Consider the following 144,179-nt stretch of genomic DNA (forward strand, 5'->3'; position numbering starts at 1 on the left):
TCTTGGAAATTGGGTAACCTGTGTGCACTCGTTATTTTACCTATTTACTCTAGAAATTTAGAACATGTGTTTTTAACTTCACAATAGCAACAATTGGTCAATATGATGCAAGGAAACGAATACTTCTGCTTCATTCATCTACTAGTCTGCAAAATTACCATCCTGTATTTATCTACATATGGGGACATGTATCCTGGTTTGGTTTCTGTGTAAAACACTGACCAAAACCAACTCAGGGAGGAAAGGGTTCATTTGGTTTACAGTCCATCATCAAGGGAAGCGGAGACAGGGATTGAAGCAGAGACCATGCTGCTTATCGACTTGTTCCCTTCTGATCCAGGCCAGGACCACCTGCCCAGGCGTGGCACTGCCCACAGTGGGTTAGGTTCTCTGGCGTCAATTAGCAGTCAAGAAAATTCCCTGTGGGGGTATTGTGTTCCCCAAAATATTGTGTACCTTAATAAACTTACCTGGGGTCAGAGAACAGACAAGCCACTAGTTAGTCAGTGATAGCACACGCCTTTAATCCTAGCATTCCAGAGATAGAAATCCCTCTGGATCTGTGTGAGTTCAAGGCCACATTGGAAACAGCCAAGCATGGTGACATGCCTTTAATCCCAGAAAGCCAGCCTTTAATCCCAGGGAGTGGTGGTAGAAAGTAGAAAGATATATAAGGCGTGAGGACCAGAAACTAGAGGATTTTGGCTGGTTAAGATTTTGGCTGGTTAAGATTTTGGCTGGTTAAGCATTCAGCCTTTGGAGCAACATAGTTCAGCTGAGACCCATTCCGGATGAGGACTCAGAGGCTTCCAGTCTGAGGAAACAGGACCAGCTGAGGAACTGGCAAGGTGAGATAGCTGTGGTTTGTTCTGTCTCTCTGATCTACCAGCATGGACCCCAATAACTCGCCTCAGGTTTGATTTTATTAATAAGAACTTTTAAGATTCATGCTACATCTGGCGCCCAACGTTCGTGTTACGAATTCATGAAAAAGCTGTTTGCCTGTGGCCTTGTGAGCCCCAGCTCAGGCCCACGTTACACTCAGCCGGTTGATTTGCTGAAGGAGACAGAGGCAGGAAGATCCCGAGTTTGAGGCCGGCCTAGGAGGCTTGGGAGAAGTTTTGGCCCGGACGGAGTCACAAACAGTGGTGGGACCATGGAAGCAGTGGCTACTGCTCCACGTTGCCAGCTCCTTCTCATCATGTTGGTGACTGCGGTGATGCTGCTACCTGGGACGAAGGTTTTACTGCTGCTGGTTCAGAGAAGAATTGCCAGGACCATCGTGTTACGAGAAAGCATCGGCAAAGGTCAGTTTGGAAAAGTTTGGCAAGACAAATGGTGGGGAGAAATTGTTGTGAAGATTTTCTGTTCTAGGGAAGAATGTTCATGGTTCCGAGAGACAGACATTTATCAGACTGTGATTGCTCCAAACCAGAGAGGAAGCAAAAAAAAAAAAAAAAAAAAAAAAAAAAGTCTGCAGGAAACCATGACCATGCCTAACAGTGACTTTGAAATCTTCAAAAAGATGACATGATCCTACAACGATGATTCCACATGGACTATGATAAAGCCATTAAGCCAATTAACACCATGGAAAAATCGACTTTGGACTACAAACTGGTCAGGACAATTTCGAGAGGACTAGCTGAGATGATCCAGCCTGACAGACTACTTGAACAAGGACTTCAAACAAGCCCTGAACTTTCCTATTATCCAGAGACTGGACAAACGATACAGGACTTGATGATTAACCCCAAAATTTTCTTTTCAAGATTCCCTAAAGATATCTTCACCCCTAGAAAGCAAAAAGAAAAAGAGAATATAGATATGAGATAGATCATTGAATCTACTCTGAGAAAAAAAGATAAAGAAATAATAGGATAAATAGGTGGATCATTGAATCTACACTGAAGAAAAAGGGGAAGATATAAAAATGACAAAAGGTAGACTACTGAATGTATTATGAAAAGGAAAAAGAGAATATAGATATAATAAGATAAGAAGGGATATTATGGAATCTACTTTTAAAAAGGAACTGCTTGTTTTAAATAAGATAAGTAATGAAAATTTTTTGGTCTGAGTTTATCAGATGTTACTGGACTGGACATTGTTAATATATATAATGGAGTTTTTATCTGAATCTGTCAAATGTTAATGGACTAGACATCATTAATGTAATTTTGGCTGTATATATTGCATATACTTATTGAAGATAGTTTTTCTTGTATTAGTTATAAGCTTTTTTAATTTTAGACAAAAAGAGAGGAGATGTGGGGGTATTGTGTTCCCCAAAATATTGTGTACCTTAATAAACTTACCTGGGGTCAGAGAACAGACAAGCCACTAGTTAGTCAGTGATAGCACACGCCTTTAATCCTAGCATTCCAGAGATAGAAATCCCTCTGGATCTGTGTGAGTTCAAGGCCACATTGGAAACAGCCAAGCATGGTGACATGCCTTTAATCCCAGAAAGCCAGCCTTTAATCCCAGGGAGTGGTGGTAGAAAGTAGAAAGATATATAAGGCGTGAGGACCAGAAACTAGAGGATTTTGGCTGGTTAAGATTTTGGCTGGTTAAGATTTTGGCTGGTTAAGCATTCAGCCTTTGGAGCAACATAGTTCAGCTGAGACCCATTCCGGATGAGGACTCAGAGGCTTCCAGTCTGAGGAAACAGGACCAGCTGAGGAACTGGCAAGGTGAGATAGCTGTGGTTTGTTCTGTCTCTCTGATCTACCAGCATGGACCCCAATAACTCGCCTCAGGTTTGATTTTATTAATAAGAACTTTTAAGATTCATGCTACAATTCCCCCATGGGCATGCCCACAGGCCAATGTGATGAAGAAATTTTTCAACTGAGGTTCCTTCTTCCTGGGTGTGTCAAGTTGACAACCAAGATTAACCATCACAACATGTATGTATAATAATTTTGTTTTACCCACATATTATTTTCACATTTGCTGGTTTACAATTGGAAAAGTGGAGGCTGGCAAGATGGCTTAGAGGGTAAAAGCACACATGCATGTGCACACACACACACACACATTCATACACCAAAAAAAATTAAAATGTAGTAAGAATTTTAAATTGGAAAAGCAGTATTTTGGCTATATCAACAGATCCTAGGAGAAAAACACAGAAGAAAATTGATGAAACTCAATATTCTTTCATGATGAAAACTCCTACGAAGCTGAGATCAAGACCTGTCCCCATCACATCGTTATCACTGGGCTGAGTAAGGTCTAACCTATTTCTGTCACAGAAGATAAGATACACTGTTCCACACAGAACCAACCAAGACAGAGTGATAAAAATGAAAAACATCTTAAACGCAAACATATTCAGTGAGGAGAAGAATCAATACTGTTACAATGTTAACAAATTGATTCTTAGGATAAATGTAATCACAATAAAATATCAATAGGATTGTTTAACAGTCTGAAAGCTAATTATAAAAAGATATGGATGTCTGGAAAGCCTAGAAGAATCCATCACTCTGAAGAAGAAGAAAAGTAAGAGGTCCTGTTTGATGTAATATGAACATTTATTTAAGAGCTACAGTTAAGACAAGACACATATATAGACCAATGGCAGACGATATTGTCCAGAAATAGACCATATAGACATCATGTTGTGCAGTGGAGAATGAGTAAATGTTGTGGGAATCACATGTATGCACGGGGAAAAGTAAAATGGCCCCCAGTCATATATCATGAGCAAAATTAATTTATATGTGTTAAAGATTTAACCATGTAGCCGGGTGGCAATGGTGCACATCATTAATCCCAGCACCCAGGCAGATCTCTATGAGTTCGAGGCCAGCCTGGTCTACAGAGTGAGATCCAGGACAGGCACCAAAACTACACAGAGAAACCCAGTCTTGAAAAACAAAAACAAAAACAAAAACAAAAAAAACAAAACAACAACAACAAAAAGATTTAACCATGTAAGCCAAACAATGAAGCTGTTAGAAATTACAGAGAAATATAACTACTCTTAGAGTAGGGAAAGTCTGCTGGAAGGAGTATGAGTTGTCAGTTAAAACTGGACAATTTTAGGCCAGTCAAGTGGCCGCTCTCCACCAGCTCTGTCTGCCCTTTAGAAGAGCTTTTCTTTGCAGCAGGAGGCTCTGCTGGGCACACTTAACTTCGTGGTCTGTGGGCTGAGCAGGTCTCTCACACTCCTGAGTTCATACAGCCTGGATGACCAAGAATCTAGTCGAGGAGTGTCTTCCAGATGTGCTGGGACTACAGGGAGCAAACACAGCCCCAAGAGCATTCAAAACCCACCTAGCATTAAACGTTCTCTGCTGGAGGAACGAGGCCGTGGAAGTCAAGTACTTACTTGGAGTCTGAAGCTTTTTAAAAGGTGCCTGTAATGCCACAAATGTGCACCAGGGGACCCATGTGGGATTCAACAGAGCAGCGTCATTTGCAATAACCTAACTGGAAAGAGCCTAAATATTTGCTAACTTTAGAATGTGTACATTTTTGTGTAGTCACGTGATAAAATAGCGTACAGTGACAGTAATGACCAGAGGCGTCGAGCATCTTAAATCTCCTAAGAGTTAAGGGACACCAAGTGCAAAGCCAAAATGTCTAATGCCACTTCTATTAAGTTCAAAACCAGTAAAATGAAAGAACACTATGGTAATTAGAATGTACAAGAGATCATAAAGTAGTATTTAAGAAATATGTAACTGTGAGGATGGTGATCATCTCTGGTTGGTAAGGAAAGCGAGGGTGAAGACGGCGTTCCAGGTCAGGTAGAGAACCACTAGGCTGTTCTTATTTTAGAACCTAATTTTTTCCCATGGATATTCACTTTATAAAAGCTACATGGCTACACATGGTTTAGATCCTTCTACACATACGTTATTTGCCATAGAAAAGGTTTAATCAGGAAAGATTATTGGGTGCGTGCTGGAAGATGGCTCAGGAGTTGAGAGCACTGTCTGCTCTTCCAGAGGACTCACGTTTGATTCCCAACACCCACACATGGTGGCTCACAACTTGTCTGTAACTCCAGTCCCAGGGGATCCAACACCCTCTTCTTACCTTCACAGGCACTGCATGTATGTGATACACAAGCATACAGGCAGGGAAAACATCCATACACATAAATGTTAAAAAAAAAAAAAAAACACTAAAAAGGAGCTTGGCATGGTGGCACATACCTTTAATCCCAGCACTTGGGACACACAGATGAGATGATCTCTGTGAGTTCTAGGCCAGCCTTGTCTACACCAGCCTGTTATACATAGTGATTTCCAGGACAGCCAGAGCTACATAGTGAGACCTTGTCACCATTAAAGCAAAATCTAAAAAAGAAAGACATATAGGAACAAAGTCCCCCTTAATCATACTGTTTAAGATTAGTATGCTTTCCCAGTGAGAAATTCCTCCTCCACAAATTTAAGAATTCACAAAAGAAAAGCTCTTTATTATAGTGCTTGTCCAGCTCTGGCTAATGCTCAAAGAGGAGGTGGACTCCGATTTACTAACTTATATGTCTTAGGCTTATGCATTCCACATACGCTGTCATTTTTATATCTCTTTCATGTTCCGGCTCCGGATTACATTTTAAACAGAGAAAGGAGACTGCAAGTTTGCTCACTTTCAGCGGATAGGAGATCTATACAGCAAAGACATTGCCAGGATTACTTAAGTCTATCAGTATTGTTTTTGAATGCTTGTTACCTGGGGTCATCTTGCCCGCCTGGTAGATTCTTCTTCCCTATACCCTTATGCCTCTTCCTCCTTAGCACTGGTCTACAAGGGTGCATGTGGCACTGTGATGCCTGGCTTTTACTTTAGTAACAGATCACTTGAACAATTAGGAGTTGGTTGTTCATAGGGCACTGCCTCAGACTGTTTAAAAAGGTCCCGAAGGGCGATCTAAATGTGAAAGGTGTGGTGAGTGATGGCTTGTCTTCCAACATTAAGCGGCTGTCCATTTTTTAATGCATATTAATAGATATTCCAGGTATGTGCACCAGTGCTGTGCACATTCTAAGAACAGGCAGATATATACATACAATTAAAGATGCCTGGCTACCGTTAACACCATCCCAGAGAACACAGTATAAATGTAGCATTGGGAATGTCTGTTTAGCATAGTAAAATGTCAGTGTTTTTCACTGAAATAACAAGAATGTGTATTTACTCAGAATGTGTATTTATACTGGCCACAGGGAAACAATCCACTATGGCTTTCTGTTCTGTATTCTAAAACTCTCAAATGAAAGCCCACCATACCCCTGGGCTTTTCCTATTTCAAGTATAAAATCAAGCTGACACCTTTCTGAAGATTTATGCAATATGTCCACCACTATTTAGACTCCTTATTAAGACAGTGAGGAATTTTCATTAAGCCCCAATTTGTAGCTGCCACTCCGGAAAAAGAAACCATGAACAACCATCCACTCACTGGTCTGTGCTGCGTTATATAACCACACCACCTTACATAAGCCTGACCCTCAACAGAGAGGCATTAACAAACGGGGTGGGTTTGCTCTGGGGAGGGTCTGCTTTTCACTGGACGAGCGTGCTCACTCGTTCTACACATTTGCCCAATGAAGAGCATTACCATAGTCTTTTATTTGCGGACCTGTTTCAGGGTTCCCCCAAGCCCACCGCTTTGCCCCATTCAAGCCCCATGCTCGGTTCTGCCAAGGGCAGTCGTTTGTTTTCTACTTACTGCTCCTTCAAATGATCATCACTAATGGCCCACTTCTTGCCTATTATTAAGATTAGAGCAACATGAAACAAAGTGACTCGACCAAACTGTACTTAGGGATAGCTAAAGTAATTTTCACTTCATGAGCTCTTACTGTCAGCCGCACGAAACTTTGGGATTCGGTGAGAACAGACAGCTGTCACCAAACTACAAAGGAAGACGGAACCTACTGGGGTACTCTAATTTCAAGGACCGTGGCTCCTGGCACTCTGGAGATTGGACACACGACAGTGCGTTGTCAGTTTGTAGGTCAGGACCCTCAAATAGTATTAATCCAGTTGATGACCACTTTCCTTCCACACCTCCCATCTGGAGCTCCTCTCTATGCAGAGACCATTTATGATGTGGCTATAAACGGGCCCATTTTAAAATACAAACAGAAAACAGAGGTGTCAAGAATGTTTATACCTTCTGGTTTCATTATCTCCTTTGCAGAAAGACCAGAAATTACTTTATGTGGAATTAACTGAAAGCCTGCACTCAGCAGTAGCAAAGCAACGTTTTGACACCCACAAAGAATGGGGTAGTGCAGTGACAGACTGCGAACCAGTTAAGGCAGTAAGTCAAGAAAGGGATCCAACCATCTGGAGATGACAGACCCGTCATGTTTCATTTCAATAGCACGAGGCTTAGACCCAGTGTCCACTATGATCCACGTATGCTTCCTTAATTGCTAACTTGATGTGCCAGGCCCTATGAAGCTGGTGATCACTTAAACCCACTCCCACCTCATCCCTCTACCACAGGAGAGTAAGGCCAACTTCCCAAGCTAAGTCTCGTTTTCTGGACTGTTTTATGTACACAATTCTAAGTGGGAAAAGGTTAAGTATAGTAACTCAGAACACACACAGGAGGAGAAGGGCAGCTCTTTCTAGATCACAACCCAGGAACACAAGAGATAATGCCTTCCTTTCAAAGTCCTGAGTATATTGGTGGTTCCCAGATTTTATGCACCTAAAATCCTGCATGCATACAGGACATAGAAGTAGACACTGTCTATGGCAACAAGGAGTGACAGAATGGAAGAGGTGAGGAAGGGGAGGTGAGGAAGAGGGAGGGGATATGTTAATATACAATATATACTTGGATGAAAATTTAAAAAGCTAACACAGCAGCAGTGTACTGGAATGGAGTGGATCCGGTCCTCAGAGAAACTCACTTTAAACTTAAAAAGAGACTGAATTAAGTATTTGGCTGTTTCTAAGATGAATTTTTTATGATAAATAATAAATCATAAGGAAAAAGTAATTATAAAATAACTTACACAAAATTGCATAGGTAACTGTTATTACAGCTGTGTTTCGTTTTGTGTGAGGATAAATTATGACCCCTTTAGGTTTTCAAATATTTTTCTCCAGAAAATTCAAAGTCAAGTTACTATATTTTCTTTAGAAAAAGGGAAAATAAAAATCCAACACCCCTTTGAGGTAGAAGCAGGCAGATTTGTTCGAGGCCACCTTGGTCTATAGCAAGTTCTAGGTCAGCTAGGCCTACAATAGTGAGACCCTGCCTAAAAACAATCCCCACCCCACAGCTTTGCTGGTATTTGAACATTTACATAAGTGGACATTATAATTTCAAAGCAAAAGACACGAGTAGGAAAAAGGTTAATACGCACAAGTCTCTGTGTGTGACAAGAATCCCGGAGAGTCTGCAACGTCTGGGAGAAAAATTCCACATGCAAGACAGACATCCAAAATGGCTCAACATAATTTATTTTTTTATGTTAAAATGTACAGAGTTTTTTTGAAAGTACTTGCTAGAAAGGGGGAAAAAGATATTACATACAAGGAGAGGAAGGGAGGCTACCTGGCCAGGAGCGCATGACATGGAGAAATACAAAAGCATCTAGGCATCCCTCCCTCGCTTACAGTCACCAGGAACAAAGTACAAAGAGGTTACAAAACAGGAAAAGCAAATATAAACAGACAGGAATAGACTGAGTTTGTACATGCGGCTTTTAGAGGCATCTGGAGCTCTATTCACACTCTCTAGAGATCTCTTTAAAGAGAATTTTTATCTTTCTTAAAATAGTTTTTAATATTCTACAACAAAGATAAAAAATTTTAAAGATGGAATGAAATGAAAAAGCTCTTATTTTAAAAGGCATCAAAGTCACTAACAAGTGAGTTTTTAAATTTCTTTTTTTAGAAGATTACCCAAGTTATCTTGCTAAAAATACATTTTTTTTAAAACAGAAGTGAAAAAATGACAGGTACCAATATTACCGTGTTGGATAATTTCTTTTATAATATAGAAAAGAACATATTTTTTCTACAATAGTTCTACAGTCACAAAGAGGTTTGTGGAAAAGGGAGCTGCCTGATTGAATTTAGAAAGAAAGAAAGAGAAAAACCAAACACATCTGCAAACCAACAGAAACTGAATTCACGGCCCTCATTTCAACAGCTTCTCCTTCTGCCTTGACCCCCCCTCCTCCCGAACAGACCTCCCTTCCCCCCTCCCGTCCCTGCCCCATCCCATCAGGAAGCAATGACACAGCTGGAGATGTCGGAGGGCAGCACAGTGCACATTCTACAGAGATGACTGGGAACTGGAACAGTATATACAGAGAAACCGGGTCCTACGCAGCCTTGCACATGCTCAGAGCTGACAGCGTACAGTGTGGAATTCTGCTTTTCTATCTAACACACTTAATTGAGAAAGCCAATTAAGGTATATAAAAAAGCCCAACAAACCTGTGCATTTGAAAAAAATGTAATGCCTAATCAGTACTTTAAAAATTTATCTATATAAAATGTACAAATAAAGGAGAGAATTTATGCTTACAGGTATTTCTTTAAGCATTATGTTCTCCTTTTGGATATTTGACTGCACATACCAAGTGGTATAATAGTTTCCATCTTCTAATGATGGAATATATAATGTATATATATAATTATAATTATATATATAATTTTTTTCTTTTTTTTTCCTTTTTCTTTTTTTTCTTTTTTTCTTTTTCTTTTTTTTTTCTTTTTTTTTTTTTACCTATCCCTGGAGCAAGTGAGAAGAGAATGGGCAAAGTAGTTAAACGACACGTGAGCATCCTGAAGCCCTGCTGCCCAGATGTGCCCTACTATGCTGGTGGTGAGGCTCTCCTTGCTCGGAACTCACAGGAGAGCGGCTAGTGCACACTGGTTCATGGGGATGGGCTCAGGATCTCAAGACAAAACAAAAACGAGAGGTATGCATCATTTCTGCAGCTATAAAAGTCACACCATCATCTCCCTTTGGACTCATTCTGCACCAGGTATTTTCCTAAATCACTGATACTACAGTCATTCCTGGAAACTGTATGGATAAAATGTGATAGGCAAATCACAGGGGCTTGCTCTGAGGGTTACCAGAGTCAAAGGCGCAAGCACAAGACCCTTAGTCCATATTTCCAAGTACATACTAAACACAGGAGGTGCGTGGAGTGTGCAGGTTATGGCTGATTCCCCAGGTGGTAAACCCAAGAGGCTCTTGATTGACAGCTCTCTTTTGATTGGCAGCTCTCTTTGATTGGTAACTGACCACCTGTGTCCTCCACAGGCTGGGGTAGGACTGCAGACAGCTCTCCTCTGAGATTCTGCTGTCAAGTGAGACTTACAGTATTTTTGTGTCTCTGAGTGCTGAGTGGGAATATTAAAAAAAAAAAAAAAGAATTATATTACACTTGATTCAAGAAAAACAGGTATTCCAATGAAGTCTACCTAGAAACACTCTTGGGGAAAGGTTTCCAGAGGTGTGTGTTTGTATAGGGAGGGGAGGGAATTTTACAAGGAGAAGCACTTCCTGCCTCACTTTATTATTAATAATAATAACAATAACATTAAGTTTAAGGAGCTTGGGCTGTTCTCCCTGTCCCCACCCCAGACTCCCCTAAGTGCCTCCTGCTGGAATGAAGTGGGAAATGAAAGGGTGGGTTGAGGAAAAGGGTCTGGGTGACCCTTGAGATGTATCTATAACATTTAAAAACGACAACATCGGGGGCTGCAGACAGTGAGGGGACACACACTGTAAAATAAAATAAACTCACGCTTACATAAATTCTGTCCATGTGGTATATAAACAAAGTAAGGCTCCTTTTAATTATGAAAAGATTTTGTGCATGTTTCCCCTACCCAAATCCATTTTTAGATGAGTTCTACTGTAAAACGCTCAAGACTGTGAAGAAAACAAAAACCTAAAACAATGTTGAACCCCCAAAAAGAGATCAGGTTTTCTAAAAACAAAACAGTAATAATAATAATAAACCAAAGAAAAATTCCTCTAACTCTACAGTAATATTTTAACTGGAAAAAAGGTCCATTTTTTCTCTGGTTTGTCAGTATAAAAAGTTCCTTTATTTATATGTATTTAAGCTTTTGACTGCAAGTCCACCTCGCTCATCTCCTCATGTAAGGTCCATTAAGTGACTGCTTGGGCACACCGGCAGCATTCATGTAGCTATGATGGGAGGGGCCAGTGTACATCATGTTCCCATGAGGGTTTGGCTGCATAGGCTGCTGGGTATAGGCCTGGCTCCCCATCATTCCCATCTGCATCTGCATAGGATACTGTGCTGTCTGGTTCATGTAGGCAGAGTTACTATGGTAACTGCTGTTCATCATGGGCTGTGTCATTCGATAGCTGTTCATGGCATTCAAGGTGTTCATATTCATGGAATTGACATTATAGGCTGGAGTGGGCATTAAATTAACCCCCATATTCATGCCACGCTGAACAGCCAATGCACGAGGGCCAGCCTGCATGGCAACTGCTGGCGGGCTGCGGCCATATAGCTGTTGTTGGTGTGCAGTTGCAGAGGGTAAAGGTGCAGACTTGGAGCGGATAGAAATGTGCCCCTTGACTGGCATCTGCCCTTGCAACCTCTGAGTGTGAGGAATGCCAATGTTAGTGGCAGACATGTTGCACTGTAGCAGAGGTGATGTGAGGTTCATAGTAGTAGATGCCAAGTTTGGGGGTGGAGTCATAGTGGCTTGTGCTTGAGGGGTCCCAGCTAAGGGATGAGATGGAGCTAACTGAGCCAGTCCAGTATTAGACAGAGAAACACTGGTTGCATAGGAAGTCACAGCCGGAGAGTGACTGTAAGGCATGGCATGAGGGTCCATAATGGTGTTAGTCAGCTGCTGCAACTTGGCTAGACTGAAGGTGGCTGATGGTTGAGAGTAGCTGCCAGCACCAAAATCCCCTGGAATCCTCTCGTAGATACTGATGTTCCCAGTGCTTCCCGACTCTGGTATCTCCATAATCATTGGAGCTGCAGTGAAGCTGTTGTTCATACTGCACTGTGACAGAGGAGGCTGTTGCTGGGGTGGGGGTGGGGGCTGGGGCTGCTGCTGGGGTGGTGGGGGCTGCTGTTGCTGCTGCGGCTGTGGTGGGGGAGGCTGCGGTGCTGGTTGTTGTTGTTGCTGCTGCTGCTGCTGCTGTGGTGGCGGTGGCGGCGGCGGTGGTGGCGGGGGCTGCTGGTTACTGGGAGGCCTTTCCACCACACAAGTCTGAGGTGACTTGATATTGCAGTTGGCAGCAGCAGGCTGGACACTGTTCTGTTGCAGCATGCTACAGCTGTTGCCCATGTTTGCCATCTGCTGAGTAACAACACAACTGTTCTGGGTGAGGCTGCTTGAAGACGACAACCCACCATAGGAGCAGCTGCTCTGAGAGGAGCTATTCCCACAGATGCTGCTGCCCATGGTGGAATCGTAACTGCTTGGGTTCTCATAGTTCTCTGTGGTGCTCTCGATGCTGCCCAGGTCACTGAAGCCACTGTCCACCACCTGCTGAGAGTGGTCAGATACGGAAGGCACATCCATCATGGGGCTGGTCTCCATGTTCTGCATAGAGGGTGCGGACAGCGACCCTTGCTCTGGGCTGATCTGTGTGTAGCCACTCTCCAGGGCAGGCACGCTGGGGCTGCTGACTGACCGAACTGACTGACTAGGATGAGACGGAATGGAGGACATTGGGCTATTATGCTCGGAAACGTGGCAGTCTTCGACCATTGACATCTGAGGGTCCTCGTCAGTGTGAGTGTAACTCTGTAGAGTCTGGCAGGCGGCAAGAGTCTCCTCACAGTCCTGGTAGGCTCCTTCATGCTCACTGCTTTCTTCTTGAGTCAAAGACTGCACTGCTTGTACAGTCTCCAGGTCCAGTTCACTGTGTGGGATCTCTTCCTCCTCTTTTAGCTCAATTAATTCTTCTTTAGTGTTTGAGTCTTCCTCGTGGTCCTCCTCAGACCCTGGCATGGTCTCTGATACCACAGATGCCTCATGGGAAGGCTGTTCCTCTTCAGAATCCGGTTCAGTTTCATCCTTCTCCTTTATATTCTCCCTACTGTCCTGCATGTTTGCATCTAAAAAAGACTCCTGAATGCCAGGCTCCTCCTTGTGCTCCTCTCTGGCTGGCTGCTCCTCTGGCTCTTTTGTCTTTAGAGAGTCTAGATGGCCATCATCCTCATCATCAGCATCGTGGTCTTCATTCTCGTTCGCCTCTGCAGTCACTTCATCGTCTTCCTCTTGCTCCTGTTCTTCCAACTCCTGAGGCTCCTCCTCCGATTGCCTCTGCTCTTCCAAGGGCTTCTCATCTTCCTCATCGGCCTCGGGTTCTTTGGGTTCAGCCTCGGGGCTGTTGCTGCTGTCCAATGGGGACATGGCTCTAACGTCGCTGCTAGTCGTATCCTCTTCCTCCTCGGCCTCCTCGTCGGCTTCTGTATGCATCTCCTCCTTCCTTTCTTCCAACAAGGGCAAGTCCTCCTTTACCTCAACGGTTTCTTCATTTTCTTGAGTTCTGGGTTTACGTCCCGGTTTAATGGGAACTATGGGCTCAATTATGCACTCTTGCGTAGAAACTGCTATGATTTCCTGATTCAATTTAAAGCCCGGTTTTCGTCCAGGTCTTTTCTTCCAGTGGACAGGTTTTCGGCTCTTGCCTTTGGGCCATCCCTTTTTCTTTTTCATGGGTGTAGAGGTATCTGGCTCAAGTGAAGAAGCACTGTTCACGTCACATTTTCTCAAAAGAGAGACTGGCTTCAGGATAGGAGTGTCTGTACAGAGAAGATAAGAGAGTAAAGACGGGTTACAAGACAAGTATTTCTGAGACCAACATGTACAAGAGAAGAATCTAAGGAATAAAGCTAATTCATGATCCATAAAGTTGCACAATCAACTGGCAAAACAATGGAACGATTGTGGGCAACATGATTCTACCACCTACAAGTTAACAGCAGTTTGAGGCCAAACTCTATGAAGATACATGTAACTAACAGCAGGAGTGTCACCACTAAGGGAGAAATCAGCTTCTTTTGTTTGCTTTTCTGTTACCTCTTTGTTTTTTTTGTTTCATTTTGTTTTGTTTTAGTTTCTACGAATTCATTACTTGAAGTGGGATCATAAGTCAATTCCTGTAGAGCACAACTGAGCCGTCCCCTGTAAACAATTGTTAGTCAATGTGTTTATATGGGAACATGTAGTGCTAAACAAGTAAGGAAAAGTCAAAGTGCCAATAATATTCAGAGGGAATAAATTCAGCATTGGCATTACTTTTTCCAAATTGTGGCAAAATATATGTAAGATAGAATTTTCATCCTTTTAGAGTGGAGTCCAGTGGCATTAAATACATTCTCAATTACTACTAATGTTTAAAGACATCAGCGTTGAGGGCAAGTCAAAGGTGTGTGTTTGTGGTATAACTGGGAAGTCAACAAAGGCAATAGCTTTTGAGAGGAAACTGTCAAGGTCACAGGAGCTTACACGTGGGATGCCATTACTGTGACGCACAGTGATCAAGACAGAGCATCAGGTGCCAGTCCACACCAAAACAAGACAAAAAAAGGTGAGTCTCCTAGATCTACATCAATATGTAAGAGTAAAACTCTGGATTATGATTATAACAAGCAAAGACTTTAATGATGACTACGTTAAAAGCACCTATCATATCATAAGCCTTAAAATAAAAAAAATGTACTGGGTATGGTGTGGATTTCAACACTTAGGAGGCTAAGGCAAGTGGGTCACAAATTTGAGGGCAGCATGGTCTTCCTATCTAGACTGTGTCACACACACTCCTAACTCTTTCATCTCTCCTGCCACATGCACATTCACATGCATGCACATGCATACACATACACACCATATATACATACGCCCACACAAGTATACATACACACATATACATACACACATACACATATATACACATGCATACACATATACATTCATACCACACACAAAGGACTTTTTTCTTTGGCGTGGTTTTGGTTCTAGGGACTGAATTCAGGGCCCATCACCACCAAGCTATATCTCCTGTCAGAAAAATCCAAGTTCTATCTACTAGGTTTCAAGTCAAGATTTCAAGAAAATAAAATAAAAAGTTCCACTAACTAAAGCAAAAGATAAATTAAAAGCAACATTGAGCACCTAGATTTCTTCAAATTCACCTGTGAAAATAAAAAGCTCAGATGGAGGCCGTTCACAGCAGGTAACAATGCAGTGTAGGCAACACAATCCTTCATAAAACTAGGTTAGGATGCCAAAGTCTAGTTTCTTCCTGCCTCGTATCACGTGAGCCTCAGCTGCTGTCTATCTGAATGTGAAGTAAAGTATTTTAAGAGTAAATGACTGGAAGCTGAGCTACAGCATGTAACTTAGCCTGTTCTGATGTTGTTGCCACTTAGGAGAGATGCACAGCTGGTTGCTGGGTTGTGCACCTGTGACCCCAGAACTGAACAGGCCGAGGCAGGCCAGACCTCTGTACAGCAAGTGTCTTAAATAACAAACAACAAAAAGAAATGGACTACTGACTGAGTAAGACACATCAGAGGCTGGATTCGGAAGGTTCCTGAACAGAGGACAGAAGTTCCCACTGATGTTCAGAGTACCTCCTTAGCATTCCTTCTTTAGCAGAGGTGACTCAGCACCTGTCTTAAGCACTCAGCATGCAGAATGAGCAAAGCAGACTAACAACAGAGACCACACAGCCTAGTAATCACCTTGAACTGAAGAGTCAGATAAAATCCTAGACAATATTGGACAAAAAGAACTTCGGACAGTAGGACTTCCTGCAGAGCCAAGAACAGGTCCAGATTAAAGAAACAAATGCAGAAGTGGATATGGCTCTATCCCATGCAACCCGCAGGGGTCACTAGCCCTTCCCCCCTTCCTGCCTAGTGAGTCATCTTCATTTCCCCCCTCTGTAGAGGGCTGTAGCTGTCCTGCTGTCTACTGAAAGACACAGGAAACCCTGTGAGTGAGTTCTATAAACATACCGTCCACATCATCTGACTCCTCTTCTTCTTCCTCATCTTTAGATGGCCTCTTAGAGGACTGACACCTAAGGACGTCCTGTGAGGACAAGCGATGGAAGTACCCTCTGGGGAAGAGCTCGTTCTCATCCTCATCCTCCTCGTCTTCATCAATCTCAAATGTAGGCTCCAGTCTCGGCATTGGTCTCTCAGAGTCAGAGTCTTCAAACGGTTCATCTAAAACCTCAGTGGTCTCAGAAATAGTTTCTGTGACTACACTGCTATTGTGGTGTTTCCGCTTGCGGACTCTTCTTCTTCGGTGAAGAATTGGTTTCTATTTAGTAAAGAAAGCAGGTATTTTACTTAAAATAATACACACTTTCTTCTGCTATAACATATTTAAAATAAAGATGAAGTTTGCCGGAAGGTATTTTCCTAAAGATAAAATAAAGCATTAAGGACACAAAGATGTGGGTCAAGAAGACGGCTCCAGAGCCAAAGGTGCTTGCTGGCAAACTGGGCAACCTAACCACCTGGGTTCAACCCTCAGATCCCATGGTCAAGGGGGAACTACATCCTCAGGGTTGTCCTCTGACCTCTCCACCTCTGCTATGGCACAAGCCCACACTCACATCCACACACACACTCACAAAGAGATCTCAGATGTTAAATACAATTTTATGATATAAAAAGCAAGTGTGTCCAAAGAGTAGATGTTGTTAGTGCACTGTTACTAGTTCAGTTACACTGCATACTCTAAGGAGTCATCTGCTTCAACAATGAAGTACTTCAGATGCGACTCCCTTAACTTTTGTTCAGGAGCAAAAGGAAGAGAAACACTGCATCTCAAATGCCCCATGCAGTCAGCAGATCAATAAATCTGCATGCCCTGTGAGGAAACCAGTTCAAGTGGAGCACAGAAATGCAGAGCAGAAATGTGTTCCCTGGTGTCAAAGGAAACAAAGACACTGTATGGAACATGGCGCATCTTTATACCGGGCTGATCTAATAGCTGACACTACTCAGTGATGTCACCGAGTAATAGACAATAATCCAGGGATGACTGAATCAAATCCTCATTCCACAGAGACTAGAAAAGCTAGTGCTTACTCAGGTTCATACATCTAAGCATTGTTGTAAAACAACCTATTGGGTCTCCTTTAAGTGAATTTCGAGAATGTCTAAGTACTCTGCATACAATTTCACTGGCTGTTAAAATATTTATTATGTTTTCCACATAAGAAAATAGCATATTTGTTTTACGACATAAATAGTAAAGATAAGCCCTAGGCTGGCAAAGATATATTCTTTATAATCATGCAATCAACAGTAGAGATAATCAGTTTAGTTTTTCTCTACTTCAAAATCTGAGACTTTTCAAGTTACATTAAAAATGGCTCTGCTCCTTAGAGAAGGGCTCATTCTACAGCTGAGGCACGAGCTATCCAAGATGAATTTGGAATGTCTTGTGGTGTCAGAGAGGGCTATACAAAGCAAACCCCCGTGACAATGATACTAGGAGTATACACAAAACTAAGGAACCTCCAAACGGCCAGTGCTGGTGGGAGGAGCTAAGAAGTAAGTTTCAAACAGTGTTTTAAACTGGAGTATCAGGTCCTTCTGATAAAGACAGCAGAAAAGACACACCTCTAATCTATGCAGACGCTCTGCTCGTAGAGTAACCACACACATCTTAAGTAGGATTTGCATACAATGTCTCCACTACAGTATGAAAAGGAGGGAAAAAAATAACAACAGCAGAGAAACCCAATAGGGTTGACATCAACAAAATGTCTGATATTTTAACTGATTCATTGCATATACTATATTGTATAATACCTGTTATATATTGTGATGAGAATAGTGCTTCTTTGCCTTCCTCTAAATACATTACCTCATTCTAACTAATGAGGGAAAATGTATAAAATACTTGACCTCACAACCTTCAAGGCTGTATCAAACAAGCGAAGTCTGAGAAACTCACAACCCAGAAGAACCTGGAGAGAACACTAACTGTGACATGGAATGCTGGATGGGATCCTAACCAGAAAAAGGCCATTCAGACAAACTAGAAATCTGAAAAGAGCACGGTCTTTACTAACTAATATACGTGTCGTAGATCACGAACTCTGACAAATGTGCATGGCAGAGGGACTGGGTTTGGGGCATATGAGAACTCTGCGTATTGTCTTTGCAATAATAGTGTAAATCTAAAAAACACAGTCCCTAAAGGTATTCCTTAAAAGAGCGTTGCTACAGAAAAGAACGATTTCATGGCATTGGGTGAGAATGTAGCCGCCTGCATTCTGACTGGCTTGGGCAATGTGGAGGTGTACACCGCATTCTGGGATATGTCTGGCAAAGAGTGGCCAGTGCCCTCCTACCAGAAACTTGACTTTCCATGACTTCAGTTATTTGCTTTCCAGAGTCTCAAGTTTCAAGCTTATAAACTACCGCACATGAACCTGGGTATGCTCCATTTCAGAACTACAGGACAGAGCAGACCTACATAACTCGTCACCGCTACAGGAGGACAAGACAGAGAGAGGAATCACCTTTCTTTTCAGTGTGGGCTTTGTGAGAACTGGTGGTGAGCTGGAGCGGGGGCTTTCTGGCTCCTCTTCCTCCTCCTCCTCCTCCTCACTGCTCTCACTGAAGCCTCTGAAGACAGTCCTGTCCCCACCCCTGTAGCAGCACGGCAGTCTATCACTTCCTTCCGGCACTCTGCACTTGACGGTCTCGGGGCTTTTCTTCAGCTGTCCTCGCCACAGCTCAACACTCTCACTCAATCTCCCCTTGGTGACGTCAGCTTTTCCGTCTGCTTGCACTTGAGACGCTGCCGACGGTTCTTCAATTTCAGGGTATTGCTCTTGGGAGGTTTCTGATTTTTCCTCACATTCTCCATATTGTTCCTGAGGAGTTGATAACGTCTCATCCACAAGCACCTTGGAATCTTTATCACCAAAACGTTCCTGGGTCTTTCTGTTCTTCCTCCCACAGCGGCCCCTCCGAAGGGGTTGGCTATTGGCAGGAAGACTGTCCCGGGGAAGGGCCTGTTTGCTCAAACGTGAAGTACTGGCCAGCTCCTTCACTTCTGGTTTCTTTTCACTTTCTATTAAAGAGGAAGAATCTTGATCTTTGTTCTCCCGAGACACAGACTTCCCCACCTAATTAAGGAAAACAAAACAAAACAAATAAAACCAGCGCTGGTTAATTTTTCAGTCTGTTTGTTTGAGATAAGAAAACAGAACTTTAGGAAGAAAATTATTAAATATTGAATAGTTGCCATGAATGTGTTCTCCTTGCTGGGTACTTTTTAAAATGTATTTCTGTGTGTGATTAGTTTAATTCTCACAATAAACAATGAAGTATTATGATACTATTCTGTAAATGAAGTAACTGAGGCACAAATCCAAACATCTGACTCTAGGTCTTGTGCTCAGAACCACTATGAAATATCACCTTTGATATCAAAGTCGGTGTTTGTGGTCTATGGATAGAAGATGAAATTAAACGTTTTCTAAAAATGAAAATTGATGCACAAGGAAGAACAGGCTAGCACAGTGGTTCCCACCCTTCCTGATGCTGTGACCCTTTAATACAGCTCCTCATGCTGTGGTGACCCCCAACCACAAAGCTATTTTCATTGCTACTTCACAACTGTCATTTTGCTACTGTTAAAATAGCAAGGTAAAGATCTGTGTTTTCTGACGGTCTTAGGCAACTCCTGTGAAATGGTCTTTCAACACCTCAGGGGTCATGCATGACTACTGGACTGTAAGAACATAGGCAAGAATTAGACATTTGAGAAATATGGAATTTTTACAATTTTTTCTGGAATATTTAATTTAAATTAAAATGCAATAAAGTAGATGAAATCTCTCTCTCTCTCTCTCTCTCGCTCTCATTAAAGGAGGACATAAGGGATAAAAGCACTACTTAAAAAACAGAGTGGGCCGGGCGGTGGTGGCGCACGCCTTTAATCCCAGCACTTGGGAGGCAGAGCCAGGCGGATCTCTGTGAGTTCGAGGCCAGCCTGGGCTACCAAGTGAGTTCCAGGAAAGGCGCAAAGCTACACAGAGAAACCCTGTCTCGAAAAACCAAAAAAAAAAAAAAAAACAGAGTGGAAGGAGAACCCAAACAAGTTACATGTCCCCTGAAGAAGAGGACTGCAGCCACACACCACATCCATCACTAATGCTCTGAAGCCATCCACACAGTCAGTGAGACTCTAGTGTTCTACTGAGAACACGGGCAGGCTTACACTATCCCTTAGTGTTCTACTTGAAGGAAAAGTGTTTTTATTTTATTTTATTTTAACAGCTGTCATATTCAGACTCAATTCAGATCCTTCAGTTATTATATAGCTTGAAATGTACCTCTTACTGGTACTCGGGTAAATGTTAGTCATAATTAACACATTGCGAGAAACCTAATAGTTTTCTAATGCTCTAAGCCTTATTAAAAAAATGTAAATAAGAGCAAATATTCCAGAAATTTCTACTATGAAAATAAAACACTAATGTGTTGGTGTGACTATTTGTGTCCATGTTTGCATGTGTGTATGTATGTACAAGCTCACACTCACTTGTGGATGTGCATACGGAGAGGAGAGGACAACTTTGGATACCCTCCCTAAGGAATGCCATCTTCTTATTTTTTAAAAAGATTTATTTCTATGTGAATGAGTGTATGCTTGTGCACCACATGCTTGCGTGTCTGAGGAGGCCAGAAGAGGGTGTTGGCACCCCTATACTGGAATTACAGATGGCTGTGAGCTGCCAGGCATCTCACAGGAATTGAACCTGGGTCCTCTAAATCACTGAGCCATCTCTCCAGCCCTTCTACCTTATTCTATGAGACAGGGTCTCTCTGAGACTTGAGACCTGCCAAGGCTGGCCAGTTAGCTTGAGGGTCCCCCTCTCCACCTCCCCAGCACTGGGATTACAAGTGGGCACCACTGTGGCCAGGTTCTTAAGATGGGTTCCAGGGTCCAACCAAGTCCCCTAGTTTGATTAATCTTAACAACTAAGCATCTATCTCCCCAGTCCTCTAGTAAGGACATCTGTTGGAAAGGCATCATAATACATACTACAAATATTCATAAAAGCTGTAACAAACCAGACCATACCCTTCCAGTGGTCTCTAATTCTCTTTCTTGGTCTTGGGGTTCTTCTTTGTCTCCTTCATCAGCCTCCTCCTCTTCTTCCTCTGAGACAACAGAGTTGGAGACGATGACTGGAGTCCAGCGTAAGCATTCTGGATCTACATCTACAGGTCGAAGATTTAGCTGAAGCTTTGCCATATGATCCTGGATAAGTTTTTCCCGGCGGATAATCACAAATCTACAACCAGAGAAAAGTTTATAGCAATCAACAATGTAACATGATAAGATAATGAACAGTGAGACACAACTCATCAAAGACCCTAGAGGTGACAGCTTCAAAAATAGCTGTTGGAATCGGGTGGTGGTGTCACACGCCTTTAATCCCAGCACTCGGGAGACAGAGACAGGCAGATCTCTGTGAGTTTGAGGCCAGCCTGGTCTACAGAGCAAGATCCAGGACAGGCTCCAAAGCTACACAAAGAAACCCTGTCTCAAAAAACCAAAAAAAAAAAAGTCTATTGGAAAGATAAAACACTGCCGAGCAGTAGCAGCACATGCCTTTAATCCCAGCACTTGGGAGGCAGTGAGTTTGAGGCTAGTCTGGTCTACAGAGTGAGTTCCAGGACATCCAGGGCTGTTACAGAGAAATCCTGTCTCAAAAAACCAGAAAAAAGAAAGAAAGAAAGAAAGAGAGAGAGGGGGGAGGAAGGGAGGGAGGGAGGGAGGGAGGGAGAGAGAGAGAGAGAGAGAGAGAGAGAGAGAGAGAGAGAGAGAGAGAGAGAGAGAAAGAAAGAAAGAAAGAAAGAAAGAAAGAAAGAAAGAAAGAAAGAAAGAAAGAAAGAAAGAAAGAAAGAAAGAAAGAAAGAAAGAAAAGATGAAACATGAACTGTGTCAGCCTGTGAGGAGTTAGGTAAGAAAGGTAAGTGGGGCACACTCCACACTACAGGCTGACTCACACTGGCCTGCTCACTAACTCAGACCTCACCACCCTTTTCCCTTGCTCATCTGACACTTTTCCTAGTTTCCATTTATTCAGCTCAAATATTTTTTCCCCAGTAACCTGACCATTTTAAGCAAAAGTAAATTCTGTCCTTCCCTTTAATATATATTTCACTTAGTGGCATTTACATGGGCAGTTAATGAAGTAAAATGAACATATTCTACTTAATGACATTATTTTTAGAGCTGTTATTTCACATTGGGGGAGAGGAAGCTCTCAATACTAGCAGATAAACAATACAGTGGCTTAGGTGCCGACTTTATAGGCTAGAAAAAGTCTGTGTGTTCATCAGACCCAATCACCACACAAAGTGGTGATTCAGCAGCACATGTACTATTGAAGCCGAATTACATCAGTATTCGGCTGTCTGATCCCAAACTTACATCATCACCTTTTCCTTAACCAGCAGCTCCTTCGTCAACCTAATCCCATTTCCAAGGTATACAAAGGGGTGTGACAGACACTCACTGGTCACTGCGGAAGTCCAGCATTCGCAGGTGGTGGAGTGTGGAAGTAATGTCTTGAGGACAGACCCCAGTCAACTTGCTTAGCTTCTTAATGCTGATTTGTTTATCGTTTTGGTGATAAAGGCACTCCAATATTACACTTTTCCAGTAAGCCATGTAGGAAAGACGACCTAGATCTGACAGTGGTTTCTCAGGGGACCCTGCTTGGCCTTCACGCTTAGATAACAAATAACCTGGGGAGCCCGAATTACAAACATGTCAGAGACCTTAAAAACATCAATGTTCCTGTATACAATCAACCAACCCAAGTACTATCATCAACGTTAATTTCAAAGACAAATACCTTCAAAAAATAGAGAATAGACCTTTAAAACTGCTTTAAAACAATTTGCAGGGAAGGTTATATGTTTAATATACTGAACACTGAATTATATTTTCTCTACAGTCAATATGTCACCTTGTTAAAATACGAAAACTGCTAAAAAACAAAAGTTTCTCTACAAGCTGCACTAGTAAGATTAAAGCAACAATGCTGTTTAATTTCCATGTATTACTAGGGGAGATGGGGGGGAAATCTTTGTTTTGTTTGGACCACTAGAGAACAAGACTCTGTGACCTGAGAAGGACACAGGGGTGCCTTGGTTTTGTGCAATCCTGTTAAGACTGTGGCTCCTTCTGTGAAGGTACTGTTGGTCATTTCTCCCCTCCCCTCCCCTTGGGAAGGAAGCATGAGTGTACCCCTGGGAGCATGCTATGACATTACTCTTTCCTCTAGTTTAGTGCATAGCATTCAAGAACTGGAATAAAGAGAAGGGGCAAAAGTTCTCAGAAAAAAATCATTGAAAACAGAAACAGTAGAAAAGTTGCTTTTGTCATTATGGAATGAGTATTTAATATCAGTCTAAGAACAGTAATCTGGAAAAATATATTACACTAGAAAAAGTTAAAATACACAGTCATCATACTTGTTTACATGCCTCAAAATATGAGTTAATCTAAGTATATTTCCCTAACCTTGTTCATTTGAGATAAGGTCTTTCTTATGCAGGCAGGTGTGAAATTTGGGAGTCAGCCTCCTCATTGTTGTGACTACATGGATGCAACACCCATGCCCACCTCCACACACACAAATTAGTCAATATGGTCAAAAGCCAAGTAAACCAAGCTTAAATGGCCCAGATAAGAATTAGTTTGTCAGCCTGGCGGTGGTGTCGCATGCTTTTAATCCCAGCACTCAGGAGGCTGAGGCAAGCGGATCTCTGTGAGTTTGAGGCCAGCCTGAGCTACAAAGTGAGTTCCAGGAAAAGCTCCAAAGCTACACAAGGGAAACCGTGTCTTGAAAAACCAAAAAAAGAATTAGTTTCTCAGGACTAGAATCAAAACCCTAAGTTTGGCCAGGCACATGCCTTTAATTCCAGTATTTGGGAGGAGCCAGAGGTAGGCAGATCTTTGTATGTTCCAGGCCAGCCAGGGAGTCATAGTGGGACCCTGACTCAAAATAACAAAATAAACACTCAATATCCTTAATCTGATCCATTATTTCCACATAGGCTCTTTTCAATATTTTCTAAAATTATCACTGTGAAACATAATGTACATTTCACCATTATCTCTTTAGGACTATTGGCTTTGACTTTTTAACTCAGATGAAATTATTTCCTGTAAGATTCACTTTTAGGGCATTTAAAGCTGGGCCATGTACTTTTTAACATTAGGTAGAGCCGTAACTAAACACACACGCATTTCCTCAGATGACGGGGATAATGGAAAGAGGCAGTGCTGCACTTCCTTCTGAACATCTGTTTAGTAGTTATGCAATGTTTCCAACACGGCTGTGGATTAGTGCTACTGCATATAACTAAGTCCTACTGGAAATCAACAGCTGCACATTAAAGACATTTACTGCTGATCTCATAAAAACTGCATCAAACAAATCTTGTTTAAACTTGTATATGCATGTGTTCGTGTGTGTGGAGCAGATGCATGTGCCATAGCATGCATGCGGAGGTCAGAGAGCAACAGGCAGAGGGTGGCTCTCTTTTCCACCATGTGTGATACAGGGATGAAGCTCAAGTCATTTGGTCTGGCAGCAGGTGCTTTTACTCACTGAGCCATTTCGCTGGCCCCAACAAAACTGTATCTGGTATTAGTTATTAAAAAAATGATTTTGTGTTAAGCCAAAGGAAAAAAGACCGTGGCTTTAAGTTTAAGAAGCACACACAACAATAAATATGACGAGAAATGGCAAGATGGCTCAGCAGGTAAAGGTGTTACTGCTAAGGTGATGACTTGAGTTCAATCTTCAGGACACACAGGAGGAAAGGAAAAACCAAGTCCTGCAAGCTGTCCTCTGAGTTCCACATGCATCCTGGGGGACATAACAAATGTTTAAAACAGAGAAACAAAGAAATATAAGAAACTTACAAATCTTTAAATATATATACCCAACAACTCCACAGGAAGAAAGAATGAGAAAATATGTTAATGCAATCCTTACTGAAATCGATGAGAAATCTGCCGTAGCCCTTACGTTGGTATTGGGGAAGAATCATTATGCAAGAGACATTGTATTTCTGTTGGCAATGCTTTTCCTGGTAGAGAAAACAGAAGCCAAGTTTTATAATAATAGATGGGTAAAGCTGAATAGTAGTGCTAATCATTAATAATCAAACACTACCAGCCAAAACCAGTCATGGTCCTTAGGGAATAGCAATGCACAGCAAGAAAATGCCTCTGGGAGAAGGCAGGGCAATGTTCATCACTACCACAGATGCAAAGCAACCACCTCAGGACAGTAGTAACAAAAAACACAATGATGCCATCCAATACTACCAGCCACTAAAAACCAAAGTACTGATGCCCAAGGTCAGCAAAGGAACCTGAGCTCCCAGGAATCGGCAGCACCTTGTCGGCAGCTCCACCCCAGTGAAATATTCCAGGCAGCTCCTGCACTGCTAGAAAGGCCAGGCTACCATGGATTGTATACTTAACTGTATGTAAAATATTCCTAAATGTGGGGCACAAATAGAGTTTCATAAAATAGCTGATATATTTCCAATCTTATTTAACTAAGAAGGTAGCCCTAAAGACCTCTTATAAACTAGGATATTCCAGTAATCTGTTTTGTACACTTAAAACAGAGACTTGCTTCGGAATATATCTGTCATACAGTCTGACGAGAAACTGTATTTCCATGCCTAAAAATCCACTTAGAGTATTTCTGTTGCTAATGAGCTTCAAGAGGTAATGATGGTGTTTACTTCACAAGCTCTGTCTCTTAGCATCATGGGATTAGAGCTCAGGTTAGAGATTTTCCTCTTGAGTATACCAGTAGTTCTTTTTTCCTAGGAGAATAGTCTGCTGAATGTTACCAGGCATCTTCTAGCAGTTGATAAGTTTCTCAATGCTCCTTCTAAAGCTAAAAGGTACCCCAAGATTTTATATTGTTGTCCCTTCCTGAGAATCAGCAGAGATTGTCCCAAATTTCTAGGTGAATTCAAACTTTTTAAAATGACATACTTACTTTAGAAAAGTAGCCAACAAGGTGGCAGCCCTTGACATCATTCTGTGTTAGAACATAGAAAAGGAATGGCTCCACGTCATAATAGAGTGTTTTGTGGTCAAGAAACAACTTTGCCAAGAGACACAGATTTTGACAATAAATGGTACTCACATTCCCATCAACCTAAAGGAAAAAAACAAACAAAACAAAAAAGTGGTCAGGAAAATGTCCTTTGGTTTTAGAGTTACACACATCAGCAACACGCATCACTCAGTACCCTTGGTCTAGCCTAAGTGATCAGAATACATGGCCTAAATGCTACCCTCTGAAATGGCAGTATGACAATATTTGCTGTTCAAAGATGACCAAACACATAAGATCTTAAACCTCAACAAAACATGAATAGGTAAGGAGGTGAGAACCTAGATTTGAAATGGCATTTTTGCTTTTCTAAAAAGTTAACTTCAGGGATACTTCAGATGGCAAGCTTCATTTTCAAAAGTATTTAACAAACAGTCTAAATGTAATCTCTTCTAAAATGTACTTACTAGGGAAAATATAATGAGACTGAGATCCCGGCAGCAGCCTGATACAGTACTGTCTGCCCACCATGATCTGGCACAGCCCCAGACAGAATTACAGAGGGAGTGCTAATTACTGCCACTCAGAAGTGCCAGGCAGTGTGTCTTAGGTGAGCATCTGGCAAAGGAGCCTCAAGGGGGCTGAGATCAGCACACATTCTGTCCATCCCGATATCTCCGCGCTTGTCTATGAAAATGCTGATGGACCCCATACTAGCTATCTCAAGACAGTGCCACACTAACTGCACTCTAGGTGAGCTGCCTTACTATGAGTTTCTATAGAACACATACCTATTATATGGAAAGGTCAAGAAGCAATTGGCTGCTGAGTACTCTCAAGCAATACTGTATAGTACACTTGACACTTCTGATGCCCAGGTGACATGCTCCCCTCTACTGATGAACTAAATGGGTCATAAAGTGAGAGAGACAGTAGAGATGCAGAGCATCTGAAAATCTATCACTACATTAATTAACAGGACCCAACATACAAGTACTCAATACTTAGCTCTCAGCCATACAACTGTGGACCAAGAACTTAAAGACCACTGTTAATGATAACACAGAATCACAGACACAGTGTAACTCATACCGTCATCCTATCAACCCACTACGATTTACTAATGCTACTAAACACACTTCCAGAAGATGGTCTTTTTGAATAACAGAAACACTTTAGTAACTGTTGTTTTTGTTTTGCTTCCCTCCTCCCCCCCCCCCCCCCCGAGACTGTAGCTCAGGTTGGCCTGGAACTCACTGTGTAGCCCAGGCTGGCCTCAAATTCATGGCAACCCTCCTGCCTCAGCCTTCTGAGATTATAGGCATAAGCCAATATTCCTGGTTTACAAATCCTTTCTAAATGCTCTATTTTACAGATCTATTTTTATCACATCCGTAGCACAATGTAAAATTGGCTGGCATTTTGTCAAATGGAATCTTAAAAATTTCAATTAGCAGTATTGTTCCCTTTTAGTGATACATAACATACTAAGCTACATTATGCCTGGCCTGACATTTTTGAGTCAATGAAATTAGAGTAATTTATTGTAAGGTCAAGCTGGTGGACTTGGTGCCATCTGAACTGGCCTAGTTCTGCTTCTCACATTCATGAATCGTCTGACTTCGGAGTGAATGAACAACAGGTCACAGAGAGCACTGGTTTTGAAATGGTCAGGAAGACAGGTACTAGACAGCTACCTTACCTCAAAGACAGAAATATTATTCTTTCGGTAAATCTCATTGGCAGGAGGATGGAACCAACCACATTTCTTCATGTGCTGCTGTAGAATAGTTCTACTTTTCATATATTTTAGACAGAACTCACAAAGATACAATTTAGGCAGCCTGCAAATGATAATTAAAATAGGGCTTTATATGGTATAGATCTTCAATCTCCATGACTCTCAGCTCTGCTCTGTCTCACTACCACCGTGTTAAAGAGTGGGAAGAAGAGGCGCTGGTGAGACCAGTCGGTCCCTGGTCAAAGGCACCTGCTGCTAAGCCTGACAATCGGAGGGATTCCCCTGACAGACATGGTGGAAGGAAGAAATGACTCCCACAAGTTGTCCTCTGATTTCTGTGTGCCACCCCCAAAATAAAAAAGAATTAACTTTAAAAAAAGTGGTAAGAATGGAGCATTATCTCTAGGGGAGGGGGGGCACCCCGAACTTTAGATAGCAGCGTGGCACGAGGGTGAACGTGAGAATCAAGACACCTAGTTCAGTGAGCTTCCGAGTAGATTACTAATTCCCTAGCTTTTTACGTCAATCAACAGACCTGAAAAAACTCACATTAGTTATCCCTGAACAATCTCCAATAAGCAGAATAAATATATAGATTCGTAATTCCTTATTTACTTCTTCATTCATGTTGTAGATTTCAGTAAATAAGCTCTTGAATACTTACCAGGTATCAGACTCTGTACTAGAGACATATAAGTGTATATGTAGTACTGGGCAAATGGACATGAAGTGTACAATGTAAAAACATACTTTGTGAGTGCTTTTAACTATGAAACTGTAACACTGAGTATGTTTCGGGAAGTAAAGCTCTACTATATACATGTCCTTTCTGCCCCTAAAGCTCTATTTCTTTCCTTCCATAGTTTAAACAACAACAAAAACAAATAACATTGTATGAAACTCTGTCAATCAAAAGTTTATTATTCTGGGCAGGGCATGGTGACATATGTATTTAATCCAAGCACTCCAGAGGCAGAGGTAGGCAGATCTCTTGAGTTCAAGGCCAGCGAGGACTATATAGTGAGACCCTGTCTATTCAAAAATAAACGAATAAATGAAATGAATGAATGAATGAATGAAAAAAAATCACTCTGGGCTGTTAAGATATATAGATAGCCGTACAATCCTGATGACCTGAGTCAGTCTCTGGAAAACAAAAATTGGGGTGCTGTGTGAAGGGTGTTGGATAGTTAGCTCAGTGGCAGAGCACTCCCAAGTGCAAGGTGGCCTTGGGTTATGTTTCTAGCTTCAAAAATAAATAAAAAGACAAAAGCCAGGTGTGGTGGTGCACACCTTTAATCCCAGCACTTGGGAGGCAGAGGCAGATGCATCTCTGCCTCTGAGTTTTAGGCCAGACAAGGCTACACAGTGAGAACCTGTCTGAAACAAAACAAAAAACAAAGACAAAAAAAAAAAAATCACAACATCAGGATGTGGTAGCTTGCATTGGTAATCCCAGCATTCCTATGGCAAGACAGGAGAATTGCCCAGGAACTTTTGGGTTGGCTAGCCCGAAGTACAGAGCCAGCAGCAGAAATGAGACCCAACCTCAACAAGGTGGAAGCAGAGACCAAAAAGTTGTCTCCAGATCTCCACATCTGTGCCATGGCCCACACATGTGTGTGTATACACACACACACACACACACACACACACACACACACACACACACAAATTTTAAAAAGGCTGTAAAAGTATTACTCAGCAAGTAACATTAAGGCTTAAAATTATTTTTTCAGGTATTTTCATCTCAGTTGCTAATTTACATTAACTGACTAGCCTTGCAGCTATAATAGTAGTTTATGTTTTAAAAGAAGTCTAATAGTCTTTGGCCCATTCATAATGTATACAAGGGGCCAAGCAGGAGCATCACAAATTAGCAAAATGTAAAAAAAGGGCCAGAGATACGCCACATCAAATATTTCTTAAATTAAAGAGGAAGGCAGGTCACACATGCTACATGGAGTATGACTCAACAGTCGGTTTACAGCTATGTGATTCAGAGTGTGCTCACATCCTATTTCAGCCATCTATATATAAACTACATTGCCCGAATATGCTTGCTGGACCACTTCTGCAAAAGAAGATAGAAATCTTCACCCCACAGAGTTACACCAGAGATGCTTAGTTAGTTATCAAGCTCAAAAGATGACAGTTACCCAAGCTATAATTTATAGCAGTAATTTTTTACTTTCTTTTCTTCCATTTTATCTCATCATTTAGTAGCCAAGGCCCTAAAGACTGTGTTTGGCTTCTTTTTCAGTAATGGAGATTATGCAAATCTGGTTCAAGCAGTAATCTCATAGTCTACGCCTCAAATCAAAACAGGAAGAGAATCAAAAGGCAGCGGAATTTCTTAAGCTACTTTCTTACATGGGAATTGGCCTTATTAAGACCTCAAGGTGACCTCACAGCAAAAAGAGTATCATGAAACTAATCTCTAAGTGGAGGCCACCCAGGTGTCAGGTTTTTCCCTGGGCCCCATTCAGGTTATATACTATGGCTTCCCTGGTGTTCTTTTACTTTGGTTTACCTGTTTGCATGAACCAGGAAAAGATGACTTAACACACAAGGCATATATAAGTACTTGGATCTTATGCAGCATACCCTAAAGTTCTTTCCTATCACCCCTGTTAAATTTTTTCTTTCAGGATCCTTTCTTGTTTGCTACAAAGTTTTTGCGTGCTATGGTACTTTGTTTTAAAAGTATTTACTAAGAAATTAATCTAGAAGTAACAGTATAAACCAGTAAGTAGGGACCACCAAAATTAAGAATAGAGGTTTATTATGTGAAAAAGGGCCCAGAAGTGAAAAGACTTACCATGCAAGCAATAGGACTGAAGTGCAGACCCAGAACCCACCAAGATACCTGGTGGGACTGGTTGCCCACCTGCTACTTCAGCAGAGACAGGGGATCCCTGAGCAAGATAGCTAGTGAAATTAGCTATATGAGTGAGCTGGGTTCTATTGAGAGGTCCTGCCTCAAATGAGTAAGGAGAAGAATCATACAGGAAGATTTCCTACTTCAACCTTGGGCCTCTACATGCTCGCATACACAGGTGCTTGTATATGCATCCACACACACACGTGAACATGCATACACAAAGGCACATATACCACAAACACATTAAAAAGAAAAAACTAAGATCTCTAAGCATTTTTCTCAACTCAAAAAGAATTTACAACTAAATCTATTGAATTCAACTGAGTAGAAAAATTTAGTTTTTAAATAAGTATCTGTAAGAATAAAAACAAGGACAGAAAAAAAATCTGAAATTACTAAAGACACTATTATGTTGCTGGATATTTCTCATGGAGAACTAAAGGAATTACAATGAATATGGAAATATATGGGAAATATCTAAAATTCTGCTCTAAGAGGATATCACAGCATAGTTCCTATCCTGTTTCTTTCTGTCTTTAATCATGATTCTCATTATACTTTTTGGTTATTTTCTGCTGGCAATATTTACTCCTTCACTGAACCAGCCTCTTTACAAATGGTTCTAATTACAATTGTATCAGAATACACCGCAACAACTTCATGAATACTTTTGCCTTATAAGACAAAAGTCCATGGCTGTATTCGCATCATCTTTCCCAAGTACAAAAGCTGGCTCTCTATATCCACTCCTCCCTTAAGTAGAAGAGTCACGGTGCTTGTAGTTTCAATTTTACTGTATTGTAATCTCTGGACAGCTGACATATTAATACTTGTGATAGAGAAAGCTTGTAAAGAACTTGCTTTAAAATAATGGTAACAGGGACCAATGAGATGGCTCAGCAGGTAAAATAATATTGAGTTTAATCCCCACGACCCACATGGTGGAAGGAGAGAACTGACTCCCATGGTTTGTCCACTGACTCCTACATGTATGCTACAGCACACATATGCACATACAAATGTAATAAAATTACTTTTTAAAATAACTTTTTTAAAACATCATGAAGAAAATAAAGGTTTAGCCTTTTTCTTTTTGATCATACATGATCATAGCTATTCAAAACTCCAAAGGAATAAATCACTGAATAACAGGGTACTATAGGAGTTAATGAATTTCTTGCCTTCCTTTTATATGTACACATAACACACACACACACACACACACACACACACACACACACACACACACACACACACACAAAATGGATCATACCTGCATATAATTTAATCTTTTCTTAATAAGTTCAGCTTAAGTGTTACTATTCATAATATTACCTTAAAGATAATCTCACAGTATATTAAGTCAGTCAATTTAGTATGGTTTATGGTTTTAAACAATAGCTTCAGATGGGTGTCAGTCAGTGATGTCTAAAGCTAGCTAGAATGAAGCAGCTGTTTGAAGCACACTACTATTACAGACATTTGAAAGCTCTTCAAATGTGAAAAGATGAACTGGATGAACCACCACTGGATACCTTCTAGTTCTAAAGTCTTAAGGGATTTTAAAAAAAAAAAAGGCAAAGGACTCTCAAAACATACCTTGAGTATTCTTGAGGATATGGAGAGGAGTACCAGGTGTGAATTTCATACTTCCCAAACTCAATGATAGAGGGACAGCGGACTTGTGGGTCAGGGGGCCCAGTTACTCCGACTTTCTGTGCAATCAAGAAAAATACTGTACAAGTTAGCTAAATCAAATACACTAACCTAACAACAACTAAATAATAATAATAATAATAATAATAATAATAATAATAATAATAATGCCCTAAATATACACGTTGTCTTTTCAGGACCCATAAGTGAACAAGAAATCAAGAGCAAGCTAACAAGTCTTGAAGTAAGTTGTATCTTTAAATGGCAGGCTCAAATAAATAGAATGCTAACAAACCTCCTAAAACCATATGTAGTTCTGTTATACTGACTTTTGTCACTGACCTTTCTGCTTAGTGACACTGGGCACTTACTTCCTCAAATAAGCCTACTCCCTTAACAATTTAATTATTAAAAGACACTGCAGTGCAGGATGTTGACTACTCCCCGAGCTAGCAACAAAACAAACGACCTACACTGATCACATAAGCACACACAGAAAAGAAGGATTTCCTGTCTTGGGAAAGTAAATAGTTAAGAACAATACAAAAATAATACGACCAAGCAAGTACCAGAAAGGTCTTCAATTCGCACCACATGTGAGATTTTCTTCACTAGCAGCTGCGCACAGTTAGACTGAACAAAATCACACTTGGTTTTACACAGGCAATCTTGTCCTACTGTCTTTAAATGCAGTCTCGATGTTCCCCTCACTCCTGTAATAACCTAAAGTGTACTACTGTCAAGAAAGGAGTAGGGTTTATAGCCCTGATGACCTGCCTGTCTTCTATACCAGAGGTTCAAATACAAGCTGCTTCTAAAGGTCAGGTATAAAACAGTAACTGCAAAGGCAATCTGACTTACTCTGCATACTATCTAACAACAAATTCACATATACATGAATGAGTTCATCACAGACATTTTACAAGTATCAAGCCACCCAAGAAAATGACGGAACTACAATTCAGGCTGACCAGATATAAGTATTAATAACTCTTCATCAAAAGAAAATCAAAATTATCCTTCAACATTGAGATTAAAAGCCCCCTGTTGGAACCCACAGATACACATATAACAAAACTACAAAGATGAAGACTCTATTCTATGGTCTGAATGAAATTCATTAATAAGAAAGAAACCTCTTAAGCACATCGGATTTGATAATTCCCTCCTTCCCCTTTCCTAATCATCCCTTTCCTCAAAGGCCAAGGGACTTAGCTCAGGTTTCACCCTGGAATACAGCCAAGAGAGACCAAGCTCTTCCTGAGACCTCAAAACAAAAGACGATCATCTTCTACTAGCTGGATAAAATGCACTGTACCATCAGGAGTACCAGTGTCCTCCAACCGTAAACAATACAGAAACCCACCACACAAGATGAAAATACAAGTTAGTAAATGGACTTTAAAAGGCTCTTCTTTAAACTGCACTCTGGATTCTGAGTCTTCTAATTTCCACAGTAAGATCTTTTCATCTACCTTTGCAGATCACAACAACAGAAGGAGTATAGGAAAATAGAATGACCAAACACCAACCCCAAAGCTAAGCTTCCTGAGGTCTGCATTAACTAGAAAGTATGAAAGCTGAAGCATGCACCTGCTGGGATGCAGCCTGCCATGGCAGAGTCCTCCCATCAGCCGCCCGGTGCTCCTCTAGTCGGATACCCGATGAGAATGTGGAGATCCAGTTCCAGTACAGCTGTTTACACATTACCACAGCCACGAGCCAGAACCCCCTCTTCCTACACACACCTTCACTTCTGGCGCTGTGCAATGCTCTGGCACATGCGCTCAGGCACTTATGTACTCCACCACCTCAATTCCCCTGTGTAGTCTGACTTCAGAGGAAGGGTTTTCCACTCACTCAGGTTTAAAGACAACAAGGCTCTGCAGGAAAAGGTAGCATCTATACATGTACTCACTCATTCACTTGCACTGGGCCCAATCAATTACTGAATTACTACAAGATCATCTTAAACATTTCTGATCCTTCTGCGTCCACCTTCTGAGTTCTGGGATTACAGGTATGTACCATCACCATTTGATTTCATGTGTTACAGGGGACCAAACCCTAAAATTCTGTGCATTCTAGGCAAGCAGTCTTACCAACTGAGGTACACATTCAGCCTAAGAAAAAAACAATCCTTAATGCAAATATGATCTTGCTATTCCATCTGAGGGCCTCCCAAAACATTAGATTCAAGACTAAGAAGCCCAAATCCTAACTTCTGGCTTGTTTCTCCAGTTTCCTCTGTGTGATCTTTACGCATCCCCTAGTCACACTGAACCGAGTTCCTCAACTCCTTTTGCTGACCCTGGCACTGTCTAGGCAATGCCCTTGTAGCACTCTTCTCACAGCTTTTTGCCTGCCTTGCTGACTGTCTTTTCAATCTTGAGATCACTACTTTCAAAACATCTTCTTTTTCTACACATCTTCTGAACACAGCCACCAGCAATGTGGGTCAGGAAGCCCTATGAAAATCTCTCATTGCATTCCTCCTGTCTTTCTACTATCACTTTATATTTCGTGTTTATGATTATTTGCCATTGTGTCCCTTATGACTGACACAAATGAAAGTTTCCGATACAAACTGAAAGTTCCCGAGTCTGTATCTTTACCTGCATATTTAGTACAAAGCCAGACATATTCCAAATCCATCAATATCATGGGGAAAGATCATTACATCAGAATTCCTATACATTCCTACTTCAATTGCTAGATTTAGACATACAATATCTACCTGTTTATGTCCTTAATGCAAGACACAAGCTTAATAAATTGCTGTGGAAATAAACCCCTTTCTTGGAGTGCCTGCCGGTCTTCAGAGTTCATTCTCACTCTTACCTAGTGTACACCACATAAACAGTAAAGTGCTGGATGTGATGGTTAATCTTGGTCACCCTCTTGGCAGGATTTGGAACCACCTAGGAAACATACAACTCTGGGTGTGTCCATTGGGCATTTCCAGAGGAGTTTAACTGAAGGAGGAGACCTTTCACACTCAGATTGGGCAGGACTTCCCAATAGGTGGTCTAACGCTAAAGAAACCAGAGAAATAAAGCAATGCTGCCTGCCTGTCTTTGCTCATCTAGGTGGTGGCTGCTACAGTCCTCCCGGACAGGAGACTCCAGGTTCTTCAGTTTTCCAATGTGGACTGAATATGAGGCAATCAGGAATCTTCTAGACCTTTAATACCAGACTAGAACTGCTAATGCATCCATATTTAAGAACTAAACAGCTACCAGCCTGCACATGATCACTATTGGACTTTCCAACCCCTAATGTGTAAGATAATCTACTAAATCTCTTTACACAAGTGAGTGTGTGAGCGCGCGCGCGCGCACACACACACACACACACACACACACACACACACACACACCCTTTGTTTCCCCTGGATCTTTCCCTGTAGGCACATGCCAATTCCCTGGCTCCTCAGACACACTGTGCCAGATAGAAAAGCTTGTCTGTAGACTGGCACCTACTCTCCTGGAAACAATACACACACACACACACACACACACACACACACACACACACACACACACACACACACACAGTTAGTCTATTCTTTTGTAGAAGTTTACCTATTACCCCAGGAGAAGCAAACATACTACTAACCAGTTTACTATTACCTGCTGTCCTGGGAGGCTCAGTAGCCCCTTTTAACACTCTCTCTAGTCATCTTTTTCTTCACATACCCATTACTCTTATTCTCATCCTATTTCTCCCAGCAGAAACATTCATTCAAATGTCCATCCATTAAATAAAGCCTTGACTTCAGTCTAATCAATCAGTTTACAGCAGTAAATAAAGACAAAAGTATCTGCTCTTAAGATACTTAATCAGTTTACAGCAGTAAATAAAGACAAAAGTATCTGCTCTTAAGATACTTAAATCCTAGAAATAAATAAATTCAAGCTGGGTGTGGTGGCACAAGTCTTTTTATCCCAGCACTTAGAAGGCTGAGGCAGGCTTTGAATTCAAGGCCAGCCTGGTCTACACAGTAAGCTTCAGGCCAGCCAGGGCTGTATGGTGAGACCCTGCCTCCACATAGATAAGTAAAATGAAATCAACTCCAGAGATGAGGAGCAGCACTAGGTAGGACAAACAAGCAGGAAATGGGAAGGCAGCGACACAATGGGCGGGCTAACAGTGTCATCTTTAGTTTGAGTTGGGGATGGCCTCTCTGGAACCATGGGGCCTAGAGGAGGTAAACAGTCAATCCACTAGGCCTGTGGACATCAGAAAGGACAATCCAGATGAGGACCATCGAGTCCTAAGGGAAGACTACATCTGCTGTACCTCAGGAAGCAGGTGCCTGGGGCTGGAGAACACTGGCAAGGGTGAAAGGAAAGCAGGCAGCGGCAAGCATGCACAAGACCCCTAAACCTTCAAGTTAAGGATACAGATTTGGGTTGTTGTGGTTGTTTGTTAATTCCAAGTAGGGCTAAAAGACACTGGAGGTTTCTGAGCAGAGAAGTGGCACAATCCAACTTAGGTCACACAATAATTACTCTCTGTGTAAAGAACAGACTAGAGACTTAAGGCAGGAGGCCAAGGAAAAGTGGAGGCCAGAGGGTCTGTCTGGAGGCTATTGTAATACCCAAGCCAAATACGGTGGTTTTGAAGCGATTAGCAACAGTCATATCCTGGACACGTTCTGGATCCACTGCTAATGGATCTAATTTGGAGCACAGGCAAGAATGCAAAAGAACTATCTGTCTAAGCAAACGTACAGGCAGGATTACTGCTATGGTCTGGATCTCAAATGTCTCCCCAAAGCCACACGTTAAAAGACTTGGCTGCCGATTTATAACACTGCTGGAAGGTCAAAGAATCCTTACTACACGAGGCTTCAAAGAAGGAAGTTGGGTCACTGGGCATACCTTTAAGGGATTACTAGGACCCCTGTTCTGCCATTCTCTCTCTTCTTCTTGATGTACCTAATATCTCTTAACCTAAAGCGTTTTCACTCACACAGCTACCAGTACAAAGCAACAGAACCAAAGGACCATGGATTACAATCTCTGAAACGAGTTGAAACTAATCTTTTCTCTGAGGGCTGGATGGCTCAGTAGCTAAGAGCAATGGTTTTTGCAGAGGACCTGGGTTTGATTCCCAACACCCACATGGCGGCTCACAACTGTTTGTAACTCCAGCTCTAGGGAACATGAGTATGAGGCACAGGCTTACAAGCAGGTAAAATACTCATACACACAAAAAACAGTAATAGTGAAATAACCAACTCTACTTCATACAGTAAGAAAATATACATCGTATGCTCCATTAACAGTGGCAATCAAAGCAATGTAATCTTTGGCAAAACCGAAGTAGCTGCAGTGTGCCAAGAGCCTGTAATGGGAAGAGCTACACACCTGCAGAGCCACATCTAGTCTCACTAAGCTGCTCTTTTGGTTTCCCCACCACATCATCAGTCCTGCTTCCTGTGCTCTGCGGCTCCCTGACTGCTCAGCCTCAATGTGCAACTTTACCTGCAGCGCTTGCTCCTGGATGTCACGAAATAATTCCATATCTCTCTCCGTCATGATTTCCTGGCTCCCAAAAAGGCGTTCCTCATTTTCTTGTTTGCTATCCCAGCCATCCTGATTGTCTACACATAAAGAAAGGACTCACATGTTATTTGCACTGTCTTCAATTTAATATGAGCTTTCAGTCTGAAGACCTTAATATTACTTATGTACTACCCAAGAAAAGGACAGCAATAAACTGACTCTCAGAAACATTACTCAAGTATTAAGAAATCTGTCCTTCTGATGAAAATCCCAAATTGTCTTAAATCTTACAAAAAATACGACATAACCAAATTTAAATTCATTAAAAGATTAATTTCAATAGACAGAACAAGAAAAGGGTATAAGAATAGAAATTTTATTTCAAAACAGTGTGACTATTGACACGTCTAGCAGGAATTTACTGTGTCAACAAGCAGCACACAGTCTTAAAAGAGCTACCTTGACTGATATCAGGAAATACTAACTCCCTTCACATTCTGGGTGCCCTGTTAAAGCACAAACTCCACAAACCTGAGGACCACAGATGATAATCCTCTGGGTAAGTATGAAAAATTATGATAATCATCCACTAAATGATGGCTCTTCCTCAACTGGGCAAAATAATTAGTGAAGGGAGTATGGGGATTATGCAGCTCATTATCCTTTGCATTTGAAGATGACACTGCTGGTGACCTCCTCTTTGAGTATGGCTGAAAAGACCAATCAGTGACAGTTCTTTTCAGATTGACTGTATACACTGGCTCTGTTATTCATTCAGTACAAGAAGAAAAGAGACAAAAACTCAAGGATGACAACATTCTCAAACCGAAAAGACAGTACAATCTAATGTAACCAAGTAGTAGTCTTAATGCCCCCTAGTGCACAATACGGATGGATGCAGGCATAGACCTAGTATTACATTCTGTGACACTGTATAAAATGATGCACAAACTGTTCCTTAATATTTACAATGCAGAAATAAAAATCATAGAGCCTATTAAAGCAAATGCAGCAATAATTAAAGCTTATTGTTAGTTCTCTATGTATTGTTACATATTTGTTAGAACAGTTTCTATTTCTAAGTTTCCAGGAGGTTCTTCTAATAATCCATTTCCAACGCAAATTTTAGGAGTCTTTTTTTGTAAGTCTAACCTAAACGAATTGTGCATCTTCTTGGATAAACATGTTCCAACTGAAGCTCATCTATAATCTAACATGGAGAGTCTTGAATGTAAACAGTAACTGATTGCCACTCTGGTGAAAAGCCAAGTCACTAAGCCAGAAAAGGGAGGATCAGAGAGCGATGAGGACTTCTCTCCTGGACCAGTCAACCATTCACATATGCAGGAACGAAGAAGCAGATAATACAACCATTTGTTCATGGGACATTTTGAGAGAGGAAACAAAAATTAAGAAATTTTCATATAGTAGGTAAGCTCTTAAAACTTCAAAATAAAAAAGTAAACAAAACAATAACAAACAAACAAAAAGCACCCTCTCCTATAGTAAGACCCTAGAACTTTGGTCCCCATGATCCAGTTTGTTTTTATTTTTCAAACAGAAATTTTCTCAGAGCCCTTTCAACTCCATGACAGGGTTATTTTCTCTAAACTCAAGCCTCACTACAGAGACCACTATTTGCTTAAAGCTTTAAGTATCAGGGCAGCTAATCAAATTCCTCTGACTTGAAGTTGGAAGTCAGTCTAAACATCAGGCTGAAGCTACCTAGGAACCTCCTTCCTTCCCTGTTGAACATGTGAAAACTTACACATATACTTCCCAAGATCTAAAGTAGAAAATCATATATAAACGAACAGCAGTTTAACCACAACTGTCCTTTCTAATTTCCTTCCAGGAATAAAGCAAAAGCCATGGTGCTTCCAGTGTTACACCTTGCAGCTTCCCCCTGGCTCCAATTTCTGCCACAGCATTATGTAAGTATGTACCTTTAATACATTCATATATACCCAATTTTTGTTTTGACACAGAGTCTCCCTATGTAGCCCAGGCTGGTCTTGAACATGTAGTCCTCTTGCCTCAGACTCTCCAGTGCTACCATTACAGGTTCATGCCACCAGGCTTGTCCATAAATTTTACAATGAAATGTAAATGACTAGTGTTAATGCAAATAATACACTTTTGGAATATTTTTGTTTCTAAGCTTGGTTCAAACTTTTACCTGTGGGCCAATCTGAAGTGCTTGATTTTCTGTTGCCCTTTTTCCTGATTCTGTATTGCTCAGAGTAGTCTACCACCTCCCCACGGGCTTTCCGCCCATCAGGAGAAGGGGTGAAGAATTTGGTAAGGCCATCAATGAGCCCTTTGGTTTTCTTGTTGAACTTCAAGGGGACATTGCTATCTCTGCAGAAGTCCAAGTCATCTATTCGCTCTAAATATCCTTCTTCTGATGATGATGCTGATTGACTGGAGATAGGGATTTTACGTTTCCGACCCCTTCCAGGACCAGTTCGCACTTTGCTAAAGGGACTTTTTGATCTAAAGAATCAAACAGGGAAAAAAATAGAACTATTAAAAAGACATTATTATAAGCTTTGTATCTAATATAAAATATAAACAGAAAATAACAGATTCATTTTTTAAGTATATATTTATATTAAACTAGCACTCAGGAGGCAGAGGCAGGTGGATCTCTGTGATGAGTTCAGGAAAGCCTGGTCTATATAGCAGATTCCAGGACAGCTGGGACTGCACATTGAGAGCCTGTCAAAAAGAAAGAAATGAAAGAGAGAGAAAGTGGGGGAGAGAGGAGGAGCAGAGGAGAGAGGAAGGGAGAGAGGGAGGGAAGGAGGGAAAAAGAAAATTTATAAACTATAATCAGTAATATTGTCTTAGAACCATCCATCTCCAGGAAGCCTAGCTTATAGGGCTAAGAACCCTACAACAGAGGTTAGAAGACATGTTTGCATTCTTTTGTTACTGGTCATATACATAAGATGAACTACATCTCTAATCTCACTGTCTTCCTCTGGTATATCAGAGTTCTATCAGTGAACAACTACCTTTCTAGGTTATAACATCCTCTAATACGGTGATCACTGTACCAAAGAGTTATACCTCTACCTCTAAAAACAAAGACAGGTTCACTCTCTGGAGATCAAAAATCAAAAGATCATTTTTAAAAGGCAAATTAGAGCTTGATTTAAGATGAAAACCATCAACTAGAATACTGGTTCTATATGTCAGGCTGCTAATGCTCATTCATTTCTGTTATATCATCTATAAGATAGTATTAAGTGTAAAAAAGATACACAAATTTCTTGAGACTAAAAAGAGGTTTACAGATTTGAAAACACTTTTAAAAGGTGAATTACTATAAAGGTTTTCCTAAAAGACAGAAAGCTACTGAAACTTGTCCCAACACCTCCAGAAACTTCCCAGTCTACAATTTTTGATTTTTTGATAAAAGATGAAAACATATTCCTCTTCTCAGGAAAACACAAAAATAGGATTTGGTTGTCACCTCAGTAAGAGCTGACCCAGTGACCTGATTGTGTCTACTGATGAATCGCTGAGGCTGCATCAGAAAGAGTCACACAATTACAGGCGTTCCTTTACTGCTTTTACACAAGCAGCAGCGTAAGGAAAAGTTAACCATCAGTCTGGTGCCTGACTTAGGATTTCATTCCAGTTCAACACTTACTATATAACTTTATGCAAATTAATGTCTGTGTACCTTAGCTTCCACTTTTGAAAAATTAAGTAGCGACAGCATCTACGCTTCATTAGGTGGCTGGAAGAACTGAATGACTGAACATAAAAGGCACTTAGAGGAGTGCCTGCCTGGCCCTCTACTAAAAGCTCAGTAAAAGTAAGCACGTCATATGAAAGTACCAGGTATAACAATGGGACTCTTTTTTATAAGAAAACAAGTGATTCCTACACTATAGACAAAGCCCTATCCTTTGCTCCCCTCACCTTGCCATAAGTACAACTTACACCGTGTTTTGTTTCTTTAACCTGTTTTTTGGACGTCCTATTGGATTAGCATAGCGCCGTTTTATCTGCGCAGCCTTCTTTTGTAGAAGTTTTCGTCCTTTTTTCCTAGGTCGACATATTTGACATATCCACATGCCTGTAAAAGAATAAAATTCTATACAAAAGTGTAGCTACAAATATACTGAAAGATTTCAGATATTCCAGCCTCTCAAGGTTAAGGACTAATGTGAAAATCGAATGAAATGCTTCTGGCAAAGAAAAAAAGACATGAAAACATACACATACAAACATCTACAAACAGCTAAAAGAAATTCATACACACCCTTGAAGCTTGCAAATGGACAGGAACCACTGATTCTCAGTCAAAAATTTCTGCTCTAGCTGGGTGCATCACGCCTTTAATTCAACAGAGGCAGGTAGATCTCTGAGTTCCAGACTAGCCTGGTCTACATATTGACTTCTAGAACAGCAAGCGCTACTGAACAGAGACACCCATGTCTCAAGGGGGCGGGGGGGGGGGGGGGAGAAAGAAATTTTGATCTACAAGTAGGACCCAGATACTAGTTCTGAATTACAATCCTACAATTAAAAAAAAAAAAAAAAAAAAAAAGCCAGGTTTCTTAGACTAATGGTTGATTCCAGGACAAGGAAGGGGAAAATCTAATAGTTTGAAAAATCTTATAATGTTATAATGCCAGAAAATACTCAGAGAGTTATGTTAAAAGGACTCAGCAGTCAACTTGAGGGTGTCTCCAATGGCCAAATGATTAAAGCAATGACTGATCATCCATAGAATAAAAAATTCATATGTTGTCAATGATTTAAGTAATTTAATAAATGAATGTTTCAGAAAGTGGTAACAGTTATTTAAGTCAGAATTTCAGTTAGTCAGGTTAGAAAGAACGGTGGACTAGACAGTCATCATTATGCAAATACCACATTAGCAGCTACACAAGCAAGAAAGATTGAGCTGCCAGTTAGTGGGCAAAAGGGAAAACCTGTCAGGTTTCTCTCTGACTGTAATTAAGTGATCAAAATTAACAGTCTAGTAGTAAGGTATATCACTACTATCTATCTGCTGTGATACACTAGGAAATGCAGCACATCATCTTACTGTCAAATTCATAAACTTGATCTAATCATAAATGGAGGGGTTTTCAGTGAAATAACAGACTAGTACTCTCCAAATAAATCAAGGTCAGGAAAGACAAAGTTATCAGAAGCTGATGATAATCAAAGTAGTATGACACTAAGTGCGAGATCCTAAATAGATCTAGAGAATTCAAATGAGGTCTCTGGTTAGAGTTAATCATGTCAACACTGACTTTCTGGATTCTGTCTGTGTCTTACGGCTTTTGTACAATGATAATGTTAGGGGCACTAATAAGGAAGCTACGCTCTATTTTGCCAGCTTTCTCTAAGTCTAAAATAAATTCAAAATAAAATCTTTCCTGCCTTAAGTTACTATTAAATCCCCTTTGTAGAAGTTAAATGCACAGGAAAGAACTCCTAAGAAAATCCTCCTTATCTTGAAAGATTCTCAAATAGCCTCATATCTCAACTTCAAACAGATGCAAAGGAGAGGAAAAGGGAGTTATTCATGCCAGGTGGTGGTGGTGGTGGTGGTGGTGGTGGTGGTGGTGGTGGTGGTGGTGGTGCACGCCTTTAGGATCTCTGAGTTCAAGGTCAGCCTGGTCCATAGAGTTGAGTTCTAAGAGAACCAGGACCACACAGAGAGACCCTGTCTTTTAAACAGAGTGGGTTATTCATGCATCTATTTAGGGTGTTTCCAAAGATGACAGCAGGGTGGCATTAGGACAAATGAAGGAAGAACTCTAAGTGGCTGTAAACTAAGGCTGAGTCCCTTTCCACCTCTGAGCAGACAGTATCAAAAGTCCTACAGGTGTTAGACTGAGGAAACACACAGATCATAATCAAGAGTTCAAATACCATCTATGCACATGTAGTGGGAAAAACAGGGGTGTCAACTAAATTGAAATAGTCTGTCACTGCAACCTACTGAGTTATTTCTCTACACCTTTTTTCCTTCTAAAACAAAAAATGGGGGTCATGAAAAGTTACCTAGACTGGCCTTGAATTTACTTTGTTCAGGCAAATCTTGAATTTATGATGTCCATCTCTCAGAATCCCCAAAAGTTGGGATTATAGATAGCTCTATGCCACTAGACAAAGCTTGACATTGTCTTTTAAAGAAATTATAAACAGCCGGGCGGTGGTGGCGCACGCCTTTAATCCCAGCACTCGGGAGGCAGAGGCAGGAGGATCTTTGTGAGTTCGAGGCCAGCCTGGGCTACCAAGTGAGTTCCAGGAAAGGCGCAAAGCTACACGGAGAAACCCTGTCTCGAAAAACCAAAAAAAAAAAAAAAAAAAAAAAAGAAATTATAAACATATAACCAAACCGTACTCCATGGAAATCTAACCAAATGGCAATTAAATCCCAACCAACACCTTTTTAAGAAACAAGTGACACCGGGCGGTGGTGGCGCACGCCTTTAATCCCAGCACTTGGGAGGCAGAGCCAGGTGGATCTCTGTGAGTTCGAGGCCAGCCTGGTCTCCAAAGCGAGTTCCAGGAAAGGCACAAAGCTACACAGAGAAACTCTGTCTCGAAAAACCAAAAAAAAAAAAAAAAAGAAACAAGTGTCAAAACAATCTAATAGCATTAAGCTGTACCTTATGATTTGGGTACTCATTTGGTTACAAATTATTTGATTAATTTTTTTTTTAAGTTTTGAATAAATCGATCTGAGTTCTGGACCCTAAAAAGTACTGAGCACTGCTACAAACAACATATCCTAGTACAATTTTATCTCTTCCTTTAAAAAAGACAGATTTCAAGATATTACATGAGTCAAGTATTTTAGCTTCTAGCAGAGACTAGCAAATATTTAAACAAACTATTTCATCCTTCATAGACACTGCAATGTTGAAAATAAGTGAACATAAATCCAAAAAAATGTTAACAAGCTGATCAGAAACTATATTCTACCTTTAAGATGTCAGCTGTCTATTTATACAACTTCAAAATGAAAATCAATTATTTTCTTTATCTTAACAGCAGATAAATGGGGTTCCACTAACTAACACCCTTTCTCAGCGATGTTATTTGATTTTCAGAAAGGACTTCTCACCTTTTGGCATCCGTGTGAGTGGTGGATCACAACATTCCATGTGAAAACCTCGGTCACATGAATCACAAAAGAGCATGTTATCCTTTAAAAAAAAAAGAAGAGAAAAGAAAAAGGGAAAAGATATTTCTGCTTAACCTTAGGAGACAGAAAGTTTCAGGACTTATCGAGACTAAGAAGCTTCAAATACTACCATAATAAAATTTTCCTTAATCAGTATTAACTTAGGAAACAGTCTGAGTTAGCAGAAAGTTTTGCATCATCCAATCTTGGTGAAGAACTACAGGTTCAATATGTTTTCGTACATTCATAGCCAGATAAGAGCTAACCTTGGTCTATCTTAATAAAAATCAAAAGGATGATTTGTAATTAGGAAGAAAACATTCATAAATCAATACCTCTATACTGCTCAAAAGAACTGGAAGCTTTCTTGAAAACAGTTTAGTATCTCTGCAAATATATGACCAAGTTGCTTTCCCAATCACCTCAGAGCAGTCTATGCCCAAGTGAACAGAACAGTATTCTAAACTAATGATTATCTACCTGGAAAAGGCTACTGAAAGAAGTAGCCATGGCAGAGGCAAGATACTCACTGCATTTTTGCCTTGGTCACGACAGGAGCTGCACGTTTTACACTCAATGCACTGCCACCGTAAGGCCTTCACTCTCACTGTTAGTTCTGTGGAAAACTTTAAACAGGATGGATGACCTAATAAGAGAAAAACACTTCAGTGATGAAAAATCAAATTATTTTGTAATGATACTCAAGAAATGGTAGAAAAATGGCAATTATCTGAACTATATCAGATAAAACATGATGCTCCTGGAAGCTTGCCATATAATATGTCATCAAGACTTTGCATTCCAAGTCAGTTTTCCTAAACCAAACAGGATTTAGCATATCTGCCCACAATGTAAGTATAAAAACCATGTCCAAACTTGTATTGAGCCTGTATCAAATTATTATGCTTGCACACGTGCTGGTATTTATATGAATACAAATATGCCCAGGTCACCTCTGAAAGAACACACAAAAATCTATTTATACATATTTTGCTAACACCCTAGAAAATAAGATCTATGTACATATTTTAAAGGAGGATTTTTGATTCACATTTATACTCAGTTTAAATTATTTGTGGCTGCGTATATGCATGTCACAGTTGGTATGTAGAATTTAGACGACAACTTTGTGGAGTTAGTTCCCTCCTTCTACTTTTACATGGGTTCTGAGGGGTCACCAGGCTTTCAGGGTGAGTGTCTTTATCTGCTAATCCATCTTGCCAATCCAACTATTATTACTGTTATTGTTATTTATGTCCTCACTGTGTGAGCACATATGTGAGCGCACATGCAGGAACAAAAGTCAACGGACAGTGCACAGGAGTCGGGTCTCTCCTTCTGCCTTGTGGGTCTCGAGCATCACACTCGGGTTGTCCGGTTGGTGATCAACACCCTACCCACTGAGCCATTTCACTGGCTGTGCTCTCATTGTTTACTGAGAAAAGTTTAGTATCAGAATTTTAAAGTATAGGATAAAAATACCAAACTTGAAGCAATCCCATGCTCATGGTTTAAGCTACTTCAGCTAAATCTAAAGAAAAGTAGCATTTCTCCCGGATGAGGGGCAACAGCAGCTGGAGGGATGGAGTGCTGCGAAGGAAGGGATTCTTCTCCCACGAGTTACTATATATGTTGATTCTCCAGTTTTCAGACTCAGTATCCATGTTGTGGGATATTTTGATTGCACTCTGACACTCCTAAGACTGCCAATAAAGTTTACCATGAACCAGAGGGTGGAGCTAGCTACTAGCTGATCAAAATTAGCCATAGTTTTTAGAGGACCCAGGACATAGAAAGAGACACAGGGGCTTAGATTCTCAGCCCTTTTGGATCAAGGAGAGGGGGAGGGGGAGAAGGGAGGGGAAGAGAGGGGAGGTCACCAGTTGCTTCTCTGGCACTTCTTCAGTCAATCAGGTTTTTACTCCAATATCTGACGCCCAAGTTTTTATTGATAAAAGAATTAGATAAAAACTTTAGTTCCACTCCTTGAATAGCTATCTTTCTTCTTTTGTGAGAGAAGAGCTAGTTAAATCTTTTCTCTTTTTTCCATTTCTAAAGAATTGCCTCTTTTATGAGGTAGTAAGCTTGTCATCAAAACACAGACACTGAAGAAAAGCAGAAGTGTGGCCTACATACATCATCTCTAATAATAGCTATTTTCATGTTCTACTTTGCCTTCTAAAACTAGCTGAAAGTCACAGCTATAGAATGTGTAGTTTCTGTTTCCGCTTTTCATTATTTAATTCTAGTAAACTTCATATTCTTATTCTTTAAACTGATTATATGCTACTGATTGATAAATGATCACCCGCATGACCATTTCCCTATTGTTAAATATTTACTGGTTGGTTTTCAACTTGACACAAACCTAGACATATCTTGGAAGAGAGATTCCCAATTGAGAAAATGCTTCTATAAGACTTGTCTGCAGGGCAATACACGTGGTGCTGCTATCTCCATTAATGATTAATGTGGTGAGTGGTGTCACCCTGGGCAGGTGGTCTCTAGGTGCTGTAAGAAGGCGGGCTGAGCAAGCCAGTAAGCAGTGTTCCCCAGGGCCCCTGCTTGAGTTCCTGGGCTGACTGGCTTCAATGACGGACCGTGATATAAACTCTTCGCTCCACAAGTTCTTTTTCTATGATGCTTGAGCCTAGCAATAGAAACCCTAACCAAGACATCATGGTTACAGTTTGCTTATTTTAAATTAACACCATGGGGAGGAGGACAACAACTCCTGGAAGTAAGACTGGTGAGTGTAAGGACATTTTCAGTTTTATTGGTTGAAATGTATGGGCAAACGTTTCCAAAAGTCATGGTGTAACATCCAGTGCCACTAACAAAGTATGAACCTTTGTTGTATTTCCCTCAGAAGATTGCACTGTGCTTTCAATATACACTGTTTCAAACTCTAAAAACTACATTTTCCTACCATTTGGCATGCATTCCTGTCATTCTGTAGGTGAAGTTCTTTTTATATGTTCAGCAATTAATTTTCTCTGCATAAGCTGCTTGTTCACAGACTCTAGACTTCACACTTAGAAATGTACTTTTTTTTTTTGGGGGGGGGGGTTTCGAGACCGGGTTTCTCTGTGTAGCTTTGCGCCTTTCCTGGATCTCACTCTGTAACCCAGGCTGGCCTCGAACTCACAGAGATCTGCCTGCCTCTGCCTCCCGAGTGCTGGGATTAAAGGCGTGCGCCACCACCGCCCGGCTCTAGAAATGTACTTTTTTTTTTAACTCATATAGCATTTGGATCTTTCCCATATCGAATGTAATTATTTCCCCCAAATTATTCTTGCTCTTTTTATTTTAGGTTATGCACTGTTGTGGGATATCTGATCACACTATGAACCCCAAGTTTGAGTTTGCATTAATTAAATAAAAATCAACCTTGGGTCAGGAGGCCGAGTTAGCAATTAATTGACAGAAAGTAATCATAGAGAATTATAGGGTGTCTGACACCTATCGAAGTACTAGGGAGGGAATTAGTGTAGCGTAGGTTCTGGCAGATAGGAAGAACGCTCTCTTTCCTAGATGGCGGCAAAGAAAGAAGGTCTGCTAGTTGCTACTCGGCCTCTCTGAGCTGGCAGTTTTCACCCCAGTCTTTGTCTTCTGAGTCTTACTGATAACCGGAACAATAGAGATTTAACTAAATGCTGTATTTGGTGGCAGCAACACAGCTGGCGCCTGCAGGAACAGAGCCCCCGCCAAGCCACAGCCTGAGCAGCCAGGCCACTGCCAGAGAAGCAGCCCAGGAACTCAGAGCCACATTTGTTGGCTAAAACAGCAGCAGATTAAAGTGCAGCCTCTGTGCCAACAGAAAAACAACAAAATATGTTTTTAAATATTTTAGAAAATAACAATTTACAGATTTGACTATGCTCATGCTTTTCTTCCCTGATCACTGTGAGGGCCAGTCTCCAAACAGTCTTTCCCTCTTAAGTAGATTTTTCTCTCATTGAAGTAGGGTTGATCTGTATAACCAATGCAGTGTTGTTGGAATGACAGCATAGCTTCTATAAGGTTGTTACAGAAGATATTCAAGACTCTTCCTTGTTTTTTATGGAAGGTGCTTCGAGAAAGCCAGCTGCCATGTTGTGGATATTCACACAGCCTTATCTACAGGTCCACATGGGAAAAAAACCTGAGGATTCTTTTTACCAGGCAATAGCCTTAATTTGCCAGTCAGGTAAATGAGCCACCATAGGAGCTTTAGGTGTCTGAGGCACCAATTAAAATCCTAAGTTTATCCTCATAAGATATCAAGTCAAACTGCTTATATAAGCCACTTCCTAATTCCCAGGGCACAGAAACAGTATAAAATTAAAATGTCTGTCATTGATATAAGCTGCAAGGTCTTAGATTAATTTATTTCTGTAGCAATAGATAACTGCTATTATTATTTTTATAGACTTTTAAATTTTAAAAAAACTTACAAAAACTCACATCCCCAAACTAACCAGACCCAAAGTCTATACATCTCCATGAACATTTACATACAGTTAAAATAGTTACTGGAATGGAAGCTATGATAATTTCTAATCAACTCTGGTTTTTATAGTTTTTGTGCTTCACTCTGAAATCTACCCAGAGTTCACTTTTGCTTATGATACTGTACTGTATATGGTCTCTCAGCACTCAAGATTTATTCCCACCTTCTTCTAATGTTTCTATAAATAAAAACTCAAAAGCTTGAGCTGGGGCTATAGCTCACTCGGTAGAGCACTTTCCTGACATGTATAAAGCCCTGGCTGGGTTCCACTGCCAGGGTAAGGAGCAGACATGCAAAGCTAAAACTTAAACCCTGAAACTGAAACAATGATTAAAAGATAATGCTGCTTCATTAAAGCCTTCCTATAAAATCTTGTGCATTCCTAAAAAGTAGAGTAAGAAGATCTCTGGAACTAGCAAATTAGTAGACTCGGAAAAATCTTTCTATAGGCCCAGGATTTCATAGGCTCAATAAACCCCAGTGTCAGCAATGCCCTATGTAACAATCCAGAAAAACAAACCTGCTCTTTCTGGGTCTATAGATCAAGTCTGAGACAAACCAAGAAAGGAAAGGAGTTATGTTGTCTGTGTGAGCACACTTAGGTGTACAGGTACACTGCATGAGGGGAAGGAAGGTGTTTAACCTCACTCAGCTGCAGTTCCTGAGGAGTCCTCCACTTTGTTTTTGAGACAGGGTCTCTCACTGACCTGGAGTCATTCAATAGGCTAGGTTGTCCAGCTAGCAAGCCCCAGGAACCTCTCTGTCCCCACTCCACAGTGCTGGGATTACAAATGCAGATTAGCACACTGAACTAAAATCTTTACACTGGATCTAGGGGTTGAATCAGGTCTTCAAGCTTGTGCATCAAGTACTTGATTTACTCAGTGAGCTTTCTCATCAGCCTGAATTGTGTTTATTTAAAACAAACAAACAACTTTAAACCATGTGATTTAAACAGTTACTTAATAATGAAATATAAAGATCAGAAAAAGGTAAGTTCACAGAACATTTACTAAGAACACCTGAAACAGAATTAAGTTAACTAAACAATTCAGCTATTCAAATCCCTCTGTAGTGTAAAAGCTCCACTCAGTTACCGCAAACCAGAATTAAGTTAAAGCATGCATGCATTTGGCAAGGCTTAAAGATTACCGACTCATTTCAGCAACCTTCTCCTTGTCTTGCAGATGTGTCAGAAGGCAAACGGAACCACCTACCACTATTGCCACAGTCTGCGCAGGAGATGAGTTCCTCAGGCTTCTTTTCCCGGTTCTGTTCTTTTGTACCAAGACAGAAACTACAGATGGGTATTGGTTCAGCAACTGGCTGCAGAGAAAAACACAATTGATTCCATTACTAGTACTTTTTTTAGTATGAACATAAAATTAAAGTTAGTTTTACACTCTATTCTGAGTTTACATAACTTTGAGGCAATTATATCACTCTTCCTAAAATTCCTACTCAGTAAGTTTTCATAAAGTTTGCTTCTACCCAAGATGTAAGGACAAAAAAATTATATCTAGGATCAGATCATACTTGGGATATATGTGCCCTGGAAAAATCATAAAGAAGTAAACTGTAAAGGCCTAGAAAATAGGTCATAAGATCTGGGGTTTATGGTATGGCCTCTAATGTACCATTGGAAGATTTTAGGCAGAGGGATAGTGTGATGGCTATTCTTGGTTGTCAACTCGACTATATCTGGAATGAACTATGATCCCCAAATGGAGAGCACACTTGTGATCCAGATCGTGAGGCAGGAAGACAACATAGCTTTGATCAGGATCTTGAGACAGGAAGATAAACACCTTTAATTTGGACCTTAAGGCCAGAAAGCACACCTTTAATCTGGGCCACACCTCCTGCTGGAAGCCTAGGTAAGTACAAGGGAAGGAGGGGGCATGCTTGTTTTTCTCCTGCTTGCCCTCACCTTGTCAGCACATCCACTCCTTCACTGGCATTGGAGCCTACTTCTTCGGGATTCCGGCACAGACCACACAGCATGGACACCCAGCCTCATGGGACTGAGCGACAACTGTTGCCAGGTGCCTTTCCACCATCAGCTCTATGACATGTGCACACTTTGAAAGTGCCCGCCAGAGCACAGCCTGCTCTCCATTCTCTCTTGCCTCTTGCTCCTCTGTCTCTTCTTTCCTCTCCTGCTTCTCTTCTTCCTCTTGTCTGTCTGCCTCTCTCAAGTCCCCACTCCGACATGGCCTTTCACTCCCCCTCCTTCCCCGTCCCCCTCCCCCAATAAGCCTCTTGCACTAGTTCTACTGTGCCTGGGGTATTTGCTTAATGGCATTCCTGAGCAGGGCCTGCCGAAAGGTACCCACTTTGCCTTTCTTTTTTATTTATCCTTTCATTGCAAGATTCTTGGACTTTTAATTCACCATTAGCCATTGCTGGACTGCAGCCTGTAAGTCATTCCAATAAATTCTCTCTCTCTCTCTCTCTCTCTCTCTCTCTCACACACACACACACACACACACACACACACACACACACACACAGAGAGAGAGAGAGAGAGAGAGAGAGAGAGAGAGAGAGAGAGATTTTCATTCCCTAAGTTTTATGACTCTAGAGAAGAATCCTAACTAATACAGACGGTGTGATGATTTGAATGTGAATGGCCTCCACAGGCTCATATATTTAAATATTTGGTTCCTAGTTGGTAAACTGTTTGGGAAGGATTAGGAGGTGTGGCCTTGTTGGAGGAGGTGTGTCACTGGGAGTGGGCTTTGAGATTTCAAACACCCACAACAGTCTCAGTCTCTGTCTCCTCCTACCCTGTCACTCTCCTCACCCTGCTTGCTGCCTTTGGATCAAGATAGAGAGCCCTTACCTACTTCAACAGTACACTACCTGCCGCCTACTTGCCACCATACTTTCCACCATGACCATAATGGAGTCTCTCTGAAACTGTAAGGGAGCTCACTCATTCCCTGCCTTGTGATTGTTCATGTAAGCTTTCAGCAGCTCCAATGCCATGCCTGCACCTGCCTGCCTGCTACCATGTGGAGACTCACCTCATGAAACTGTAAGCAAGTTCCCAACTAAATGCTTGCTTTTGTAAGTTGCCTTGATCATGGTGTCTCTTCACAGCAATAGAAAAGTCACTAAGACAAATGGTATGACCAAGTTTTTATAACATAAACAACTTTTATGAATATCACAAATAATAATAATGTATGATTTTATTTAAGTAGTTCTTGGTGCCATCAACAAGCACTGTCTATATGTAGTGAGGTTATCTTTCCAAATGTTTCAGTCTGGTCTTTTTTGGTGTCCTTTTTTTTCTTCCAACACTTGAAAACATTGATATTCCTTATCTCTGACATCTATTTTCCTATTCCTCACTCTGTATTCTTTTCTATCCACTCAATCTCACTGGGTACTTTCAATTATCATCTGCTTGTTGATGTCATTAAAATCTTTCTCTAGGCTATTCTCTCTTCTAAATTCTGAATACCAATATCCAGATCATCACTGGTATTTGTTTCAGACAATTTAGAGTTACCACATTTCTATCAATGTTTACTCATTTCTTTAAACTTAAATGTTAACTTTCTAATTAAAACATACTGGAAACATACAGGCTATAAGTGTACTCCTTAAATTACTATGGAATCAATGACCACAGAATCATCACCCATGTCTCAAGAACATTCCATCTCAGCAATCCTTTCCGATATGCTACCTCTTCCTTTCTTCCCAGGGACAGCCATCCTGACACAGCAGTATAGAACTGCAATTGGGAAGATAAAATATTGACTGTACTCTACACTTGGAGACCTCATTACATAGAACTAGAGTCAGAAATGGACACTGTTAGGAAGGGGACAGAAAGCAGACAAGAAATTGCTGAAAACAAAAGAAGATACCAAATGGCTTCAATATATTCTAAGTGTTTATGGTATGAAAGGTAAACTCATTTTATAATGTGGAACAGTGGACAAAAACAGTCAAACACTCAAGAAACAAACAAGAACAGAAGCAAGTAGAAACACACTATGGAGCCAGGCCTAGAGCTGCCCCTACTTGTGCTTATTAATTCTAAACACACTTAATTTCCAGCCACAGTAGCTCTAAGTGCACAACAGTCACATTTATTAGCATCTGACAGTAATGACAACAACAATATAGAATGGTTTCACACCAAAGGTTTAGAAAAGAAGAGTGACTTTTAAAACATGGGTAAAGACTGGTTTTAACAATACAGAATAGTATACAGATATTTATTTGCCTTGAAGGAAGAATAGTAAAAACGGGCAAAAGTTGAAGATGCCATTTCTTATAGTTTTACTTATTTCTGGAAAATAAGAAATAAAATTGGGGTTGCTGATTTAGCTCAGTGGTAGAGCACTTGCCTAGCAAGCGCAAGACCCTGAGTTCAGTCTTCAGCTCCAGAAAGGAGGGAGGGAGGGAGGGAGGGAGGGAGGGAGGGAGGGAGGGAGGGAAGAAGGAAGGAAGGAAGGAAGGAAGGAAGGAAGGAAGGAAGGAAGGAAGGAAGGAAGGAAGGAAGGAAGGAAGATTATCTGCCAAAGGTGGGTCAGGAAATGGCTAGATAGAACATTCTAGAACACAAAAAAGCAATGATAGAAAAGGTTCAGAGGTAAGACTGGCTGGAGCCAAGAAGAACATAACAAAAACATTGCCTATCAAAATGGAGAGTGGAGGGGCTGGAGAGATGGCTCAGTAGTTAAGAGCACTTATATAACAAGCCAGGTATTCTCCAAACACATGTTAATTCCAGCTCTGATGCCCTTTTCTGACCTCTACACATATACTCATACATTCGTACAGGTACACACAGAGACATACACAAATAAATAAATCCTTTTTTAAAACTGGAGATTGGACACACATCCCCAATCAAGACAAAATCCGAAAAGCATGCATCAATAAAGAAAATAAAGGAGAGAAAGGGTGGAGTCCTTGCAGAACAGCCTCCACTTCTCTACTACAATAAAGGGCAACATCACTAGCCAGGTATGGCAATAACTGCTCTTACTCTAAGTACTGAGGCAGAAGAATCAAAGACTGGAGGCCAACCTGAGGTACAGAGCACTACCCCGTCTATAGATACAGCTAGACAGACAGAAAGATAATGCAATAGATCTATGCAATAATCTGTTTCAAAATGTGTCTTCAATGATGTTTCACTCAATACCAAAAAGAATGTAATTTTGTCATTTACAGTAAGAGGAAGGGGAGGGGAGGGGGATAGGGGAGAGTAGTGAGGGAAGAATGTGTGTGGGGCTAGAGAGAGACGGCCCAAGGGTTAAGCACACTGGCTGTTCTGGACCCGGGTTCAATTCCTAGTTCACAACTGTTTGTAACTCTAGTCCCAAAGGATCTGATGCCCTCTTCTGGCCTCTGTGGAGATCAGGCACCAATATGGTATACAGACATACACGGAAGTAAACCACTTATACACTTACAAAAAGAAAAGAAAAATATATGTTTTGAAACTAATTACTTTGTATGTTAACTTGAAAAGTTTTTAATTTGAAAAAATAAAATTCAACATGCAAAATATGGAAAAGGTCCATGTGGATGTACAAAACGACACAAACAAAAGAAAGCAGTAGTGTGACAGACTGATGCACTGCTTCAGATCCAATCAAATATCGACTCTTTAGCTAAACACTACTGGTAACCCATAAAGACAACTTGTAAAGGTCTACAAAAAAACCAGACAATATGCTATATAATCGCTGTTCATAGATCTGTCCAAGTTTAATCCTTGTACCTTACTGTTGCCATGATCTATATTAAAGTAAACTGACTCCTGCAGCTATATTTACACTCCATTAAGCACAGCAACCAGAGGGAACCCGTTAAGAGTTAAGGTGAGGCATGTGATTTAGCTGCCTCAGACCATCTAGTACAAGTCTCCAGTTCAGATCAAAATGCCAAGTGAACCACAAGACCCTGTGTGATCTGCAGCAGCCTAACTCTAAATCCTACCCACCACACACATCTGACCTCATCACCTCCTAGTCTAACTTCCAACAGCACCCCCCTCTATCACCTCTGCTTCTGTTTTCTTCACAAGCCAGATATTCCAAAGCAGGACCTCTGTCTGCATTTGCTCCCTTCTATATTGACTGCTCTTGTCTAAATCTCTCTGATCTCTACTAAAGTCTTATCAGTACAGCTTTCTCTTAACACCCTACTAAACACATCAAAGCAATCCACCCACCATAACAACACAAGGCCCTTCCTTGCTTTACTTATTCCCTTCATTCTTTTCACTAGTTAATATGTGGATGGGTATCTAACTGACATGTGTCAACAACTGTAAACTCTCGGAAGGCTCTGATTTTTCTGACAAGAGTGCACAACAAACACTAAGCACTACACACATACACTACAGAACACCTGGCAGAACAAAAACAATAAAAATAGTATCTCGCTTGGGAAGAGAACGAAGACAACAGTGCATTGATGTAAAGTTTACAAAGTCATCTCACAGTGATTCCATAGCCTGGATAACTAGGTGATGCTGTGGATATCGCTCTGTCGCTCTGTATAAATAAAATACTGATTGGCCAGTAGCCGGGCAGGAAGTATAGGCGGGACAAGCAGAGAAGAGAATTCTGGGAACAGGAAGGCTGAGTCAGGAGATGCTGCCAGCCGCAGCCATGAGTACCAACATGTAAGATACTGGTAAGCCATGAGCCATGTGGCAAGGTATAGATTTATAGAAATGGGTTAATTTAAGATATAAGAACAGCTAGCAAGAAGCCTGAGCCATTAGGCCAAACAGTTTAAATAATATAAGCATCTGTATGTTTATTTTATAAATGGGCTATGGGATTGCCAGGGCTTGACAGGACCCGGAGAGGAAAAACTCTAGCTACAAGGTGAGACATCCATCATCGCCGCTCACCCTCACTCCCTTTCTCTAAAGCACTGGGACTCCTGGGGCTGCGAGCACTTCAGTTGTACTTGGGTCTGTTGTCTTATGTCAGGGCTTCCTTTCACTGTGACCTCCTTTGGCCCAAAAAATTTTTATACAACCCCAGTTATATAGATATAAAACCCAGACATACAAATTATATTTAGTGATAGTAAATCATAATGAAATTTAAAACAGTTCTTTGGTATCTTTGCCATTTATTAAAGATGAAAGTAAATTTGCATAGTAACATAGATAGGTTTATTCATTTTTTACATATAGAATGAAATTCTGGTTGGATATCCAAAAGTGCAGGACACAGTGCCTCCTCAACATTGTTCAAAATCAATCAATATTTTGATTTTATAATTGTCCAATGCTGTTTTACCTAAATACATAGTACAAAATGTCAGAAGAAAGATTAGGGCCATTTAGAAATTATTGGAAATTCTGTCTTAAACCCAAGCCAAAATTCACTTAACTTTTTATGAAATTTGTCAGCAACTCAAATAGTAATCTTAAAAACCAGCCACTCGGACACAACACAATCCAAAGATACACTGCTCTGACACTCACATGCACAAGAATGACAGCAGGGACACACTAATGCTCATTGTTTTCCATAATTAAACCATTATGCTTCTGTAGCAGCAGAAAACATTTTAGCTGAATGGTATAAAAAACTGCAGTTCCTAACATGCGATGACCCCAAATCTGAGCTGAGGCATTCTAGGTAATGTTCAGTGGTGTCCTGAGAGGAAGCTCTCAGGCAGTGCAGCACGGTGCTTGTGTTGTAGGTCCAGAATCAAGGATGCGGGGAAAGTGCACAATGTGACATAGGTGAGCAACACCACAAACACTTGGTTCATTACACATTTGATTTTCAATTACTTTTTGTCTGCTGCACATTCAAAACCTTCCTATTGTTATCCCATTATTTTTTAAACCCCACATTCAGTTACATGACATTATGGGTTTGCAAATCAAGTTTAAGATGCTAGGCCACTTTTTATTTTTAAAGATGCACTGCCGCTTTAAGCACCATGTTGACATATCCCCAACAGTCACCAGATGGCAGCAATGAAGCAAACACATGAACTTTTGAAACCATCTTTGAAAAACACACAATAAAAAACCAGCTAAGTGACTTCAGTTACTTGAAATTTATAGCATGAAATAAAAACTTTTAGATACAAACTTTAGTGTATCTTACATAAGGGGCATTTTTGAGAACTCTAAATCCATCATCTAAGATACTGTCTTTTTAAAGCCTAGTGAAAATTAGAATAAAAAAAATATCTAAACAAGTATTCAAGAAGATCCATAAAGAGAAGATAGTCAAGAAGTACCTGATTCATATAACAATGATATTGACAAAGACCAATAACACTAACATGAGGCAATAGATAACTGTGGTGGTTTGAATGTAACTGGACCCCATAAACACATAGGGAGTGGCACTATTAGGAAGTGTGGCCTTCCTGGGGTAGGCACAGCCTTGTTGGAGGCAGTATGTCACTGTGGGTGTGAGTTTTGTGGTCTATCCTCAAACTACATCTAGTGTCACAGTTCACTTCCTACCACCTTCGAATCAAGATGCAGAACTCTCAGCTCCTTCTCCAGCACCGTGTCTGCCTGCATGCCCACCATGTTTCTCACCTCTGAAACTGTAAGCCACCCAAATTAAATGTTCTCCTTTATAAGAGTTGCTGTGGTCATGGTGTCTCTTCACAGCAACAGAAACCCTAAGGCAATAATAAATGCACCATTCTTCCAGACTTGAATATAAAATATCTATAATACATGCAAAAAAAAAGAAAGCTTAACTAAATTACTAAAACTCATTTTTAAACCAAATGGTACATCATAAAAAGGCACTTTGAACTCCATTTTTATTAGGTACCTAAGACAGGTAAATTCAAGAAATCAGGAAGTAGAATGCAGAGTAGTGGATCCTGGATCTAGGGGCAGAGGTAGTAGGTTATTGGTTAATGGGTAACATCTGAGATGATGAAAGGTTTTAGAAATGGACAATGGTGATTATGGTTCCACAACACTCTGAATGTCCTAATGCTACTTTATTGTACATAAAAATGGCTAACCCGGGAATCTTATTCTCTGTATATTTTAGCACGGTAACAGAATAAGCATAGCTGGTCTCATTGTCATGGCCTCACCAGGCCAATGATTTGAGTGTACTATGGACTGTCCTCACTCTGACCCCTGTATTTTCCCTGAGGCTGTGCAACTCTTTCCCTGTGTTGTCCTGTGTGTGTACTGCTGACTGGATTTAGAAAAGCAACTGAAGTGCTCTACAAAAATCAAAACAACTTAAATCAACTATTAATAATTAAATTTGTACTGAGATTAAAATTTCACCACTTCATACTTTTAACTACATAAAAGCTGAGTTTTCTTATTCAGTTATATAAAAATAACTCACCTTAACAACTTTACTGCAAGTCAAGTCTAAGAACTAAAAATTGTGCATCAAGTACTGCTCATTATCAAAGTAAGATCTATTTCTGACATTCTTTCTCTTATCCAGCAAGATTACTCTGCATAAACAACCATAAACTTCTCTCAAATCTGTCCCTTAAAGTGAAAACCTAAATTGTACCTCTTTCAGTCTCCCAGTGATTTTCAGGACTTTGCCTGTCCTGACCATTTGTTCTCCAATAATCGGGTAAATATAACTCCAAATTAATTTCCTCCCATAGATATATAAATTCATAGAACTTAATTTTTAGCAGATGTGAAACATTGAAAATGTCTATTGTCAAAGCATTTCATTTTATATACACACACACACACACACACACACACACACACACACACCTAAAGGATAAAGACTAGGTCTTAGCTTAGCTGAGTGGGAAACTGGACTATTCTCAGGCATGCTATCATGAAGTAAATGAAAAAGACGTTCAAGAGTTAAGTACTAGGGGGCTGGAGACACAGCTCGGTGGTTAAGAGAGTTCTCTGCTCTTCCAGAGGATCTGAGTTTGGTTCCTAACACCCAAACAAGGCAGCTCATAACCCCTGGAACTCCAGCTCTAAGAGATCTAACACTCTCTTCTGGCCTCCATGGGCACACACTACATACAGCATCTCAACACACATGTGAACATAAATGAGTCTTTCCTTTAAAAAAAAAAAAAAAAAAAGATTTGACAGGTGGTAATGGTGAAAACTGAACACTGAAGCACCATGTTCTCTTGTAGTCAGGTAAGTCTTCAATCTCAGTTTTACCGATCAGTCCACTTCTTTCCTATTAATCATCTTCCACAGCTTCAGCTCCTTCCAAATCCCTTCTGACAGTTTATGTCACACTCTTAATTCTTCCAATCACTCTAGTGCCTTGAGTAGTATGTACTAAAATGAGAATTTCTTGAAATTAAAATACAGTGTCATTCAGAGAACCATGTTTATTTCCAAACAGGACATTCAGTTATGTATACAAAGCCTCTCCACTGGATTCGATAATCTGGGGAACTGTAATTAGGTGTAACTAAATTGAATTAATTTTATCACTAATTTATTCAATAGTGTATACATTAAGATACAATAGTTAAGAATGATGGCAAAAGAAAGTTAATAATTAGGTTAGTAAAGATCAATTTCAGCTTCCACTTTTACTTTACATGAGAATTGTTATAAATTTAGATAAGAAAGCAATCATCTAACAGATAAACTAATCCATTTTCTATTTCTTAGTTGGGTGACATAAAAAATAATAGAAACACTGTCAAGTGTAATTTCTTTAAACATTTTATTACATGTATTTACTGTCTGTGTGCACGTGTGCACACATGTCCCTCTTCGTATGTGGCTATCAGACAGCAGCCTTTGGAAGGTGGTTCTCTCTCCTTGAGGCTGTACTCAGGCTCTCAGGCTTGGCAGCAAGCACCCTTGCCTGCTGAGCCATCTTGCTGGCCTGCTCAATTTAAACTTAATCCTAGGAAGCTGTGGAGGCTTATCTTCTGAATGTTTGGGGATTATCTGAGAGCTGTTTTCTGTCTTCCACACCCCATCTTCCTCAGTCACCCAAACAGGGTTTTCCAAGTGATGGTTCCCTTGTTCTTCTTTTGTTATCATTTTGACTTTAAGTGTCTTTTACATGCCTAACTCTTGAGGTTTAATAAATCACATGCAATCTCTTATATACCGACACCCTGACTTTTTATGTCCTATAATTTTTTTCTATACACTGTTATTAGATTAATCCTCTTGAAATATGTTTTACCCAGTTACTCACATGGCTCAAAACTTATAAAAACATATTCCAGTGGTTAACTGCTACATGCTGGCATCCAATTCCTTTCTCCAAGTACCAACCTGCCTTATCATCCCATCTTCTTCCACTCCTCATCTATTCACCTGTTTATAAAGGTTTTTGTTTGGTTTTTGAGACAGGTCTTGACATCTGTGACTTAAAAGGTAAGCCTTGGACTTAAAAGGTAAGCCTTGGACTTGCAATCACCTTCCTGCCTCTGTTTCCTGAGTGCTGAGACAGGCTTGAACCACCACACCTGACCCAAGATAATGCCTTATGTTCTTTCTCCAGATTATGTTATCACTTTCCTGACAGTCCCTTGTGTCCTTCCCTTGAGAATCAGCTGGAGTATTGCTTAGACAGACAGGGTTTCCCCAGTTCTAGCATTCTCTGAGCAAGATATCTCTTTAGTATAAAGGGGTATGATAACCAACACACCTTTTAAGACTGCGATACAGCAATGTGACTCAAATATAAACAATACCCGATCAACTGTGATTTCCTCTATCCTTTTTTGAAAGAATGCCTAGTCTCCAAACCTCATTTTTGCTAACTGACACTTCTTAACTCTGGGCAAGTGTTTGCCCTAATTTAACTTTCCAATAGTGGTGATTAAAATTTTCTATGTGCTAATTTATATCTACATATGGTATTTACTTACACATGTGTATTAAGGTTTTCTAAGCTTTTGCATTAACATTAGAAATTACCTACTTGAGTACAAGAGCATTAAAAAATAATATTTCTATGCTAAGATACATGTACATATACACATACAAACAAACACATTCCTAATGGCTTAGAAGAAGCAAAATGCTAAACAAGACCTTCATGTTCATTGCAGTTTTAAAAACTGTAATTCTATGCACTTAATTCAGCCAGACTAAGGGTTAAAATAAATAACACTTGAACAAACTGATGAGCAGCACCATTTTTCTCAAAATTTACCAAGAATAACTACTGATCATGCCACAAGCTTGAATTACTACTGGGCCAAAAAGTATACACATATCTAAGATTTTAGATACGCACTGCCAAACTGCATTTCTGAGAAGATACCCTCACATCAATAACAACAACTGTATCAGCTATAAGACCCTGTCGCAGGTCCTGCTCACCCCTCTACATTCTTCATTATGCTCCATATACTCTTATTTTTCCTCTGCCAGATAGCTTTCTATCAGTCATCATGAACAGAGCGCACGTGCACACGCACACACACAAAGATAAAGATGGAGAAAAGGCAAATGAGCTCCTTCCAGTCTATACTATATTCCTACAAGTATCACCCTACTATTGGACTGTTTGCTAGCATTTATAGTCATTTATAGTCTCAGCTTCTCTCAGGACTAGACTCATCATGTTCACAAACACTATCATCAGTGAGGCAATATATCCTCATCAGGCAGTGGTGTCACCTAGGACCATCAGAAAATACAGATATTTACATTACAATTCTTAACAGTAGCAAAGTGACAGTTATAAAGTAGCAACGGAAATAATTTTAGGGTTGGGATCACCACAGCATGAGGAACTGTATTAAAAGGTCGCAGCATTAGGAAGGGTGAGAATACTGTCATACAGAGTCTGAGTCCCATGTTTGGGGCGGGGGGGGGGGGGTCCTTTGTCCAAGCCTTTGGAAACAACCAGGCAGTGGATCCTCTTCATAAAGCTGAGATAGCCCTGTGCAGCTGCTTCTCCAACCACTGAAAATCTCAAACCTCTCCTGGTTCTCTCAGCCACAGAGGTAATAACTGCATCAGTAAATTAACAACACCTCTGTGTTATTTCAGTGTTCCTATTTTTCATTTCAGATCTATCTGCTTTACCAACTCCCTATACTACTCTCTCCAATGAAATGTCTAGTGTTACAGACTTGTGTTTCTCTGACTAGGTCTAGGATGTATACTGTTCAGTATCTTAATAACTTGACATATGTAGTTAGTCTTTATCATCAATTTAACTGGATTCAGAATGACCACAGAAAACATACTTCTGGGTGTGTCTATGAGGGTACATCCACAAAGGTTTACCTGGGCATGGAAGACCCATATGAATATGAGCAACACCATTCCTACAGTCTGGGGTCTAAACTGAATAAAAGGGAAAAAGTTAGCTGAGCACCAGCATTCATTTCCCAGGCCTTCCTGGATGTGGATGCAACATACTCAAGGGCCTCTGACTCTGCTGCTAGGACTGCCTTGCCATGATGGCACTACAAGCCAAAATGAACCTGTCCTGACAAAACACTTGTGTCAGGCATTTTGACACAGCAGCAACAACAGTAACTACAGCAGCATACTCATCTATTTGCAGGAAACCAGTGAACAAAACTGTGCCTCCTCTTCAAAACATGTATGTTGAAGTCCTAACTCCCAGTATCTCTCTGTATTTGGAAACAGAATCTTTAGGAATGCAATTAAAGTTAAATGAGGCCAAAGGGCAGAGCCCTAATCTATCAGGACTAACATCTCTTAAGAGGAAGAAACACTGCAAGCATAGAAAAATGCCAATGAGAAGACACAGCAAGAAGACACCCATCTGCAAGGCAGAAAGTCTCACCAGAAACAAACCTCACTCGGCCCTCATTTGAATTTCTAGCCTGCAGAACCATGGTAAAACAATTATCTGCTGTTTGAGCCACCTAATCTATGGCACTTGGTTATGACAGTCTTAGCAGACGAATGAAATCAGTGAACTCATGCCACACTAGTCTCCTCTTTAATCTTACCTCCACCACACACCATTTAGCCATTGTATTAATAAAGATACTGAGTTAGGTGCTGAGAAACAAAGCTGTAATAAAGCCAACTCCACGCTCTGAGGTCATACACTCCAGCTGGAAGAATAGGGCAGGCACACACACTAACAGTGTGTGACAACACAACATGGACCACAGTAAGGAACCAATCCAGGTTTCCCAATTCACCTATTCAAAATAAGGTTGTCTCAAACCATCCAAAACACCAAGGACTGGGGCCTGGGGGGAGTGGAGAGCCTCCTGTTATTTTCAAAAGAACTATGAAGCTTTAAATATATTTATTATTTTATGTATGTGAGTGTTTTTACTCTGTGTACGTAAGTGTACCATATGCACGCTGTGCCCACGGAGGCCAGAAGAGGGCACTGGATCTTCTCCAACTGGAGTTACAGAAGGCTGTGAGCTGCCATAATAGCGCTGAGAACCAAACCCAGTCCTCGGCAAGAGCAGCAAGTGCTCTTAACCACTGAGTCCTCTCTAGCTCATCAATCGTGAAGTTTTAATGGGCCTGTTTTTGTTTTTAGAGACTGAGAGTTTAGCCGTGTCATTAAACATCAGGAAAGAATAACAAGTTGGGTTTTATTTTTCTTTAAAAAGCAAAACAAAACAAATAAACCCAACAACTCTTGCTTTTGCTTTTGCTTTAAAATCACTGGCAGTCTCTGTTCTGGATACTCAACTTTATTAGCAAACTTGAAATTAAGAATCACAATTATCTTCCTTAATGCAGCAACAGTAAACAAATGAAATGGCTTTTGTTCTAGAAAAGGCTGTGCACAATGCAGACCAACAGCTAAGATTTTGTACTTCTGGACTCAAATGTGGCTCTATGGCAAGAGAACTTAAACTCAGTACTTCCAGAAATTAAAAAAAAAAAAAAGTCAAAATACTTCTATATATAAATGGAATTACATACGAACCTTTGACTCCTTTCTCATAGCACAGCACATCTGACATTCATTCATGGTATGAATAAATAATAATATTCTCTATAAGGATAGACAACAGTTCATCTATCTGTAATCTAGTTGAGGAACATCAATAAGAGCTGTTTCCAAATTTTAATTCTTAGGAATTTAGCCACTGTAAATATGTGCATTTTAAAAAGCAGTACTTTCGGGCGGTGGTGGCACACGCCTTTAATCCCAGCAATTGGGAGGCAGAGCCAGGCGGATCTCTGTGAGTTCGAGGCCAGCCTGGACTACCAAGTGAGTTCCAGGAAAGACATAAAGCTACACAGAGAAACCCTGTCTCGAAAAACAAACAAACAAACAAAAAAACAAACAAAAAAAAAGCAGTACTTTCCTAAGCTGTCTTCAAAATTCTTTGAGAAAATAGCTTTCTTCAAAAAAAAAAAAAAAAAAAGATATTTTCAAAACATCAATCTAATAATTTGATGTGGTTACCAGTACCTTGTCTTTTCCACACACACAGGCATACTCTATGGCAACATTATATCAAATTAAGATTCTTCTTTCAGACTAAATTAGTTCCTTCTTCAAAGTACAACACAAAGCCTTCAGGGGTTAACAAGTTAAAGCCTCATGACAGAGGCTTTCAAAAAGAAAAGCCAGTGTGATAAAGACGGAGGAGTGCACAGTGATGTAATGCTCACTAAGGAAGGCCTGACAAATGCAGGCTGCACACCCACAGAGATCAGGGAGGGAGGCTCAAACAGCCAGCTTGGTTTCACACTGCCAATTTTTTGGCAGATGTTCAATTCCTTCTGCTGTTTTTCTGACTAGAACATTTACCTATGTAAGTCACCAGATCTAGAAGTTGAAAGGAGGGGCAAGATAGAAAACCTGTCTTACAGGAGCTCTCTGTGCATGCTGGCACTGCACGAAGATGTCTAGAAAGACAACGTGCTGCACAGACTCCAATTCTCAAGTGTATGTGTCCACAGATGCATTGCTCCCCTGAAGGCACAACTGTGGAAAAGGGAACTGTCAGTGGAAAACAAAAACCCTGCAATTAAAGTCCTGCCTCCCAAATAAAGAATCCCTACTAAAAGCGTTCTCAGCCCTTGGGAGAAAGGGGTAAGGATTCTAGACTTGTAGAGAAATAATTTCTGCAAAGAAGTCTGACCTGATCTGCCATTCCATCTGAAGCATGTGCCACAGAAATAAATCAGTAATGTTTCTGAGTAGAAGAGTATCTTATCAAATAACAATTATAAAAATACCTAATGTACAACCACCATTTTTTAAAGGACTATGGGGAATCAAAACTGAATTCTCATAAATAGTTCAGATATTTAGCAACATAGTCTTGTCTATAGCTAGGAAAGACTGCTGTCCTAGCATCTGCTGGGTATCTGTAGCCTATGTACAAATGTGTGTGTACATAAGTTATCCTGAAAGCAAATCTATAAACTAGGCTATAAAATTAAGAGCTCAGAATTTGGAGCTTACCAAGTTTTATTAGTTTCTATAAATGAACACACTCTAACACCCTATGACTTGGCTACACCCAAATACGAAACATGAAAAATTCAAATTTGCATTATTTCTTTAAGCTAAGAACCCAGTTAATTGTTTTGAGAAAGGGTCTCATGCATCTCAGTCTAGCCCCAAAGTCACCAGGTAGCCAAGGGTGCCCTTGGACTTCTGATCCTCTGCCTTTCACCTCCTGAATACTAGGATTACAGGCATGCACCATCATATGGAGTCTATACAATAATGGTATCAAACCAAAGCTTTGGGCCTTCTCAGCAAGCATTCTACCAAGTCAATTATTACTCACCCCTTTGTGAGCCAGTCTATTTAGCCTAGTCTAAAACCCCAAAATACTTGAAGATCATAATGCTGTCATTTCTAAACTACCACAGAATCTAGGGCAGGAGAGATGGCTCAGCACTTAAAGACTATGTACTGCTCTTCCAGAGGACAGCAATTTGGTCCCCAGGGGCAGCTCACAAGTACCTGGAACTCCAGCTCCAAGGGACCTAATCCCCTCTCCAACTTCTATGGGCACTGTACTCACATACACTAACCCACACTCAGGCACGCGCGCATACACACACATACACACACACACACACACACACACACACACACACACACACAATTAACAAAATAAATCCTTTTTAATGGATGTGAGTGTTTTACCTGCATATATGTTTGTGCACCTCTTGCATGTCTGGTGCACATAGAGAATGGTACAAGATGACTCTGGATTTGCTGGAACTGAAGTTATGGATAACTGAGAATTGTAATGTGGGTGCTAGGAACTAAACCCAGGTCTTCTGAAAGAGTAGCCAGTGCTGTTAACTGTTAAGCCATCTCTTCAGATTCCAAAATAAGTAACTTGTAAAAATAACACACAAATACCCCCAAGAATAGACCATGAAAAACAAACAGGAGAGAGTGCTGAAATAAGGAATGATTTGTAAGTAACTTTTGTTTTACAATGGCATATAGTTCTTATGGTCATAGTAGCCTCAACGCAGATTAATTTAGGTCCTCTTTCAGATGAATAAATCAACTGTTAAAGGTGGTAGATAGTATGACAGAAGGCAAGTTCTCTACTCCTAATTCTCCAACTTCAGAGATGGCAGGGCTGTTGTTCATCTACAAAATGGTAGTATTTGGCATGATTATTTTTAAGGTCTCTGTGGATTCTGAATATGCACCAGGGTTCCCTACTCCCAAAGGAAGTAAATCCATAAATCTAGCCAAAGTCATAGTGGGTAATTATGAAGAGTAATCACAGCGAATCGGCAATAGTGAAAGCCAGTGGTCAGTCCAGAGTGGGCACTTTCCAAGCACATGGACTGAGTTCTGAGGCTCTAAACAGCACTTTTAATCCTAAGCATCTAGAGATGCAGAAGTGAAGTTGAGATAGCTTGAAGCAATCATTTTTCCCCCAAGTCAAGTAGGGTCATTACAATTTCAATTGTTACCTTCATAATGTCAATCAATTTAAATTCCATGAAGTCAGTCTCTCATTATTCTTGTTTCATTAGAAGGAACAATATATTTGGAATTAATTCTTTACATAGAATACGCATTTGCAAATTCTATTCTGCATAGCCCCAAATACCTCAGCCTAATATGATGAATTAAAAAAAGATAAGGTAAGAATATAAACACAAACTTGACACACAAACACTAAATCACAACAATCTCATTAGGATAACCTGAAATCAACACCTTCAACTCCAAACCTCCTGAAACCCAGGGGCTGCAAGTGTGACTCAGCAGGTAAGGTGCTTGCCATGCAAGTCTGAAGAGTGGAGTTTGGGATCTCTAGGACCCATGTAAACACAGGTGGGCATGGGGGCTGGCCTGTAATTATAGCAACAACAGGAGCCTTAAAGCAAGCTGGCTAGCCAGACTAGCATATTAGCAAGCTCTAGATTCGACTGCAGCACACTGCATCTATGGATAGGGTGGAGAGTGATTTAGGAAGATTCCCAATATCAAATTCCAGTCTCCACAGGAACACACATACATACATGAATGCCTTCTGGTAACAGTCTCTCTATCACTGTCTAGACTGTTCTAAGAACTTCTAGGGTAATGAGAATGCTCTGTATCTGTGTTGTCTGAGAGAGTAGCCACTAGCCATGTTTGGGTTAGTGGCTACTGTCAGTAATTTGTTTTTAATTAATTTAAAATTAAGTGGAGTTGGGAGGTGATGGTGCACACCTTTAATCCCAGCACTCGGGAGGCAGACGCAGGCAGAGCTCTGTGAGTTCAAGGCCAGCCTGGTTTAGAGAGAGTTCCAGGACAGCCAGGACAACACAGAGAAACCCTGTCTCGAATGAAGAGAGAGAGGGAGGGAGGGAGGGAGGGAGGGAAGAAAGAAATTAAGTGGCTACCTATAGCTAATTACAACTATATTAGCACAAGTCTACATAGATGGAAGACATTTTAAGACTGTAATTTTAAAGTTAAATAAAGAAATATAAAAAATAAATACATGGTATCTATAAAATTTTACCTTGAAAGTGATTTAACAGAAACTATAGTATACAAGACTCTGAATGCACAGTACCTTGTGCAAGGTTAGCTTTTAAACCAAGTGTCTCACATCCACATTTCATTATTTATTAAAAAAAATTTTGGATTTTATGTGTCTAAGTGTTTTGCCTATATGGATGGATATGAAACACATGCATGCCTGGTACCTGAAGGGGTCAGAAAAAGGCATTTGCTCCCCTGTAACTAGAGTCATGGGTAGCTGTGAATGACCATGTGGGTCCTAAGAAACCTAAACAAACCCTACTGCTCTGCAAAAGCAACAAGGACTCTTAGCTCCTGAGTTATCACTCCAGCTTCTTTAATATAAATCTGTCTGGTTTTAGTTATCAGTTACTAAAAGTACATTAATGAGAGCACTGTAAATATTTACCTACAAAACTGAGAAAAATCAAGGTTAACTACAATAGGTTTCTTTCCTTGTGCATAAATTAACATAAGACTAATAAGATCTATTTGATTTAAATGAAATAAAGTGGGAACCACACGGTAACTGAACTGAGATAAAGAAATGGCTATTATTTTTTATAGGGAAAAATGTTTAAGTATTTTTAATGCTGGTATTTTTTTCCTTTTATTTTATTTTACAATATCATTCAGTTCTACATATCAGCCATGGGTTCCCCTGTTCTCCCCCCTCCCACACCCTCCCCTTACTCCCAGCCCATCCCCCATTCCCACCTCCTCCAGGGCAAAGCCTCCCCAGAGGACTGCGATCAACCTGGTAGACTCAGTTCAGCCAGGTCCAGTCCCCTCCTCCCAGACTGAGCCAAGCGTCCCTGCATAAGCTCCAGGTTTCAAACAGCCAACTCATGCAACGAACCCAGGATCTGGTACCACTGCCTGGATGCCTCCCAAACAGATCAAGCCAATCAACTGTCTCACCTATTCAGAGGGCCTGATCCAGCTGGGGGCCCCTCAGCCTTTGGTTCATAGTTCATGTGTTTCCATTCGTTTGGCTATTTTTTTTTCAATAATTGAGTAAAATCGAAATTTGTTATAAGCCACAGTCGTCCTAGGGACCTCCATGCTATACATATAGCCTCCACGGTTCTATGGGTTGTGGTCTGATTGTTCTTTATTTTATATCTAGAATCCACTTATGAGTGAGTACATACCATGACTGTCTTTCTGGGTTTGGGTTACTTCACTCAGGATGATTTTTTCTAGTTCCATCCATTTGCCTGCAAATTTCATGCTTTCATTGTTTTTCTCTGCTGAGTAGTACTCCATTGTGTATATGTACCACATTTTTTTCATCCATTCTTCCGTTGACGGGCATCTAGTTTAAGTATTTTTAATGCTGGCATTTTAGAACATTTCAGAGTAACTGTACTCCAGATGAACAACTAAACACAGAACTGGCCTACACGTACATCAGGATGGAAAGCGTCTCATGAACACTTTACAATAGTGTCTCATGAACCAACTAACTTATGGGCAAAGAGAAAAGCCTAAGAAGACTAATACATGTGGAGCTGTGTGGGTTTTGTTTTGTTTTGTTTTTTCTTTCATACTACTTACAAGTTTTGGTGTTTTCTGTTTTGCTACAAACATTAGCATCCTTTGTAAAGCAAAAGATTTGAATTAACTACATTCCACAATCAGTTAAATTAAAATCCCATATATGCAGTGTCTCATTACAGAAAAAGTACATTTGTCTAACAGCAGCAACAAAAACAATTTTGGAATGACAACCTTATCTTTAAAGATTCTTTTTATATGTTATCATAGTTATTAATCTCAATTACATTATTCTTAATAACTCCCAAACTGAAACCTAAAGCTAGTGGACAAAACTGTACAATGTGACTTGCTTATGATTTTCAATTTCCAAAACTCCTGAAGTCTATTAAGTGAAAATAAACTTAAAGATCCAAGTTTGCTTTACACAAGATACAAACTGTAAAATACTATCTTTCCAACCTTTATAACTGGAAGTAGTATGTAAGCTTATATCCTTCAACGCCAGACCAAAAGCATTCAATAAACAATTAATAGGTCAGAAGATCATTTTAGTCTATGTACTCGCTGAGTGAACTACCAAAGTACTAGTTTCCTATGAGAAAACCTAAAAGGGATGACGTTTGTACCCAAGGGTAGGCAATTAGTTACTAATTCTGGCGCACATTCAGAAATCCTGGCTTACTATGAAGGGTTTAAGAAAGCCCAAGCCTTCTTTCTGCCTGGCTTCCTCCTACACAAGCCTTTTACTAGCTCCTAACTCTTCTCAGAGCACCTTATCCTGCAACAACTCTGATTATCACCTCCACAGAACCAGAGTGTGAGGTCTAGATTCACATCTGCAGACCTGGTGCTTTCTGTCACCTCTGGAGGTAGAGCAGCACAGAGTTTGCTGACGAAGTATATAATAAGCCTAACCATCACTAACTTAACAGTCATCCTAGCGAGGCTTAAAAGTCATTTGTGCTGCACCACTACGGGTCCAACCATTATTGACACCAGATTCTCTCTGCCCTAAATTTCTGATAGCTGGTTAAAAGAGTAGCGATAAATAGAAAGTTCAAATTGAGCATGTCAGAAAGCAACCATATAAACTAAGCAAATATGTCAGAACAAACATGAGCAGTGTGAAAAATAATCAGTGTAATTATTAATGTTCAAAACAGCTTGTTGGCACACACAGATGTGACCCTCTACCCCACTGAAGAAGAAAGTGGAGGGGCTGCAGCCAGGCGGTGGTCCAGAGCACCTGAATTGGATTGCCAGCACCCATATGGCAGCTCACATCTCTCTGTAACTTCATTACCTGGGCACGCCCTCTCCTGGCCTCTGCAGGAACTGCATGCATAATTTTAGAAATAATTTTAGAAAGAAAAGAAATGGGCACACTTCCATTTTGGAGCAGCTATTTAAAATAATTAGCTTAGGTCTATGCCTATGGATACATCTCAGAAATTATTTTTGCCCAAACAAAATATTAGTATCATGATTCATACCAGAATTCATCACTATTATTTAAGGAAAAAAAAAAAAACAAACTAGAAAGCATTACACATAGCATCTTCATATAGGTTCACTTGGAACCTACTGTAGTGGCTATTGTATTTATATCTACTCAACCCACAACATAAAGGGACTTAAATCAGCTTTGGCCAAACACACACACACACACACACACACACACACACACATTTTTTTAATGCACTCAGGGATCCACAGTATGTCCCATACTATAGCTGAGGAACACAGAGACAGGAGTGAACAAGATACTGTACTTAACTCGTGCAATTTATACTCTAGCAAGAAAAAGACAACAAGAAAGAGATGGGTACAATGATCTTCGGTGGAGATAACTAGTTCTGTGAAGCAAACAGGGCGCTTAGCAAGAGATGGATGTGATAAACTGACACTTAGCAGAAACCTGGTGGGAAGACAAGGCTGAAGCAATAGAATACTCCATGTACAAGGACAGCAGAGAAACAGACTGTGTGTCTATAAATAAAACAGTGAGCACAGTGATGGTCTAGAGATGGAAGAAAATAGCTATTTCTTACAGGACATCAAAGAGGAATCAAGGAGTCTCTGTTTCTGACTTTGGTAACAGGGTTATTTACTGACAAAGAAAACTATCAGGAGACATAGTATGTTCTGTTCGCATTACACCATTTTTTGATTTATTAACATTTATTGGAGAAGGAGCCCTCACACGCCACAGTGCATGTGCAGAGGACAGATGACAACTTGCATGAGTTGGTTCTCTCCTCCCATCATGTGGGTTCCAGGGACTGAAGTCAGGTCATCAAGCTTGGTGGTAAATGTCTTTACCCACTGAACCCTCTCAGCAGTCCATAATCACATTAATTTCAAGTTAAAACAATCAAACAGGCCAGAACAAGGACTCTAGGGATATGCACGTGACTCAATGCTCAGCCAAAAACAGTTTCCTTACAGGTTTCCTGAGCCAGGTTTGTATAGAAGATATGTTTTTCTCCACTCCAGGCTCACTAAGGCAGAAAGACACTTCCCATCCTGGCCCCAATCATCTGGAGATGTCTGATACAGGAGACAATGCAACCAGCCCAAAGAGAGGGGAAGAAATCAGAGAACAGGCAAAACAACAGTCCCTCCGTTTTCCTGGATTTCAGTTATCCACAATTAACTTTAGCCACAAATTACAACATGGAATTTTTAGTACCAGTGCACCTAATTTTGTGTGTATACATAACAACAACAACAAAAAAAAAAAAACAGTCTATACAGGGTCCAGCATTATCCAACCTTTTCAGGTATCCACTAGGGTTCTGGAAGGTTAAGAGGGAATCGTGTCAGCTCTGGCCTACCCTTCCTATGGGTCGGTACTATGCATTACCAAAACACTCTTTTTACTCAAGGTTTTTCATCACTGCAACCTCAGAACTAACCAACACAATTCATTAAATGCCAATTCATTCTGTATTTCTCTTACTGAGCAAATCTATCAGGAGCCAGAAAAGAATACCTCATTTTAGAAACTAAAAAAGAAACAAGTTTTTAACAATGAAACATGAGTCATCAAGAATTACAAAAACATAAACATCTTTCTAATTCCCTAGAGCCCAAGGGTTATTTGTGGGACAATAAAAGCTTGAAAGAAAAACTAAAGATGGACAAATTAAACAAGGAAAAAAACAACCAATTAAAAAAACAAGCAAAAAATGTTGGTACTTTACCAAAGAAGCTATAAATAAGGATATGAAAAGCTGCTCTACACAACAACCATCAGGGAAATAAAAAAATTAAATCATAATGAAATGTAGGCTTGCTGTACACAAGCCTGGTGATCGCAGTTAAATTCTGGGGTCCATGTGAGGTCCTCTGACCTCCGTAAGTGGATGGCAGGTGTGTGCCTGTACACACACACACACAGAGCAAATTGTGATGAAACACTTCTATATATGATTGGAACAGCTTTCTTAAAAACCAGTGCAGCCCTTATTCAAAACTATGCTTGAGACCAAGTTTCAGGTGTCAGGGTTTTGGGGACTTCAGAGTATGCCTAAACATGACCATGTATCTTAAAGATGAGATGAGACCGAAGTCTAACGAAAAGTTCATTCACATGTCATGCATGAATGAACTGACTGTTTCAAGAGGTCAGAAGTCTGAAGTCAGCATTACTGGACTGAAATCAAGGTGCTAGTTGGAACACAGTCCCTCTACAGATCTTTTCAGTTTTCTCATGGCTCCTGGCATTCCTCAATCTAATCACTCTGAGTCTTTGTATCTGTGTGTATAGGTGCTTGTGCATGCATGGGGGGGGGGGAGGATATATGTGTGGAGAGAGTGTGGAGAAAGAGAAGAGACAGGCACACACAGAGAAAGAGCCTTCCACTTTTCTAAGAATACTAGTAATGACATGTGAAGCCTACTTAGACGATCCAAGCCCTGTCTATACATGTTTATATCGGTCTGCAGCTACCAAACACTGAAACTATCCTTTAACGGGACAGTAACAGTACATCCTAGTAATGGATAAACTATTGCTCAGCAATAAAAAAGAATAATGTATTGATACACAATAGCATGACTATTAAATAGATTACGCTACATGAAAGAAATAAGACTCAAAAGGCTATATATTGTTTTATTTCTATCACATCAAGAACACTCAAGTGATTTGCCAGAGCTGGGATAGAAGAGGTTTAACTGCAAAAGAATAACATGAAGGAAGTTTCTAGAACAGAACTTTGCTGTATCTTGGCTATGGTAGTAGTGACCCAATCCTCTGCATAAATTCACAATATGTGTTACTTGAGCAAACAAATGAGTATGTCATAAAACAGAAGTGGCTCTGCCTTTTTTTTTTTTTGGGGGGGGGGGTTAAGTCCTGCTCTACAGTCCTAGAAATTGCTCTACAGTCCTAGAAATTGCTCTGCAGACATGCTGACCTCAAACTCGCACTCTTCCTTCCCCGCTTCAGCATTCCCTCCTGCATACTAGGATTACAGGTGTGTGTCACCACACCCACCCAGTCCAATCTAATACACTTGTCCTCTGCCACAGACTAAGTGACCTTCGAATTAGCACCTAGCTGTGTATGATAACATTCTGAGCAAAATGAGCTAAACAAAAATTTAAAAATCAGAATTTCTTGTAATACTAAATAAATCTATAAAGTCACCCCTTTCTCTCCCTTTCTGATTATTTTCCTTCATATCATTCAAGCTCAGTGACTAAGAAAGCACAAAACAAAATGACCAAAAATATATGTTGTCTTCTTCAGGTATATAGCTGTCAATCGGAAGCCTAATTTTGTCCAAAAGTCTGTTTGTAAATCAGTTTTTCACAACTTGTAACAAAATATCCTATTGGAAAATGTTCTACATGTTCCCAAAAGTAATAAGCTACAGTATGAAGCAGTCAAACCAAATTGTTTATATATATATATATAAACAAGGGGCTGGGGCAATACAGCTCAGCTGGTTAAGTGCTTGGACTTCAAGTATGGGGGCTAAAGCTCAAGGCCCAGAATCCACGTCAAGAAAGCCAGGCATGGTCTAAGCACATCTGCAATCTCAGTGTTGCAGAGGCACAGACAGCCAAATGCCTAAGGCTGTGGACCAGCTAGTCTAGTCTACTTGGCAAGTTTCAAGCCAGTGAAAAACCTGTCTCAAAAAAAAAGGGGTGGATGGCCGTTGAAGACCGACACCAGAACTTGTGCTCTGCCTTCTACACACACCCACACACTCTTGTGCACCTACACACATACAGACACACATAAACAAAATAAATAAACCAATCAATCAATCAAGACCCAGAATCTACACATAGAAGTCCTTTTGATGTTTGGGTGCTGGGGCTAGAGAGTTGACTCAACAGTTTAGAGCATTTGTGGCTCTTGCAGAAAATCCAGGTTCAATTCATATTACTCCACACGTAGCTTACATCTATAACTCCAGTTCCAGGGTATCCAATACCACCTTCTGATTTCCGAGGGTACCAGGCACACCGATGGGACACAAACATACATGCAGGCAAAATACTCAAACACATAAAATAAAATAGTAAATACACTTTTTAAAAAAGATTTTAAAAATATGTATCTTTTTAGGTCTTAACATAACCTGTAACATAAGTGAACAGATGATACACTCAATCATAAAGTACCTTTATTTATGAAGATCACTGTAACAAAGTGTCCTTCTACAATGGAAGCAACTAAGAAGTGTGTCTAAGACAAGCTTTGGCAGAGTTTCTCCCTAGGAGTGTTAAAAAAAAATCTTTACATTTTGCAAATCACAAAATTTGCATCATCCAGAACATTAAAAAATGCATATACATACAAAAGTAAAAATATAATCTCACAAAGATGGTAACTGAAGGAGAATTTAGGAAGTACAACAGTCCCTTAGTATCCACAAGAAATTGTTTCCAGTCCCCACCTCCAAAGATGCCAAAATCTAAGGGATGCTCAAGTCTCATATAATATGGCATAGCATTCACATAACCTATGCACATCCTCCCAAATACATTTTAAATCATCTCTAAATTACTTATAATACCTAATACAATGCGAACGCTATCTATGTAAATGGCTATACTGCATTGTTTAAGGAATGACAAAGTCTACACATTTAGCATAGAAAAATGTTCTTATTTTAATCTTCAGCTGACTGAATTTGCATATGTAGAACCTGATTAATACAGAAAGCTGACAAGTGACTGTAGTGGCTGTTTTCATTTGTATTGAGGTGGGAGATCCCAAAGAGAGAGAGAGAGAGAGAAGCTAATTGAGTGTGGTGCCTACTTGTAACTACAGTATACCAGAAGACTAAACGGCCCTAGACTTAAGTACTACACGTGAAGGATAAATACTTCAGAGAGCACACGGAGACAAAAACACAGGGGTCAGCAAGATAATGGACGCTCCCTTAGGACAAGGGTCTTTTCTGATGGCTCAATTCCCTGCACCCAAAAGAGACCTATGTGTTGTTTTTGTCACAGCTTACTGAATGAAAAGGACCTATTTTGAAAGATAAGTATGCAACCCAAGAACGAAAAGATGAAGGCCTGAACCAAAGAACTAAGAGAGATGGAGGAGGCTTGACTAACCTGCTAGAGAAATGCCTTGGTATTTTGCTCATCGATACTCAATGTCACCTTCCCTTTTACTAATGCAGCAGAGCCTACTGGGGCTCAGGATATACCACCCAAAAATAAGACTGTGGGAGGCCAGAATGTGCTACCCCAAAATAGACTTCTTTGGCCTATTTTGAGTTTGTTATTTTGAGAAACTGCAGACACTGGAATGGCTCTGGAAAGCTGTCCTTTTATGAAAAGGCATTTACATCTGACAGAAGAAGGCCTGCTTGAGATGATCACTGTAAAGCAGGGCTGCCTGAGCTCACCTGGTAGCTAGCTCACTCTTTCTTCACCATCTACCAGTGACTCTGGCCCGAGTACATCTGCAATCTCAGTGTTGCAGAGGCACAGACAGGCAAATACCAAGGGCTGTGGACCAGCTAGTCTAGTCTACTTGGCAAGTTTCAAGCCAGTGAAAAACCTGTCTCAAAAAAAAAAAAAAAAAAAAGGTGGATGACCCTTGAAGACCGACACCAGAACTTGTGCTCTGCCTTCTACACACATCCACACACTCTTGTGCACCTACACACATACACAGACATACATGCACAAAATAAATAAACCAATCAAGACCCAGAATCTACACATGAAAGTCTTTTAGATTTTGCAAATCACAAGATTTGCATCATCCAGAGCATAAAAAAATGCATATAAATATAAAAATAAAAATATAATCTCGCCGGGCGGTGGTGGCGCACGCCTTTAATCCCAGCACTCGGGAGGCAGAGCCAGGCGGATCTCTGTGAGTTCGAGGCCAGCCTGGGCTACCAAGTGAGCTCCAGGAAAGGCGCAAAGCTACGCAGAGAAACCCTGTCTCGAAAAACCGAAAAAAAAAAAAAAAAAAAATATAATCTCACAAAGATGGTAACTGAATGAGGATTAAGGAAGTACAACAGTCCCTTAGTATCCACAAGAAATTGTTTCCAGTCCCCACCTCCAAAGACACCAAAATCTAAGGGATGCTCAAAAGTCTCATATAATATGGCACAGCATTCACATAACCTATGTACATCCTCCTTTCTGCAGTTCAGAATAATAATTTTTTGTTTTGTTTCACGTGTATGTGGTGTGTGTGTGTATGTGTTCATGTAGATATGGGTGCATATGTGCATGTGGAGACCAGAAGCCTCTACTGGGTGTCTCCCATAGTTGCTTTCTACATTCATTCATTTATTTATTTATTTGTTTATTTATTTATTTATTTATTTATTTTGAGACCGTCTTTCATTTATTTATTTATTTATTTATTTATTTATTTATTTATTTATTTATTTTTGAGACCGTCTTTCACTAAACCTGGATTTGGCAAGGCAGGCTAGCCAATGAGCTCCACAGGTTCTCCTGTCTCTATCTCCCAAACCCCATACAAAATGTAAAAAAAAAAAAAAAAAAAAAAACCTGCTTTTAAAATATGGGTGCTTGGAATCTGCACTCAGGTCCCCACACTTGAGCAGCAAGCAATTTATCCTACCAACTGAATTTCTATTATGTGAAGATCACACCTGGCAATGACAATGTGAAAAACATTTTCTAGACATCTTAAGAGCTGTATACAAGGATTAATAACACTACAACTTCATGAATGGTTTAACAGACATATGTAACAAATGCAAAAAGAACATTGAGGATTTTTTCAAGGCTTGTCATTTTCATGGGCGTTGTAAGACTTTCTACAAAGGTAGTGTCACGTGGCTGGAAAGTGCTGAGCTTGAAAAGTATAAATAAGAGAAAGGAAAATTCTTTATAATCTGAAATACCTAGCTAACATGACAGCACCACTTCTATGAAGTTTATGGGAAAAGATGCTACCTCTCTTTTCCTTGTCTAGGTTTGTTCTACTCAGCTGATGGCACCAGAAACAAACTATGTGTATCAGTCTTCTTTGAAAGTTAAGAAATGTGGCCAACAGCTCTAATCCCAACACCTGGGATTCAGAGGCGAAAGATCAAGAGTTCGAAGTCACCTTAGCTACACAGTGTAAGGTCAGACCTTGTCTCAAACCAAACATACATAGAAATTTAAAGGCTATTTTAATCTAAAAAGAGCAAACAAACAAATGACAAAGCTAAATATAGCGTGCAAGAAAAATAAAAGAAAGTCTACTGAAAAATTACATATAAAAGGTTCCCAACACCCCAAAGCACAAATTTAACAACAAATTATAGCAGGTACTTGCCTAGCACGTTAACCAATATACTGTCATTTATGTTTCCTTTTTATCCTTATAAAACCTGACCACAAAGCAACCATATAAAACATTTCTTTTGCTTGGCAATGAAATGAACTTATTATTTAATCTGTCTTGACTTATCTGTGCTAACTGTCCTAAAACTTAGGATTTTTCACTATTTTTACTACATAGATTTAAGCTATACCATATATTTTGACATATTTACATACTAAAATGATTGATGATCTATATCTATGTGTTATGTATGCAAGAATATAAAATGGTACAAGCAAATTTGCACATCCACCATTTCTTGACTTCCTTTTTATCTGCTGTGGTACCAGTACCTTAAATGGACTCCTCAGGAAAATTCACAGATGTTCATAGATGTTACTATTACCTACAGCCCTCCTAATTATGTCAGATCCTCAGACCTGTGTATTCTACATAACCGTGATTTTCATTTTTGGTTTATATCTAATTTCCACAGAATTGCTGGGTATTCAATTCCTTCCATTGTTTTTTAGAACTTGTGTGTGTGTGTGTGTGTGTGTGCTTGCACATGTGCACACACACACATACACACATGCACATGCACACACACACACACACACACACACACACACACACACATTTTATTGGCTCCCTGGCCTTGTTACTTAATGTAATGTACTACAATCTTATCCATATTGTGGCAATGGCATGACTTTTGCTTTGTTTTAAGGTAGAATAATGAATGCAAGTGTATTTCAGTGTGTCCACTGACCCTTCAATAGACACATACAGTATTTCCCTATGTTGGCTATCAAGTGTTATGCTTTAATGATAATATATACCAATATCTTCAGAAGCTAGCATCTTCATTTGTTTTGGTCATATGCCCAGAAAAAAAGATAGTTGGGTCATGTGATAATTATACTTTTAATTTTTTGAGGTGCCTCCATATTGTTTTCCACAGTGGCTGTTCTAATTTACATTTTTACCAACAATACACTAAAATTCTCTCTATCTAACAGCACGTGTTACCTCTTCCCTTTAAAAAGTGTCTTTTCTTTGATCGTTTCATCCGTGTGTGTAATGAATTTTAGTTGTTCTTACACATGTCCAACTCCCTCATCCCCATGTGGTCTCTCTTACAATGCAGGGTGAGACCATCATGAAGCCTAAGCCGACAGCAACAGTGAAAAGGGAGTGGATCTACCGAACTGAGGGCTGTGGTGGGAAGCCTCCTGGCTGCTATTAAAATGATGATGCCTTTTCTAGTCTTCTCAACTGAGAAATGGTTCCTTAAACTCCTGGTCTTCTCTAACACAACAAGAAGAAAGTGTTCACCTCTGCCTCACTGCTGTGTTCCTCCCCGTTGAATCAGTTTTCCAGTAAGCAAACCCTTCTCTCCACTTGCTTTTTTAAATAAGTAACTATATCCTACTTGGTTCTGGAAGTTACCCTAACCATGAATCAATTAAAGCATAGTATTGTAATAAAGGCTTCTTTAAAAGTTCAAAGCGTAGGGCTGGAGAGATGGAGCAGCAGTAAAGAGCACTGGCTGATCTTTCAGAGGTCTCAGGTTCTGTTCCCAGCACCCACATGGTAGCTCACAACCACCTCTAACTCTAGTTCCAGGAGATCGAACACATTCTTCTGGCTTCTGTGGGTACTATTCACATGCAGGTGAAGCATTCATCGATACACATAAAATTAAAATAAAATTTAAAAAAAACCACAAAGCACGCTGAACCTATTTGGTGGTGCATGCTTTTAATTCCAGCACTTGGGAGGCATAGATAGGCAGATTCCTGTGAGTTCAAGGCCAGCCAGGGATACACAGTAAGGCAGTATCTCAAAACTAAATAAAAATAAAAAAACATAAAACACAATGTTTGTTTGGGAGGGTAGTGACTTCAAAACTGAGACCTAGGAGACTAGAGAGAAAGTTCAACTGTTTAAGAGCACTTCCTGCTCTTGCCAAGGTTCTGGGTTCTGTTCCCAGTATCCACATGGTATACACAAGAGTACAATGGCATACTCTCATATAGTAGGGCAGAGCAACTCAAGTGGCAGGGTCACAAGTCATATATGTTATGGTACGAAAAATGTTTAAGCAGGGGGGTAATTTTAATTTTAAAAAGTGGTAATACTAGCAAACATAGAGCACCTTTGTACTATTCCTAGGATTTTATATGCTCTGTATTGTCAGGTACAGTAACTATTTGTATAGCTATTGCAACTGAATTACAGATGAATAAAATTAACACTTCAGTTCCTCAACTAGTCACGATTTAAGAACTCATTTGCTAATTCTGGATATGGCTACTAGAGAAGACCATAGCTCCACAGTACTTTTATCACTACACAAGTTTCATAATGCTGATGTACATTAACATAAACTCTCATAGCTACATTATGACACTGTTAATCTCCATTTTATAGGAAGAAAAATGTGGTACAGAAATATTAAGCAAACTACCTAAAGTCTTAAAGCAAGCAGTACCGTGTGGAATGCTAATCCAAATGGTCTAAGATTTAAGCCTATGTTCTTAATCCCTTCAGATGAAGTCATTCTGGTCAATTGTGTTGACCAGAAAGAGAGGAAGATATTGGAGGCAGGAAAACCAATGAGGGAACTAAGGTCAGGCATATGAGAACAGTAGGCTAGAACGGAGATGAGGTTCATTAACAGAGTTATTCAAAAGTATAACAAGAGTGGGAATAGCTCAGAACTAAATCTAAAGACAACAAATGAGGTGTGAAAAATAACATGGAAGTTCCCATCTTAAGAGTTAGTGAATAGGAATGGCTTACTATATAGTAACAAATTAGGAGAGCACAGACATTAAAAATAACAAATCCCATCAGTCATTACCAGTAAGAAATAATACAGATAAAAGCTACCCAGTGAGTTATCCAAGTCCAGAAATCAGAAAAGAAGTCTAGAATTAAGATAGGAAATTCATCATCAGTGCAGAGAGAGGTCTAGAGATAACTCAGGGAGGTGGAAACAATAATAGATAGACCTTAAGAATAACAACAAGTAAGATACACGCACAAGATAAAATGCCAGGAAATTTTCTTTAGTCATTACCAGAAAGACAGGAGGAGAGAAGAAAAATGCTTAGGAAAGAATTATCCCAGAGGTAGAGGGAGAAAAGAACAGTCAACAAGTATAAGAAGCTGCTTGGAGGTCAAGTAAAACAAGTCTGAAAATAGCCAACAAGAACAATCTAAATCCAGGTGTGGTAGCCTCACCTGTAAAGCCAGGCTCAAGAGACAGAATCAAGATCAATAGTCAAAGCTAGCCTAGGCTACATAACAAGACCCCATGTCCAAAACAAGAAAAAGAACAAATTATAAGAATACTGTAGGGATACCTGTGAAGCAAAGGCAGGTTCAAGGCCAGTCTAGTCTACATAGTGAGTTCCAGGACAGCCAGGGCTATATTCAGAGACCTGTCCTGAAAATACCAAAAAAAAAAAATAGAACAGGGATTTTCATCTAGGTAATTCTCTCTCTCAAGAGGCTGAGCCTTGAGGATTATCAAAAATTCAAAGCCATCCTGAGCCACAGTAAGCTCTTGTCTCAAGAAAAAAAAAAAAAAGAGTAAACAAGAAAACACTGAAAGAGAACGTAAACACTATTAATCAGATATTTAAAGAATCCCTAAATAATAGACTTGGAAACACTGATATACAACACCACACTCAAAGCATCAATATATTATGTTATGAGTTCTGTTTATTATAAACTATAGAAAACTCTAGAATTAAACACTTCACTGTAGCCAAAGATTCAGAAAACACAGAACCTATACTCTGTTAAATTAAAAGAACTGCAAACCAACAGCTCTCTATTTACTGCAGTTCACAATTTACTGGAGGGAAATTTGGCCCCCGATCTAGGTCTGATAATACGTCTATATATACAGAATCGACTCACTCTACACAAATGGAAAGGCGCAGACAGGAATGAGCTATCTTCTTTTACAGACAGTAAACTCTTACACACTTTTTTTCTACTCCCCAACTTGTCTGCTGCTTTCCCTGTATAGTTTACTGGTAATATTACAAATTTCTCAAGCTTGTCCTCGATATTTAACACTAAATATACATTGAGTGCTAAATGTAACACTTTTTTTTGAGATAGGCTCTTGCTATGTAACTCAAGCTAGCTTGAGTCTCAAAATCTTCCACACATGTGCTGTGACTCATGTGCCCGACAGACAGACAGACACACACACACAGACACACACACACAGACACACACAAATAAAATGAACACATCTGCAGAAAAAGCCAATCCCTACAAAATTATACCACTTGTATAAATACCATATATTATTTTTAAAAATTGAGACTAATCCAGTTCCATTCTGATAACATGACCAAAAATCTACTATTTGGGGCAGTTCTGGGGACTCGAACCCAGGGCCTTGCATACACTAGCAAGTGCAATGAGTCAAAGCCGGTCCTGCACACTCTCTACCGTCTGTGCCACCACAGCCTCATCCTTTCTGCACTACTTTTTACATTTACAAGTTTTTTTGGTTTTCTTTTTTTAAATGAACAATAGTTCTGCTAAGCAGGACAAGTATTCATTGCATTCTTAATACACTATCACAACAATAGGCTAATTACCAATTACAAATTATTCTTACTAACATCACTATTCTAATGAGATAAAAAATGAAACAGTAATACTATAAAGGCTATTTCCAAATCACTAAAACTGTATGAGTCTTCATTCTCAGTAACTTGAAAACATATCCCATTTTATTTATTTTTTGTTTGTTTGTTTTTTAACAACCCATTTTAGTCAGAATCTCTACCATAAAAATCTAAGCTGTGGGCTGGAGAGAAGGCTCAGCAGCTTAGAGCACTTACTGCTCTTCTAGAAGGTCTGTGTTCAGTTCCTGGCAACCACACAGGGCTGCTCACAGTGAAGTCCAACAACTCTAGCCTCTGTGAGTATCTGCATACACATGCTACAAATTTAGAATACAAGTTCCGATTAAATTAGATAATCTGGGCTATCCTAATTAATCATTGTATTGAGAAAGAAGTAATTAGAGGAAGCAGATTTACCACTTAATCTCTCTAATCCGGGTTACTTACCTAGCTGAGTAATGCACTCAAGATTAATTAAAACTCTCTCTTTTCCAACAAAATGTTTCAGTAAATTATAATTCTGCTCAAAAATATTCTACAGAAAAACAATGGAATGATTTGGACAATCATCACAAAAAACTAGTTACACTAAGGCTGGAAAGATGACTCGGTGGTCAAGAGCACTGACTGCTCTTCCACAAGACTCCCACAATTCACACTACAGCTAACAACCATCTCTAACTCCAGTTCCAGGAGATCTGACACCCTCTTCTGGCCTCTGTGGGAACTGCATTCACATAGCACACAAACATACACGCAAGCAAAACACTCATACAACATAAAAGAAAAATAAATACATCTTTTTAAAAAAGACTAGTAACATGGAACATAAACTATATAATATAGTACCCCCCACAGCAAACCAAGTCAACAGATACATCAGCATCCCAGAAGAGATGGTCCTTTCGCTTCCAAGTATTGTATGTAGCCTACACAGGTGCTCAATACTTATTTGATTATTGAATTAATTGGCAACTAAAAGTAGAATTACTTCTAGCCTACACCTTCCTTTCTCCATCACTGTCAAATGTGTTCTGGAGATGTGTATATGTCTGTGTTTAGAATACAGAGGTTCATAACAGCAAGTCAACCCATTTTCCATAGAAACTGACTAGGTAGTTTCAAAGAAAGGAAGGAAAAGAGTTAAAATATAATGAGAGGAGGAAATATATAATCCATCCAGAGGAGAAATCATTTCTCACCTTTGAGTTCACTGTATTATAATTCTTAAAGTGAGCTCTACACATCTTTGGGGAAAGTCATTCAGGAAATACACTATTGAAAATAGCATATGAAATGAAAATCATTTAAAAATATAGAACAAATCTCATCAATTGTAATTTCAGTGATATAAAAGCAACTGAGAACAGCTCAAAATTCAAAATTCACTCTACTGCTCAGTGCACATGGAATTCTACTCAAAAGAAAAACAATCTTCCTAAACATATACTTCCAAATATAGTCATTTCACCTAGGAACACTGTGCACTCTAGCTATGTAGCAATGAACAGGTCTTTCTAACCAAAGCAAACCAGTAGCTTTCCACTGAATGAAATGTCCTTAACATAATGCCTTAGGAAAGGTCTTCAGGCCAGCTGCAAACTACTGTACAATGGCTCTCAGGGGTCTTTCCAAAAGTCAAGTCCCAGAATCCTAGAATTTGTATTCATCCTGCACTGTATTATCAACTGGCTGCTTTTTAAAGAATATATACAGGTGATACTTAGTGTAGGGCCAATATTTTTAAAATTAAAATGTTACATGTAGCTCAGTGACAGCTCATTCTTAAGAGTTCCTGTATGAGACTCCTGCATACATAGAGACTGACTGACAAATACACACACAGAAAGAGAGTTCCAGCAAAGGGAATTATTATAAATGCAAGTACTGAGGCATTCTAATAAAAACATACAATAACTGATGCACAGCAATGCCACTAACTCATCCCATTAGATCATTTAATAGTAATGATAATAAGTCCAATCATATTTTACTTAGCTTCATGGGATCAAGAAACAGTTCCTACAGATAGGTGTTCTTGTACCACCAAACCACAAAACAGGGCTTTATTTACTTGTCCACTTGAACATTTTAACATATACTCAAATGCCCAATGACAGAGAACTACTTGATAATTCTGCATCGATTCCTGATGACAAGACATCAACATAAAGGCAAGAAATCTCTTTACCACCTTTTACACAATGCTTAGAATCTGAAATATTTCCAGATTCCAGAGTTCCTCAATTTTTTTAATATCTGCATAGATACCAGCAGCTGAATATCCCTCATCTAAAAACCCCAAATCTAAAGCCCAGGAGCATTTTGGACCTTTACGCTTAGTAAGAGCAATCACTTTGTTGGTCAAAAGTTTCAGAATTGGAAGTATTTGGGATTGTTAGTTAAGATTACAGATCATCAATCTGTAAAAGTATGCTTCCAGCTCATGAAGTTCAAAGGACAAACTGAACCCTGAAACAGATCTCTAAGTATTTCACCAATGAGGGTTAGGAATATAGCTCAATTTGTAGAGTACTTGGCTAACATATGAAACTCTGAAATCAATCTACACATCAACTGCCTGTGATGGCACATGCCTGTAATCCCAGTGCATGGAAGGTGGAGACAGGAAGGTAAGAAGTTCAAGGTCATGTTCAGCTACACTAGAAATTCAAAGTCAGTCTAGGATATATGAGATCTTCTCTCAAATACTAAGTAAGTAATAATTTTCAAAAAATTTAAGGGAATGGAGAGGGCCTATAAATCCAGCTCCAGAGGATCCAATGCCTTCTTCTGGCCTTCTAGAGTACATGCACACAAACACACAAGCCCATAAATAAATAATAAAATAAATCTTTTTAAATTAAAATGTACTATATTGGACCCTTGGTAAATGGACAAAACTAGAAAAGATCCTATTGAGGGAGGTAATCGAGACCTAGAAAGACAAACATCACATGTTCTATTTGTGACTCCTAGTTCCAAGTCTTCAGATGTGAGTCTATAACCTGGAGTAAATGCAGAAACCAGGAAAGTACAAAGGGACCATGGGGCAGGGAAGAGCAATAGAGAGGAATAGCAGGGTTCGAGTCATCTGATAAGGAAAAATGGGGATGGGGAGGCACTCAGGGGAGAGGGAGATAAATACAGAGGAAAGAGGGAGGGAGTAAAATAATAGTAAGGACTGTCTAAAAGAGTTGTAAGCATATTATTATCTATCTAGCTAAAATTACATATAATAACATCTAAGTATGTGTACACATACACATATATAGTTTAAATGAAATCCTCCCATCTGGGCTGACAATACCCCCATAAGCTATAAATAAAAACTCTAACATCAGGCATGAGAAGCCCTGCTTTGAGTTGGTAGTCAGGGCTGTCCAAGAGACTGAGACTCCCAAAACATACAGCCCACTGCTGTTGTGTTGTCCTTGGTTGCCCTCCAGAGGTGGAAGACAAGACCTATTGCTGAAGAAACCATGTACTTCAGACACTGGACCCAGAGGACCTGAGCTGAATCTGACCTATAATAGCTCCTTCCTGAGGACTAGCCTTCATCTTACCAGAAGGCACCATGCAAACATCTAAGGAAGGGTCACAACCAACAGTCCTGCTCAGCTGTAACACCTGTGACCCACAACAACGTCCAGCATGGCACAACCCCCCTAAGGATGCAGTAGTCGCATGCACACCTTGTGAGTAACCAACAACTCTCTAGTTGGACTTAAGACCTGCTCAGCAAGAGGCAAATCATGCCTGGTACTGGAAACGTAGCCAACTTCCCAGGGCTAGTGAAGTCCTGGATCTTGACTAACCCAGCATCATCCCCAACTCCAATATGCATCTTCATACCCACAGGTAAGTGCAGTTCTCACTCCTCATCAAAGACACTGCCCTTTGCAACAGAGACTGTTACAGAAAACCACAGCTGATCAAAACGAGAGTTGTAAAGGCACAACACAAACTCTGCACCTAGGCTGAGGGCTCATTTCACAAGAGCAGGAGGAGAGATTTTTAAGAGTCAAGGGAACAGAAGTTTGCTGTAAGACTGTGTCTCCCAGAAATGTCAGCGGCTACACCCATGAAGTCTCATTAACATGGCTGCCTAAACAAGCCCTGAACTATGAAGACCCCAATGGACACGCTACCATAGAAGAGGGAAGCGTGAGGGAATGCAAGCCTCAACAAAGAGCTGCAGGCAAATGAAGAATGCTAGAGAGGGAGAAATGGGCTTCTACACGGGAAAGTCTCCCTAGCTGGGTCTCCAGTCCCGAGCCTGAGATCGTAGACATACAGTAATAGTACACAGACTCAGCAGGTTGGATTTATGTATTTAGAAAAGTAGATACATTTATATGCATATATGTAACTATATGTAACAACAACTAAAGAAAAAAGCAATAAATTTGAGAGTCTAAGGAGGGGCATGGGAGGGGTTTGAAGGAGGAAAGGGAAGGAGCAATTGGTACAATTATAACTTTATAAAATAAAAAACTATTATTAAAAAATAAAATAATTCACCAATAAAATATACCACTGCCAGACATGATGGTACATGCCTCAATCCCAGTACTAGGAGATGAGGCAGGAGAATTTCTACAAGGCTGAACCCAATTTGGGCTACCTAGAAAGGCACTGTCTCAACACCCCCACACACCAGAAAACAAAAGAAAAATACTCTAATTGTTATTTTTAATGGGATGCTAATAACTACAATGAAGGATAGAGAGACAGCTCAGAGATTAAGAGCTCTTGCTGCTCTTCCACGGGACCCAAGTTCAGTTGGTAGCACCCACTTCATGCAACCCACAACCATCTATTCCTCAAGCTCTAAAGGATCAGACACCTTCTTCTGCCCTCTGTGAGCACACACACAATGACAGTAAAATATAATATACACAGGGGGCTCCTTCCAGAGGGAAGGGAGGTAAATGCAGAAATGGAAGGAGGTAAAGGGAAACAGCAGGACATGAGTGATTGACAGGGAAGATGGGAAAGGAGGTACTCTTTAGGGACAGGGGAGGAAGGTGAATGCAGGAGGAGGGAGAGGTGAACAAAATAACAGTAAGGACGTCTGTAAAAGCCACAAGGAATCATACCATTAACCACTTACACACACACAACTATAATACATGGAATTCTGTGTATAAATGTGCACAAACATACATAGTTTTCATGAACTTTTCTCATGCAGACTGACGGTGCCCCCTCTAATAACCAAAGACCACTGAATATAAGCCCAACACCAGACATGAGAAAACTCTTGAGTTGTTGGTGAGGGCTGTCCAAGAGACTTTGCACCCACTGCTGTTGCCCTTAGTTGCCCTCCCTCCAGAGGTGGAAGGTAAGTCCCGATCACTGAAGACACCATGCTCTTCAGACACAAAGCCCAGGGGCTCCTGAGCTGGAACTGACCTGAATGTCCCCTCCCTGAGGAGTAGCTTTCATAGTACCAGAAGGTACCATGTAAGGTTCCAAAGGAGGGAGGCAACCATAGTCTTACCCAGCTACAAAGCCTATGAACCACATCAAGGACCAACAGGGCATGATAACCTTCAGGGTGCAACAGTGGCACCCAGACCTTGGCGGCAGCCAACAGCTGCAGGTCTAATTGGACTTCAGACCTACTCGGCAAGAAGGTGATACAACGCCTGATACTGGAAACCTAGCTGACCCTTCAGTGCTAGTGAAGTCCTGGTTACTGGAGAAGAGACGACAACCACTAATTTACTAACTCCCTAACAACAATCTATGAACATCTGTCCTTCTACCACAGATAAGTGTAGTCTTCTCCCCTCATCAAGGAAACTTCTCTTTGCAACAACCAGAGACTACTTCATCAAGGAAACTTCTCTTTGCAACAAATGGAGACTACTACAGAAAAGCACAACCAATCAAATGCAGTTGTGGACTCCAGTCCCAATGGATACATCTACAAAACTAAACAAGGACGATACCAATGAGCATGTCACACTAGACAGAGAAAAGTCTACAAGGCCTCACCCCTACACAAGGAACTACAGGCAACTGGGGAAAGCTCAGAATCAGAGAGGTGGCTTTCCCCAGGGGAAAAGCACAATTGGTTGTCCATTGCCAAACAGCCATGAAAACACACATACAAGTAACACTTGAGGACTGAACAGGCTCTAATGGGGAATATATATATATGTATGTACATATGCAATGTATATATGTCAATATATGTGTGTATGTATGTACATGTATGCAATGACAATTAGTGACAAAAGAGGCCAATGAATTTGAAGGAGAGTGGGGAGGTGTGTATGGGAGGGTTTGGAGGGAGGAAAGGGAATGGAGAACACTGTAATTATATTACCATTTCAAAAATTATACAACAAAAACCTTCTCCCAGAAGTAGCTTCCATGCTATATACACTAAGGTGTACAACAAATTAAGAGCTCACTCTACAAGTAACAATTCAGAGTACCTTCTACTGATAAAGACACTCCAGCAATGTGAAAGAACAGTCACATACAAGTCTTCCTGGCCCCGAATATTCTACCTAAGGGCCAAAATGTACTGTTAAGCTACACCCACCAGGACATAAAATGACAGCAATAGCATACAACAGAGTAAGGTACATGTGTCTTGACAAAAGGCCCCAGAACTTTTTATAATACAGAATACTGTACTCCTGTCCCATATAACTATAGCTGTCACAAATAATAACATTTAGTATTTCATCATATACAAAGCCACCTTGGGTGTGGTGGCAGACACCTGTAATTCCAGCCCTTCTTGGAAGGCAGAGCCAAGAAGATGATAAGGTCTGAGGCCAGCTTGGGCTTTATAGCAAGACCCCCTTTCTCAGAAAAAAAAACAAAACAAAACAAAATATAACACATACAAAACACAGAAATAAGAATAACTAATTTGCTAGCCCCTACTATGGATCCTAAGAATCTGTCTCATTCCTGTCTAATGACAGCCTGAAACAAAATGGAAAAAGAAAGAAAGATTCCTTGGAGTGAGCCACTCCTTCAAAGTCAAATCTCTAGCATTTCTAAGTTCATCAAGTTGTAATAGTAAGGTACTGTAAGAACCTTTAATCACAAGTTTTCATGCTAAGCTAAGTAAGTTCTTGTAGTTAAGTCAACATTCTATATTGTGAATCTTAGACTTCAAAGATTTTAAAGTACTGGAACAATTAGCATCTATTAAGTTTTCACAGCTAGAACTCACCATACATACACCATCTATGTATCTTCCTAGAAATGTGAACATGAATCCTAGTCTTAACTGCACCATCAACACTGATGCGAATGCTTCTTACCTTATCTTTCTCATGTGGAAGCAGTGATACCGGAGGTAAACAAGAGAGCGACTCGCAACCCTCCTTCCCATCAGCACTGGCTGCCTTAGTGTTGAGCCGGTAGAGAGGTCCATCTTTAAGGAGTCTGCCATGGCCAACAGCACGCTTGATGGCCAATCTCAACTGCTGGTGAAAGCCAGAGGCAGCATTGCCCCCATAGGCAGCAGACACATCCTTCTGGCTTTTCAAAAAGCGTTCAATACTTTTCAAAGTTGAGCCACCAGACTCTGACAAGCCTTCAAATGCCCGTTTGAGTAATTTATTCCAATCCACACTTTGCTTATTATCCAATTTTCCATGGTTTCGGGGTTTAGGAAGAGCTATTCGCCCAGGATTATCAGGATCTTTATAGGAATTGAGACCTTTGTTTGAGACTTTTAAAATTGTCCCATCTTTAACACTCAACTCCAACTGCTCTAGAACAGTTTTGCGATCCAAGCCATGGGATGAAGACACTGCATTGCAAATCCTTTCTTCTGAAGGTCGCTGTTTCTGCTTCTTGACTTTTTTGATGGCCTCCAAAATCCACTCCGTATACAACGGGTTAGCGAGTTTTACCATGGTGAGGGATTCCGTATATCCATAGAGTCGCTACCCCTTATCCTGATGCTGAGTAAGTCTTACACCATGGAAAACAAGATTCTCGGAGGGTGGGAACCAGTTAACCATAGCATACAAGATTTCTGGCCTGAGTCTTCCCTCCTTCACAAAACAGAACTGCAACCTACTTTTACCTTAGAAATCAAAACAACTGGTTTTTTTTTAAGTGTCTTCGAACTCCTCAATAGCACCAGACATTGGTCTCTACTCCTCATCGACTCTTGTACTCCAAACATCTCATTCACAGCTTCGAGCAGAAATGAGCATCTTACGCCTGAAAAGCAATTAAAATAATGTCAGTTTTCTATCAAGGCCCACTCTATAAAAAAAAAGTTATCAACTGAAACATCCTAGTCTTTTCTTAAAACAATGCGTTTATCAAGCACTCTTTAGAGTTTAAATATGGTACTATCAATATTCCAAAACAATCACTGGAAACCACTGAAATAAAAACAGAAGGAAAAAAAGATATGAGTATTTAAGGTAAAATGAAGAAATCAAATGAGTTGTTCCAGGAATGACCTTAAGCTCTAAGTAACCAGAGGAGTGCTAGTTTGTCCTCCGCAATCTGTGCTCACCAGTCTACGGGTTCAACTCTTCCTCCACATTTTTCCCCAAGAAACTATTCAGTACTTCAACAAGTGTCTGGGTTAGTAGAAAGAATCCTGCAATGAAAGCAAGAGTGAATCAGCTTTCAAAATTCCAGCGGAGAGAAAACAGCCAATAAGATATGCAGAAAACCACTGAGGACAATTGGACTAGTTCATCTACGACAGGAAATAAGCATGCTTCATGTGTTACAATAAGGATAATAATGCAAACATAAACAATGAAAATAGCTTGGTGTGAAAGTGCTTAAACAATTTTAAAATAACCCAATTTCATTCAAACTTTCACTAACACTCATATACTGAAGAGAATAACAACTGTCAAAGTGCTTATAAACAATGCATAGATAAACCAGAAATAAGACCTAGAATCACTGGGATCAAATGCACATGCTACACATGAAATGTATAGTATAGAAAATAAGTATTGTCTGTGTGTTTATAGAGAATATATCTGATATAGATGTGATATCTGATAAAGATGTGAATTTGAAATTACTATCTCAGAGTGAACATTAGTAAGCAAAACAGTAACAAACATACTACTCTTTGGGGTCAAGAATCCGGCAGATACGCATTTTTTTAATCACTAAAATAATGAATTCCAATTTTTCCCTCCAAAACTAAGTTTCACTTAGAACTTCTCCTGTTCTGGAGAAGCATGTACAACATAAATACAGCTAGAACAGGGGAGGGGGAAGTCATGTCCTCCAGCAAGTAGTCTTAATAGTGTCGTTAAAAGCAAAAGGAAAACTGATACATGTTGGGGAAGAAACAGTACTATAACTCCGATAAGAAAGAAAGGGTGCGACAAAACATTAGCACCTGGGGCAAAATGTATTTCAAAACAAGCTAACTCAAGTCTCCGGGGGAGGGGGAGTGCCTGCTTCATTTTGGTGAAAGTCTTAAGAGAACAAGTAACAGGATTATTACTCCAGTAAAGTTTATATAGAGAGACGTTAACTTTAAAATAACGAGAATTGGGATCTAAGAAGCTGGGAGCGTCCTATGTGGTTAAGATTTCAGGTGAAAGAATGAATGACAGTCACTCATTGTCTTTCCGGCCGGAAGTTTCCCCAATCTCCAGGTCTGCAGAAACCAACGCGCTGAGGATCTGAACCCTAACTCTCAGAAACTACACCAGCTGCCAGACAGACAGGCCAGCCGGCTCCGAAAGCCCTCCCCGCTCTGCCTCCCAACCCAAGACACATCTTCGCGCCCTCGATTTAAAACCCAAGGAACTTTAAAAAACTTGGAGCGGCAGAGCCCACGAGTTTGCCCGCGCGCGGACCGCCTCGCCCGCCGTTCCCATTCTATGGAAACACGGCCCGCAGAGTTAAGTTAACAATGAAATCACGTGGAGTTGGGAGCACCGTCAGCTCGGTCCCCAGCCCCAAGCTCTCAGCTCCGAGGGGGGCCGGCTCAGAGGAGCAGCGAGGGGGACACCCGGCTGTGACGGAGCCTGACAGGTCGGGCAGGTCCGGCCCGAAGTCGCAGAGCTCTTGACAGGCAAACCCGCCGCCGCCCGGCCCGGCCCGGGGCTGACAGTCCGACAGACACAACACCACACGTGCCGCCTGCTGCACACCACGGCACCCACCGGGCTTGTCACCCCGGCTCGGCTCAAGCCGGCTCGGGTCTCCGCGCACTCGGCACAGCCCGGAGTGCGCGCCCGGCGCCGGGAGCGGCGGACGGGCGGGCGGGCGGGCGGACGGCGGGCGCGCCCCCGAGGGAGAGCGGGCGAGCCCGCACAGCAGCCCCAGGCTCCGCGGCCTGGACGCTCGCCGCCCGGGAAGCGCCGGCTCCCGGGAGCGGGCCGCCGGCGGAGCGAGGGCGCCGAGCCGTAGGCGCGGAGCGGGCGGACCGGGCGGAGCGGGCGGCGCGGGCTGGGCCGCGGAGTCGGACGCGAGGGGGCGGCCGCGGCGCCCAGCCCGAGGCCTGGCGCAGAGCAGCGGGAGGCGGCGCAGGCCGCGGCGGGGCCTGCAGCCGCCCGCCGACCCCGCGAGGCGCCCAAGGAGACTCCGGGGCGGCGGAGCCTCGGGCTCGGCGGCTGGGAGCCACCGGGGGCGGCCCCTCGGCTACTTACCTGGGGGGAAGACAGCCGGGATCCCGGGGGCCCGGCCCGGACCGCGGAGATGCCCCAAACTGACACGGCCGCCATCTTGGAGACAGTGAGCTCCGACTGGGGGGAGGGGAGGCCAGGCGGCGGAACAGCCGCGGGGGGAGGGGAGCGTCGCGAGGGAACGGCTGCCCGGGGAGGGAGCTGGAACAGCCTGCGCGGGAGGGGGCGGCGGGGGAGGAGCGCGGAGGGGCGCGGGGGGAGGGCAGCCGGGGAGCTGGAAGAGCCGGCTGGTCGCCGGGAAGGGCCGGAGGGCGGGCCGGCCGGGGAGGGAAGAGCCGCTGGGCGGGTCACGTGGGGCGGGTACAAAAGGCCGCAGCCAGGCTGGGAGCGGGAGTTGGCCGGGCTGGAGGCCAACAGCTGGGGGCCTCCCTCCTCCTCCTCCTCCTCCTTCTCTTCCTCCTCCACCTCCTCCTCCTCCTCTCGCCCGCCGCTGAGGTCTGGCGGATGGCGAGGCCCCGAAGCGGAAGGTGCACCCGGATTACATAGCCCGGGAAACTTGGGGCCGGGCGCTCTTGGGTGGGGCGGCTCCGGCGCGACGACGCCGAAACCGGTAGCGAAGTCGGCTCGGAGCGCCCCGCGCGCGCCCGTGCGGCGTCTGTTGCCATTCCCGGGCACTTGGCTGCTGTCGCCCGGGCTCGCACCGTGTCTGCCTCCGGTGGTGCCGCTCCCCTGGCGCGGCGCGGCGCGGCGCGCGGAGCCCCGATGCTGGGTGCGGGGAGACGCGGGTCGCACGCGTGCACAAGTTGCTTTCACCCTCGCCTTTCTGCCCTCTGCACTCAAACCGCTCATCCCTGTGGCTCAGAGAATCGAGTCTGGCCAGCAAGGGGAGAGGGCATGAACTTGGATACCCTGTCAGCTAGCAAGATGCCCACCCCGGCTCACTCCTTGTCCCCCTGCCCAGAAGTTGCTAGACCTCCATGGGAACCTCTCTATAAGAAACATCACCCACCGAGCTCGGTTTCTAGGACTTGGACAAGGTCACATAGCTATTGTGACACACACTGGCATGTAGGACCTGGGTCTTATCCTTTCGGGCCCGGAGCAGATTCTGCTTGTCCACATTGATGGCTGAACCTCAGAGTGACACTCAGCCAGGGCAGGTCTGTCCTGTCCTGGCTACCTGTTTCTTTGTCTTGTCTTTGGTCCAATAAAAACTCTTAGGAGATTGTGTCACACACTCATACTCCTTCATTGGAAAGACACATTTTAAATGCTCAACAGTTTGAAAAGTGTATTGCTGCTACCCGACTTTTATCTGCTTTGCGCCCCAAGACGTCATTTTGTCACAGCTTTACCTTAAAAAAAAAAAAAAAAAACAAGAAAAGAAAAAAAAAAAAAACACCTGCTAGTTGCTATACCTTTGGTGTTTACTTCTTTTCTGAACTAATGTGACATTTGCTTTATTCATTTTACACTTAGGGTATAGCCCTAATCATGTTAATATAGTCCCAGAGAAATGTTCTTCCGTTTGGCATCAACAGAATCTAACCAACATGATGTACAAAGGTTAGGGCTCACTTTTAGTGAATAAGCAATTGTAAGCTGCTGAGAGATAAGTTTACACCTCGTGTCTTGCCTCAAAACCTCATTCTCTGCTTTCAGATTTGTGTAGCCCTTCTCCACCCCGATTCTTGGCCAGACTATTAAGCACTGTAGGCTGTCAAAGCCATCCCATATTAGTAATAGCCTGGAAAACTCCCATGAAGGGCCTGCAGTGCCCTATACTGACATGGACATTGATAACAAGCAGTTGTAGATTTATTAAATCGCCTTTAATCGCTTATTTCCAAGCCCTGGATTACATTACATTACTATTAGAAGAGAAATTTGGAGACAGGAGGATCACCACTCAGCCCAAGAGGCAGTGAGGAATCTGTGTCAAGGGACTATGGTGGAGGGGGATGGAGCAAGGCACGTAATATCACCGTCTAGCCTCCAAGAGTGGGCACACATATGTTTTTTTTTTTAAGATATATGTTACTACATGGCATACTCAGAGATCTTTGTAAGTTTTTCAGCAAAGACAAATTAAATTTTGCAAATGAAAAAGACACCTGCCGTCCAAAACGACAGGATTTATTTTAGCTTAACTCTTTGGTTTTGTTGGGGGTTTTTGTTTTGTTTGTTGATTTTTGTGACAGTTCAAACAGTTGAAGGTTATTTCTTCTGTCAACCAAAAAAACCACAGCCCTCAAAGGGTATAAGAGAGCTTATTCTCCATCCATTCTGTGTGACTATGGCCCAGGATATAGTTTCATCATTTGTAACTTCATTAAAGCCAAGATTAGTATTATTTAACACTTAGAAATTTACCAGGTAGAAATTTAATATCATAGACAATTGTAAAAATCCAATTACTGAAGTATTTAAGAAACAAAAAGTAAGAGAGATGTTTAGTTTCTCTGCTCAGTTGTCAGTGGTGTTGCAGGTGAGTATCACCCGGCATTTTTAAAGTTCACCATGAATGTGCTCTCCAATGATGTGAGAAAGTTCACCCCCTTGAGTTCTCTCTTCCAGGGTTGAATTAGAAGTACCTGGAGACAGTTCTGATCTTTTCATCAGAAGGGAGTCTTTGATGTGATGACTTTTTTCCTTTTAGTTGATGAAATCATCTGGTTTCCTTTAGCCTTAGATGAAGACTGTGATTTTAATTTTAGTTCATAGATAAAAGTCCTTTACAATGTTTGTGTTATTTGTTTGTCTAATAGACCAAATTGTATGAACAGATTTAAATATTTGTCCATGAAAGCAAGTTTCACAATCACTATTCAATTTGTTAGGAATAGTCAAAATAGACACAACTCTCCAAACAGAATTGTTTTTTATGGTTAAAGCAATAACTGACTATCTAAAAAGAAAAGGCTTTTGTAATTAGACAAAAAAAATTGTCTATGATATTTACTATTTCTACCTGGTCTATTTCTAAGTGATAAAATAATATTAACTTTGGTTTTTATGAAGTTGCAAATGAAGATATTACATCCTTTCATTTGATCATGCCTTTTTGTTATGACTGTTTGCTTACTCTAAACCCCTACCTTATTCAAAACTAGTGTTTAAAAGATTCAAGAGATTTCACTGTGTGTGTGTTATCTATACTTGAATAAAACAAAAAAAAATAGTTTTTCAATTAAATTTGAACTCCACTTACTCTAGCTAGAGAGACCCAAATATTTGTGTTAACCTTTTTTATCCAAGTTATACAAAAGATATCAATCTCTAATAACAACATTCTTGATGTTTTATACCTTAAGTACTGATGTTTCTTACATCTAAAATCTAAAACATTTTAGATACAAGAATGATTAGCTGGCATTCAAAAATGAATTAAACGGCATTTATTTTATTAGTTGAAAGTGGGCGGATGATACTACAGTGGCTTCATTCAAAGTTCAAAGTTCTGTTTCTAAGCATTTGAATACAAGTGAGATAACTCATAGAGTTGAAATAACTATAAATACAGGGGAAACATGTAGTCAATCTAGTTTTTAAATTAGGCAAATTTTTGTTATTTTAGATGTGTCCTTTATCTGTTACCTTCGTTCCCTTAGGCCACACTGTGTTCTTGATTACTTAAGTTTAGATCTAGTAACACTGTTATATGTCACATGTAAACGTTATGTCAGATAAAGAGAATGCAGGAAAAATAATTCATATCTGGGTCATGATGGCTAATAGTTTTGACATGATCGGGAGTTTCTTTCTTAATGGCTTTACCAGCTGTTCATCTCTCCCGAAAACAGCTGGCCTGCGCACTATTCAGCTCATCTACATCAGGTCCTAGGAATGACCCTTCCTAGCTATGAGGGACTTTATAATATTTCATAAATAACATGTCCCCACGTGCATAAAATGGGATCCTTGGTCCACAGAGAGAATTATGAATGGGAAGCCCTGGAAAGAAGATGTGTCTGCAGGGACTGATGGACTGATGGGAACTGCAGTACAATGGATTGTTACAGGTCTGGGGACTGATTACCTAACCTGGGCCTAGCCTTAGCCCTGGAACAGCCATCCCTTGCCTGCCTCTATGTCAAAGGTGAGTAATAGATAAGACCTTTTGTAATTTATTAACTTAAAAGCTCAGGATGTCACCAGGTAGCATCTTAGGCCTGTAGAACACCTTTCCTCATCTTGCTATGCCTGCCTCGGTGATGTACCCACCAATATCTTTCAACCTTGCCTTGATTTATAGCTTTCTTTGTTCTGTAAAACTATCATAATAAACTTCACGAAACTCCTTCCACATTGGAACATAGAATTTGGGGTAACCTAAATCTGTGTTCCTGGGCCACAGTCACTCAGAATTGCTGTAGAATAAACTGTCTCTTATTCCTTTTAAGTCGAAAGAAAATGGGCTTGTCTGTGCTAGCTGGGGAATATGTGCTTAGGTTGATTTATGTGATACTCTTGGGGCTGGCTTCCTCAGCTTCAACCATAAGGTCCCCATCCTCTCCCACTGGACCTCAGGGTTATCTTGCCTCTACACAAACATGAGTGTGTTCCAGACACTGGTGACCAATCAGTCCCTTATATGTGTCTTCCCTAGGAGTGCCAGTGAAATACTTCTGACCTTCATGGGGTTTGTCTGTTCGGTTTTCGATTAGGCCTGAGGCCATTGCATGTTGTGGGGTGTTTCCCCTGATACATGGATGGGAGGGAACAAGTGCCTCATTGGGGTCTTTATGATCAGGCACTTATACAATTCTTGTGACAGGCTTGGCCATGTCACAGGAGGGAACATCATGGAGAAAGCAGAGTTAGACATTAGAAGAGCATCAGGAAACACAGGCCAAATGAAAATAAAACAGAAACCAAAATACCTTCAAAGTTTCAAAAACCAAATTGCCTTTAGAGATCAGAAAGCAAACAAGCAAAACTGAACTAAATGTCTTAAAATGCTTTCAAAGCAAACGAGCTAGAGACCTTAAATACGTGAAAGCAGACCAGATCGGTAGCTATCAAATTAGGGCCTTCATCCACCATCTCAGAAACCAAACCATGGGAGGTCCAGAACCCAGGAAAGAACTCACCAACAGTCCACCGGAGGAAATAAGCAATGGCCTGGACTCGGTGGGTCCACGCGGGTACCCAGCTCATCCAGTGAAGACTGGATCGTTCTCTGAGCCCCAGGTTATGGCTCCATAATTGTCAATAAAAAGGCCACAGCTCTCATCTGAAAGGGAAGGAGAGCTGGTTTATTTTGGAGCCGTTCTAATGATCATAGCTTGGGAACACAGATTTAGGGTGCCCCAAATTCCATGTTCCAACATGGAAGCAGTTTCACGGAGCTTTAGAGTTTGACAGTACAAAGAAAGTCATAAATCAAGGCAAGTTTAAAATGCATTGGTGGGTGCTTTAGGCGAAGTGGTTACAGCAAGCTGGGAGAAGCTTTTCAATAGGCCTGGGATGCTATCTGATGACATTCTTAGCTTTTGGGTTGGTAGTAGTCTGCTAAATTAAGATTTCAAAAGATTTTTATCTGTTAGTCACAGGACGCTAGTAGGCAAGGAATGGCCGTTCCTGGCTAAAGCTAGCTCAAGATAAGGTAATTAGCCTTTGGACCAGCAACATTCCATTCTCTCCACAGCACTCCGGGTCTAATGAGTCAGTCCCTCTCTGTAGACACAGCTTCCCTCTCCAGGAGTTCTTAGTCACACCTTAATTCATTTGCTCCAGAAACCCCTGCTCTCAGCTATTCTTGGTAACCATGTTTTATGCGTTCCAAGTCAGTTCAAAAGTCAAAGAGACTAACTTTGTTTTCACTGGAATTATTTTTGGTACATTCACATGTAATATAGTAACTGGTAAAATGTAGGCTTATGATTACTATATTTACGTTTTGTTCTAATCTGGTTAATCCATTTTTGTATCTTTTGTTCTGTCTTGCCCTCTTTTGAGTTAACTAAAATATTTCAATTACGGGAGCCGGAAGGAGGATTCAGCAGTTATGAGCGCTTGTTGCGCTTTCAAAGGACCTCAGTTCAGTTCCCAGCCTTGGTCCCTTCCCACACGGTTCCAGCAACTGGGGACCAAGTATTCAAATATATGAACCCTTCCTCATAGGGTCTCCTCTACCATCATTAGCCCTTGACTGTTGGCTAAGTTTCCAGTACCAGGCATAGTTTCCTCCTTAAAAAGCTGTTGGATACCACAAAGCTGAGAAAGCCACTTATTGCTCCCTTATGTGTATAATGCCACGCCAGTTGTTTTTTTAGTTCATAGGCATAATAGCTCAGTACAACTGTGGGTTGTGTCCCTCCCGTGGAAGCTTACACGGTACCTTCTGGTACCATGAAAGCTAGTCCTTGGGGAGAAGGCTTTTGGGTCCCGCTCTGATCCTATGGGTCCTGCATCCAGTATACATGGTGTCTATGGCAATTGAGATTTATCTTCAACCTCTAGGATGCATCCAAGGGCAACAACAATCAGCTGTATGTTTTAGGGACTGCTTGGACAGCCCTGACCAACAATTCAAAAAGGGGTTTCCCATGCCTGGTATTAGATAGTTTATGGTTCTTGGGGGTAGCATTGTCAACCCAGATTGGAAATTTTTACTTAAACTACATTTGTGTATAACATACATACACACACACACACACACACACACACACACACACACACATATAGCGTGTGGTATATATAATATATATATATATATATATATACACACAGCTTGTGATATATATAGTATATATATATACACTATACACACACACACACACAAACACACACACACACACGTAGGTATTATATGTAATTGGAGAAGCCAATGTGATTCCTGTGACTTTTTCAGACATCCTTACTGTTATTTTGCCCTCCTCCCTCTTCTGTAGGGAGCAGGAAACAGACCTGGGTGTACTGTTGACAATGACATGGCCATGTCAAGGACCTCACAGCCTCACACTGACAGAGGAATGGCAAAGCCTGCCTTCCTCTGCTGTGGACGCTGATAGTGTGTGTAGAAAACTGTCCGCCATAGCTTTCTCCCCACTGGATGTTATATCCTGAAGACTGCTCCTCTACAGAAACTGCTCCCACCCAAGTTAGCTAAACCTGGCCTTGAGCCAGATCTATACCATAAACCCTGCCCCCTTGTTTATCTGTATGTAATAACTCCAGCTCTCTGTGAAACGCTATATATAAACACGCTGACCTTCCAGGTGCTAAGGTTTCCCCAGCCCAGACCACTTGACCCCAGCATTTTTTTAAAATTAATTTATTTTTGTTTTATGTACATTGGTATTTTGCCATGGGTGTCCTGTCCCCTGGAGTTACAGGCAATTATGAACTGCCATGTGGGTGCTGGGAATTGAACCCAGGTTCTCTGGAAGAGCAGCCAGTGCTCTTAACCACTCAGGCATCTCTCCTGACTTTTCTACATGTCACTTATCTTCTTTTCATTCCCTCACCACTCCAGTCATGTCCGTCCCCGGAGCCGTGCTGGACATAGCACTCTTCTGTATTCATCTCCTCTCCCTCCCTAACTACAGCCCTCCCTCGCCATGTCCCCACCATTGTACCCTGCTGTCCTTTCTCCATTACTCCTCCCCTCCCCACTCACAGATGGTCCTTCTTTTTTTACCTCTCTGGTTTCTACTTTATCTTTCCCAAAGATCTTGCAAACTACTAGACCTTGGCTACCTAGTCTCTGGTGATCCTGGAGAGATGGAATGTCAATGGGCAAAATTATCTTTGGCCATCTTTTTTTTTTCTTTTTTCTGGAGCTGAGGACTGAACTCAGGGCCTTACGCTTGCTAGGCAAGCGCTCTACCACTGAGCTAAATCCCCAACCCGCATCTTCGGCTATCTTAAGCCCTTTAATGACCAATTACCTTACATTTTGTATCTGGTCTAAACCTATCAAATAAATATTTCAGTTTGCATTGATAAGCTTAACAAGCCTCTACTCCCCACCATCTCCAAAGCTAAATGCTAGGACATCCAAAACCCATAAAAGAGATTTCCCCAAATTGTTTATGCTAGCCAGTATTCCCACCACATCAATGAATTTGACATATATATAATTTAGGATTTTATAATGTTCTCTGACTATACAAATGCATGTAACCTCTTCCATAGTAACACATGTCATTGAGGGTGTCTTGATTCCATTTTCAGGCCCCGTGGTCACTCATTTGGCTCAAAATAAACAATTTTCTACATCTTTTAAAACAGACTTTTTCTGTCAACAGCTTCCACTTAACAATCACAATTTGTGTTTATTATTGTCATGAATATTAATTATGAGTGTATTTTAAGTTCTATGAGACTTTACAGTTACTATATTATTCTGTACAGTTTATACTCAACTACACATAACCAATATTTTAACCTCCTACATTGCCCTTTCCTCCAATGTGGATTTCTGTGTGTCTCATGCCTCTTTAAAACCTGCAGATGATTGAAATACTTGGCACTTCTTTCCATTCAAATTTTGTCAACTATACTTAAAAATCTTGTGTGTTATAAGCTTAAACTGGAAAAATGAGAATCAAAGGGCCAGAGACATGGCTCAGTGGTTAAAAGCACTGGCTGCTCTTGCAGAGGACACAGGTTCAGTTCCCAGGACTCACATGGCAGTTGTCTGTAACTCCAGTTCCAGGGAATCTGATGTCTTCTTCTGGCCTCCATGAGCACCAGGTACCACATGGCACCAGACAGCATGTCAGCAAGACACTCATATGCATAAAATAAAAATAGATCTTTAAAAAGAGACAATGTACTTAAAAAATAAAGGAATACATGAAAATGTTAACTAGTTATTTTTGACTGATGTGATTTACATAACTTTATTTCTTTTATACTGTGCATGCTTCTGTTGACAGAAGTTTCTGTTCTGAAATCCACACCCAAGTAACCACAAGGCTGAATATTATAAATGCTTGGCCAATAGCTCAGGCTTGTTACCAGCTAACTCTTACATTTAAATTAACCCATAATTCTTATCTATGCTTTGCCACATGGCTTGGTACCTTTTCTCATCAGGCATGCCCATCTTGCTTCTCTCTGCATCTGCCTGCTACTCCTCTGATTCTGCCCTTCTACTCAGCATTCTGTTTTCCTCCCTCTCAACCTTATCCTGTCCAGCTATTGACCAGTCAGCTTCTTTATTAAACCAATCACAGTGACATATATTTGCACAATTACAGAAATATCCCACATGCTTCCATTTTTAAAACCAGATGGGTTAATTTTTAAAACATTGTTAACATCCATTTTGAAATGTTATAAGCTCATCCTTTTAAACATGTATATGAAAAAGAACACTCACCAAAAAAAATAATAAATAAATAAATATCTGGATTCTAATGCTGACCTTACCTTAATGTGTGGTTTATTCATCTTACATAACCACAGGACACTCAGTTTCCCCACCTTTGAAAAGAAGAGAACACTTACCTCTTGGGGTAGGTAGGTCTAAAAATAAAAACATGTTGACGTCAAAAGTATCCACAGTGGTCTTGTTTCTTGGGGTTTAACAGATGAAAATGTAAGCCTTTCTTGCTGGTGATGTGTCTGCCTTAGCTGGGGCACAAGGTGAGTATTACCATTGGACTGACTAACTGATCCCAACCAGTGAAAACACATTTTCTAAGCATTTACACAAATAAACAAACAAACTTACCTAGAGGTAAAATGGGTGAATTTCTTCTAGGGATGGGATAGCTGTTGTGGTTTTTATATGCCATATATTTAGTGGGTAATATTATTTAAAGGGAGACTATAGTGAGCTCAAAGTGCATATTTGAAACTAGAACAACAATTAAAAATAATAAAATAGAGATAAAGTAAAATAGACCCATAGAAAATAAAATGAAATTCCCAAGACAGCAAAAGAAGAAATAGAGACAATGATACATGAGAAAAATAGAAAACTATAACAGGATAAATATTTAACCTCAAACAAATTGATAATAATATTTAATATAAATGATCAAAATATACAATTAAAAGGAAAAGGTTGGTGGAGTGGCTATAAGAGCATGAACCAAATATTTATATCTACAAGGAATAGGTTCTAGATAAAAAGATAGGAATTGAGTATATGAATGAGAAAAGATATGCCAGGTAAACACCAGCTACAAGAATGATGCTATCAAATAAAAAAATATTAAAGAATTCCAGATAGTACCAGGGATTAAAAAAAAAGGGATATTTCATAGTAATGAGTCTACTCACCAAGTGGACCAAATAATCCTATATGTTTATGAAAATAACTGATGATTTAAAAACAGAAATGAAATGAGTAATATCTCAGTTTGCTTTCTATTGCTGTGATTAAAAAAAAAAAAACACAAAAACCAACCTGGGGAGGAAAGGGTTTTTTTGTTTGTTTGTTTGTTTGTTTGTTTGGCTTATATACTTGCACATCACTGTCCATAATTGAGGGAAATCAGGGCAGGAACTGAAGAAGAGACCATGGACAAATGCTGCTCACTGGGTTGTTCCCTATGGTTTGCTCTGTCTTCTGTATTATACTTCCCAGGACCACCTGCCAGAGTGTTGCACTACACACGGTGGGCTAACCCCACTCCCACATCCATCATTAATCAAGAAAATGCCTACAGATAATCTGATGGCAGTCTCTCAGTTGAGTTTCCTCTTCCAGATAATTTTGTCTCATGTCAAGGTGACAAAACAACAACAAATAAAAAACTAGCTAGCACAAGTAATGATATAGAATATTTGAGTAGCATTCTCCAAAATCTGATATAATTATTATAGCATGTTATACCTAACCAAAGAAAATGCCATGTTACATGCCAATGCACAAAAAATTTGACAAGATGGATTATATTATGCCTCAAAAGATATTTCAATAAATTTAAGAGGTTGAGATTATATGAAATATTATCTGTACAAAATGAAATTAGATATTAATTGAAAAGATAATTTCTAGAAGTATCTGGAATAATCATCAAATATTTATAAATCAAACAGTATACAAAGTCAAAAAAGTTACAAGAGAAATAATGTATTGAATGAAAATGAAAAGGAACAGACAGGTTTGTAGAAGATAGCTAAATCTGTGCATAAAATCAATTTAGAGCATTAAAGAGTTGTATTAAAACAGAGTGGTGACTGAGGGTGTATGTAGCTTTGTGGTAGAAATCCAGTATCCCCATTTCTCCCAGAGAAGAAAAATAAATGTCTCAAATAAATTAAGAATTCAATTTTAAATATTTTAGAAAGAAATATAATTCCTAAGGTAAGCAGAAGAGAGAAAATTATAGTTAACAGCAATCAATTAGATGAAAAGCAGAAAAACAGGGAAAATTCAATGAAATTATTAATAAAATTAATAAAGTTCGAAGAAGATTGACCAGGAACACAAACATGAAAGAAATAATTATCAATACAAAGAATGAAAGGGAGCTGTAAACCCCACGAATATTAACTAACAGTAAAGCTGAACACAGTGGGCATGCTCATGTGTTCCCAGGCACTCTGGAGGCTGGGGCAGGAAGACCACCTGAACCCACAGGGTCCAGGGCAGCTCTGACAACATGGGCGTGGGTCACCAGTCAACAAGGAAAGCAAGGAAAAGGGCCAAGGATGTAGTTCATCTGGCAGAGCACTCGCCTAGCGTTCACAACGCACACCTGGAACCCCAGCACTGTGGGGGAAGCAGAAAAATCTGAAGTTCAAGCTTGTCTTTGACTACATAGTAAATCCCGGACCAGCTTGGGCCACGCATGACTGTGGGAAGAAATGGGAGGGGGAGACAGGGAAGACAGAGAATGTGGATAAGGAATGTAATGAATAACTTCATGCCAATATGTAACTTTAAAACTTAACTAAGCCGGATGGTGGTGGTGCATGCCTTCCATCGCAGCACTTGAGAGGTAGAGGCAAAGCAGATCTCTGTGAATTCGAGGCCAGCCTGGACTAGAGAGTGAGTTCCAGGACAGCCAGGACTGCTTCACAGAGAAACCCTGACTTGAAAAACAAAAACAAAAACAGCAACAACAAAAGTAAAACTTACCTAGAAAAACTTTCTTGAAAGACATACTAAAAGCCTCAATAAGGAGCAGGTTGTTTTTGTTGTTGTTGTTGTTGTTTATTTTTTGCAGTAATGAGAACTGACCCCAGAGTCTGATGCAGACTAGGCAAGTGTTCGACCACTAATCATATCCTCAGCCCCACTTTAACTTTTTATTTTGACACAGAGTCTTGCTAAGTTAACCCAGGCTGGCCTTGAACTTGCTCTGTCATCCAGACAGGCCATGAATTCTGTGATCCTCCCTACCACCGTGCCCAGAATCTTATGCTATCAAAGTAATAAAAATTTATAGTTAAAAAACTTCCACTTGCCAGTTGTGGTGGGATGCAACCATAAATAATCCAATGTTTGGGATCTTGAGGCAAAAGGACCTTGAGTTTGAAGCCATCTTGGGCTACATAGTAAGACTATGTTGCCAAAGGAGGTGAGCATAAGAGTTTGACAAACTGACGTATGTTACAGCATGATGGGCCAGGAAGACATTGTGTTAAGTGAAAGAAGATGACGATAAAAACATACAGACACTCTCTGATTTCAGTGATGTGAGATACGTAGTGCAGTTTAGCTCAGAAACAAGGTAGAACAGTGGTCACCAGTTGCAGGGGAAGAGGAGGAAGAAATGAGAAGTTGTTTAATAGTTCACAGAAATTTGGCTTTGCAAGATGATAGCGTTGGCTATATAGCAGTATTAGTGGATTTCAACGCACTGAACTGTATACATAAAGCTGAAGCAGGCAAGTATAGAAAACAGTTTAGCAACCTGGGCCTCAAATGGGCTTAAGATATGAACACACACACACACACACACACACACACACACACACACACACACACTTCCCCAAACAAACCCCACCTGCATTGAGCTGCATGCACACCTCATCCTCCTTTTAACAACCATCGAACTTAGAGTCTATCCAAACACATCAGCAGTCCATTTGGAGACTACTGACAATGGAGCAATCCAGCCTGGACTGGTTTTAGGCTCCTGCACAATAAGACAAAACTGTATTCCCAACTGAACTTACAGGAACAATCCCTATTTACCACCTCATGCCTATGTGTAATTCACATTGGTTATTCATATGGTTAAAATCAGTTGCTTTATGGGAAGAGACATTTGTAGTGAGCAAAGGCTGTCAATCAAATGGAGAACCACCCAAACTATGACCCTAGGAACCAAACTCCTTATTCTCTATAAAAGAAAGCCCCTAAATAATAATTGAAGTTCTTGAGTTCTTCACTCAGTGGCCCACTGACAAGCTTGACAGTGCATTTCTGATCTGTATTAATCTATCAGAAATGTTTGCTTTGAATCAAGCTACTTTGCAATTTTTGCAAATCAGTGTGAGTCCTTATTTCAGTCCTTTGCATAAAAGGCCAAGAACCTAGAAACCCCTGGTTCGGACCCTGGACTGGTAACAAATGGTTAAAATGATAAATTTTATGTTTTGTAATGTTTGTTCACCGTAAGTTTTTTTTAAAGCAAAGATATTTCTATATATTAAGAACAAACATCTGGAGATACAAAATATATAAGTCACTAATATTTACAATTTCGTCAATAGTTGGGAATATTTTGACAAAAGATTCCCATAATCAGTTCATTGAATACTACAAACCATGAAACAAAGAGAAATTAATGAAAAATTAAAGAAAATGGAACTACTTACCTTCTGTGGGAATACAAAATACAATGTTGATAAGCTTTTATCCCCATTGATCTGTAGTTTCAATGCGACCACACTCATAAACCAGTAGGCTTCACTTATAGAGAACAAACTCATTTAAAAAATGTTATGGCCGGGCAGTGGTGGCACACTCCTTTAATCCCAGCACTCGGGAGGCAGAGCCAGGCAGATCTCTGTGATTTCCAGGCCAGTCTGGTCTACAGAGCGAGATCCAGGACAGGCACCAAAACTACATAGAGAAACTGTGTCTCAAAAAACAAAAAACAAAAAACAAAAAAAAAAAAAACAGAAATAAAAATAACTATTATGACAAAGGACATGGAATTGTCATATCACTTAGAAAAGGACCAGGATGGAAGGGTTTATAGTACCCAAATGTCTTTTGCATTTTAAAGTTAATTTTCTTAGCATAACAAAGTGATGAACTTGATCAAACCATTTTCAGGTGTGTCTAGCATTGTACTTTGCTCTTCCCCATACCTGATTATAACAGGTTGCCTCATGCAATTAGTATCATTTCTGTTGCTGTGAGAAAATACCCTGACAAAAAACACTTAGTAAAGGGAGGGCTTGTTTTGACCCCCCCAACAGATATCTCAGTGACAGAAGCCTGAAAGAGCTGGCCACACTTCATCCATAATCAGTAACAGAGAGCAATGAATGCACATGTTTTTATTTATTTATTTCATTTATTACCTATCTATCTACTTATTTACTTTTGAAACAGAATCCCTCTACATAGGCCCAGCTGTCTTGGAACTTACTATGTAGACCAGGCTGGCTTGGAATTCACAGAGTTCTACCTGCCTCTGTTTCCTGAGTGCTGGGATCAAAGGCGTGCGCCACCGCCGCGCCCCACTCAAGATACGGTTTTCTCCATTTTGTATAATATAGTCTAGAATCCCAGTAAGGATGGTAAAACCACAGTGAGCAGGGCTTCCCACTGCAATTAAGATAATGAAGTATCTTTCAGACATGCTCAGAGGCCCATCTCCTAGGACCTCGATAACTCTGGATTTGTCAGGGAGACAATTAACACCATTACAAATCTACTCCTTGTCAACTTGACATCAAAACACATCACTTTTAAACCATCACCTTCTATCTTTTTCCCCCAATGTCTAATGTGTGTCTCAAACATAAAATACAGTTCAACTTCAAAGGGTCACGCAATCATCAACAAGCTGAAATTTCTCAACTGTAAGTCCCTATAAAAATAAAAAACAAGTTACACAGGGCTCAAGAGTTCAGAGCACTTGTTATGTTTGCAGAGGACCTGAGTTTGGCTCCCAGCACCCACATGGTGGCTAGCAACCTGGAGGCAGGAACTGATGCAGAGTCCATGGAGGGGTGCTGCATACTGGCTTGCTCCTCATGGCTTGCTCAGCCTGCTTTCTTAGAGAATCCAGGGCCACCAGCCTAGGGATGGCACCACCCATAATGGACTGCCCCCCCTCCATCAGTCACAGGAAAATGTCCTACATGTTTGCCTACAGCCTGGTCTTATGAAGGCATTTTCTTCATTGAGGTTCCTTCCTCTCAGATGACTTTAGTTTATATCAAGTTGACATAAACCTAGCGAACATATCAAATGATTTCCATGAGCCCCTCAACCTTGCATTCTTCATGCCTTCAAGACCAACAGAACTCCAAATAGTCAGGACCAGAAAAGAAATTCCCCATAACACATAATAATCAAAACTCTAAGCGTACAGAACAAACAAAGGATACTAAAAGCTGCAAGGGGAAAAGACCAAGTAACATATAAAAGCAGACATGTTAGAATAACACCTGACTTCTCAGTGAAGAGGGAGGGCTTGGATAGATGTACAAACTTGGAGTGACCAAATGTGCCAGCCCAGATTACTATAACCAGCAAAACTATCAATCACAATGGATGGAGAAAGAAAAACATCCCACAATAAAAACCAAATTTTAACAGTATCTATATACCAGTCAAGCTCTACAGAAAGTACTAGATGGAACACTTTAGCCCGAAGAAGTTAACTACACCTAAGAAACACAAAAGGAAAAATAACCCGAGAACCATAAATCAAAGGGGGAGCCACACCATAATAACAAAATAACAGGAATCAATGAGCACTGCTCTTTGGTAATTTCATTATTAGTGGTCTCAATTCCCAAATTAAAAAAAGAAAAACACAGAATAGCACACTGGAGTAGACAACAGGGCACATCCTTCTGCTGTACCTAAGAAACACACCTTACCATCAAGGATACACATCACCTCAAGTTAAAAATGTAGAAAAAGGTAATCCAAGCAAATAGACTCAAGAAGAAAGAAGGCATAGCCATTTTAATATTTGACAAACCCAAAATTAATCAGAAGAGATAAGGAAGGACACTACACACTCATCAAAGGAAAAATCCACCAAGAGGATATTGCAATCTAAACATTTGTGCACCAAATACAAGAGCACCCAAGTTCATAAAAGAAACTGTATGGATGCATGTAGAAGAATGAAATAGATCAGTATTTATTACCTTGCACGAAACTCAACTCCAAACTGATCAAGGACTTCAACATAAGAAGTTGAATCTGATAGAAGAGAAAGTGGGGAATCATCTTGAACTAATTGGCACAGGAAAAGGCTTTCTAAACAGGACATCTGTATCACAGGCACCAAGACCAACAATGAAAAGATAGGATCTCATGAAACCAGAAAGATTCTGTATTGTAAAGAATACCATCATTCGGGCAAAGTGGCAGCTTACATAGTGGGGAAAGATCTTTACCAATTACACATCCAATAGAGGGTTAGTATTAGAATATACAAAGAACTGGGGGAAAATGGACATCAAGAAAATAAATAGCCTATTAAAGATGTGAGTACAGAACTAAACAGAGTTCTCAAAAGATGAAACACAAATGGCTGAGAAATACTTAAAGAAATGTTCAGCATCTTTAGTCATTAGGGAAATGCAAATCAAAACTACTTTGAGATTTCATCTTACCTCAGTCAGAATGGCCAAGTTCACTAGAACAAGTGACAGTTCTTGCTGGCAAGGATGCAGGGGAAGGGAAACACTTACTGCTGGTAGGAGTGAACATTGTACAGCCGTCATGGAGATCAATGTGGAGGTTCCTCGGGAAGATGAGAATCAGTCTACCCCAAGATCCAGCTATACCGCTCTTGGGCATCTACCCAAAGGACACTTCATCCTACTGCAGAGACACTTGTTCAATCATGTGCATTGTGGTTCTATTTATAACCACAAGAAATTGGAAACAGCCTAGATCTCCATCAACTCATGGATGGATAACAAAGATGTACCTTTACACAATGGAATACTATTCGGCTGTTAAAAAGAGAGCTAGAGAAAATTATGACATTTGCAGGTAGGATGAAGCTAAAAAAAATCATTCTGAGTGAGGTGAGGTAACTCAGATTCAATAAGACTAATACTGTATGTTTTCTTTTAGATATGGAGGTTTCCCTTTTGCCCTTCAAAAGGTGTGCTACAATCCACATAGCCACAGAGGTTAGGTATTGAGTAAGGGACTACAGGGAAGGGAGGCTCTCCCAAAGAAGGGTATATAGAAAATATAATTATGGATATATAGGGGAGAGATAAGTGGGAGGATTAAATGTGGAGGGGGACAGGAGGAGTGAGGGAGGGATTATGGGGAGGGCCAACGAACACTAAGAGCCATTTGGTGGGTCATATGGAAGCCTACTACTGTAGAAGCTTTCTAAAATATATATGTATACGAAAGAAATCTAAATGGAGTCACCAAATAACAGGGAGACAAAGCCCCAACTAAGTGTCTTACACCATCATATAAAAACTCCAGTGTCAGGAATCGGTTCCTGTGGTGATATATTGTGTACCCCAATAAAGCTTGCCTGAGGATCAGGGGACAGAGTCAGCCACTGGATTAGACAGAGGCCAGGCAATGGTGGCACACACCTTTAATCCCAGTACTGGGAAGCACACATGCCTTTAATCCCAGGAAGTCACTGCAGGGCAGAGAAAGGTATGTAAGGCGTGAGGAAACAGGAACTAAGGTAGTTTAGCTGAGACCCTTTCAGGTGAGGACTCAGAGGCTTTCAGCCTGAGGTTTCATGGAAAAAGGATCAGCTGAGGAGTTGGCTAGGTGAGGTTGCCTGTGGCTTGCTCTGCTTCTCTGATCTTTTGGCTTTCACCCCAATATCTGGATCTGGATTTTAATTAAAAGACCATCTAAGATTCGAACAACAGATTTCACCTAGCTGGGTGTTGGCCAAAGAGGTACCATGGAAATCCCCAAACAACCCGGGCTATTGCCAAGGCTGTTGGTTGCTCTCCACAATCTGATGGTAAGGTCCTGTTGCTGAGGACAACACTTACATAACTCACTAAACATGGATAAGTCCAGCTGCTACCTAAGTAGAGGCTTCACCCTTACTGAGTAGTGTTCATGGTACTGGAAGATCCTCTGCCTGTGACCATAGGAGACGCACAACCTATGGGCTATAGTTAAGTGACATAAATCTACAGGAAGTTAATTTCTTTATTGTAATTGATAACCGCTTTAAAGGCAGGTGTCTGTGGTAAGTTTCATAAACATTTCACTGTGATTAAAAAGAGAGACATTCTAAAACAATATTCTATTGGAACAAGCTATTTATTTATTTGTTTGTTTGTTGTTTTAGACAGGATTCTTATAGCTTCACAGGTTAGCCTTGAACTTTCTATGTTGTCAAGGCTAGCCCCAAATTCCTGAGCCTCCTGCCTCTCCTCCTGGGTGTTAGGATTATAGTTGTACCACCACACCCAGCCTATTACGTCTCAACTAAATTTATTTATTTTATGCATATAACTGTTTGCCTGCATGTATTTATGTGTACCATATGTATGTCTGATACCAGAGGAGTTCAGAAAAGTGTGTAGGATCCCTTAACTATTACTGACTCCCAAACTGATATTTCTAGCTTTACTCTTAGCCAATGGGTCTATGTATGAAGAATGACTTGCTAATTGGATACTGGCTGTCCCAGCTGTGGGATGGCAGTGCCATGCTATAGTCAGGGCTATTTCTACAAAGACAACCCCTTACTATTTGTTTCTTGGCCCACAAGGAATAATATTCTTGTAGTTACAGTTTCCTCTAGCTTGGACCGTGTGCCCTTGGGAAAGGGCAATGACTAGATTGTCCTTGCTTGGCAGAAGCTGTGAACCTGTCAGTTCTGTGCCCAGTCAGGAGGTAAGGTCCAGGAGACTCTCTAGAGGTCCTTACTTGCCCTATGCATAGGTCTGTACACAAAAGACCAGGACATTAAGTACAAAATAAAATCTGTTACCAAGTGACTCACGAGTGCCGGACTGGCATAAAAATGAATACCAACCAAAAATTAACCAAGTTACTTTCTATACTTCACTTACATGAGATTATGAAGCCCAATTACGTTCAAACTACCAAATGTGTCTTGTGGTTTTTCTCTTTAACTTTCAGAATCTCCTCTTGTGGATATTTATTGTTTTAATAATAATATGCACAGGAAGTCTTTTTTTCTGGTCTTATCTGTTTGGTGTTCTGTGTGCTTTTTGTATCTTGATGGGTATGTCTTTCCTTAATCTGGGGAGATTTTCTATAATTCACTTGAAGATCTGGTCAATGCCATTGACTTGGGACTTTTTTCCTTCGTCTATGTCTATAGTTCAAAGATTTGGTATTTTCCGCAGTTCCTGGATGTTCCTTTTGTGTATTTTAACTTCTTCATATTCTGTGCATGTGTGGTCCTCCATTTTTAACTCTGGCAGTCTGTCTGTTGTCTACTTCTGCTTCATTCATTCTGCTTGTAAAGTTTTTCCCTGAGTTCTCTAACTGGGTGTCCTAGTTTTCTCCTCTGCTGTGAGAAACACAGACCAAACCAATTTGGGCAAGGGAAGCATTTACTTGGCTTACACTGCTGTATCATAATTCATCACTGAGGAAAGTCAAGCCGGAACCTGGAGGCAGGCGCTGAAGTAAAAACCATAGAGGACTGCTGCTTACTGGCTTGCTTAGTTTGCTTTTTTTTTTTTTTTTTTTAATACAACCCAGGATCACCTGCATAGGGGTGACACCACCCATAGTGGGCTGGGGCCTCCCACATCAATCATTAATCAAGAACATTCTCCACAGGCTTGCCTGCAGGCCAGTCTGATGGAGGCATTTTTCCTCAATTGAGGTCCCCTCTTCCCTAGTTGGCAAAACTAATCAGAACATTGAGCTTTTGAGTTTTTCAGTTCCATCTTAATTTCAGGCTGAATTCTCTTTAATAATATTTATATCTTTACTGAATTCAAATTTCAAATTCTGAACTGTTCTCCTTGTTTCATTCAAACGTATGTTTGTGCTTTCAACATCTATTTCTTTAAATTTATTGAGCGGTTTGTGTCTTCTTTAACCTGTTTGAATTCTTTGATGAAGTTTATTATTGTTCTTTGAAGATTCTGTATCCTGGGGTTCATCTAGTTAGTTCTCATTGGAGACCCTTTCTATAGCACTGATGGATTCAGGATGGAAGGGGCTAGACTACCTTGGCCTTTCATATTGTTTTTGCGATGAGACCTGGGCACGTGGATTTCTTTCATTAGCTTTGCGTCCCTTGAGTGGAAGTTTGGCTTTGTTTTTGTTGTTGACCAAGTTTGGTCGATTTCCGATCAGTTATAAGGAGTTGGTAGGTCAATCCTTGATATACTCCATTTTGATTTTGGATTAGAGGGATAGGGTGATTCCAACTCAGTGTTAACCCAGAAAGTTTGAGAAGGAGACGAATGTCCCCCATCTGCTTGGGCTGGTACAAGCTGCGCTGCCTGGGTGATGCCTGAGAGTGCGGGGTGGGCGTGGGGTGTGTGAGTGGGCCAGGGTCTTGGGCACTCAGAAGGCCAGGCCAGCATGCAGGCTGTGTGACTGAGGCTATGCCTGAGGGTGGGGGTGGTGAGGGCAGTCGAGGCTCCAGTGACTCACCAGGCTGTGCCAGGGCACCAGTGTGGGAGCTGGGCTGGGCCTGAGTGCTGAGCACGTTGCATGTGGGCTAGGGCCAGGCTGAATCACCAGGCTGGGGTGGAACACAGCATGGTTTTTATTCTTTAGGAAACACAAAATAGGAATTCAACTGAAAATCACGGAGTCGGCTGCTACTTGTTGAATTGTGCTCTCTGATGTATCTCTCAGGTGAAATAAATCGTTTGCCCTATTTAGGGTAACTGAAGCCCTCCACAAAGTTGTAGTCTACATCTCCCTTTAGATTCGTTGGTACATCACCCTTTTGACTTAGGTGCTCTGTTGTTGAGTACATATGTATTTATAGTTGATGCAACTTTGTTTGGCTGATCTCTCTGTCATTGTATAAAGAGCTTCTTTGCCTTTTCTGCATTAAAGAAGATTTTAGTTGGTCTAGTGTGGTGGTTTGAATGAGAATGGCTTCCATAGGCTCATGTATTTGAATACTTGGTGGAACTGATGAGGAAGGATTTGGGGGTGTGGCCTTGTTGAAGGAGGTGTGTCAGTGGGGGTGGGCTTTGAGGTTTCAAAAGACTTGTGCCATCTCCATGTGCCTGCTCTCTACCTCCTACTTGCAGATCAAGATGTGAGCTCTCAGCTATTCCAGCCACCACACCTTCCCCCCGTTACCATCTACTCTAACCCTCAGAAGCCGTAAACCCAAGTAAATGTTTTCTTTTATGAGTTGCCTTGGTATGGTGTTTTGCCACAACAATAGAAAAGTAACTAAAGCATATAGTTGCGTATGCTGTCTTTTCTATTTCCTTTCTGGGAATGTTTTTTGTTTATTGTTCGTTTGTTTTTGAGACAGGGACTCACTATGTTGTCCTGGCTGACCCGACTCCCTATGCAGTTCAGGCTATCAATGATTTTCCTGCCTCTCCCACTCCAGTGCTAGGATTATAGGATGTATTTCTGCACACCCAGTTGTATAGAGTCCTCGTGTAACCCTTCAGTTTCAGCCTGTGGAAACCTTACGTGTAAAATGTTTTATGAGCTTCACCATGTTAGGTTTTTAAGTTTTAAATTATTTTTACTCTCAAGGTGATTATTGCCAGGGGGTGGTACCTATGCTCTGTCATGGCCTCTTATTAGAATCCTTGATCTCTCTTGGATTTCCTTTGTGGTCATACTAATGCTCTAATACAGTGTTTGGTTCCTTGCTGTTTCCTTATTTTCCTTTTTAGTGAATCTATTACAGCTTTGACTTTTGGTTACAATCAGGCTTGCAGAAAACATCTTATGGTTAAAACATACTGTTTTAAGCTGGTAAATTTTATTGCCAAAATTTCTATATAACTTCATACATTTTAACATTTGATGCCACAGTTTATAACTTTTTTATATTTTGCTTCCCTTAACAAATTAGTAATAGTTACTGTTGTACCAATAATTTATCATTTATTTTCATGGTGTCCTTCATTTCTAGGGTTTCTGCATTTCACCCTCTGTGTTGGATAGTTTTTGTCAACTTGACACAAGGTCAAGTCATTTGGAAAAAAAACAGAACTTCAGCTGAGAAAACGCTTCCCTAAGATTGGTCCATAGGCAAGCCTGTGGGGCATTTTCTTTATTAACGATTGGTGTAGGGGGTCCAGCCCATTGTGGATGGTGCCACCATCCTGGGGCAGGTGGTCCTGAGTTGTATAAAACACCAAGCTGTATGCTGTGGAGAGCAAGCCAGCAACCTGTGCTCCTCCATCTTCGGCATCAGCCCCTGACTCCAGGCTCTTGCCCTGACTGAGTTCCTGCCATGGCTTCCCTCAGTGGTGAACTGGGACGGAGACATGGAATCCAATAAACCCTGTCCTCACCACGTTGCTTCGGGTTATGCTATCTGTCACAGCGGTGAAAGCACACCGATTCACCCTCTGTTTGGTTTGCCAGGGGGATGTAGGATCCCAGGCAGATGCATCTCAGTAGCCTTACTTCCTTTCGTGTTGCAGAATCCCCTTTGGCTTCTCTTCCAAGCAAGGTCTGGTGGCGGAAAACCTCAACTGCAGTTCAATTAAGTCTTTATCTCTCACTCACATCACCCGATGGCAGGATTACAACGTTTTCATTGCCATTATGTCACTTAGGACTTGGACTCTATCATCCCACTCTCCCCAGCTTTGCTGTGTTTTTACTAAGAAACCCACACTACGGATGGACTAGGGAAAGCCATATTCGAGCTTTTTTTTTTTTTCGAGACAGGGTTTCTCTGTGTAGTTTTGTGCCTTGATCTGTTTTGGGTTTGTTGTTGTTGTTGTTGTTGTTGTTGTTGTTGAGACAGAGTTTCTCTGTGTAGCTTTTGGAGCCTTACCTGGAACTCACTCTGTAGACCAGGCTGGCCTCAAACTCACAGAGATCCGCCTGCCTCTGCCTCCCAAGTGCTGGGATTAAAGGAGTGCGCCACCAGTGCCCGGCCCTTGATCTGTTTTATTACATGGGTATTATACTGAATCTAGTTTGAAAAGGCAAATAGAATTCCGGGTAACCTAATTATAGAAGAAATTAGATAATATGATATTTTAAAACCCTTTTAATAAGATTATCTTTATTATGTATCAAATATTAATAACAGTGATAGGAATAAGAGCTTAGACCTGTTAGAAATCAGAATGTTAGTGGGACAATGGTGGAGCACGCCTTTATTCCCAGCACTCGGAGGCAGAGGCAGGTGGATCTCTGTGAGTTTGAGGCCAGCCTGGTCGACAGAGTGAGTTCCAGGACAGCCAGGGCTACACAGAGAAACTCTGTTTCGAAAAACCAAAAAAAGAAAAGAAAAGAAACAAGAATGTTATGGTCCTTGCAGGTATAAATAAATCTTACCTTTTATTTTAATGGTTAGAAATGGAAATGGAACTCTAGAAGGAGTCACTGTAGTGTTGTCCTTTTCTTTTTTTCTATTAGCAAAATACATTGTTTAATTAACTTCTAAAGAAAAAACCTCAGCTGATTGTAGTGTAGGACACCTTAAATATTAATTTGATGAAGAAACATCAAAACTTAAGGTACAAAATATCAAGAATGTTATTGTTATTAAAGATTGTCTTTTATACAATTTGGATAAGAAGAATTAAGCGAAAATTGTTGGGTATTTCTAGCTTGGATAAATAAAGCTACAGTTCAATTTTAAAACTAGATTTTAAAAGCTTCCAAATTATACTGAATAAGTGAAAATATTCTTTAAACAAGACAGTGAAAACACGACTCTTTTAAGTATAAAAACTTAGTTTTGAATAAAGCAGGGTTTTGGGTAAGCAAATGATCACAATGAAAAAAAACCATGATTAATGAAAGGATATAATATCTTCATTTGTAATTTCATTAAAACCAAACTCAGTGTTATTTTATTAGTTAGAAATACGCTGAGTGAAATTTTAAATATTATAAACAATATAAATAGACAAAAGTCTAATTATAAAAGCATTTAAGAAATGTTCAGTTAATTATCAGTGGAGCTGTGGATAAGTATTACTCAGCATTTGTGAAGTCCGCATGGATGTGTTTTCAGATGATATTGGCATATGTTTGACACGAGACAGTTCACAGCCTTGAGTTTTATAGTCTATGAGTAGATTAGAAGGGCCTGGATACAGTCCTTTTTCCCAGTCAGAATGGAGTCTTTGATGTGATGTCCTTTTTTCCTTTATTTGATGAAATCAGGTGGATTTCTTTATCCTGGGTAGAAGACTGTTACTAATTTTTTTTTTTTTTTTTTTTTGGTTTTTTCGAGACAGGGTTTCTCGGTGTAGCTTTGCGCCTTTCCTGGGACTCACTTGGTAGCCCAGGCTGGCCTCGAACTCACAAAGATCCGCCTGCCTCTGCCTCCCGAGTGCTGGGATTAAAGGCGTGCGCCACCACTGCCCGGCTAAGACTGTTACTAATTTTAAATTTTAGTTATCATAGTTGAGTCCTTCACAAGAGTATGTGTTATTTGTTTATGTAATAGGCTAAATTTTATAAACAGATTTTTATTATTTGTCTGTTAAAATTAGTTTCACATCACAATAGGAATGCCCCAAATAAGAACAACTCTCTACCCTCCCCCCTCCCCTCTACACCTAAGGCAGATAGAAGAGCTGGCCCTGGGGTCATCAGAGCAGGAGAGCTGCCCCAGTCCCTCACCAGCTGTAGTACATGGGAGAGCAGGCCCTGCACCTCACCGGGCAACACAGTAGAGTATTGGCAGAGGTGTGGGTGAGCCAGCCCTGAAGTTGTGTGCTGTGGGATGGTCTTTCTGTACCCTGTGAATATGTGTTGTTCTCATTGGTTGATAAATAAAGCTGTTTTGGCCAATAGCCAGGCAGAATAAGGCTGAGCAAGAAAGCCAAATGGAGAGACAGGGAGAAGAAAGGCGGAGTCAGGGCAGACAAAATCCAGCTGCCCAAGATATCAGAGAACTGTAAGCCATGGGCCACGTGGTGATATATAGATTAATAGAAATGGGCTAATTTAAATGTAGAAGCTAGCTAGTAATGAGCCTGAGCCATTGGCCAAACATTTATAACTAATATAAGCCTCTGAGTGATTATTTGGAAACAGCTGTGGGAGGGGGTGGGGCAGAGAAAAGCATCCAATTATAGTTGTGAGCATGGGAGAGCTGTCTCCACTACTCCTCTGCCATGCAGTGGTGTGGGTGGGGGAAGAGAGACTCCCCCTTACCTCTCACCCTTCGCCACCTGCGACAGATGAGGGAGCTCACCCTCCCCCTTACCGCCTGCAGCACTCAGGAAAGTGGGCCCTGCTCCTTGCCTGTGCAGCACAGTAGAGCTGACCCTGTTGGCGGAGGCACAGGTGAGCTGGCCCTGAGGGTGTGAGCATGGGACAGCTGCCCATAACCCCCTCATCTGCCATGTGGTGGGTGTGGGTGGGAGAGAGATGCTCTCCTCCTCCCCACCCCTTGCCACCTGTGGCAGGTGGGAGAGCTAGCCCTGAGCTCATAAGACTGGGAGAGCTGTCCCTGTCCCTCACCAGCTGCAACACTTGGGAGAGTGGTCCCTCCACCTCGTCTGGGCAACATGTAAGCTCTCAGCTACTGCTCCAGTGCCCTGCCTGCCTGCCTGCTGCCATGCTCCCTACCAGATATGGACTCCAATAATCTGCGACCATGAGCCCCAAATTAAATGTTTTATTTTTTTATTTTTTATTTTTTTGAATGTTTAGTCATCAGTGAATGGCACTACTTGAGAAGGATTGGGAGGTGTGGCCTTGTTGGAGGAAGTCTGTCCCTGGCAGCGGCCTTTGAGGTTTCTTTTTTTTTTTTCTTTTAAAGATTTATTTATTTATTATGTATACAACATTCTGTCTGCATATATTCCTACACCCCAGAAGAGGGCGCCAGATCTCATTGCAGATGGTTGTGAGCCACCATGTGGTTGCTGGGAATTGAACTCAGGACCTCTGGAAGAGCTGCCACTGTTCTTAACCTCTGAGCCCTAATGTTTTATTTTATAAGTTGCCTTGGTCATGGCAATAAAAAAGTAACTAAGACAAAAGTCGGTACCAGGAGTTGTGTGTTGCTGCGACAGACATGACCATGGTTCTTTACTGAGGAATGTGGAAGAATTTTAGACTTTCTGTAAGCAGGGCTTAATGGGCCATCCTAGCAGAAGCATGAAAGACAATGGTACAGAGAGTAATGGACTGTGGAGGCCCAGGTCAGGAGGTTTCAGAGGGAAACAGTATTAACAACTCTGTTAGTGACTATTCTTGTGATATTTTAGCAAAGAATATGGATGCTTGGTTTGGTTGGTTGGTTTGGTTGGTTGGTTTGCCTTTATCCTAAGAATCTGCCTGAGGCTTTTAGGTCACTAATCCTCCGATTTTTCTATAACTTCTTCTTTTTGATGGGCTCTTTTGAACAAATATCTGTGGTCCAAATCTCTTAGATTCTCCAGTTCTCATTTGACTTTCTCTTACTCATCTGCATTGAGTCTAATTATCTTCAGTTTTTCTCTGTGTGATTCATTTCTTTATTAGGGTTATATATTCTGATTCTTGTTCCTTTTGTTAATCCAGTAACAATGATGATTTGAGACTGGGGTGCTTCCTGGTTTTGTGTGCTAGACAAAAATAGACTGAGCTATTCTAGCCCTCTCAGTCTCCCTTTCTTGTCTCTGAGTCTGTGTCCCTGTGTCCAAATAATAATGATGATAATAATAATAATAACAATAATAGTATTGTTACATTGGTTTTTTCTGAGATAGGATCTCATTATGTAGTGAAGGCTAGCCTCAGATGGACTGAGAAGCTCTGGACAAGAAAGCTGACTTGATTGACAACACGCGATAAGGAGATGCACACACCAACCATGCCGGTGTCTATCACTTCCAGTCTGCAGAGGAACTGACTTGCAGACAGAATTTTCCATCCCCAAAGTTCCCCTTTTTTCCATCCTATAAAATCCCAAGACCCCACACCACATACACATTCTCACTTCCCGGGAGAGACTGTGGCCATCAGCTGTTCTGATTAAAGAACAATTCTGTTTCTGAGATGCCCATCTTTATTTCCCCATGGCCTGGGTCAGGCTGGCCCTTGGCTCTGCCTGGGAAAATAAGAGCACAGCAGCCCTGCTCCTGTCTTGGAACTGGGCTGGGGACCTTCTACAGAAGTCATTCTGCTACTCGGAGAGAAATCTGCCCTGTGATTCTAGCTATTGTATCAGCTTCTTTTATGGCTTCAGCCTCCTTGAGCTGAGACCAAGCTACGCTCCCCGGTCTCTTTATTTTCTATATTGAGCCTACCTGCCTAGCCCATAGGCACCATCTCCTCCTATAACCACACCTGCCAACCTAACTAAAGTGCCCTTTTAAAGAAAAGGGTGTACCAGTCCACATTTGGTCTTCACAATAGAGCAGTCCACAGGGACTTGCAATGCCCTGATGGGGGATGGACTCATTTTACCATGGGGCTGAGTTCACCTTTAGCAGAAAACTGGGGACCTCATCAAGATGAAGGCAACGATGTAACCGGGCAGCTATCTTTGCCAATGATATCATAAAGAATGCAAAAGCCGCCGGGCGTTGGTGGCGCACGCCTTTAATCCCAGCACTTGGGAGGCAGAGCCAGGCGGATCTCTGTGAGTTCGAGGCCAGCCTGGGCTACCAAGTGAGCTCCAGGAAAGGCGCAAAGCTACACAGAGAAACCCTGTCTCGAAAAACCAAAAAAAAAAAAAAAAAAAAAAAAAAAAGAATGCAAAAGCCATCAGAACTCAAGCACAGGTTTTTTTGTTGTTGTTGTTGTTGTTGTTTTGTTTTGTTTTTTCAATATTTTATTTTAATGTTAAAGTCATTTGGGGTTTCTTCTTTTTTCTTTTTTTTTTCTTCAAGACAGGGTTTCTCTGTGTAGTTTTGGTGCCTGTCCTAGATTTCACTCTGTAGCCCAGGCTGGCCTCAAAATCACAGAGATCCGTCTGGCTCTGCCTCCCGAGTGCTGGGATTAAAGACGTGCGCCGCCACCAACACCCAGCCTGATGTATTTTTGATACAATACAGTTACTGGCTTCTAAGGAAAACCTAAAAGTTTCCCTGGCCACAAGCCTCCAACACTGGCATGCTAACACAGGGAGCTAACACCTCGAGAGTCACAGATCCCAGCAGAGATTCAGAGGGTAAATGGCCTAGTGCTAGACAGGCCACTGCCGGTGAGGAGCCAAGGAGGAGCTGCCCCAGGCTCTGCTGGGTCCCCATGCCTGCTGCTACTGCCTGGGGTCACCAGGCCCATTTCCCTCGGACTTAGATAATACGGTCTTTCCCACTTAACAATCCTTTGTTTCACACTTGTCTGTTTTTGCTTCCGTCCAGTCTAACAATGTTTCCTTTTCAGTTTCCCTGTCTCAACGAAAACTATAAAAATACAATCCCAATCAACAATAATGTTCAAATTCGTGGTTTCTTAAAATATATCTTATATGTGATTATGTATCTGTAGACTCTCTGTCCATGTGTGAGTATGGTTCGCTTGTTTGTTTGTTTGTTTGTTTGTTTACATGATACACTTAGTGCCCAATGGGCTTAGAAGTAAATGCTCATGGAAGCTAAGGCTGTTAACTTGGCCTAACCTCATTTTGTTCATGGTAAAAGTAAAATTAAAAAAGTAATAATGATAGCGCTCACTTTGGCAGCACAATACTAAAATTGGAACAATACAGAAAAGATTTGCATGCCCCTCACCCCAGGCAAGGATGATACGCAAATGCGTGAAGATTTCCATATTTTTTTGTTATTGTATACAGCGTGAACTCATTAGAACTTTGCTTATATGACCTTTCTTAATCCTCAGAGTATAAATTGTCTGAGTCTCTGAATAAAGTTGGCTATTGAATGAAAATGATGATGATGATGCTTGTGATAATGGCTGATAGTCCTGAATCTTTCTCTGGAGCAATTAACATGAGTTTTTTTTAATTTAAAAAATTTAAATCTGCTTCTAAGGATAAGACATACATAGCCATACATTTCTAGTTCTATAACATGGTCCCTATCACTTGATGGCATACATTAAGAAATGATTGTTCCTACTCCAGGATACATTTTTTTGGACAATTGCCCTCCCTTCAAATAAGAATAACTTAAGTTGCTGGGCGGTGGTGGCGCATGCCTTTAATCCCAGCACTTGGGAGGCAGAGCCAGGTGGATCTCTGTGAGTTCGAGGCCAGCCTGGGCTACCAAGTGAGTTCCAGGAAAGGCGCAAAGCTACACAGAGAAACCCTGTCTCGAAAAACCAAAAAAAAAAAAAAAAAAAAGAATTACTTAAGTCTGTGCCTTTAAATGTGTTTTGTGCATAAATGGATGCATATATAAAAAGAAACACTTTATAAAGATTTTGAAGATATTTTGGCCACTACGGCCTATTTAAGAACAAATAAATGAGCAAAAGTAATGAGCAAATATAGGATAAGACCTTCCTTGTCTGCTTCACAGCTACCATGTCTGTTCATATCTAAGAAAAACAAGCTTGAGTACTTTTTAACATTTAATAGTTTCTTAACTACTGAGGCCAAATCTAAAAGCTGTATTACCAGCCATGGAGCACTGTCTTTCTGAAGAGCACGTCCCACAAATGTAATGTATTTTTTCATACCCTAGCCACCCATGTTCCCTGATTAGAGGGGACTGCCAAGTACTCTGTCACCAGACTCAACGGGTTTAGAAAAAATTCCAAGATACCCAAGTGGTGTCCCAGAGCTTTGCTAGACAGTCCTATAAAATGACTCGGTAGGATTCTACTTGTCCTTTGCTTCAGCTGATTTCTCTTACAGTGCTTCCTTCCAGGTTCTTGTTCCTTGTGCAGGAGTCTGCTGCTGCAAACGCCTGGTGACAGCTCCCTTATCCTTCTACAGGGCTCCGGTACATGGTCCAGCCGGTTGTACAATTGCATTTCACCTTACTAAACAAAACTTACGTTATTCTTGATATTAAAAAGTTGTCCTCCCCAACTTTTGTCTCTTAATGTTCCCCACGGTGTTGTACAGAGAGTCCCCTCCCTCACATAGCTCAACCTCAAAAATACATGTCACCACCAAATGGCTGTCTCACGCTCTGGATCTTTGCATCTGTTGCGTTTCATTGTGGCCCCTTAGATGGACCCTTCTCCTAGGCACTCCGACTTCTGCCTTTTCCACATCGACCCTCTTATCGGCTCTAAGCAATTAGGAGAGATCTACACACCTGAGCCCCTAAAAGCACGCTGCTTTTACACCAACAAATCCAAACTGGTTTGAGGATGGGGCCTAAAGACACACACAAAAAAAAAACAGGCAGAAAAATTGATAGTGAACCTCCTCCAGTGGACACTTTTGGTTCCGGCTCACTCTGGCGCCTCTCCTGGGTCACTCATTTCCTCTTTATTATCCTTATACTTACATTTTTACCACCTCCTTTAATTTTTTTTCCTTATTAGACCCTTAAATGTTCCTTGTAAGCTCTGCTAGTGTCTCTCCCCCTGCAACAGCTCCATTAGTTCCTGACACATCAAGTAGAAGACGTTTGGGTTGCTGTGTGTGGCGGAACTCTGGCCGCAAGGAATTTTCAGCGTGTTCCCCCCCAGATCAGATACAATTCCTTACATTAGCCCTCTGTTTTTGCGCTCTACCTTCCTTCAATACTCTGCAGCCCCTTTTGCTTCTGGTAACTTAACTTTGGTGGAACTAGTCACCGTGGATCCACAGTCCTCTCAAGCCACACCTTTATATAAAACTGAGCCATCCCCTACCCCTCCACCTTCCTGGGCAACCTCTCTGTTTCACTCTGTATTTAAAGCATCTGTTTCCAGCACTCTAACAATTATTTTCCCAAAGTTCCTCTAGGTCCTAGAGTCTGGGAGCACATGACAACAACCAGAGCATCCACAGCAGCTGATCAAGTCAAAACTCTCCTCCAACCCAACCCATGTCCCTTTACATCCTGGGGACAAAGTCTAAAGACCCCCTCTCCCCCATCATCCCCCTTCCACAGGAAGTAGCCAACAAAGGAATAATTGTCCCCTTCTCTTTTATCTGTCCTTGGCGCCTGGGATGAAGGGTGAATGACCTGAGAGCCTCAGGTGGACTGAGGAGCTGGGGACAGAATAGTTGACTGGACTGATAACAGCGGTGGAAGCCTCTGATAAGAAGACCCACATACCAACCCTGCTGGTGTTTCCAGACTGCCAGGGGACTGACCTGCAGATGGAATTTTCCATCCCCAAAGTTCCCCTTTCTCCATCCCATCAAGTCCCACCACCCCCTCTCCACATGTGCATGCTTCAGGGAGAGACTGGAGCCTTCCACTGTTCTGATTAAGGAACAATCCTGTGTCTGGAGATGCCTGTCTTTATCTCATTTCCACGGGACCTCCGTCAGTCCCTAGCTAACAAAAATAGCTTGCTTACTTACTTACTTACAAATACAAATCTAAATCTGAAACATAAACCTAAATCCGTAGAATTGAATACAACTTGGAGTACCAGATGGGTTTTAAAAATATTCCTCCGAAACAAATCTCTCAAACAAGTTCTTGAGTGTAAAGAAGAGAAAACAATTCTTTAAACATTCAGCAAAGAATTTTTTTTAAAGGAGGCTATATAACACCATGTCATATTCTAACTAAAATCCCAACCTTAAATTGTGACCAATATTATAGTCGGGCAGGGCAGGGTGCTCTTCATGTACAAAATCAATAGGAAGATGTTCGAGGCCAGCCTGGGCTACCAAGTGAGCCCCAGGAAAGGCACAAAGCTACACAGAGAAACCCTGTCTCGAAAAACCAAAAAAGAAAAAAAAAAGAATTCTAGAAAGAAATGGAAAATGGGCTGGAGAGAGAGCTCAGAGGTTAAGCGTACTGGCTGTTCTTCCTGAGGTCCTGAGTTCAATTCCCAGCAACCACATGGTGGCTCACTGTAATGAGGTCTGATGCCTTCTTCTGGCATGTAAGCATACATGCAGATAGAACACTGTACTAAATAAATAAATCTTTTAAAAAAAGAAATGGAAAATAAAGGTTTTATGTGGTGGCACACCTGTATCTCCACACGTGTGATGCTGAGGCAAGAGAGTCTGTGCAAGTTTGACGCCAACAACAACAACCAAAAGTAGGAAATAAATCCATGAGGTACAAGCATTTTTTAACAAAATCTTGAGGAAGGTAAACAACTTACATCAAACCCATGTTAGTCACCCAAAGCAGGGTAGGAAATGTTTAAAGATAGGAACACAGTCATAAGTACTCCTGTCTGGGTTGGTTAGGGTTAATAGTCCAAAAAAGTTCACTCATACTCTGGAGTTGCCTCTGATGTCCTAAGTCAAGGTGTCAACACGTGTTCAGGGAGGTTGGGTGGTCTTTTGTTTGGCTGGTCATGCTATCATTTGGATCTCCCATGTTCCCCAGAGGCTTGTGTGTCAGAGGTTTGGTCCTTGGTTTGGAGGTGTTACGAGATGATAGAACTTTCAGAAAGCGGGGCATAGTGGAAGGAAGTTAAGTAATTGGGGACTTGCCCTTGGAGGGGGATGGGGACTCCAGTCCCTCCCTCGTTTCTCTCTGCATTTTTTGCCACCGAGAGATAAAACAGGTTCATTCAAAGACAGAAATCCCTGAAGCTGAGGAAACCTTGACTTGATTTGACATTTTCAGGCATCTTGTCAGCCCCAGGAAGCTAACACAGCACCTCTCTGTTGACTGGTAATCTCCCACACCCACACCTCACCCCACAACTGGCATTCTTGGATTACTGCAATTAAATTTAGAATGTTTCAGAAAACTTATCAATAATTTTTTTCCCCTTAGGGAAGAATGAACCGATGGCAGTGAGATCTAGAAAACCACACTCAAGAGATCATCACAAACAATTCAGGAATGCAGAGGACGATGCTGAGCAGACTCTAATTGGCATGGAAAGTGGAAAAGTGTAATGAATGAAATCTACAGAGGATGAGTTTTGGAGAGACTGAGACGTAGGGATTCAGTCTGGGAATGTAGCTCAGTCCGTAGAGTGCTTGCCTAGCATGCAGGAGGTCCTGGGTTCTAGCCCACCATCATAAAATGGGATGTGGTGGGGCACACTTGTGGTCCCAACACTCTGGAAGTAGAATCAAGAAGATCACAAGCTCAAGGTTATCCTCAGTGAGTTCAAGGGCAGTCCAGGTTACAGGAGATCTTGTTTCAAAGAGGAAAGAACAAGGAAGCAAGCAAGCAAAGCTAATAATTTCCTCATCTCCCAAGAAAAAAAACACTAGGTGGGATCGGAAATGGAACTGTACTAACTTCATCTTTTCATTAGCTTTCCTTGTCCCGTCCCATGTGTCGTCCCCCCCCCCCGCACCCCCCCCACCCCACGTCGCTTCTTCTCTAACTTATCTTTTAACTTTTCTTTTAATGGGAATAATGCATTTTACTATGAAAAAAATCATTGAAATTTTTGAAAATTTACTTTGGTGTGCTTCATTTTCATTTTTAAAAATTCTGTCAAGTGAAAAGAAAAATTAAATTATATACTTTTCATTTAAAATGACATCTAGGCTGAGCACTGTAAGGCACACCTAAAATGGCAGTAGTCTGTTGTAGAATATTATTTTAAGATGTGTTACAGTTGTTAATACTGTGAAACATTTGTTTAATGATGCAAAGATCATTTGTTTAATGTTGCATTCTTTTATGCTGCATTTGTTTAACTCTGTGAAGCTGTGTTACAGTGCCTGTCTAAAACAGCTGATGGTCTAATAAAGAACTGAACAGCAAATAGTGAGGCAGGAGAAAGGATAGGCAGGGCTGGCAGGCAGAGAGAATAGATAGAAGGAGAAAGTGAGAGGAGGAGCAAGAAAAGGAGAGGAGGACTCTAGGGGTCAGTCACCCAGCCACCCAGCCACCCAGCCACCCAGCCAGCCATGGAGTAAGAAGTAGGGAAAGGTATACAGAATAAAGAAAAATAAAAGCCCAGAGGCAAAAGACAGATGGGATAATTTAAGTTGAAAAAAATCTGGCTAGAACCAAGTCAAGCTAAGGCTGGGTATTCATAAGAAATAACAAGCTTCCGTGTGTGATTTATTTGAGAGCTGGGTGGTGGGGACCCCCAAAAGAGCTAAAAGCAAAAGAGTAAAGAAAACAACCATCAATAGTAGTCAGTAGGCTGAACCAGGAAGATCACAAGCTCAGTGCCAGCCTTGACTATATAATGAGACCCTGTCCAGAAATAAAAGCAACATCTGTACTTAACCTTACTCTAATAATTTGTGTGTGTGCATGTGAGTGTTCTTGTGTGTGCATCTGCACTCTTGAGTGTGTGTGTGTGTGTGTGTGTGTGTGTACGTACCATATATGGATTTAATATTCACCCAAAGGTAATAATTGCTGGAATTTGGGGTTTTTCATCTCTGAAATTTGTTGTATCTTTTTGTTTGCTTTGTTTAATTTTTGAGACTGGATCTCCGGGAACCCAGACTGACCTTGAGCTCACTTTGTAGAGGTCAAAGTTGGCCTTGAATTTTTGATCTACTACCTCTGCCTCCTGAGGGCGGGGATTCCAGGTATGAGCCACGGCATCCAGCTTCACTTTCTTGACAGGTCTTACATAATTTGCGTTCTGCGCAAGCCATGAGGAGCAAGCCAGTAAGCAGCACTCCTCCATGGCCTCTGTGTCAGTTCCTGCCTCCAGGTGGCCCTCTCCTCCTCTTCTAAATTGCTTTTGATCATGGTCTTTATCACAGCAATAGAAATCTAATTAAGACAGTGTCATGCCTAAGACTCCTAATCTAAGGTCACAGAGACTTCTATGGTTTACTCAGCACAGTTTCAGTTTTTAAAAATTACTTATTTTATGTGTATGTGACCAGCTGCCTCGGGCTCCTGCTACTGTGACTTTCCCACCGCGATGAACTATGATCCACACTAAGTCCTTTCGACCTTAAGTTGTGTTCATCCCACCGCGATGAACTGTGAGCCACAATAAGTCCTTTCCTCCTTAAGTTGTGTTCATCAGGTATTTTGTAGCAGCAACAAGAGAAGTAACTAATATACCACTAAGCCACACCCCTGGCTATTTTGATTTTTTGGGGGCTTTTAAAACAAGGTCTCACTCTACAGTCTGGCTGACCTATACTGCTCAATCCTTCCATCTCTGCCTCCCAGAGCTGGGATTACTGGTGTGTGCCCTACCACACTTTAGTTTTATTTTTAATAGAAGCCATATGGTGTATGGCTTACAAAAATAAAACAGCACAATAGTCAGGCACAATGGCATGAGCCTATAATCCCAGCTACTTGGGAGGCTGAACTAGGAGGATCTCAAGTTCCAAGCCAGCCTGATGCACAGAGTGAGCAAGGCAAGCCTGGGTGTTTAGTGAGACCTTGTCTCAAGAACAAATGAAACAAAACTACAAGCAAGCAAGCAACAATAAAAACTTAGCACAATGATACCATTCAGGACATAGACCTACAGCATTTAGGACTGGGCTCGTGGATGCACTGTCTAGCAGAGAGCTGTAAAGAGCATAGATTAAAAAATGCCTTTTAGACATATAAGAATAGCTTAGTCAGGAACTCCACTACACCCAAGGCTGCACCTGATAACCAGAACCCAGTGACTGAATCACTCACTCAAGATAACCGGACACAGTCCCAGAACCCATGACGCCCACTGGACAGTGTATAAGCAGAGACCAAGAGCAATGCTCTGCTCTGCACATCTGGAGAGATGTCACCTTGATCTGCCCTGTAGCTGGAGAGTGCCCCCCAGGATCCCCACTCTTGAACCAGAGACCACCATGATAGACTAGACCCCATCTTCTGCTAAGATACCTCACACAGGTGAGCATCCTTGGAGAGAGAGGCTTAGGACTGTAGTTAGGAATTTAGAGTGTGAATCTTGTGTGACGACCCCCAGCATAACAAATGCTAGCATGCTTGTCTACCTTCTTGCTCTCACATGTAGACTTCCCACCTGGAGCTATGCTTGGCCTGGACACAGCAGTTTCACACTACAAGAAGAGCTGGCTGCCTTGCACGGCTGTACGTGTTTATAGGGGAGAGGAAGAGAGGAAGGATGGGAAATGCGTCAACTGGGGAGGAGCAGGAACTTCCTGGGGGGGGGGGGAATGGGCAGTTTCACAGCTGAGCTTGTGAGATCACCAGAAACCACTAGATCTATTGAGCTAACTCAGACTTGCTCAGCCAGCCTTTTGATGCAAAAGTGTGGAGGTGGAGAGAAGCAAGCTCCAGGCCCACCCTCCTTCTGTCTCACAGAAATAAGCAAAGACTGATTCTCTACACTACCTCAGCCCCTGTGTCCCACAGGCAAGCAACCGCGTGTATCTCTTTTAGTAATTTATTCTGGGGTTATACTTTTATATTGGTGTGTGTGTGTGTGTGTGTGTGTGTGTGTGTGTGTGTGTGTGTGTGTGAGTATAAGTGAAATATTGGTGATGGAACCAGGGCCTTGTACATGCTAGACAACTGGTCTATCACTGAACTACAACCTCAGCCCTGTTATTCTATCTTGACTCATCTTTTCTTCCCTGACTTGGTGGGTTTTCAATGACACAGAGCAAAGGTTGAACACTCTTAGACTTCCCAATCCTTCTTCCCTGTCTCTGTATGTCATGACTGAGGCCAAGTACTCTTTTGTATCCATCCCTCTATTCAGTGAGTATTAAGTGAAGAACACTATTTCCCAGGCATTATCGCAGGTGCTGGAGATTCATTAGTAATTGAGCAAAGCTCCCATTATAGCTAACACATGCTCCTAATGAGCCAGGTAGCTTGGTGGTGACATTTCTTTCTATATTACATTTATATTACTTATTTCTATATTATGTTTTTCTGTTCTGTATCAGTTCTGTTTTTGCTCAGTTGTTGTTGTGCCCACAACAGGACTATGTGGCTTCTCTTTACTGTTTCGCATTAGGTCAAATGCACAAGATAACAGTCAGTTCTTCTTTTCTCCTTTTTCTCTCTCTTTTAAAATTCATGTGCATCACCAGACATCAGGACTCCTGGAACACGGAGGCAGCTAGATATCTGTCAGTTCAAGGCCAGCCTGGTCTATATAGAGAATTGTAGGCCAGCAATGCTGGGTGTGGTGACACACACCTTTAGTCCCAGCACTTGAGAGGCAGTTGGGTCACTATGAGTTTGAAGCCAAACCTGGTCAACATAGCAAGTTCCAGACCATCCAAAGCTACACAGTGAGACCCTGTCTCAAGATATTAACAATAAAAAGGAACCCAACCCCCCAAAACAAACAACAAACAAACAAACAAAAAAATCCACGTAGGTTTTAGACACATCCTTTTCTATGGGTTTGTTTTCATTTGTTGACCCGCACACGCAGTGATTTCTTCCAATTTAGATGCTGATTGCTTTCTCTTCGTCATTAGGAAATCTCTTAGACTTTAAAACATAGCTTCCTTCCATGCATTTTCTCTCTTATCAATAGATGTTCCTGGTAGTAGAATAGTCTGCATTGGTCTTCCGTGTTCTAACTGGATTTTGATTGTTGTTGCTGTTTGTTTTTTATTTTTTTACCCCCACCCCATTTCTGCAGACTTCCTAGGCTTAACCTCTGAAAATTTTCTTATTCCTTGTTATTCTCTTTTCATATTATCTTGTTCTCATCCATAACATTTCACCATATCTTAAAGGATGATATCTAACTGTATTTCCCATTTCTTCTGTTATAATGGACCATTCTGATTTTCTTTTTCTTGAGTTACTATTTGTAATTTATGTTCTACTTGGAAAAGAGCTTTAGATTTATTTCCATAGAACCCTATGAAGAAAACGTTTATTTTCAAGTCTTTTGTATAGCTGTGGTTATATGATTCATATTCATTTACATTAATTTCAACTTTTGTTCGTTTCATTTTCTCCTCTTCTACTTTTCTTTTTCTCCAGTTTAGTGAATAAATACTTAGCTCCTCGTACCCTTATCATGAGGTTTTAATGAAGTATGGAGTTGGGGTTGGGGGTGCTATATCAGTATATTAATATGAAAGATATTACTAAGCTAAGAATAGTCATTAAGGCTAATCAGCTAAGTACAAAATGTTCCTTCGTCACTTCCTACTTTCTTGTATCTATTTATATGTGTGCTGAAATGTGAATAGAATTGAAATCAGTGAGGAGTTGGCAGCTGTGGGTAGAAATGAAAACAAACTTGTGGAGATAAAAGAACGAAAGAGGTAACTTCGGCATTGATCTGTCTATGTGGTCAGGCTCCTCGGCAAATTCTGCCAGATGACAGCATGCAAAGATGGCTATTTGATAGACAGGAACAATTAAGGGGTGGACATTTAAAACTGAGTGGAAGGGGACCACATTCCACTCTCGCATGCAATTAGTGCTATAGCCATTCACTGATAACCCAGCAATAATACTGGGAATTATTTTACTAGAATATGTCCAAATGCTTCCCTCAGAGTGTCTCCAAGCTCCAAGAAGAGGCCACTGAAATTATCACAGTTCCTGAAATCTCATCTTGTATTTTTATTTTTCATAATGTCCTGTGATCTTAATTGATGAGGGGTTTTTGAGGGGGATAATTATATATGCTTTTAAACAAAAAATTCTAATAGTTCTCCAAATTTCAATTTTTTTTCCCTCATAAAACTGGAGAAAATTGGGGCTTCAGATCAGAATCCTATTTTTTTTTCCCAACACGATTAGAAAAAAAAATCAAACATACCAAAAATGTGAAAGAAATGTAGGTACCCATATACTAACCACCTGAATTCTAGAGTCAGAATTTTAACTTTATCAGCTAGAAGCCACAGTTCCCTAAGCTTATGAGTGACATTGAATGGAGTTAATGTTCCACCGTAATTACACAGAAGAATTCTCTGTGCTTCATGAGAGTTCTGTACTATGGCCAATTCCCCAATTGCTTTCAAACAAGTCAACACAAGCCAGCTATTAGCTGGGTGGAGGAGCTTCCAGAGATGTCTTCCCAGCTTAAAGAAACAAGTTTCAAAGTCATCTGGCTTGCTTCCTAAACACACCTACAGCTTTTGACTCTGAGAAGCCGGTGATAGCCACAGCATAAACTTAGAGCCTTCTTGGCTGGGCAACATGGGAGCAAACTGCCACTATTCTGTCCCTGAAAAGGGACCTAGACTATGCGAGAGAGGAAGTGGTAACTGGTGTGGACTTCCTCTCAACATCAAGTTTTCTACTCCAGGTTTACAGGCAACTGTCAGCCTGGATAATGCACGTTCTCTCCACATTTGCACAACCTTCTCTGCTTTCCGGAGCCTTAAAACGTTGTAAAGGCTAATGCAATTCCTCTCTTTAAAATATTTAATGTGTGTGTGTGTGTGTGTGTGTGTGTGTGTGTGTGTGTGTGTGTGTGCTTGAGTGCGTTGCGTGTATACAGGAGCACCCAGGAGTCAGAAGAGGGGATTCAGTCCTCTAGAACTGGAGTTACAGGTGGTTGTGAACCACACCGGCTGGGTGTTAGGAATCATACCCAAGTGCTCCACAAGAACAGAAAAGTGTTCTTAACTACTAAGCCATCACCCCAGCCCTAATTCTTTCAAACATAAGGACAACAGTGGCAGTCACCTCTGAAAGCCAGTTCCAGCTGTGATATGTGATATCTGAGGGCTGACTGCACAGAGTTTGGGATTTCAGACGCGAGTTCAAACCCACACTGTAGCTGCCTTAGCTGTGTGAAATACAGCCATTAGAGAATGTAACTGTCTCTTCCCTTGTAAAATAGGAAAAGTTTTATAGATGAAATAATACCCATCAAATTCTTAATGGAGTGCTCAATGAGGGACACAAGTGTTCAGTTGATGAAACTCAAAATCACTGTTCATTAATTGCTAAGGATAATATTATTTTTGAATTCTCTGATTTCTTTCCAAGCTCTTGTACATGTATCTATTTGTATGTTGAGCCTATTCCTTCTACCCTCCCCTTGTCTACCTCTTTGGCCTCCTATGGGTCACCTTTGTCACCCCAAGGAAATGACTTTCATCTGTGTAGAAAGATCATTCGTGACATTGGAATTCAAGCGTTCATTATTTGGGCTGGCAAGGTGGCTTCGTGGTTGGAGGTGCTTGTGTGCAGACCCTGGGGGGGGGGGCTGAGTTTCACTCCCAGATCCCAGGAGGTGGCACGAGTGACTGACTCCTAAGAGTTGTCCTCTAACCTCCACATGTGTTGTGGAGGCGTGTGCACACGCGTGCACGTGCGCACACACAGATAGTCAAATACATTTTTACCTTTATTATTTTTTATTTTGATTAGATCCCTTCCCCTCCCCCAGATCCTCCCCACCCCACCCAACCTCAAGTTCTTTCTCTCTTTCTTGAATTCTTTAAAAGTTAATTATTCCAACGATGATATACCATTTTGGAGTGAGAAAATGTAATGTCTATATCTGCTTGATTTAGGGTCCCTGTGGTTACTTTGATATTACAATAGATAGTGGTGCTATAGTTAAGATCTGAGACCCCCCCCAAAAAAAAGCCTATGTGTTGAAGATTGATCCCCAGTTCACAATGCTGTTGGTGGCTGAACCTTTAGGAAGAGGGACCTACTGGAAGACAGCAGAACATCGGAAGTGTGTATTTGAAAGGGGTGTTGGAAGGTAGACCCCCATCCTAGCTCTGTCTTTGCTTCTCACTGAAAGGAAAATGGCCAAAGTAGTGGCTCATCCACTATACTCTGATAGGTTTGGCCACAAACCCAAAACCAAGAGACCATGGACCCAAACCTTTGAGACAATCCTTCCCTGCTTACAAACTGTCTCTAGAACGTTGCTGGTCAAAGAACGCTGGATTATGCAACGTGCTCCTCAAATGATCCAGGTCTCCTTCCACACCCTACAAGCTGAGAGGACAGGCAGGATTTGCTGTTTGGTTTGCCTTTATGACTACCTTTACTGTCTGTGGGCTGATGGTATGAATGTATGCTTGCACATTTTAAAACACATTAAAGTATTAAATAAACGTCCAGAAGCCCTCAAGTGTTCCAAATCCCATTAGACAGAGAGTATTCAAACAGATGCAGCTTTATTATAAGTTCCTTGTTTAAACTTTTGCTTTTGTTTCTACAGATAATGCCTAGTACACACGGCAAAACCGAAAGCGGCAGGCTGTGCGGAGAGTTTTTATTTCCCCAACTCCAACCGCTGGTCTCACAGCTGCCCCAGCAACCACTTCCTGAAATGCAAACACAAACTCTTGCACACACTACCCCATACCATACAGACTGATGATGGAGTACTCGGGGGAAAGCTCCACACCTTCGGTTCGCCCCCAGGGACAGGCTCTCACGGTGGAGAGACTAGCTCAGGCAACTTCTAGTCTCTCTACGGTGGCCCCTTTCTGCTTTTCCTCCAGTGACGTAATTCTGTGTGGCTTTCCTGAGCCCGCTCGCGCAGTCCTTAGCAAGGATCTGCAGAGTCGCTGCTAGCAGAGCGGACGGGAAGCAGGTGTCCGGCGCCATCGGAGGGCAGGCCCGCGTGGGAGCCGCCTGTCCTCCCAGCGCATCCCAGGTGACTCCGGCCCGACCCGCCTCCCCTGGACCGAGGCGTTTAGAAGCACCTTAGAAACTGCACCACCCGTCAGCTGGCTTCAAAACAAAGAGTCCTTTCAGCCGCTTCAGATGCTGGCTCGTCGCCATGGCAACCGTCCTCCGCCTGCCTCCCTCCCCTCCCCTCCGCCGGGCGCCCCGCAGCTGCGTGGGTGGAGGCGCCGCTTTGTCCCCGGAGGCCGGCTTTATTTCCCGCCTTTGTGGTGGACCAGAGAGGAGTCACCCCCGGGAATTCACTGTAGAAATGCCAAGTTTCTTTTCAACCATCCTGGTTGGGTCCAGGAGAGTCCGTCCCCCTCAGGCCCAGCAGCGCCACCTTCCGTGGCGAAGAGGGCACTGCCCGGTCCGCCGCTGCGCAAAAAGCAATATGGGTTCTGGCCATTGTCACTTTTCTAGTGGCGCTCAACATTTGAGCAGGAGAGCTTTCTTGGCTGAAAAGACAGAATGGTTATGTAAACAATTAGGGCGTGTTTTCTGTTTGTTTTTCCCCCTCCAAGATGCTAATTTTAAATGATTATGCATTTTCAACATTTTTGTATTAACTTTGATGACGTCCTCAATATTTACTTTCTCTTTTCTCTGGAGAAACTTTTTTAAACATTAAAAATTAAAGGAGCCAGAAATCAATCTTTGGCTGCCATGTGAATTTGGGAGTTTGAGGGTCCTTCTAGGTCGACGCGTCTATAAGCTGTCTGAGGAGTTATAGAATGGAGACAGATGGGGCTTACAAGATCTGTCTGGAAATTAAAAAAAAAAAAAAAAAAAGAGTACAGCCTGAGAGCAAAAGATCAAGAGAGAGAAGGCAGAACAGTGTGCAGAGAAAAACAGACCGGTGTCCGTGTGCAGGGGAATATAGCGCTACATACTATAAGTTATGTGAAGTCACATTTAGGCGTCTGTGGGAGTGGTCACAGTTTTCCTAACGTCGTATTTCATAAAGGTAGATACTGGAAGAAGAGTCTGAGGCAGCTGCATCATATTTCATTGAATCAATTTTTAATGTAACTTGAAAGCCATTGCCAAATGGATAAAAAGGCTATCTGAAACACCCGGGGAATGCCGAGAGAGCCACGCACAGAAGAGAAGTCCAGCCGGTGACAGAGGGAAGTTTTTCTGCTCTCGGTTCGCAACTACAGAAAACCACATTTGATGAACAGGAAGCAGCTGGGTCTGGCACACAGCAGACATGTGTTTGCAAAGCAGAGGTTTGGGTTTTCCTTCCGAGAGCAATCTTTATCTAAATAACTACTTAGAAAATAGTATGTTACTTGCAAACCTTTTTGTTTTGTTTTTAGTCCAGGCTTTTTCCTTCCCTCAGGAAATCTTTTCATTTGATGAATATTTCTTCTCTAATTTCAAACGGGAGTTATGAGGCAATATCACAATTTGCTCTTTTTATTATTTAGCTTTGAAATTATTTTTTTAATTTTGTTTTACAACCCCCCTTCCCCGAAACCCCACTCCGCCCCGAGGCAGGGTGGGTAGCTCAAGCCTTTAATCCCAGCACTCGGGAGGCAGAGAGAAGCAGTTCAAGTTTAAGGTTAGCCTGGTCTACATAGTGACTTTCAGGCTAGCCAGCTGCCCAGAGAAACTCTGTCTCAAAAAATAAAACAAAAGGGAAAATCTTTTTTTTTTTTTTTTTTTGCACGTACGAAATATGTGTTTGCATTCGTGCATGGAAGCCCCTTGTAGGAGTCGGAAGACAATTTTGAATGTCACATCTCGCCTTTCACCTTGTTTGAGAAGGGGCCTCTGTTGTTTTGCTTTTTTTGTTGTTTTTGTTTTGTTACTGCCAGAGACCTTCTAGAGACGTGTCCAGGTTGGCATTGCCATCACCACTACAGCTTGCCATTTTATCTTACAATGTGCCCAGCATTGCCGCAAACCCCTGTCACACCTCATCTCACCGAATGCCTTATTTTAGTGTAATTGAAGGTAAATTTTTCCTCTGACCTCTGCTTCACACCTTTCCGAGTCACCGAGACCCGGGTCACTTTAAATGTAAAGTCCTTTCAAAGACCTTTAACACACCTTTATTTTACGATCGGGGAACTGGGATTCTGAAAGGAGAAGTGTTGGTCTCTGCCTCTCCTCTTCCCCTCCCTCCCCTGTTCTCCTTTCTCCCTCCACCCCCCACCCCCGACTTCTTTCTGGCTGGCTTGGAACTCCCTGTGTAGCCTAGGCTGGCCTCGAACTCACAGATAAAACTTGCTTGTCTCCTGAGTGCTGGGAATTAAAGATCTGCCCTACAACGCCCGGCAGCAGTGGCTTTTTAAGTGCGCCTGTGTAATGGAGGCTAGTCACGACCGATTATCATCCGTGACGCAGTAAATTAAGTAGTCGTACCCCGGGAAATCAGTCTACTCTTCCAGTCTACTTCCTGGCTTCCGGGAGGCCCTTTGTGATTGGACGACCGACCGTCTCCATCCTCCAACCAGGGCTGGGAGCCACAGGGCTACACCAATCGAAGGTTACCGGACCTTCAGCAAAGGCCAATCGGATGCTGGAGCCTAGCGAGCGACGGGCGACCAATCAGAGCGCAGGAACGGAGGCCAGGGAGCGGCTGGCCAATCGGCGCGCGAGCGGTGAAGAAGGAGGGGGAGGAGCCTCCGCGCAAGATGCAGTGCGCCGCGCGACTGCGCTGCAGGAGCCGGAACGGAGCCTGGGACCTGGTGGAAGCTGGTAGGGCCGGGCGCGCGGGTGGGAAGGGCCGGCCGGGTTGGGCGTCGCCTAGGAGAGGTACGGGAGGAGTCGCGGGCTAGGGACGCCGTTGCCATGGCAACACAGGTGCACAGTCCTGGGACCAGGGTCCCTCCCTGCTCCTGGACAGTTCTCTGGCTGGAGCTCCGAGGCCCACAGGGCCGGCCTCCGGTACCCCATGCTCGCAGGCTGCCGGGCTGCCATCTCTCCCGCTGCCTGCCTGCCTGTCTTTGCAGCCTGCACACCTGCGATCCGGACTCTTTCCCCTGGGAAGACACTGGGAAAACAAGGCTTAGAGCCATGGGACCACTTGTGTTAGCTCTCAGCCAGTTCTCCTCAAGGCCACCCCTGGGGTGCAGCGCAGCCGCCTCATCCTGGAGACTGTCACTGTAGACAAACTAGGGTGTCTCCAGAGATTTTTATTTATTTTTTTAAAAGCCACCCAACGAAGTACTTTGTGCACAAATAATTCAGAGAATAGGGTCTGAGTGAATGAGTAAGGATCACGAGGGCAAAAATTCCAGGGGCCAACTCTGCTCAGTAGAAATTGAAAGCCCATCATGTATGTTATTTCGCATAGGAACCACCGTAGGGTAACTAAGTTAAAATTTGATATATTTTACTTGACTCAAACATATTGCCAGTATTAGATTAATGGTAAGATATTTTAAATTGTGTCATTTTTCCACCCAAAGCCTCACAATCCCTTTGTGTATCTTACCAGCCACCTTTCAAGTTTCAGTGCCTAGTGGCTGCCATCTTTGTTTAGTTAGGTTTCTTTTGAGCCAGGATCTTTCTATGTAACCCAGGCTGGCCTCACACTTATGATCCTCCTCTCTCAGCCCCCAAGCACTGAGATACAGGCATGCACTGTACTATGCAAAGGAGTATTTGAAAAGAAATCAAGTGTATTTGTGTGTGTGCGTGTGGACAGCATCTAGTCAGTTTTCCTCGTTCACCTTACAGGTCCCAGGGAGTTGAGTCAGTGTTGTTAGTTTGTGTGGCAAACCTTACCTGCTGAGCCGTCTCACAAGCCCGAAACTAGTTTTTAAATAAATTATATTAACCACATAATTCAGGCAATGGTGAAGATAACTGAAAATATACAACTGGAAAACAAGATGGCTAATAGTTATTGTTAGGAATTCAAGGGAAGGATCCTTAGGGCTCATGGAGCAGCAGTTGTGTCCAATCCGTGGCCTGGAGGCCACATGTGGCCCAGGACAGCCATGAATGTTGAGTAAACACCAAAGTGTAAGCTTGATTCCAACACCAAAGTGTAAGCTTGAGTAAAATGTTAGGAGATTTATTTTTCCATTTTGTTTTGTAACTCAATTAATTGTATGGTTCAAGAGAATGTGGTTTGTGGATGACAGCATCGTGAGGTTGGACATGCTATGAAAGGAGGACTTGAGCCTGGTCTTGAAAGAGGGTAAGTCTTGGACAGATGGAAAATAAGAATGTTTTTAATTCAGTGAAACTGAATCGAGCCTCTTTTTTTTTTTTTTTTTTTTTTTTTTTTTAGGATTGAAAAATTAGCCAAATCCAGAGGCTTGTGGACTGAAGAGTTGCTCCTCTCCCACTGACAAGCTTCACCATGATTCACAGCCTTTTCTTGATCAACTCCTCTGGAGATATCTTCCTGGAGAAACACTGGAAAAGCGTGGTCAGCCGTTCTGTGTGTGATTACTTTTTTGAGGCCCAAGAGAGGGCCACGGAGGCAGAAAATGTGCCTCCGGTTATTCCCACCCCGCACCACTACCTCTTGAGTGTTTACCGGCACAAGATCTTTTTCGTGGCCGTGATTCAGACAGAGGTTCCACCTCTCTTTGTCATTGAATTCCTTCACCGCGTAGTGGACACGTTCCAGGTTTGTAAATGTGGGAAGGTCTACATATAAACTATAAACCATTAAAAGACACCACACACACACACACACACACACACACACACACACACACACAGCCCCTTTGACAGGCTCTCATTCTGAATTATATAGCCCAGGCTAAACTCCTATTTGCAGCAGGCCTCCTGCCTCTCAGCCTTCTAGGTGCTGGGATTATAGGCATAAGCCGCCAGACCATCCTGCAAAGTATTTTCACAGTCCTGTCTCCATTGTTTGTAGCTCGGGTTAAGAGCATTTTTAAAAATCAAAAGCAAGCATTTCTCATTTTCTGTCTGATCTTAGGTTCTTGTTTCTGTTTTCTTTTTTGGCTGCAAAAGGACCTATTGGATGCTTGTGAGCCTCTTCATGAGAGAGCCTCATGAAGTGTGATCTTCTTAGGTTTGCTCCTACATTTTGCTCACAAATTAGAGTTCAGATTTTTTTGTTTAATACTGTGAAGTTTTTGCTAACCCTTATTAGCTACATTGCTTTGAGTTGTATCCAAAAGCAATGCGTGTAAAGTTTTCTAAAAGAACAAGCAGGAAAAGCTAAGTGTATTTTAACTGCCCCTGGCAGGGGTCATTGGTGAGTCCGCTGAGTACAGGTAGCTTGTGTGCTGATATGACTTCTTGTTTCAGTTTTCCCTGCTTGTGAGAATGAGAGGTACACTGTGGTTTTCATTTTGACATGTAGCTAAGGCAACAGTTCTCAACCTGCCGCTTATCAGATATCCTGCATATCAGATATTTACATTACAGTTCATAACAGTAACAAAATTACAGGTATGACATAGCAACGAAAATCATTTTGTGGTTGGGGGTCAATACAACGTGAGGAACTGTGTTAAGGGGTCAAGGTTGAGAACCACTGCTCTAAGGGAACATGATACAGGGAGGTGAGTTATGCCAACATGTAAGGACCGTGTAAGCACAGATTCCGGATCCACACAGTGGAATCTTTGTCGTGATGGTCGCTCGACTGTAACTGTGTGGCCATTCGCATTTACTTGGATGAGAGATTAGGATCAGAGCACTGTGGTTTAACTCCTCTGTCATGTGAGGTCCGGAGTTAGCCACGTGTATGCAAGAACTGTGGAGTTAGGAAAAGGGAGGAGCATATGATTGACAGCGGCAGAGCAAGTCTGTTCTGTCCACAGTGCTCACTCCCACATCACATGACTAGAACTGTTTTCAGTGGTAAGAGAATTAAAATACGTTTTTACCTCCAAATGCTCTTCTGGATTCTAATCCCCGGGCTGCATGCTAGTGACTTTGCACAGTGAAAAACTAAAGTTACAAGACTGGGGAGGGACCAGAAGAATCCAGTAGTTAACTTGCTCAGCTCTTCTGCCTGGCCCTGCTGTGATACCGATGTGCTTTACCTACACACAAATTAACAGTCTTATTGTTACGCCAATTGCTATATAAAAAACTTTAAGCCAGGAAGTGAGAAAGGTTGTCTATTTAAAACCATAGAGGTGGAGAATTGAGAAATGGCTCATCAGTTAAAAACACTAGCTGGCCGGGCAGTGGCGGCACATGCCTTTAATCTCAGCACTCGGAAGGCAGAGGCAGGCGGATCTCTGTGAGTTCGAGGCCAGCCTGGTCTACAAAGCAGATGCCAGGACAGCCAGGACTGTTACACAGAGAAATCCCGTCTGGAAACACACACACACACACACACACACACACACACACACACACACAAAAAAAAAAAAAAAAAAAAACAAAAAAAAACAAAAAAAAAAACAAAAAAAAACAAAGAAACACTAGCTGCTCTTCAGAGGACCCAGGTTCGATTGCCAGCACCCACATACTGGCTCACAACTGTCTGTAACTTCAGTTCCAGGTGATATGGTGCCCTATTCTGGCCTCTGTGGGCACTGCATGAATATGCACAGCTAGATAATACCTGTACACAGAAAAGAAAAATTAGCAACCACACAATATTGAAACGACAGAGGGATTTTGGAAGGTAGACTAAAGATGGGTTTTGAGGAGTAAGAGTGGAGCAGTGTGGAGCTAATTAGTGTCTAGCTTCATGTGTGGCCTCTTGCAACATTTTTCCCCCTAGTTCTTGAAGGTTTTGGAGTCCCAGCCGCAGAATTGCAACTGCTCTTGCTGTAGTACCTAGCACTGTAGGGCTCCCTGCGTGTTGTATTTGATTGACAGAATCCCCTGAAATGAGGGCTTGCTTTTAAAATGCAATCACTGTTGGGAGAGAAACGTGGTATTTTCCTTCCATGATGCTCTCATTTTTTTTTTTTTTTGTTCTAGGAATATATTCTTTGTTCTTGAGTGAATTTATCTTGGGCCCTCACTGATATTCGTTGTGTCTGCTGTAGTTTAGGCTACATCTCACAGAATCAGTTTGGTGGCCAGGTGGTGAGATTATCCGAGGCTCATCCCGTTGCTTGAGCAGTGAAGGTCCCTGAGGAGTGGGATCTGGAGAAGGAAGAATAGGTGTGTGTTTGCAGATGGCTTCGCGTCAAGGAACTGGGAGGCAGACTTCAGCTTAGCAGTCAAACTGTCCTTGAGTAGAAGAGGATTTCTCAGCTGTGCGCCTTCCCATCCGGGGAACTGTATAACCATCTTAGAGGTCCTGTAAGAGCCAGGCCTGACACTTTGAGAAACGTCCATTGACGGAACACTCATCTTTCTCCCCTAGTCATATTTACCAGGTTTGGGGGTCACAACTTTCTCATGCGTCTGCATAGCGTTACCCACATTATACAGTTAAATCAAGACTAAATTAGTTAATGAGTGACAGGATTATAACCCAGGAGCCCCTGGATTTGTTCCAGAGTGCTGGAAAAGAGAAGATGAGAAGAATATAATTTTCTGTGCTTTTTCTAGATAATTTAGATGTAAGGTTAGCCCTTTAAGTAAATGACAGACTTTTGAGAATCCCAGCATCAGGGGTGCTCTAAAGAGGCCTTCTGCGGAGCTAATGTAGTCTTCCTTTTCATCATTTTCTGAATGAATTTCAAGAAAGTACACAGCAGAAGGATTAAAAGGTTTTATGTATATTTCTGTGTTATGTCAATCTTTACCACTTTGCATAGCTCGTACGTTTTGTATATGAGCATATCTAGTCTAGGTTAAGTTTTATATATATATTATCAAGTGAGGAAATCAACCCAAAGAGCTTGACTTCCTCTGGTTTAGAGGGAGCTACTGACAGCACAGGTACCATCACCTGTCCTGTGTTGTTACCCCCAAGCCAGGCTGCCCAGGAGGACCGAGGTCTACCCTGTCCTCTCCTGGGAGAATGCCCTGGACACGCTGGTTAAACCCCGTGGACAGACAAGTCCTTACTCTCAGGAATATTGTTTCATTTTTTTCCTCCATCCCCAGTGATGAATCCTTTTGTTCTTCTTCACTAGGACTATTTTGGAGTCTGCTCAGAGCCAGTGATCAAGGACAATGTGGTTGTGGTCTACGAGGTCTTGGAAGAGATGCTGGACAACGGGTTCCCCTTGGCCACTGAGTCAAACATCCTCAAAGAACTGATAAAGCCCCCCACCATTCTCCGGACAGTGGTCAACACCATCACAGGTGTGAGTGGTTTGTGGGTGTGGGTGGGGCTGCAGGAGGCCGATGCTCCCCCCAAGTCCCAGCATCTCTGAGTCCTTGGGAATCTCATTTTACCTTTTATGTGCTGTGAGGCTGACCTAAAATTATAATCCTATGTGGAAAGTACTTCAATTTTTCTGTAGTTCCTGGTGGTAGAGCACTTAGCATGTAATCTCAGTTTTGAAAAAAAAATATTTAACAGATTTTCTTCCAATTAAAGTGGAAAACATGATTAGTATGGAAACCTCA

The 144,179-nt window shown here is 41.3% G+C and overlaps 3 protein-coding genes, 2 long non-coding RNA genes and 1 other non-coding gene across 9 annotated transcripts in view; 2 read left to right on the plus strand and 4 right to left on the minus strand.

Moving 5' to 3' along the window:
- Positions 1-8,428: 8,428 nt before the first annotated feature.
- On the minus strand, positions 8,429-91,624 carry Kat6a (lysine acetyltransferase 6A). Of its 2 annotated transcripts, XM_006982989.4 has the most exons (16): positions 90,717-91,624; positions 50,791-50,899; positions 45,612-45,727; positions 45,022-45,103; positions 41,871-42,006; positions 40,093-40,409; positions 37,893-38,011; positions 32,344-32,459; positions 27,822-27,963; positions 26,060-26,221; positions 25,034-25,127; positions 22,538-22,769; positions 21,094-21,307; positions 18,518-19,129; positions 15,987-16,296; positions 8,429-13,766 (listed from the first exon to the last, which is right to left on the minus strand). In XM_006982989.4, the coding sequence occupies exons 1-16, from the start codon at positions 91,314-91,316 to the stop codon at positions 11,110-11,112; spliced, it is 6,018 nt and encodes a 2,005-aa protein (XP_006983051.1). In that variant the 5' UTR covers positions 91,317-91,624; the 3' UTR covers positions 8,429-11,109. The 2 variants fall into 2 exon arrangements, with proteins under 2 accessions (XP_006983051.1, XP_076409752.1); XM_076553637.1 differs by lacking the exons at positions 45,022-45,103; positions 45,612-45,727; positions 50,791-50,899; positions 90,717-91,624 and having other exon boundaries at positions 41,850-41,987.
- Positions 47,832-50,784, minus strand: LOC143269062 (uncharacterized). Its single transcript, XR_013045397.1, has 2 exons — positions 48,307-50,784; positions 47,832-48,127 (listed from the first exon to the last, which is right to left on the minus strand). It is a non-coding gene; the product is annotated as an uncharacterized LOC143269062 (long non-coding RNA).
- LOC143269061 (uncharacterized) lies at positions 91,308-95,050 on the minus strand. 2 transcript variants are annotated; one of them, XM_076553638.1, is made up of 3 exons: positions 94,050-95,050; positions 91,934-92,020; positions 91,308-91,629 (listed from the first exon to the last, which is right to left on the minus strand). In XM_076553638.1, exons 1-2 carry the CDS (start codon positions 94,872-94,874, stop codon positions 92,006-92,008), a joined length of 840 nt encoding a protein of 279 aa, XP_076409753.1. In that variant the 5' UTR covers positions 94,875-95,050; the 3' UTR covers positions 91,308-91,629; positions 91,934-92,005. The 2 variants fall into 2 exon arrangements, with proteins under 2 accessions (XP_076409753.1, XP_076409754.1); XM_076553639.1 differs by lacking the exon at positions 91,934-92,020 and having other exon boundaries at positions 94,050-95,042.
- Positions 95,051-122,872: 27,822 nt separating this feature from the next.
- Positions 122,873-122,982, plus strand: LOC121823612 (U6 spliceosomal RNA). The gene has a single exon (XR_006065124.1). It is a non-coding gene; the product is annotated as a U6 spliceosomal RNA (small nuclear RNA).
- Positions 122,983-135,228: 12,246 nt separating this feature from the next.
- LOC143269063 (uncharacterized) lies at positions 135,229-135,884 on the minus strand. The gene is made up of 2 exons (XR_013045398.1): positions 135,481-135,884; positions 135,229-135,397 (listed from the first exon to the last, which is right to left on the minus strand). It is a non-coding gene; the product is annotated as an uncharacterized LOC143269063 (long non-coding RNA).
- A 2,459-nt stretch (positions 135,885-138,343) lies between these two features.
- Ap3m2 (adaptor related protein complex 3 subunit mu 2) overlaps positions 138,344-144,179 on the plus strand; it is an 18,522-nt gene continuing 12,686 nt past the window's right edge. The window contains exons 1-3 of one of the 2 annotated variants that reach the window (XM_006982990.4): positions 138,344-138,452; positions 139,996-140,340; positions 143,741-143,912. In XM_006982990.4, the coding sequence (XP_006983052.1) occupies positions 140,068-140,340; positions 143,741-143,912 (445 nt within the window). In that variant the 5' untranslated portion in view covers positions 138,344-138,452; positions 139,996-140,067. Of the gene's footprint in view, positions 138,453-138,563; positions 139,903-139,995; positions 140,341-143,740; positions 143,913-144,179 lie in introns of those variants that run through there. The other variant, XM_016001567.3, reaches the window with a different exon arrangement.

This window comes from Peromyscus maniculatus, chromosome 17 (assembly GCF_049852395.1).
Source record: "Peromyscus maniculatus bairdii isolate BWxNUB_F1_BW_parent chromosome 17, HU_Pman_BW_mat_3.1, whole genome shotgun sequence".
Taxonomy (NCBI): domain Eukaryota; kingdom Metazoa; phylum Chordata; class Mammalia; order Rodentia; family Cricetidae; genus Peromyscus; species Peromyscus maniculatus.

Coding starts and splice junctions, on each gene's coding strand:
- Kat6a (XM_006982989.4), bottom strand. CDS start 91,316: ATGGTAAAACTCGCTAACCCGTTGTATACGGAGTGGATTTTGGAGGCC. Junction 42,007..45,021: donor ACTCACACGGATGCCAAAAG/GTGAGAAGTCCT, acceptor ATTCTTTTACAG/GCATGTGGATATGTCAAATA. Junction 27,964..32,343: donor TATCCTCAAGAATACTCAAG/GTATGTTTTGAG, acceptor TATCATTTGCAG/GCTGCCTAAATTGTATCTTT.
- LOC143269061 (XM_076553638.1), bottom strand. CDS start 94,874: ATGAGCGGTTTGAGTGCAGAGGGCAGAAAGGCGAGGGTGAAAGCAACT.